The sequence below is a fragment of the Lytechinus pictus genome, chromosome 10, assembly GCF_037042905.1.
Source record: "Lytechinus pictus isolate F3 Inbred chromosome 10, Lp3.0, whole genome shotgun sequence".
NCBI classification, from domain to species: domain Eukaryota; kingdom Metazoa; phylum Echinodermata; class Echinoidea; order Temnopleuroida; family Toxopneustidae; genus Lytechinus; species Lytechinus pictus.
Window position 1 is genome coordinate 11,821,495 of NC_087254.1, and position 119,347 is coordinate 11,940,841.

Sequence of the window (119,347 nt, forward strand, 5' to 3'; positions counted from 1 at the left end):
TATTGCGAGCGCGAAGCGCCAGTTGAAAATTTAGGAAATTCAGACCCGAAGAGGGGCATTCTAGGAATTCACAAAGACCATACGTATTTCACTAACCAAATGATGATATCGCGAAGCGCGAGCTGAACATTTTTGATATTCAGATCAGAAAAGGGACATTTTAAGGAATTCATGAAGAGCAGACATATCTCACAAATCCACTAATGCGAAAAGGGGGCAATCACTTTAAGTAGTAATGAAAAAGAAGCATATGTCACTACATAAAATAATGATAACTCGAAGTGCGAGGAAATATATTTGGTACATATTGACTTGAAAACGGGATGTTTTAGTACAACAGGATTATATATCTCGTTAAACAGACAATACGAACACCAGGAACGATGATCACATAGACCCTGAGCAAATTATGTTTCATAAAGTTATGAACAAATATTTCTTATGTAATGTAACAAAATTTATATATAATATAATATAAGTAACATATTATAATGTACATTACAATAATTTCTTCTTTCCCAATTCCTTTCTCCCTCTTTTTCTCCTTTTCCCTGTTTTTTTTTGGGGGGGCAGCCGATGGGGTGGGGGGGGGGTACGTGCCCCCCGTAGTTACGGCACTGCACATACACTTTACAAGTCATGTGTTCCGTTTCATAAAACTTGTTATAATAACAAATTTGCAGTAACAGTTAAAGCTACTGAAATCATTTAATGTGATTGGCTGATAGTGAACTTGGTGTAGACATTGTGCATTTGTTAAAATAACAAGTGGAGCGCCTATGGCAGTCTCACCTGCATCGCGCGATTCAATATAGCAGGAGTGCTGACTTTGAAAACTATACTATAAAATGATTATTCACAAACCACACAATTCATATAATGATACAATACCACGTTCATTGACAATTAATGACATTTGACCTCAATCGTGTGACCTGAAACTCGCACAGGATGTCCAGTGATACTTGATTACTCTTATGTCCAAGTTTTTATAAATTAGACCAATACGCTTACACAGTTATGATTGTAATTCAACAAATACCAAATACCCCCAACATGGCCAAAGTTCATTGACCTTTGACCTTGGTCATGTGACCTGAAACTCGTACAGGACGTTCAGTGATACTTAATTACTCTTATGTCCAAGTTTTATGAATCAGATCCATATACTTTTGAAGTTATGAGGGTAATTCAACAAATACCCCCAACTTGGTCAAATTTCATTGACCCTAAATGATCTTTGACCTTGATCATGTGGCGTGAAACACAGGCAAGATGTTTAGTAACATTTGATTACCCTTATGGCTAAGTTTCGTGAACTAGGTCTATATACTTTCGAAGTTATGACGAAATTTCAAAAACTTAACCTTAGGTTAAGATTTTGATGTTGATTCCCCCAACATGGTCTAAGTTCATTGACCCTAAATGACCTTTGACCTTAATCATGCAACCTGAAAATCAGGCAGGATGTTCAGTAATACTTGATTAACCTTATGTCCAAGTTTCATGAACTAGGTCTATATACTTGCTAAGTTATGCTGTCATTTCAAAAACTTAACCTTCGGTTAAGATTTGATGTAGACGGAAAAGCGGCGCCTATAGTCTCACTCTGCTATGCAGGTGAGACAACAAGTCTTTATGAAGCAGGACCAATGTGTCGCCATTTCCTTTCTCTATTATACCTTTCTGACAGATAACTAAGTTTGAGGAATTACAGAAACCTGGGTTGAAGATCGAATCAATTAACATTTTCTGATATATACAATTGTCATTACCAATATTTGTAATGTAAGCCATGCATACGTTAATTGCTACAGATAACATAATGTTGAATAGTAGAGGACTAGTTAGTACTGGTTCAAATAAGATCATTTATGAAGAAGAAAAAAACATTGCTTTATACATTTCCATTGACAGCAATAAGCAAAAAGTTTGAGGGGTTCAGATATGGAGGATGAAGCAAAAGTTCTTTAAAAAAAAGATAAAAAAACGAGGGGCAGATTTGGCGGATGTGGCAAAATTTTTACATTTTTTAATACAAACCGCTTATCCTTGTTAAGGTTTTGACATATTGTTTAGAATATAGTATAATATTTTGCTAAAGGAAAGGGGGTTGTGAAACCTTTGGGGCCATGGATGGCCTCAAGCCCCCCCCCCCCCCCCCCCCAATCTGCAAGCCAGTGATTAATGGTAGTTTAATCGTTTTTCGCTCAAGGGAAGACAATATGCTTGAGCACATTCAGAGAAGGGCAACACGAATGATACTCAGACAGCGACGTCAAGAGATGCCATATGACCAACGTTTTCGATTATTAAAATGGCACACGTTAAAATCTCGGAGGATTTTCTTAATGGTGTCCTTTTTTGTTATATTGTTGTATGGCTTGATCGTTTGCGAAGTTGCAAGGGATAATATTGTAATACGTGTAAGGCGTTCTGAGGTAGATGTTAGATTTGTACACCTAAAGGCAAGAACAGAGAGACTCCATCAGACTGCAATTCACAGATATCCCATAGTATGGGAAGCCCTGTCCTCTGAATGCAGAGTTGAAATAGTCTCAGGAAACAGTAATCATGTTCTGTGTGTCCTCAAGAGGGATATTCTTAAGTTCCAGTTAGATTAAAATATAAATTAGAATATGTCTAAAGATCCACAACACATTATCAAGTAGCATTTTTATTTTCTAAACGGTGTCCAATATTCTGATTTTGTTATATCTTTTATCTCATGCGTTGTAAAGTTATTTATTTCAACTGTTCCCTAATTCTGGCTCAATTATTTTTAATCAAATATTTGTTCCTCCTGTTTTCTATGGTTATGTCAAACATAAGTTGGTTCCCTTTTTTTGTGTGCAACCTACCTGTCTTATTATACTATCATGTTTAATTCCATTTTGTATCTCTATTATGTAATGATCTTTGTTCACCCAATCGGGTGTGGGAGGGAAGGCCTGTGGGCCATGGCCATTAAGTTGACCTATTCCCAACCCAGGCTACCTGGTTGGGTGAGAAAGGGTCTAAAAACTATTTGTATTTTTGTACTATTTCTCAATCTTGCATTGTACATGCTGTCTTGTTTTTGATGAAGTGCCGAATAAAATAATAATAATAATAATACGTCTTATGCAATGAGCTTTGTTTGACATTTGAATGGCTTCATGAAACTATAAATACCATTGTCATCGAGTGTGAGAGAGAAAGAGAAATTGGGTGAGAGGGAGAGAGAGAATGAAATGTGACAGAGACCATCGATCAATCTTGTTCATTTCAATACCCCGGTATAGGCTAAATGTCATTTTCACTCATTTGCATATCGATTTGTTTTGCACTTTGCACCCTCCCTTCCTCATTGAACCTCATATGTTATTGCACTGGTTAGTAGGGCTTGACGGTCCCTTCCCAATGGGAGGTGTGTTGGGGGTGTGTCAGGGGGCACGCCGCTGACCTGGGGATAGAGAACAATGCGATATTGTAGAGAGTACACTCAAACACAAAGTTGTTGTGAAGCTAGGTACAAACACTTTTATAAAGCTCATTCGACAACGATTGTCCATTCTGACGTGTTAGAATGGTTTGTGTCAATCCCAACTTGTTTTTGCAGACACTGGGAGACACTGGCATGTCAAAACTTCCAAAAACGTCTTTCACAGTCAAAATTACATCCGTGCGAAACAAAATTAAGAAAACTTGAAATAAACGCGAACCTGTCGCTGATTTGTATTTTCCACTGAATTTAGATTGCCCCCCCCCCCCGTGTATTCTGCATTCGTTCAGCTATTCAACTTGTTGATCTGATCAAACTTTCGGTGTCGTATCCGTCGTCTAAATCGGAAATCGACCGTGATGGGTCACGGTCTAAATTTAATTCGAACGGGTGTACGAGGATGACGTCGACGGTGTACCACTGGGGAAGACGACCGGGTCAGTCGCGGGTCGGAGACACCCGTGGGACTCGAGCAATTTGGAAAAGATGATTTTTACCGATGACATTTATGTTCATGAATCAACTTCTGATGATTTGATTCATGCTCGCGAGTAAGACCATCGTGGGAGCTCGCAAGGGCGGATGCGTGATCTCTAACATAGATTTCTAAATTAATTGAAGTAATTCGAAAGGGGCATAATAATTTAGTTGGAGTATATCAGACGAATTGATGTTTTCATCTCTTTTATCAGACTAAAAGCTTCAATCTCTGTACTTGCTTGTTCCGCGCTGAACTACTACATCATTACTGTCTGGGGATGGTAGAGTAAAATGTCAGATTATTGTTTAATAAATTCCCAGAAAAGACGGTTATTTCTGTCTACTCTTTTATATACTATTTGTCAGCTTTTTCCACCATATGTATATTGGGAAGTTCAAAATGATGGGTGTATAACCTAAATACCAGCTCTCCGATATAATGTATTTGATTTTGATTTGATTTGATTTATTTATTTCCACATTCCAATAACAAAAGTACATACAACTATAATCATTTTTCTTAGCATAACATAACAATAAGCAAATTACGTAATGAATAACATATGCATATATACATTCTAACAATCTAATTTAAATATATTTATACCTGATACATTCTTTTTTTATTATTAAAACAAATAGCAGAAAAAATATATATATACATATATCGACATAATACATTTTGAAATGTGGGAGACCTTCATCTTAAGCGTAGAGCTGAAATTGATAAAGGCCTCAAAAGGAAAGGGGAAGGAAAACCAGACAAACAGTGCAATATAATATAATTATAATTATATAATTATAATGGGTGTGTGTAATAATTGTTTACCCTTGTAGGCATAAATTATGTTTCATCAGTTTCTTTCTTCCCTTGTCAAGTCTTCATGTCAAGTTCCAATCATTGAACGTGTCATGGTGTTGTTTAGTAGATTGGCATGTCCACTCTATATTTCCTCATTGCTCTGACACTCATTGGCATTATTAACTCGGCCATGATGATATGTGCCCCCACTGACATGGTAAAGTAGGTACACACAGTCATGCCCGATCAGCCACTGGGTCGAAGCATTTGTATATCATATTGGCGAGGATGATCGAGGGGGGGGGGGAAGGGGGTAAGGTGTGTATAAAGGGGTGTGGCAACAGGGTGGGGGCAGTGACCGCAGAACCGCGGCGAAGGGGGGTCTGCGCGGATTAAAGCCCCGCATCCACTTCCAATGGTACAACAAACACGTGAAAATGACCTTCAAATTGTGACTTTATCTGCATATTTAGTTCCACTTTCTACCCACCATCCACCATCCCCCTTCACTGAAAGGAAAGGGGCGCCTGTCTGGATTACTTTGCAAAGGGCCTCGATCGGGTCACCACCCCTCCCCCCCCCCCCAGCAGTTCCATTTTTGCACCCCTTTTATACGGTTTTGTTGTTGCTTGATGAGGAATAGTCACACCTCCTGGATCTACGCAACTGTTCTGCAGTCTCAACATACCCTTACAAAAAAAAACCTGTATACGTCTCCCTTCCTTCTCCCCTTTCCTTATGTACTAACCCCATGGGGAAAACGGTGAAAGTCATCTCCAAGTTTGTACGTCACAATCGGAGAGGGCAAAACAAATGTGGTTCAACAAACTTTTGAAAACTGTTTCTGTCACCCGGCTCAGTTGGATATGAACAAGGACTGACCTTCCTACATCAATATTCATGAACCATTTCTTTCGTATGCAACGAGGCAAAGCTAGAAACAAATATTGTATTTTGTGTGTGTTTTAACCTGGTATTTCATGATAACCGCTGTTATGATTTCATTACAATCCAATTAGAGAGTTATAAAGAGGACATTGATTTAAAAAAAATGGTTCTTCCTTATTTTGATGGGCCTGTATATATATTATTTTCATTTTCGTGTTTTTTATTTGAATAGTGAAAACCTTTCATTATCCCAAACAATATGGTGTATTACTGTGTTTTAGAATATTTAACAATTATTTATTTATTTGTATTTATTTATTTATTTAGTTAGTTATTCATTTATTTATTGTCTGAGTAATGAGATATATATATAATCCTGTTGTACTAAAACATCCCGCTTTCATGTCAATATACACCAAATAAATTTCCTCGCACTTCTCGCATGTTTTTTTCATGACTATATACTTGAAGTGATTGCCCCCTTTTAAGGTCTGAATATCAAACATTTCCTGTCCGTGCTTAGTTCGCATTAGTGGACTGGTTGAGATGTCTGCTCTTCATATAAAAAATTCAGCTCATGCTTCGCGCTCGCATCATTTGGTGAGTGAAATACGTATGGTCTCAGTGAATTCCTACAAACAAGTCTTTGAATGTCCCTCTTCAGGTCTCAATTTTAAAAATTTTCAGCTCGCGCTCGCAATATTATATGTATCATGTTCATGATTATAATGACTACAAAAAGTGTTTCATGGGTTAGGTGTAATTCTAACAAAATCAGCAAGCGCTTGCATGGCGCTCGCATTAGATGACTATGGTGAGATATGTATGCTTTTCATGAATTCCTTAAAAAAAGTCCTTAAAATGTCCCTGTTTGGGGTCAATAAATACATGAACATTGCATTGTTTGTTTTGTGAGAGAGCTACGTATCATGATTGACCAAAAGTTGCTTATGATATCCTTTTTTTTAGGTCTGATTATCAAAAATTTTAAGCTCGCGCTTCGAGCTCGCATTATTTGATAAGTGAGATACATATCCGTTTAATGGCACAGTCCTTAAAATTTCTTTATCAGGTCAGTATACCTGGCAATTCCGCGCTTCGCGCGCCCACTTAGTGACTCAACATTTTTGCTAGTGCCCCCCCATGCCATGCCATGCATGACCCACGGTACGCCACTGAATACATGCCATTGCAGCAGTTAAAGTCATTCCATGAGTGGTGATATGGGGGATGAATATCAATTTTCATCTCTCTTTTGTTCGAAAAAAAGAAATGTAAACTGGGGCCAGATAAGGCATATTACAGACCACACCCTAATAATCCATATGCTACATGCGTCTGGACTAACCACACCCCCACCAACATCCCTCCTCTCTTTTGTGGTACACCTGTGCACGTAGCGTGGAAACATGGAGCTATTTCTGTAATAGCTCCATGATGGAAACAAGCATGCTCCTCTAAGCACGTAGCCTCTATGTACACTCAAGACTTATTCAGACCCCCCCCCCCCACCCATTCCAGTTGGGAACCGAATCCAGGTGAGTGATATGTCAATACCTGGTGCACCGTGGAATGTCTGAGACCAGGGTCCCGAAACACAAACGGTAGTGATTGATCGTACGCTTGATTTTCACGATTGATTGTACATTGTAGTCAATGGAATCAATCGTAGAAAAATGTTCTACGATCATTGCTAAGTTTTGTGTTACGGGCCCCAGGATGACTCATACCATCGCACCTGTCAATGAACTGGTTTCAAATTCACGAGTGTTTTCTTGAAGGCCCTGTCACATAATGGAATAGACTGATGACGTGTTTAAGCCCATGTCTTCCAAATTTCCAATATCATAAAATTTTATGGACAGTCTTTAAGTGGAAGCTGTTGAAACAAATGCTTTTCTTAATAATATACATCATTTATGAGGCAACGATTATCTATTTGCCTATTCAATGGTACACTATATATTACCCCAGCTGTATAACTCCAGCTGCTAAAGGCGCTTGGTGCATTCAAGGAATTAATCCTATCGGGAACCTATTCACCTCACCTGGGTTGAGTGCTGCACATGTGGATCAATTTCTTGCTGGAGGAAAACGGTGCCAGGTAAAAATGGCAGAGGTAATAATGGCAGAGGTAAAAATGGCAGAGGTAATAATGGCAGAGGTAAAAATGGCAGAGGTAATAATGGTAGGGGTAATAATGGCAGAGGTAAAAATGGCAGAGGTAAAAATGGCAGAGGTAAAAATGGCAGAGGTAAAAATGGCAGAGGTAAAAATGGCAGAGGTAAAAATGGCAGAGGTAATAATGGCAGAGGTAAAAATGGCAGAGATAAAAATGGCAGAGGTAAAAATGGCAGAGGTAAAGATCATGACATGCTACATCAACAAGGAAATGACAGAGCCTTTCCGGTTAATATTAGTCTTAATTATTGAACTTGAATTGACTCCTCTCGACGAAATGAGTATTATGAACTAATTAGATATTATATGGATTTTTTGTCATCATTTTAGGTCTATACTTTATCGTTCATATGATTAAACTCAGACATTTTCATGCCAAAATGATTTCAATTAGGGATTGATGAAAGGATTTATCTTGGCCAGTTCGTATATAAAAAACAGCACCCCCGGGACAGCACCTCATCCCATACATATGTAAACACCAATGTGCGCTACTATTAACACACTTGATTAGACATTTCGGGATTTCTTTGAACCACTTGCACAACTTGGATAATTAATTAGCAGAAAAATATATTGGTGGTTTGTAGAAAGTTCATCAAAAATTAAGAAAGTGATTAGAAGTTTGAGTTTTTGATCTGTGACGTCATATACTAGCAGCTGCCCCGTATTTTATGCACCAAATTATATATTTTTCAATTTTTAATCAGTGGTTCATGATTGCCCAAAAAAATTTTTCAGGAGCGGATGTGAAATGATTTGTAGGTTGATATACTTAAGAAAATGGCATTTCATTTATATTTATTATTTCACCATATGTGGGAAAAACTGCTCGGAAATGGCGTCAACGTTAAAATGTAAAATTCTAATAGCTTTTTAAATCTTTGATGGACTCCTAAAACCCCCCTCAATATCATTTCAATTTTTCTGCTATTTCTACAATAAACTTTATGTCAGAGTGAATTTCCCTGTAATGAAGAAAGTATAATATAGGTTTTCCCGTCCAATTTCATCAGAGTTGCATTTAAATTAATGAAAGGACGTTTAAATTCGAAAGATTTAATGTCCACCCTCTGCACACATGGTTCATTTTCATTCATTCAGCCTCCAATTTCGTTCCATATCATTCCTCTGAATTTTGTAGAAATTTATTGTGAAGAGAAATTCGTTCAAATTAATGACCCAAAGTTGTCATTTAATTTCGCTACGACGGACTGATCGTTTAATTTCGCCTTAAACACCATTTTCATTTTCATTTATCGGCACACATATTTGTAATTTAAATGTCCAAATTCAGATAGCATGTTCTGTGTTCATTTTTTATCACGTTATAAAATATCAATTCAAACTTTATCTTATCTTTCTATTTTTTCTGATTTTTTAGTTCGATTAATTTTATTCCATTATGTTTGATAAAGACGTAATTAATGAAACACTTATAGGATATGGTTGTAAACGGTTATTCTTTTAGTGATCGGTGAGTGGGTGGATGACCTCTGCCTATGGCAGGTGTTTTCTCTTCATCATCTTCTTGTTCTTTTTTTTACATAATTGTAATTTATATTGTGTTGGGGAAGGGAAAAAAGACATAGTATTGACCACAGTCTATAGCTATGAACGTATAACAAAAACGAGTTGTTTTGATGATGGTTTGTCAGATGGATAATAAATTTCAGTAAAATGGTAAACATCCAATTTCAAAGTAAAACCCATTTCCATAATAATTCAATAGAAGTTTAAGAAAACACACCAACGAAAAACACTGTCCATATCCTATACGTAATTGCATTTATGATTTTGAATTCCTAAACGTTCGCGAGGAGGGTATCGGTGCGAATTTGAAAACACTTCTTTAGCTATTTTAATTTGATCATTCTTTATACATGTATCGTATGCCAATGATATTAAATTGAATTAAGTATTTGGCCATTTAAATGTTGATCTTATAGGTCATTCAAATTAGTTGCAAATTGAATTATTACATCATTAAATCGGTTGAAATTTTGACGAAATTGGACGGGAAAACCTATACTTGGGATCAAAATTCAAATTTGATTATTAGAAGAGCGATTTGACATGAGAAGGCCGTGCATGTAAGTCCAGGAAAAAGTAAAAAATACCAACTCAAGTGTTATCAATTTGTTGCAGAAGATATACAGTATCATTTAAAAACGTTATCCTTTCCATTAGTCAAACATAATTCAAATTTTATTCTCAGAACCTTTCTTATTTAATCTACTCTATGCATGGAGGGGATTTGGGATTTTTGGCATGGGAGTTTAAGACTGACCATTTATACCTCTGTAATTTTTACCTGTGCCATTTTCACCTATGCCATTATTACCGCTGTCATTTATACCTCTGCCATTCTTACCTTTGCCATTTTTACCTCTGCCATTTTTATCTCTGCCATTTTTACCGTTGCCATTTTTACCTCTGCCATTTTTACATCTGCCATTTTTACCTCTGCCATTTTTACCTCTGCCATTTTTGCCTCTGCCATTTTTACCTCTGCCATTTTTACCTCTGCCATTTTTACCTCTGCCATTTTAACCTTTGCCATTTTTACCTCTGCCATTTTTACACCGAGCCAGGAAAACACGCCGTGGCCGAGATTCGAACCCACGTCCCTCTCATTGAAAGACGAGAGTCGTAACCACGAGACCACGATGCCCCCACATTGACGACATAAGTTTTCCAAAGACCCCCCAGACACAGCAACGAGTAGTGGAGAAAAAAAATGCATGGGGGCTTGGGGCGATTTTGCCCCCAAATGCTCAAAAGCACCAGAGAAAATCCCCACTCACTGCAACATTATAACGTGTCCAGTGTTGCCGATTTGGGCAGTAGGTTGTGAAAAATAGCCCCCGAAAATGAGAAATAATTTTTTGTCTGGTAAGTAGACTGGAATTCCATTGTTTGTTTATTTACTATACTCTATAATAGAAAGGGTGTAAAGTTCTAAATCACCTCTTGAAAGTGTGAATAGAAAACATTTTCAAAAAGGGTGGAAAGCATTGACACTCCTCGGCTATTATACCACTGTCCACAAAGTCCAGTGTTTTTCGAAAAATTTGACAAGCAAAAAAACAAAAGGAGGGGGGGTTACCAAGAATTGGTCAATTCGTCCACGGCAAGTTTGACAACTAAAAAAAAAGTTTTCACCAAGACATATTCCCATTAAAGATATATGCTGTGACTTTCAAAAGGGGGGGGGGGCACACTTGTGGAAGAACAGCATATTTACATTAAAAATTTTGATCATGGCTCTCACAATGAGGAGCACGGGCCAGGTGTGCCCCCCCCCCCTGGATCCGCCACTGGTATACATCATCACTAGGTTTCCACGAAATAAACAACCATTGCAGGCCTATACATGTGCAAAATCCTCCAATAAATTGAAAGTACTTGTCGCGATGTCAGGCAATCTGTAATATTGTCAAGAACACCCTTTATTGAAAATAATTCATACATGATGTATCGTCCGTACAGCATTGTGTTGGCTAAAAAAAAGTTTTGATTTGGGCAGGAGACTCTCATTCACATCTTTTGCGGAAAACATACACCATCTCTCTAATATGAATATCTAACCCACCGAAGACATACTCTCTCATAATCCGCCACGAGTTTACTTGGCCAGTTGAAATGCTGTGTCTGGTCATTCTCTGTCACCGAAACAACCTCATTGCCCAACATATCAATAAAAACTCAATTGCGATTTTATTCTTCAGTTAGTTTGCCTTTATTCTAGACCGACTATTGTCACAAGAAAAAAAATATTTCTTAATGCAACGCTCTTCTTTTTGTTTTTCGATCATTACCATAATGGATCTAACCGCCAAAATGATAATTCACCCTTTTCATAAATTAATTCAATGTATTTTTATACAATACTACACTCCATGTCTATGTACTATAACTCCATCTCAGAGTGCAAATACACAAAGTGTAGTTTGTCTTTAAGTGATATTACTATATACAATATATACATCTATTTGTCATAATACCTTTCACTGTTGATTCTTGTCTCCATTTTCTCAGTATATATATATTCTTCTGAATTTCTAAACATTGCACATAAAACACAAAGAAATGAAACAGACCACTGCATGGACTTGTGATACAATGGAATGCTCATAACTACATACATGTATAGTACTAAATCATAAGTACTACACTTACCATTCAACTACTGCTCAATAAATAGCTACTTACTTTACATCTTCATTTCCCAGTAGGACATTTATCACAAGGTTGCTCCGAAAGTTGGTATTCATTTCCTTACAAGCATTTGCTATTGATTCAATTTTGTGAAACTGCCCATACCCAAGTATATATGAAGTAGAAAGAGCTGGCAGGAAATTATGATTTCAATTCAGTACATAATGTTCACATCTACACATAATTCAGAATTTTGATCAGACTGAGATATACCGATATTAGTAGATGACAGTTATGGGGCCAATAGCAGACAGAGCTATATTGAAACCTCATATTGAAAATTGAACGGAAATGCTAATGCAAGCTTCTGATTGGTCGATTAACTTGCATTTGATTTTTGGTTAAGTTACATGAATTAGATGCTAATATCATCCTTCATCTATCTAGAAGCAACATCAGCATCATTTCATGACCAATGAAGAGAAATATATATGTATAATATGTGAATGTTTTCAATCGGAAATGTATTTCATACCATGTATATTTACCATTGTAAAACATGTACAATTCAGTCATTTTTTCCTGCGAAACATGTATATCAATGAATAAAACCATGAAATCAAACTTAATTTGAAGTTTAAATAATGAAAATAATATTCCAACTCTTAGAGCAACAGTGTAATACTATGTAAACAAACATAACACAATAACCACAATCTATTCCAGACAAATATAAAGGAATGAGAAAGAAAGCACACTAACTCTGAAAAATGTACAGAGAGAAAGAAAGACAAGTACCAGTCATTTTCTAGTAAGTGCACTAGTGTTTACATCAACACAGCAAAAAGTGAGGTGTTAACCAGAGTAAACACACGACCACATCAGTCATTTTACTCTGGCGTTAAATCTACCATGTTACTTCAACACCCTTCAGTGTTCTTACAACACCTTTCATTGGTGCTTTTACACTCTGGTGTTATGTTCAATCTCTATTGGGTGTAAATTTAACACCTCAGGGTGTGGTGCTCTAAACACCCACCAACTGGTTTCAGATTCAACACCCCTGTTTTTACCACGTCTAAAGATACCATAGAACACAAAACACACAAAGGAAAAAAATAGAGACCCCATTTTCATTCCCAAGGGGTTCATTAAAATTCTTCAAACAAGTTAAGTTTGATTAAGTACTGGTTTTTTTTTGTAGTAAAGTTCAGCTCAAAACCATACTAAGTTAGAGATAAATTAGTAAACAAATTCCTACAAACAAGATCAAACAATAAACAGGAAAGGAGGAGGAAGGGTAAACAAGATAAGGAAGTCAAAAAGTGTTGATCAACACAATGAATTGCATACCAGCTTGAGGAGTACAATCATGTGCACAGAGGTAATTGTTTGTGCTTTCTTGAAGTAAAAGATAAACAGTTGCTTAAAGTCAATCACATGATGTAAAATCTATTGGAAAAAAAAGTAGGATGGACAACCTTTTGTCAGAGATATCAATTCCTTCTAACCCCCCCCCCCCCCATAAAAAACCATGATGATAATGCCTATGACATGTGAATTTACAGCAATATTTGGATAAAAAAAACAAATGATTTATTTGATCTGGGCAGCTAAGATTAAAATGTTTCTCATCTGAAAATAAAAAGCCATGAAAGATTTAGGGGTTACTGACCCATTGCTACTGTGAAATATCTCGGATCAAAATTTGCAAAAGAATATCAAAATCAATGACAGACTAGCTGAAAATGTATAAGGCAATTCAAACTACCCCTTTTCCCTTATCTTGATCCCCACAAAAAATAAATAAATAAAAATAAATATATAATAAAATTTCCACCTATGGAATTGATTTTTTTTTCTTTACACAAATACCATCTTCAATTCAAATATAATAAATAAAGTATGGGTATTCCCTTTACCCTTTGTAATAACTAATCTGAGTATAAAATGTGTGCCCATTTGGTGTATTTTTCTACAACATTGATGAAAATTGTAAGTAGTCTTACAGCAATATGTCAAATAACTCACAACTGATACCATGAGGCCATCGTTGCTCTTATTCCCAGAAAACAGAGTATGTCCAATGTGATTGCATTTGGTACAACACATGGCATATATATTCGCTTTCTTTTTTGCTTGCCCAGCATTGCAGCAACCATTGTATTGTGACCCAAATTCTAATGATAGTTATACTGCCCTCATAGTTCCCAACTAAAGAGGTGATATTTAACGAGCATGTCACGGATGCTGGCTTTTAGAGATGGCAATGTCTGTAAGGAGACAGAAATCGGGTGAAAAAAAACATGAATTGTAAAGAATTGTTGTTATATCAACAGGCAACTTATTACGCCAAATCAAAATTGCAATAGTTTCATTCAAATAATATTGTATGATAGAGGAACAGAATGTACTTTTGAAAGATATCACTGAAACAAGTTAAAAGTCTCATTCATTTGACTAAATTCAACATTTTTTTATCATTCTATGACAAAATGTACTACTTTTTGAAAGATATCATTGAAACATGTAAATTATAATTCACTAGACTATTTCATAGCTTTACTCAAATATATATTGGGGTATATGGATTTGAAGCAGTCATTTATAAAGAATATTGCACTCTATATGAAAGAAACATTTGTCTGCAATAACTGATAATTATAGAATGACCTTCGAATTTGAGCTAAGGATTTATAATTCAAATCACAAGTACTGAATTCATGGAATGATCTATGGATATAAGTAAAATTTAATCTTTTTCTCTCAACACACAGAAAAATCTGAAGAATTACCTCAAAATTTTCAGCTGCTAACTGCTGCCTTCTTCAGCGATGAATGAAGTAGCCCGATTGGACCTAGTGACGTAGCGATCGATAATCAGGTCGTAGACAGTACTCGGAAGCTTGTATCGCCCTCTGTCCCTACTGAACGCCCGAATGTAAAATGTCTACGACCCGATTATCGATCGCTACGTCACTAGGTCCAATTGGGTCACTTTGGTCATCGCTGAAGTCAAGGTAACTCTTCAGATTTTTCTTTGTGTTGAGATCAAAAGATTAAATTTTACTTATTTTCAACCAACACAAGATGAACTTTCATGATGATCTATGGATATATTTCTATAAGAATCAAAATCAAGAACAAAACAGTACTAATTTAAATACTAGTATGTGTCCCCACAAACACACATATTATTATAAGACACTACATACTGTATTCTTTTGTTACTGGCCTTAAACAATCCCATTTATCATTGCTTTCCAAGCATTTTTCTCCAGCACAAGTATATACACCATAAATAGAAAACATAAATAAGGTAAGATAGTACATTTCACATGGTTAGTTTGTGAGTAACACTAACAGACATGGCATATTTTGCCCTGAAGTGAATGCATATCATTTAATAGTACACATGAAAGATTAAAGGATTGATTAGTATTGAGAAAATTGAATGAATAAATGAATGAATGAATGAATGAATGAACGAATGAATAAATAAATGAATAAAATTCATTATGAAAGAAAGGTTGATTCACAGACTGAATACATCAATAAATATTCCTTTGACCAAAAAGTTGGATGAAATGTGCAAAAATAGGAATACAAGAAAAGCATACCACACACACACAGTAAGGGAAATATGAAATGGAATACGAGATCATAACTTAATGAATACAAGAACTTGAAATTGAATAGAAAACAGATAAATGGAGTGAATACATGTCAAATGATTTGGTCAAACATATACATTGGAATAGAATTTTGTTTGCAATTTGTAATTATCACCAAATAGGCCTTATATTTGTCAGTTCATGATCACATTGTTTAAATAACTTAAAATAACTTTTTATGACACTGTACCTTGGCTTTGTACATTAAAGAAAACAATGTTGATTGCATTTACATAAAAAAAATCTGCTGAAAATAGTGCTATACATTAAAACTCACTTGATATATCATATCGTTATGAATTTTACATTCTCTGTTGTTCAATTAATATGATATACAACCTAATTCAATGTCTGGATAGAAATGGAATGGTTTTGTTGGAAAATTTATATAACAAATTCTGGTATATTTTAGACATCGCAAGGTGCATGAAAGATCATTAAACATTTACATGTCTGCATGAGATCATATATTGCAAATAATTCATTGAAATGTATATACCCATTCTGTTAAAGCAAAATAAATAACCATTAATCTGTATGTGATTGAATTGTGCATATAAGTAATTAAATATCCTTTTTATATACATAATACATTAGTCAATCACATCAACAAATCGCCCAATGAGCATGCTATTCTCCATTTATGCAAATTTGCCTTAACATATCAATCGCTGGATTGTTATGGAAATTGCAAAATGAGATACAGGCTAATTTTATTTAGCAAACAATACGTTCATAAATGTACTATTTTCGAACTCAATAACACATGAGGCAATTCAAACATATTTCAGAGACACAACTTCAATAAAATAATATGATACAAATAAGAAATAAATTAATCACAAAATGAATTATTCTAAAATGGCAACTTGAAGACTTGGCAAATAAATGAACACCTTTTCCATTGTCATTTCAGCATTGCACATATTCTATACCTTCTAGTTTCTACCCTCCCTGAACAAATTCTTTGGCAGTTACACATCTGTCTTTTGGTTTTTATTTTTTTTATTTTATCTCAATGCAGCTAAAATGAAAATAGAAGAAAAGGAACATATTCTCATACTTTTAACACAGCAACAACAAAGATTCATAGGCCCGTATTCTGAAGTTGGGTTTAACTTTATAGACCATGGTCTAACTTTGTGCTAAAATTATGGGCAGCCAAACGTTTCAAAATTTTGTTTACAGTGAATGCATTTCATGTTTACTGTGCTCTTTACTAATTCTTTAATGGTGAAGACAACTGTCATACTTATCCTTCCCAGGCAGTTAAAGGAGAATGAAACCCTTGAAACCAGCTGAATCCATATTAAAGAGAAAAATCAAAGAAACATATTGTTGAAAGTTTGAGGAAGATTGAATGAATAATAAGAAAGTTATGAGCATTTGAATATTGAGATCACTAATGCCATGTAGATCCTCCAATTGGCAATGCGACCAAGATCTGTGATGTCACACACGTACAACTCCCTCATTACTTTAGTACTTATTTCACTTATATTCACACTTTTATAGAGTCTATCACAAGGTGAGGTGTTCTCTTTATGAGAGGACAAGTACAGAGGTTTCACAACATTATATCATTGATGAATCGTTTGTCATATGATTAGAATGAGCAAAAAGAGATGTTTTGGGGTATATTTTCAGTGTCCAAAAGGGGAGAGTTGTTCATCTGTGACATCATAGATCTTGGTCGCATTGCCAATGGGAGGATCTCCATAGCATTAGTGATCTCGACATTCAAATGCTCATAACTCTTCTATTGCTAGTCGTATTTTACTCAAACTTTTGATGATCTTATTCTTTGATTTTTCTGCTTTCACAAAAGCTAACTTGCTCCAAGAGTTTCATTCTCCTTTAATAACGTTTTGGGAGTCAAATGAGCTGATACATTAAACCTCTACTGTTAAGAGATTTATGTAACAACTGGCTTTCCATAGTTAAACCACAACTTAAAACCAGAGTTTGAATTAAACCCGACTTCAGAATACGGGCCATAGAATACAAATCAAAACAATTTCTCTCTTCATTTCATTGCTAGCATGTGAATGAAATATCTTGAATCAACAACCAAAAAATGTTTATGTACATATTGACAAATTAAAATTAAGTAGTGTTACGAAAAATAAATTAAGACTTTTGATTGATCTACATAATTCATGACATTGTTTTGAGTGTTTAAATGGAAACCTGGTGGGTGTTTCATAAAGCTGTTTGTAAGATACGAATGACTTTACGCAAGACTGGTGATCCTTTTTTTTTTTATATGTGATATCCCTATGTAATTGATTTATGTCCTAAGAACATGTTCCAGTCTTGCGTAAAGTTGTGCGTAACTTTACAAACAGCTTTATGAAACACCGCCCTGCTAAAAAAACACATAAGCCAGTGTGATTCCTTGGTTCCATGACATAAGCTCGGGCGACAATTGCTCCGCTGTAAATTCCACACACAAATCGAATGACCAACTTCAACCCTGGGTTTAACACTATACCCTACCCAAAACCTAACACTAACATAAAACCCTATTGCAACCCAAGCCCTAACCCTACATCTCCGACCAAATTAAGCCCGGAGCAATTGTCGCAGGAGCAAATGTCGTGTCACCCATTCCTTCATGGCTTTTCACTTTCGAGGAAGAAGCATTCCAGATGCAACAAAAGCTAAACAGAACATCTAATCATGAAACCACAGAAACAAAGATTGATTGTAATCACAAACTAAATACTGCTATTAACCACCCTATGCTTAATCACTTGTTGAAAACTTACAAATGATGTTTGCGAGTGATTTATGTACACAGTGGCAAATATTTACGATTCATTAAATGGTCAGTGCTTCCATAACCCATGGCACACTGCCAAAACCAATTGGTAATAAGTTTCAGCTGTAGGAGCAGTATGTGATACTCTTTTGAATGGACTCATGCCACAGTCACAATGGCAAGATTGACTCCAAACTGATCAATGATATGCCATTGAAACCAATGTAAAGGCTGGAGTCCGGTTCGTCGGTGTGACTGACCCCATCAGCCTAAACTTCCCTGGTTATTATACATGGGGATGGCAGTGAGTGGCAGGAAATATTGTGGTTTCTTAATGGCATATATCTATAACCCCTAGCTATGGCAGGGTAATTTTGAGGTTTCATAAAATGGCAGATTAATTTTCTTGGCAAGCAGCCAAAGATTTTTTATACTATACCTCTTCAACTTCTGACTAGCTATCCGCACACATACATTGTATTTTTATAGTAAAATAAGAGGATGTTTTCAATTGGATTGTGGACCTTGGACAGTGACGATTATTGAAGTTGAAATTTGGGATAGACACCATGAGGTTAAGATAATCCTCACTGGATAGGAGAGAAAGCGATTGACTCATTTGTGTCACAAAGTCAACTCCAAAAGGGTAACAGTGTAGCCCCTTCTCTCCCATCTACTAATATGCTCAGAGCAATACCTGCTCATTTTAAATCTTAAAAATAAAAATAATCAACTGAACTATCTAATTCTCTTTCATATTTTAATCAAACCTTCACCAATATTTTTCTTTATTTTCATTTCTTATTTTTATCTCCATCTTTATTCTTAATTTTTATTTTTTGCTTTCAGTTAGGTCAACGTATTGTCAAGTGAACTTCCCCTTTACATCAAGTAAAAGAAGGATGGTCTAAAGTGGTGCTCAAAAGTTAGTGAACCCCACCAGAAAATGAACATGAAGTGTTAAAGTTCTCCCATGTTTTTTATACTTAATTGTGAATTCAGGTAACAAAATATTACATTCAATAAAGTTTGTTTCTAATGGCTCGCCGAACATTTAAGAGTTATTGTCTACATTCAACACTCGGCATGAAGGAGTGTTATTTGTGTGGTGGGGTTCACTAATTTTTTAGCACAACTGTATCATACGTCTTGATATATAAAAAAAAGGGGGAAGCTCGATAAATGTACATGGACCTAGCGATTCCCCAATCAAAGGCATTGATTCAAACTTCAACCCCGGGAGCTTTTCATGAAACGCTGATTTCCACTGCTTGTTATAAGCTACTGAAATCCTTACATTTGATTGGCTGAGAGCAAATTTGTCGGTAGAAATCACCGACTACTTGCTTCAAGAGATGCTCTCCATATGGGTACCCTTCTTCCTCTAAATCAGATATCTACCTGCAACTTTAATTCATTCAATGGGAGTTTACAAGGAACCATACCCTCCTATTTCAGCCAATTGGTTTCATAGAGTCCTCTATCCTCAAGTGGGATTGAAATTTCACACAGAGTAGCCACTGAGACTGGGAGGGGCCAACAGCATGCAGGCTCCTCCCCCTTTCTAACCACAACATTCTGATTGGCCAATAGTTCCCCTATCTATCTGATTATCTCTGCAATCTTGCATGTTGAAGGGAAACACTGAATACCCATTTGTGTAGTGTAGTGAAAACATCAAGCTCATATATGCACTGTCTGTGTTTTGGGGAAAACCCTATTCATTCATTCAAGTTGGTGTATATATATATGCTTAATAAAAGAATATTTAAAAACCACACACAGGACCTTCAAACCAAATGAATCTCCGCCTTTTTTGTTCTTAATGGGGGCCGGCTGGCGTAAATTCATTCTACCACAAATAGGGTGGACATTAGAGGGCACCATTTCTAAGCTTTGCTATGAAGTTCTCCTTTCCTAAAGGTGAATATTTATATGTCAAAGACGTTATCAAACTGTGATACAATAATATTTGGGGTTCAAGGTACAGCATGCTTACATTATATGAACTATTTCTTGAAAAGTCCATCAATTGAATAGAATACTAAAGCCTGTCAACAGAACTTGAGGATTTCACCAAGCTTCTATTTGCATAACAAATTTGCTTTCATGCAATGGCAATGTTCCACTTATTTTGTACATCCCAATGTATATTAGAGTGAAAATAAAACATACCAACATTCCAAGGCCTTCACATCATTTTTAATAATAGAATTTTCCTTTCTTTTGGCGTGTGTTCTTGAAATTTGATTGATTGAACAATCTCTCGCAAATATTCATGTTTGCATGTCTTACTAAAGGACATGATTATCTATGTGTTTACATAATATTATACATGCCATCAAAGATTTAATATCAGGTCGACAAACTTTCTAGAGGAAGAAGGGCAGGGTCCAATATCCCACACGGAAATATAGAAATGGGACCGAAGAAATGATCCCACTGAATCAGCTGTTCAACAAAGCACAGATGTTCTTTTGTAGGCGGGGTTCAACCAAATTTTGTCTTCCCCGACTGAATCCAAATTCCTGCATGTTGACATTCTAAAAATATAACATTGTTTTCATGCCTGAGTGTTCACCCTCTGATTCGAAAAACACATGGCTTTAGAAAGAATCTTTATGACATGAGCACAGGCATTGTTATCCTCGGGAAGAGCACACAATTGAAAAATGAATCTAAAAACATGTTTTGCACATCTGTGAATGTGACATTATTCTTTATATCAGAACACCTTACAAGGAGACGACAATAAGCCTCTTCACTCAGTAATAAAATATATAACAAATGCAAATAAATTAGTCCTGTCATAAATGTACATGTCTTTGTGCAATATCCCATGGACCTTGAGTTATTGGACAGTGATGGAATATTAATCATAAATAAAATCAAATCACCATAGAGGAAAAGATTAGATTAAACAAAGTTGTGACATATGAAAATACCATGAAAAAAGTCCCATGACTTCTTATATGCATTGGCAAATCAATACACTTCATACATGACCAGGTAACTAAAAAATATTAATACACCTTGCGACCAAAAGATGAGTGTAAAAGAACCAAGTAGATTTCACCATGAGAGGGGAAAGAGCTGTTGCCAGGGGGATGTGATGGTGCCCTGGAAGTGCAATGATGAACCCATCCAAGGTCAGAGGTCATGGTGGGTCATGAAGAGGTCAAATGTTAGAGGTCCCAACTGAAGAGGTGGTGCTTGATAAGCATATCTTGTACGCTGTCTTTTAACGATTTTTGACTCTGAGAGATGACATGGTGGGAAGACGTGGAGGAAAAAGAAGGAAAATGAGAGAGAGGTTTGTTAAGAGCCAGAAGGTCATGATGAACACCAATAAAAATTACAAAAACAAGTAAAATGGTTTGTCCGGAACGCCAAATGTGAGCGTAACTAGCACCAAAGGGCATGTGTGAGTACATGATGAAACTGCTTCATAACCAATTTAGAAAGGATCTGTTGGGAGCTTCCGTTTGAAGGTTCAATTGCATTTTCTCTTTTTCTCAAAGATTTGACTATTTAAAGTTATTGGAAGGATTCTTACTTATGAAGAATTTCATTTCAAACTGCAAAACAACAAAAGTGCAGTCAAAGTGCAAACAAAAGCCCTTTTGCATGAATTCCACCCAATGTGGTGAATTGAAACAAAAATGGATTAGATTTTTCCAACACAACCATATAGCCCTTTTTTACATTTTGAGAAGAAATATTCTACCATAAAATGCAAGGGTTCCCCTAATAGTAGAAGTACTTGCTGAAAAAGATTTATATGGTTTGGACAATACCGGTAGAAAGTTAATGAACCCAGAAACCAAATAAAGTACCACAAAAGCAAGCAGAAATAAAAAGTTTCGGGTGAAATGTGCAATATTCAAACATACTATATCGAAAATCCAATTTTCCCTTTTATTATGCATTTAGTAAATATGTAGTTTATGTTTGCTCATCATTTTTGTAAGAATATGAAATAGTAAAGCTGACTCACGTTTCTCCTGTATTGCGTATTAAATTCATATAGATACAAGGACTGTCATAGGACAACATGATTTAGAGTTGAAAACATGATTATTGTTTCATTGTGCATGTAATCGGTATGAAGTTCATCTTTAGTACAAGTTGAAAACATGATTTCTTTTTCCTTTAGAAATTAATCTGCATGAAGTCATAGAGGGTTCAAATTTATCAGTATGTCCTCGTAAAAATGAAAAAAACACAATGCATTCACCTTTTGTCCTAATAGAGGGTAATATGCACATCTGTTTTCTCTAGACCCTAAATGACATGGTGACTCTCAAGCATAACCCCCATTAAAAGATAGCATAAATCATAACATGTCAATTATTCAGTCATGTAGCATTTAATCTAATGAAATCGCATTTGTGCAAATAAGAGGTTAGCATATCCTTGCAAATAATAAAAGGATTTTATTTTTGGAAAAATCATGTGGTTAGACATTTTTACAAACATACAATGTATACGCAGCATTATGTATATCTAGTTTGACTATATATATAAATATATGGTTTAAGATTTCCAGAGATGATACATCAATAAATGTCGAAAAAATGGAAGATGGAAAAGAAAAAAAAAGGCTGTAGAATTTTCAATTGATTGGCTTTATATATATTACTACCATATATGTGTAGCCATGAAAATAAACAGAATTATATATTCAATATTTCAATAAAGTATATTATACATGGTTGCTAGTAGAATGTGACTGAGGATTAATATGAAGCACAGTGACAAAAATTCCCATGAATAAATTAATAAAAAAAATGAAAATCCAATAACCACTCAACATTGACGTGCAGCTGAGCGCTGTTTTACTTCTTCATCAATTTTTATTCTAGTTCTATAAAGCAAAGCATAAACTCTTCTTATCAGTTTTACTATCTATCTGTCTCTTCCATCTCTCAACTTTCTCACAATATATATATTTGCAAAAAAAATATACAGTCATCTCTAGAATAATTGTCAGATTGCATTTGTATTTTTATTTATTTACATTTGCTTTTTTTTTATTTATATTATTTTGGGGTTTTGGGGTGAAAAGGATATTGGCTGCCTGAAAAATGATGAATGCTGTTCTGTGCTCTGTAACACAAGGCTTAGCAATCAATCACAAAACAAATTATCATGCTTGACTGCATAGATCACAATGTACAACTGATCATTAAAAATCAATCGCAAGATCAGACACCAGGCTTTATGTTACCATACCCTGAGCCTCCTGTAAATTCATTTATTACGCTTTTGATAGCAATAGCTTCAATCCCTAATTCCATTTATCATTTCTAAAACATGCCAAAATTATTGACAATATATTTTTCAATATCATTTGAAGATTTGGTGATAAATAATTCTGATATTAAAAAAAAAACATCTCAAAACTAGAGCAGCCACATAAATTTATAGAAAAATCCACAGATTTTCATTTTAAATAACTACCGTACCACACTGCAGGTAAGGGCCATGGAATATAAATGTGGTGAATGAAAAAATTAGCCTTAATGAGAGAACAAAAAAAATAATCAATTGAAATAAAAAATAGGTTATTTTTCCCAACCAAATAAAAGTAATGTGAAGTTAAATATTAGATGATGTAATATAGCAAAATAATCCATTTCAAACGGGTATCAATAATAACATGCAACTTGTATCAAAACTAAGCATGCATTTTCCTGATGCTTTAAGCATGCAAAGCAGGTTTATATCCAGTTGGTCAACAAGCATTTGGTCTACTACTCAAATAGCCTAAGGGTGTATTCAATGTCGGTTTCCAAATTTAAACAGCAACATGGATCATGATTGAAGACGTGATTACACAACATAGATATATTCCCGGTCGTAAAAGTAAACATCTTTTCAAATTACAATTCAAAGGAAAATTTAAACATCGAAAAAGATGCGTTTGTAAACGCAATCAGCTAAAATTTACGACATTGAGCATTGCGAATGCGACATTGTACTAAATTGCATTTTGAAACATCTTTGAATTTGCTCTCGCAGTGGAAGCCTACACAAACAGGTGTCAGAACTGACCTTTCTTGTGATGGGTCAAATTAAGCACGAAAGCTGCGCTAACGATAGCTAAAAATTTAAAGACAATCAACATATACAGTAAACAGCTTTATATTTTCGACACTGAACGGTGCACCTCTGATCGTGATCGTGTTTGTGTTCAGTGTTTTGGAATGGAGTTTTCAATCATGATTCATGTTGCTGTTTAAATTTGAAAATGGACATTGAACACACCCTTACACCAATGGGGCTACATCCATTTGGTCTACCATCATCAATTGGGTCTAATTGCCATTTGGTCTACACTACACTTGGTCTAATTCTCATTTAATCTAATGCCCAGTTGGTTTAATTTCCACTTTATCTATTAATAATGTGTTATTTTGTCAAATGAGTTTGGTTCCTAAAAAGGGGGCCGTTTCACAAAGCTGTTGGTAAGTTACAAGTAACTTACGACTGGTGACCATTTCTTGAGTTAAATGTGACACACCAGATATTGACTGGTGTTGATTTAGTTCAGAAGAAAGATTCATCAGTCATCCGTTAAGTCACTTGTAACTAAGCAACTTTATGAAACACTCTCAAATCCATCTAATTATAGATAAATAAGTGGTGTTTAATAGGCCAAATGGATTAGACAGAATGGGTATAGCCTAAATGGGGATTAGATGAAAAAGTAAATAAACTATAAATGGCAATTAGACAAGAATGTTACTAGATGAACTTGTTGTAGACAGAATGGGATTAGGCCCAGCGGGAGAAGACCAAAAGGGTAGTAGACAAAAAGATCGTAGACCTATCGGCAAATTGCTGCAAAGCAAGCTTTTTGATATTTGACTATATTTCATACCAATGCTTTGATATTTACCTGTGGAGGATTCACTGCTCGTCCCCAAGTCTGTTGAGCAATTAATGAGATAATCTTTTTTTATTATATGGCATATTAAACCAATTCTGTGTTTATAGTTTATTCATCCACTATCAACTAGACTGACATAGGTGAAGTACCTCACTCTCTCTCATTCATTTTAGAACTCAAGTCATGTTCTGTTCCTTTGTGTATCAGTTACGTTCTTTACTTTCGGCTCTGTCACATCCTTCCGTGCAAGCCTTGCGTGTGACTTGCGGGTAACTATTTTTGCTACCCGCAGGTGGCCCACATTGAGAGTATCTCACATGCAGTTGCCCGCAGAAGCACACGCAAGTCTGATTGGCACGCAAAAAAGTTTTGAACATGCTCAAAACTCACCTGCAAGGCGTTCACGAAACGATGTGACAGACCTTTTCTCTCTCACTCTCTCGGCCTTTCTGGCCCGTATTCTCATAGGCTTTAATTGTACCCTGGCACAGCATTATGGATTAAACAGATTTTTTGTCTTATCCATCTTCATTCAAGCATGAATTTAGCACCCTTTACCAACAGCGCACATCAATCGGACTTTCCTTGGTGTACACAATCAAATAAGTGTTATCATGTACACAAATCTGCATATTCCATGGTTTGTACCATGGTACAATATTAATAATATTCTGCTTTTAAATAATGCTTAATACATCGAAACAATGTCTCTAAGCGCTTGACAGTTTTTTTTTTATACCTCTTCTTGAGAATATGGGCCTCTGTCTGTCTCTCTCATCCTCCCAATCCTTCATCACCGTCACTTAGAACCCTTCCCTTTCACTGAACTCATCTTTTCCTTTCTTCCATCTCTTTCCTTCTACCACTTCCAGAAGTTTCCTTCCTTTACCCAATTTCTCTACATCTCTCCTATCTTATTCATTTACGCCATCTCTCTTTTTCTTTCTCTCTCTCTCTCCTTTTCCGTTCCTTTCTTCTCTCCATCAAACACACTTCGATCCTCATCACTCAACCACACATCATCATTATCCTGCATGGCCTCCGTAACCATAGCAACCCATCATCCACTCACGTCTTTCTTGATGGGGAGCTCCCAATCCTGCGACAGGTTGAAGGCAAAGTTGGAGAGGACCCGGAGCTCGCACTTGATCTGGACCCAGCCGGGGCTGCGGAGGAAGGACCACGGGTGGTACCACTTCTCCACGATCTTGTCGCAGGAGCACAGGGTCTCGAGCCACAGGTGGAGCACTTGTTCACTGGAAGAGCAAAATAGGACAGGGAATCAAGCACAAGCCCTAACGTCAGAAGATGATTATGACGTGCGGGCAAATCCATACACATGTCATAATAATACCAACATGCTTATATAGCACATATCACTGCCAAATGCGTCCTAATGCGCTTAATTGGATATTATTACCCTGGCTTTAGCCCAGCAGCCTTTTACAGCGCGTTGGCATTTCAAGGAATAAATTCCTGCCAGGTACCCTAACCTGGGTTGAGTGCAGCACAATGTGGATAAATTTCTTGCCAAAGGAAATTAGGCCATGGCTGGGATTTGAACCCACGACCCTCTGTTTCAAAGTCTGAAGACTATTCCACTGGGTCACAACGCTCCACAGATGTGTCGTACGGGACATTTTGACAACAATTTCCAGTCTCTTAGCTGATTGCTTGAGCAATAAAAATTTCTTTTTTTAGTTAGTGATAAAGTTATAGTGGGTAGTCATGTGAAAAACTGATTACCAACAAAAAATGTTTGATTATAGGTGAATTAAAGGTGAAAACGTTGTGTGTCATACATGACTCAGAAATGTCCCGTACAACACGCAACATTTCCACCTCCAATTCACCTATGGACAACATATTTTTGTTGTTTGTCATTTTTTTTACCTGACTACCCAGTAATACTTTATTATTAATACAAAACAAATTGGAAGTTTCTCGTTTGTTTGGACAGTAGGTTGAAAAATGTTGCGAAAAAAGACTTATTTTTTTTAGCATGGAATCGCTCATGTACAAGGAACTATTCTTTGTTATTTCAAGGTTGTACAGCATATGGACACGTTACATTTGAAAGCAGCCACCTGCCTATAATGTCTACAAACAATGATTCCTGCTGAGGCAGATTATGTGGATAAGACCTTTCTGAAGCAGTCACCTGCTAATGGAAACCACTAAAACAAGTTTATTCCCGAGGAAGTAGATTTTGCCAATAAGAACCTGTCTATAGCAACCAACTACTAAAACAAATTCCAACTGAGGCAGGTCAGTTACCTGTCTATAACCACCACTAAAACTGATTTATGCAGAGGCAGATGATATAAAATGGTGTTCATTATACAGCTTTAACTGTAATTCATAAGTTGAGGTCTCTTCACAAATACAAAATACTGGAGTGATGGAAATTATTGATTGGAAGATACCTTGATTGACACATCAATATAATATACATGTTAAAAGATAAATTCAATATGAATCCCAAATCCAATGTCTCCTTACTTGAGGCCTAGACACGTCAACGATCTGAACTTGACGTCCATCTGAGCATGGGCTACGTCGTGGGTCAGATTGACCGCTTGGACTGACCGATACAGAAGCTCTTCTGGTGTTAGCACTTTACCGTCCTCGTCCAGTCTAAGAGAGAACAGAAATTATACAAACTTGCATCAAAGTCAAAGATGGAGGTGGACATAATGCATAGGTGAATGGCATTGAGTATGTGAATATCAGAAGGACCCAAGTCCATCTCTTGGTCAAATGAACATATCGCATTGTTTCTAATGTCGGGTTTAAGTTAGACCATGGACTAAGTCATGACTAACATTATGAGAAGCTTTACTTTACTCACCTATAAGTCTTACAAAGCACCAGTCTCGAGTACACCGATTCAAAATCTCTCTCAACTTCCTTAGCACTTGCCTACAGATAAAAAAAATGAAGTATTGACATGAATCCATACTCAAACTTTTGATTTTCTCTATTGTAAAAAAAAAATCATGTTTATCATATCACATAAATGGCAATGTAATGGTTGAGAACGCTGATTTAGTCTGTATAGTAACTCAGGCAAAAAGTTAATTTTTCACTTTCGGGGCCTACTTTTCACAACCTACTGCCTAAATCTGTGACATTGGGTGATTTCAAGTTCAGTGTTAACCTTTTGGTGTTGGTGTTAGGTCAATGTTTACACGACTATAACACCAAACATGAAATGAAGATGGTCCCGAAAAGTCACTCACTAGTTGTTGAGATGTGCAATATTGTGATCTAGATCGGTTTTACAAACTCTGAATAAAATTTGGAGCTAGGGGAAGCAATCCAAATTACAACACCAACACCAAGGCCAACACTGGACTTGAAATCACCCATTGGATAAGCTTTAAAATGGCCATGAATGGGGGTTTTCCAGGGATCTTTTTTTTTCTTCCGGGGCTCTTTTGAGCCTTTCGGGGTCTACACCGCCCCCAAGCCCCTACATAATTTTCCCCCGATATGGTTATCTGTGTACATGTATGATCTATAATGAATCAAATTTTATTTGAAAATGTGAAAAATAAGATGAAGAGGAATAAGAAAGACCATCCCGTTCATTAGACTAAATGAGAAATTGAATAGTGGGAATTAGACCAAGCATAGCAGTAGACAAAATAGGTTTAGTCCCGGGGGGGGCACTCGACCAAAAAAGTGGTAGGGGTGTGCCGCGGGCGAGGCAAAAAACGGGGGCCTTGGAGCGGGCTTATTGTAAAAAGGAGGGTCCTCGGAACGGGCTTCGGAACTACAAATGTTTGTGAAAACGGGGGTCCTCGGAACGGATCTCCGTATCTCTGTGAGTGCGTATGCATCCCTATGGAACGGGCAATCATGCATGACGCAGCTAGCGCGGCCTCCGCCGGGTGCGCTCTCGTTTAGGCGATGGTCGAAAAGCGCTATATGGTCGCTTTTCACCAAATTGCAGCTCCTTGTAGCAAATCAATGCGACCGGAACGGCCTAACGAAAAATATGCGAAGCTTCGGAACGGATTTCTTTCTTCTTTTTTCTCGATAAGAAGGAAATGCTATGACTTGGAGCGGCTTTCTTTGTTCTTTTTCTCAAAAAGACAAAAATGCTATGCCTTGGAACGGAAATTTGAGTGTAAAAATGGGGGTCCCCTCCGCGGCACATACCCACTATGCATTATATACTGAGTGCCCCCCCCCCCCCCGGGTTTAGTCTATGTGGTACACTGTTTAGACTATCTGAGAAGTAGATCAGCTGCTTGTAGACTAATAAGACATAAACATTCTGTTCATCTAGTCTTCTTTTCATGAACACAAACAGTGATAAGCCTTATGGCCTTCTCTGCTAAGCTTATGTACACAAGAAATACCTTGTTTATACCCCTCAACAAAACTCTATTGATCCTCTGAGGAGGAACTGATCACCGTGTGCAAAAACAATCAATAGTATGTGTAGATGCAACATTAAAATGGCATCTTCAAAAGTAAGTGTCTTAGACAAGGCTGAGACTAACGGCGATCGCGCCGAAATTTGGCAAGCACATTCCTTACCACATAATAAACTACAAGGCAGTATGAAAAAAAATCTGAAGATAATAAGTTTTTATTATGAATAAAATATGCAAATTTATTCATGAAAAACATTATTTGCAAATTCAACACCCAATTTCACTTCAAACTTTTTTTTTTTCCAGATGTCATCTTTGTAATCTAATTTAAAGGTTTCCACAAAGAAATATTGCAAAAACCAATATTTTTCCTTATGTATTTCTTTGTTTTTAGAATTTCTAATGTATTTCATTGTTTTTTCATCTTTTGTTTTTCATTGTTTTTTTCAATGGAAATTATTACAGACCATTTAACAACTAAAATAAACCCTATATTAATTAAGCAAACCAATCAGAATGGAAAATAATCACCCTTTTATGAATTTCATCTCTCATAGACTTTGTACACAAAGTATAAAATTGAGCCATTTTCGGCACGACATTGTCTCGTAAAAAGTCACGTGGCGTCGTGATGCTATGCCCGTATGCAGCGAATTTGGTCTAAAAAGTTGCACGAGACTTTTAAAAAAAAAGTCACAAAATTTTGCGGTGCTATATTTTTGCGTTTCGGAAATATCGTGCGAAGGGTTGAGGGGGGCCATCATGTCCTCCAGTCCTTTTCGGGTTAAGACGTAATATTAGATCGCAGCCCCCTGCCCCATCCCCAAGGTTTTGTAACTGTATCACCTTCACCTGACTTTCACCCATTCCCTCCCACATCATCATTATGTGATCACTTTATCAAAGTTTTTATTTTTTAATAAATGATTTTTTTAAAGAAGGTGCGCATTTCTCAAACATGTTCATGCCTATATTCTGAATTATTCAAAGTCCATCATTGCTTTAGAGAATTCTTGTTTCTTGTTTTTCTTTTATTGTGGTTTAAATGAATTTCATAGGCAAAACTATTTGGATCATAACCAAACTGAAACTTATTGATTTCAATCAATGATAGAAAAAGTATGGATTTTCAAAATTAATTTTTCATCAAATATGTGAGCACAAAATATTGTATAACTTCGAAACCGCATACTCGGACATCACAAATTTGGTGTGAGACGATAGAGAAAAAAATATCAAATATTACAAAGGCATTTTAGTATGTTGTGAGCATATTGCACAAGACATCAAGAGGGTTAAGTGCAAAAAATATGCAAATAATACCCCCCCCCCCCAAAAAAAAAAAAAGATAGTGAAATGAAACAAATGATTTTGGTGGGTATTTTTTTACTCAAATGTTAATTCAAATAAGAATTAAAAGCTATATCTGGGCAAAATAAATGATTTACAGAATTAAGAACTAAAAACAATAAAAGAAAATACACTAAACAAACCCCAAATCACAATAAATGAAATACTTTCATAGCACAGAACTTATGTAAATGCAGAGTTAGAAATCCCCAGGGCTTAAACAAATATGACCCAATCTTCGTAACCTTCCCTGGACAAAGGACCCCTTATCTAACACTTCTCCCTGTTTAATTGCTTTCATATTCCACACAAGGGTATGAGTCACATGTATTCTGCATGCCTTTTGTGTACCATATTGATATTTGAGGGGAGAGCCGGGGTCCCCATTATCATGGTACCATAGTGTGTGGTGTTTCTTCGGTAATACAAAACATTCACGCAAGGCCACAGCAACAACAACAACCAGTGTCCTCTCACACAAGACTTAGTGATTGATCATAGTGCTGACTTTGACGATTGATTGCATTGAAAGTAATTGGCAATCGATTGTGGAAATCAATTTTACAATCAATAGCTTCGTTTTGTGCAACTGGGCCCAGGTTCGATAATTGGGGAGCTCACTTATATTGATGTGTATTCATTGCAATCTATTCATAGATATAATTGGCAGTAGAGTATAGAGAGGCTTTTCTTTTTATATTTCTACTTTGTTGTTGATGCTTTATTTTGTTTTGTGGTTGACGATAAAGTCGATAGAGGTATTTCATTTATATTTTGATTTTGTTACTTGTTGCATTTTGTTGTTGCTGCTTTATTTTGTTTTGAAATTGACTATTAAAGTTGATAGAGGTATTTCTTTTTTATTCTTATTTTGTTACTTGTTGCTGCTTTATTTTGTTTTGAAATTGAAAATAAAGTTGATAGAGGCATTTCTTTTTATATTCTTATTTTGTTACTTGTTGCTGCTGCTTTATTTTGTTTTGTTATTGACAATAAAGTTGATAGAGGTATTTCTTTTTATATTCTTATTTTGTTACTTGTTGCATTTTGTTGTTGCTGCTTTATTTGTTTTGTAATTGACGATAAAGTCGATAGAGGCATTTCTTTTTATATCTTTATTTTGTTACTTGTTGCATTTTGTTGTTGCTGCTGGTTTATTTTGTTTCCTAATTGACATAAATTCTACAGACAGAGGCCTTTTTCCCCTTTATTTACTTGTGTCAAATTTTCTTGTTGCTACTGCATTATTCTGTTTTGTAATTGAGAGTAGAGTATGCAGAGGTTTTCTTTTTATATTTTCACTTTATTACTTGTTTGTTACATTTTGTTGTTGCTGCTTTATTTTGTTTTGCAATTGACAATTAAGTCGAAAGAGGCCTTTCTTATCAATTTTTTTTTCTTTACTTCTTTGTCAATTTTTTTTAGTCCTACTGCATTATTCTGTTTTGTAATTGACAGTAGAATATGCAGAGGTTTTTTATATATTTTTACTTTATTACTTGCTTGTTACATTTTGTTTTTGCTGCTTTATTTTGTTTTGTTATTGGCAATAAAGTCAACAGAGGATTTACTTCTAATAATTTTTATTTTTTCTTGATGTTACTGCTTTATCCTGTTTTGCAATTGACAGTAGAGTATGCAAAGGCTTTTCTTCTAATGTTATTACTTTACTACTTGTTTGTTCTGTTGCTTTATTTTGTTATTGACAATAGAGTTGACAGAGGCTTTTCCTAACATATTTTTTTTCTTTACTTGTTTGTCACATTTTCTTGTTGCTACTGCTGTATTTCGCCACATTTGGTGAGTGCACATTTATAGACACTTCTTCCATGCCCTTTAGATATCCCCATCATATTTTGCTGAACTATTACAGAGCTACCAAGTCTCACGCATTGTGCGCGAGACTCACACATCCAGGGTCCGTCTCACGATCTCACGCATGGCACCCATTTTTCTCACGCATCGGGACCCGACAGAAAAAAAAGAGAAAAAGTAGCATTATTCGCTAGATTATACGCACTGGCCGACCGCCTTCGCACGCCGTCGCGTCTACCCCGGCACGTGAGACGAATCGAGAGTGCAGTCAGCGCACAGCTAGTACGTGATACTAGCTGTCGCGTGCGTGCATCGCATGGCTTTGTAGTATGGATCGATATCATGATGAAGCCAATATCTCGAACGCGCGCGCACCTTTTCGAAACGTACAAGTGTAAGTACTGGCCGCGCGCGCGCAGAGTCATGAAAATATCACGCATAACATTTTTTTAAACTTGGCATCTCTGCTATTAACTTTGCATCAATCCAATCGTACTATGATATCAAGCACAGTGCGGGTGTTTGCTGTTCCTCCCGTTGTTACTAAAACTTCTACTGAGTGCACATTTGTACATGCTTCTTCCATTCTATGGAATGCCTTTCCTAACCATATGCGAAATATACATGACTTAAATAAGTTCAAGACTTCTCTGAAAAGGTATGTGTCATGTAATGAACTCAGTGCCCACCTTTCGACTTCTCTCTAATTTCATTTTTTTGTTTATACTTGCTTCTATTGTTTCATGCAAGTGCATAGGGGCATGCTTCGCTAGGTTGTATGCGCTATCAAAGAACTGGTCATTATTATTATTGTTTTGTACTTGACAGTGGAGAATGCAGGGGTTTTTCTTTTTATATTTTTACTTTCTTACTTGTTCATTGCATTTTGTTGCTACTGCTTTGGTGTTTTTTTAATAGTTTTTCTACTTCAAGGGGGGGGGGGAAGGGGGGTCTTCATAGACAATAGGGTTCTAGCTACATATCTGTTTCTTCAAATTCTCTGTCCACTTACTCACACTCGTTATTCATATCTTTCTCAAATAGAGGCAAAAGGTCATATCTACATTTAAAGAGGGTGTGACAATTAAAAAAAGTACAAGTGCGAATACATCAGAACAATGTTTAATCTTAATTAAATGACAAATTTTTTTGTGCAAACAGTAGCATAACAGGTTGATACTGTACATCTATTGTGGTTATAATGGCAGCACTTGATAAAGCTGGTTTGATATTCTTGCTGTCTCCTCTTTCTTTGAATATTTAAATTTGTTATGTATTTCTTACTTAAAATTGACGGAAATAATTGAATGAATGAAATTAAAACAAAATAATTATAATTCAATCATATCACAGCAATTCACTCCCTTTTTTTCCAGATTTTTTAAAATGAAACCATAAAGTAAAAAAGAAATAAAATAGGAATAAAAACAAGAACCATCATCAATTATCCTTCTACAAAAATAAACAATATTTAGGCCATGAATGAAAAGGTCCTTTCGATTTTTATAGAAAAGAAAATTACTCTTGCCTGTGATAAACACAAATAAATGGATGTGAGATTTGATGATACAAAAAAAATAAAGATACTATTAAATCAGGGAAAAACAGTAGTTTTAGAACAATAATTCTCAACAAAGTATGCACGAGATCCCTGTACCTTATTTTGTTATTCAATATGTCACAAGGAGGGGGGAGGGGTCCAATCCCTACCAATATACTGCACTGATAACACTTACCTCTTCCATAAAATGCCATGGATGGTATGTAGCTCCTAAGATAGAAGGCTGCTTCAAACCGTGTTCAAATACAGCTTTAAGTGCAGGACATAACCTAGAAACACACAATTTGACAACAAGGAATAATAATAATAATAATTACAACACTTATAAGATGCTTAACACAGATGTTTTAAACTTCAGATACAGATGCTCAATTTTCTCATGATTAATCAATTGATAGGATTGTAAAGTGCAATCAATAAATGAGTAAATTACCCAATCTCAAATACAAAAGAAACACAAACAAAAACACAAAACAAAGATGTACATCTCCATATGGACCAACCCACAGAGTGGAAATATCTAAATATTTAAAGAGTTATTGACCCAAACTGGAAATAAGAGTTTTCTAAGTAAAAAATATCATAAAAATAAGGAATCATTACATAGGTAGGACGAATAATCTTCTATATGAAGAATGAGAACAAATTAATTTATCAATTATTTTCAATCTACGTATTTACTAAAATCTATAGAGAATATGAAAATAGTGTTGATTCAATATGATCCATTGCCATCTAGTGCAAGTCTTGAAAAAATAATTACTTCACACGCCCCTCTTCGAACCAAAGATTTCAATATTAGCAGCAACTACAAATTCATTAGGTCTGTAATATTTCAAAATACAGACTTGCGCTGTTTCTTCTTTCTTCTGTTTTCTAATAAAATTCAACACTTGTTAATTTTATTTTTGTCTCACCCGCATAGCAAAGCGAGATTTTAGGCACCGCTTTTTTTTACGGTGGCGGCAGTTTTTACTTCCATGCATCCTCACTTTCTGACCTGTAACTGAGTGGATTTTTTAGAATCAAGGGCACAGCGTTTCAGAAAAATGCGTATCCAGTTTCAAACTCCAATATCCAGGGGTGCTACTTTTCAAAATGCTGCGCGGCACCAGGGCACAGTGGGCCAGAATGAGTTGAAAGTGCGCCAAAATTATATTCCATGTTAGATTTTTACTTCAACATGTTGATTAAGGATAATTTTGGGCGTAGAATCGACTGAACATAATTGATTGGCTACTTAAAACCTATCATAAAAAGACAAATTACGCTAAACAATGTGCATAAACTTTGTGTTATGTGCCTATTGACCAGAGTGAATGTTGGTTTATGCTCCTCACATGCCTAAAAAGTGTGTATGAGATGCCGAAAATAATTTTATGACATCAAAATGATCATTAGTTAGATTTTTCTTTAAATACTTTAAAATCTGAGAAATGTTAACCTTGCATTATCAAGCTGTGTTGACTTGTGTAAAACGCAGAGTATATAACACCACGAATGTATATGAGGAGGGTTTTTTGGCTGAAATTATTCTACATGTAAATTTTATCTCTGGAAGACTTGTAGGTAGCCCTTATTTGCGTTAGCAACCTTTATTTTGTTTACATAATGCCCGAAATTCATGTCATTTTCATGGAATGGAAGGGGAATCGTCCTCGCCGTGCAAAAGTAAACGGCAATGTACACCCCATACGGTGCGCTGCGATGACTGCGCGGTATAATAATGACCGTTTTGGGGGGTGATGTGTCAAGTAAAATTGGCTCTATCATAAAAACGGGCAAAAACGGGCAGACAAATTTGGTATCGACTTAAAGCTTAGACATTGTGAAAAATGATGCTGATAAAATTTAGACGGAAATCCACGGATATCTAAACGTTTCTAATGTAAATGCAAAAATCATGGATTTTCGAGGAATAATTATCCTATAAATCTCCTGAAAGATGTCATTTATCTACTTTGAACCCTTTCACACTAAAAAGGAATATGTCAGGATTATGTGGGAGCCATTTCAGATTCCTACATGAAAAACCTCCTGTGAAATGGCCTGGTTTTCAATTTAGGTTGTCATACGCGGTATTTCGCAAAATGTCTCATTTTACGATTTGACGTAGGAAATTAACCTTTATGCAAATTCCAGAATGAAATATTTTGCTGAAGTATTCTTCATGGTGTTGTCTTTCAGCTGGGCATGACAAAAATTAAGAATCTGAAATTGCCCAAAATGACTTTTGGCGCACTTTTGTTTCGCCCCGGCCCACTGTGCAGGGGCCCGTAACACAAAGCTTAGCAAAGATTATAGAACATGTTTTTAGGATTGATTCCATTGACTACAAATGTACAACTAATCGTGAAAATCCAAGTGTACAATTAATCGCTAACCTTTGTGTTATGGGACCCTGGTCTTGCTGTAACTTCAATACAGAACAAGGCATAAGCGATGTTGTGTCTTGCCCACTTGTGAAAATGACCAGAAATATCGCGATTTGCAAGGGCATGCAACAGAATTGTATCAAAAGTTCATTGTGAAATAACTGGGATGGAATAACATTTGTCATAAGAGTCTTGCATGTAAACTCTAATGTTGACCTCAAAATGACCTTTGACCTTATCATGTGACCTCCGACCACAATAACATGCAGGTCTCCTAAGTACAGCTACAACCCAAATTGATTTGAAAGTGACTTACGGTTGCGGAGTTATGTGTCATAAGAGTCTTGCATGTAAACTTTAATGTTGACCTGAAAATTATCTTTGACCTTACTATGTGGTATTTGACCTTACAGATGACATTTGGATCCCTAACTCTCGCCTTCACCTTTGGTGGGCGAGACAAAAACAATTGTTTTTTATTTGTCATTTTGAAGATGCGATCCTAAATTTGCGAGAAATAAGTTCACAAACTCAGAATAAAATAAGATTTTTTCATTTTAGCGCCTTTTTCGGCGAATCAATGTTAATTTCATTCCACTGAATTTAACTTACGATCCTCTGACTAGGTCTGTGATGGTTTCTGTGACCGCATCGTCCCCCGCGCTGGTGTACTGTTTACTCCTCTCATCCAAGATCTCTACAAACTTGGCTGGAAACCAACCCCGAAGGCCATTCAGCTCACCTACCCAGCAGTGCTCATCTTTCTGAGATATGATCTACATGTACGAGGAAGAAAACATAATTCATATCAGCGATGAAGGATAATAAAAGAAATCTTGATACAACATGGCAGTGATTTTCAATCTTATGACCACGCCAAAGATGGAAAGAATCTGGCAACTGAAGTTTGATCGAAACAGAAGATATGTGAGATTACGCAGTATTTTCACGGTCAAGATCATATTTCAATCCAACTGTGTGGAAATGGTACCAAATTTCTCCTGAAAGCAAACAATAACATGATAGAATTAACAATAGTAATATTGCTATGAAATCAATACTCACTGTGATGATATCATTTTTTCTAAAGCCCAATTCATCATCATCATGCCTCTCAAAGTCCAGCAGTGCTTTGGCCCTTCTTTTCCTCGTTCTTGTGATGTTCACAAACTGTTCATGGTCTTTCTGGTGACTTTCCAGAGAGTAGTCTGGTATCAGACCCTATTCAAAATGACAGAGAGGAATAGAGGTTATAGTCTATTGACAAAAATTGAATTCAATTAATTGAATTACTCGTTGGTCTATTGCAAAGCAGTTTGCGAGAATTTCATTGCTTGATCAAGAATAAATTATCTCTTCAAATGTAACACATTTTTCAAGTTTTTAAACCTCACTTGTTGCCATGAATTTTTAAATTAATTTCCTTTGGATATCAAAGAAATCAGTTGTGATATAATTATCATGCCCCCCCCCCCTTCAGACCTTATCAACACTCGTGATGACAGATCGCATATGTAAATAGTCCTTTATTGCATGTGGTAATTGATTGTTGTAGAGCATGGATAACAATTGACAATAACATCTGGTACATTTACAATTGACATAAACTGAACTTTGTGAAATCCTGATAAATCCCGGTGAATGTTGTTTTCTTAACAACAGACAGCGAGTTAGAACGATATTTTCTTATTGAGTAAAAAATTGTCAATCCAATTGCAAAGCATAATCCTTTCCTAAGTACGAGAACCGCATACGTCTTTTTGTATGAAAGGACTTCACTCACGATTTTAGCATTCTTTGGATCGATAGCTTGCATGATTTCTTTTCTATAGCAAAGTTTTTTTAGTGTCTGTACGTTTTTCTTATGACAGACAATAGATTTTGAACAATATTTTCTTATTGAGCAAAATTGCCAATCCGCAGAAGAATCCGTTCCTGTGCATGAGAACGGACTTCACTCACTATTTTTGCATTCTTTGGGTCGATAGCTTGAAAGTGTCTTCCGATCTGTTGAATGGCTTCCCTCAAATCTGACACAAGCTCCGTCTGACGAATGTTCTTAGCCTTCAAATCATTGGAATCATCCTGATTAGCTGTAATTAGAAAGAAAAAAAATATTGAATGATAACATTCTTTCATAAAGGGTCATAAAAAAACACATTTATATTTGGCAACTTGTCCAAGTCACTTGTTCCTCTACTTCCAGTTTTCTTGTTACACCCAAAATATCCCAAACCTGCAGGGGGATATCATTTGTCCACTAGTCCTGTTAGTATTAAAAAGCCTTCATGATGACATTCAATCATGTTACACTTCTGAAAATTTAAAAACAATAACAATTTCCTTTAACAATTCTTGATAAGCACCTTGAGCACTCTACAGTCAAATTTATTATCATTATTATTATCATTATCATTGTTATTATTAACAATATCATTATTACCATTATTATTATTATTATTATCATTATCATTATTAGTTTTATCATTAACAGACTTGAGATGATATTTCTTTTTAATAGTGGGGCCATATCAACTGAGCTATATAAGTGGCATAATTCGCTCAATCACTTTTTAGGGGATGTAGATAATAATAATAATAATAATTATATATTGGATGGACTTACTTCATGGAAGACCAGAAATATTTTACTTATTACGGCCAATATTCCACTCATCTTGCAATATTGTCCAAAACTCGTGGAATTTCTCCAGCATCCCATTCTGAGCCATCCAATATATCATACTTATTGACTACTACTTACGAAACAGAGCTCCCATCAGTGATTTTCTCCTCTGCAGTTGACGCTTGTTCACTTGCTGTACGAAAAAAAAAAAAAAAAAAAAACATAATTAACATTTGATGATATATTTCCTTTATGGAAGAACTGCGAAAATACTGAATAACAAACCCAAGAATCTAACGATAATCATTATAAAAGAGCAATATGAAAGAGTACCATGTTAGAATAAAATTGCAGGAATAGATCACGCTCTTGGTATAAGCTACAATTGAGTTTGAGTACAAACCTTCAAACATGACGTACAGCAAGTATTCATAATTGCTTCTATTACAATAACTCATTTATTGAAAATCAATGCAAACAATGCAAAGGCGTGAATAATATTCATGCAGATACATGTACATGATTACAGCGTTAATGTATTTGAGCCGTTTGGCAGGAAAAACATATCCAAAGCTGTATACTTCTGGGTGCCGTTTCACAAAGACTTGTTACAACAACGTCTATTGCAAATTTAGTACCAGCCAATCAAATTGAAGGATTTCAGTAGCTTTAGACTGTTATTGCAGATTTGTTATTTGAACAAGTTTTATGAAACAGGGCCCATGTACCAGCATAAAAGAAACCACAATGTCAAGGGTCATTTCTAAGCTCAAGGTACATTAATCATAGACCTGTCAACGGGAAGGGGGTATTACTTTAAAGGACAAGTCCACCCCAACAAAAAGTTGATTTGAATAAAAAGAGAAAAATCCAACAAGCATAACACTGAAAATTTCATCAAAATCGGATGTAAAATAAGAAAGTTATGACATTTTAAAGTTTTGCTTAATTTCACAAAACAGTTATATGCACATCCTGGCTAGTATGCAAATGAGGAGACTATGACGTCATCCACTCACTATTTCTTTTGTATTTTATTATATGAAATATTCTAATTTTCTCCTCATTGTCAAGTGATACAACGATTAATTCCTCCCTGAACATGTGGAATTAACATTGTTTAATACTATATGGTTCAGTCAAGTTGGTCCTTATTACAAATCTATAAAAAAAAAATGAAAATTTTGTATAATTCAAACAATAAAAAAACAAAAGAAATAGTGAGTGATGGACATCATCGACTGACTCACCTAGTTGTGCGTATCACTGTTTTGTGAAAAATAAGCGAAACTTTAAAATGTCATAACTTTCTTATTTTACATCCGATTTTGATGAAATTTTCAGCACTATGCTAGTTTGATTTTTCTCTATTTATTTAAGTCAGCATTTTCCTGGGGTGGACTTGACCTTACAAAAACAAATGAGCAAGCAATAAGCAAAGTTTCACAGATATTTTGGTGCTTATTTCAAGGCCTGCAGATAGATGTATATATCAGTCAATGTGTATCAGTAGTGAAGGAATGTTTGTAAGCTAAGTTCATTTTCTGGTATAGAAATCTAATTTCAGTAGGAAATTATTAGGAAGAAGTCCCTAAGTGTTTTTCAAACACCAGATTGCTTATTTAGAACAACAAAGTTAACTTTGTCAACATGGGGACGAATTAGGTGATCTGTCTGTGATTCTCGTGATCAAGATCGCGATCACGACCACCATGTCAATGCAGATCAATATGATCATCAAGATGAGAACCTAACTTTCATCATGGAAAGAACATATTGAATAATATTGAAAGACAGGAAATGATAAGTTTCTTTGAAAAGGTCTTATCCCATATTACATGTAGGTGGTTTAGTAAAAACTTTAAAATGCCATAACTTTCTTATTTCATATCCAGTGTTTATAAAAATTTCACTATTAAGCTCATGTGACTTTTTTTCTGGTCATCTAAATCAACTTTTTTGCTGGGGTGGGCTTGATTTATAACTTCAGCTAATCATCACACACTCAAAACTGGCAATATTATTACAATAAAATCACTGATTAAAATGCAAATTGGCAATTTTGGGGTAAATTTTTTAATGTATAATTGATTTTGACTCGTGTTACACCCGTATCATATATATATTTTTTTAGTCAGTGTCAGGATAGAAATTTAATTACAGATTTTAAACATGTGTTTAAAATAGTTATTTGGTCCAAGCATGTTGATATGTTTTGAATACTTTGAAAGCAAGCATTGGAAACGCTTGATACCCCCCCCCCCCTTTAGAGTACAAGTGTACCAGGTTTATGTCATATTTTATACAGGTGTTCGAAATATTTCTTATTAGTAGTATTTTCATACAGGTGGCGTAAATAACCTAAAGTGATCTAGCATTGATGAGTTTAGATGTATAGATACACAGGAAGTGTCTTTTATTAATAAGAATGTGTTGTTTTATGCACTCATCTGTTATCGAAATTCTTTGGATTACTTTTTAGAAATCTTACAGTTAGTCCTAGTAACGGTAGGGTATATTAGGAGGTTAATTTCGGTAATTCAGGGAGAACCACTTAAGCTAGAATAGACTACAGATGTTCGTGTAGGCAGTCTAAGTTATAACTGAGGGACTACATCGGTGACGAGATAACGACCCCAGCTGCCGCCGGTTCTCCACCGACATGATTGGTCAAAATTCATGTCATCATTGGGGGCTCGATCTCGTCCAATAATTCGTTGAAGCCACATCTCTGGTCTGAGGGCTACTCATCAGGGGGTAACTGTCTGCGGAGGCCGAGGCCAAGTGGAAGAGACATCGCAAGCTGCGGAGGCCAGGAACTGGACCGACCACCAGGGCCGAGTGGGGCATGTCAAGCCAGAACAGATGACTGGGGCTCTATTCAACTATTGTTTAAGTTAAGTTATATTTTGTTATAACCATGTATATTTCCATGTAAATCATTGTAAAAGATATCAAAGGAAACCACATAATGATTTAAGAGCTTTGATTAAATCTTTTACTAACTGTATTTATCAGTTTTACGTATTCTTTATTTGGCGTCAAGCAGCAGTAGATAAATAATTAAAAAAAGTCACTTCCCACGTGACAATTTGGAGGTCCCACCGAGACACTGCTGCTTGAAATAATTCAAAATTATTTAGGAAAGAAATAAATCTGTGGTCATCTTTCCGAATGGATACTTTAATGATGGTCTATTGGTAATAGCTCTTAAAGTATTTCTCCCCAAGGTGTGCATTGAAGCCTTGGTACTAATCATACTTGCTATGCTTGAATTTACATTTGGATAGTACAGTGAATTATTGTGGGAAATTTTCGCTAGGAAAATATATTTCATACCTTTTTCGGCCGGGTAAACAGCATTTAGGGAAAGCAGACCCTGTTTTAATTCTATGGTATATAGTGGGCTGTTGGTCGTTAGGATAAAGGATATGTCGGGAAGAACCGTTTGTTCTTAATTCACATAATTACTGTCTATTCTTACGGGTAACTCGTTGGCATGGTAGCAAGCATTGAATGTTCAAGTTTACGTGCTTGAATAGATTCCAGTGTTGAATTTGACTAGGCTTTGAATCCTCTTGTGTGAAGTGGATTGGTGTGGTTCCGCATGGTTAAATTGTATGCTCATTGTGAGATACATTCTAGTGTGCTTGTTGGAAGGCACTAGGGGTTTGGCATTTGTTGCCAGGTGTTAAAGCTTTTGCTTTGTTTATGCGGATGGTTAAAGCCTGTTAGGATATTTGAATTTGTTGGAATCTATTGTTAATAGTCGCTATGGCTAGCATTGAACAAATGAAAGAAGGTAGGGAAATGGGCCTTAGTGGTGGCGAGTTGAGTAGGTTTGTGTCTGAGCGTTGCCAGGCGATAGAACGAGAGAAAGAAATCGAAAAGGAGCGCGAAGCTCGAGAAAAGGAGCGTGAGCATGAACTGAAGTTAGCGCATATGCGTAAGGAAGAGGTGAATAATGTACCTCAGTTAGGTGGGATAAAGCTTGAAGTAGGTCGTTTTGACGATGCCCACGATAAGTTCGATGCTTACATAACCAAATTTGAGATGTTAATGAAAAGCCAAAAAGTTTCTGATGACTTATGGGTAATATATCTAATCTCTAATCTAACAGGGAAAGCTTTAGATGTAGTGAATAGGATGAATGTAGATGATCGCCAGAAATATACCGCGGTAAAAGATGAGCTGATGCAATACTATCATCTCACTGAGGAAGGGTATAGGCGAAATTTCAGATCAAGTAGGCCGTTAAACTCTGAACGTCCCAAACAGTTTGCTACTAGAATGAAGGCTCATTTTGATAAGTGGGTAGAGGCGGCTAAGATAGATAGTAGTAGAGGGGCTCTTGAGGATCTGATGTTGCGAGAGCAATTTTTGACTGATTGTCCAAAAGAGGTTGCTAGGTTCATTAGGGAACGAAAATGCATGAATTTTGATGAAGCCGTTAATTGTGCGGAAGTTTATGTTAGTGCGCATGGGCCTCATGTGTTCTCTAGTGGGCAGAAACCCGAAAAGTTCCGATCAGAGCCGAAGTTTGGTAGAAAGAGCCCTCCGTCAAGCCCATTAAGAAAAACTACAGGCATTCAGAAATCTGGTGAAGTTCAGACTAGATTCAGGAAGATTGAAGGTAATAAGCCTTATCAAACGAGAGGGTGCTACATGTGTGGGAATCCTAATCACATAAAGAGGGAGTGTCCCATGTTGTCCAGGCCTGCGGCGGCTCAAGGTATGCTGTTTGTAGGGGGAGGAGGCCCTAAGTTAGACATTGGTGAGGGGTGTCCTCAGGTAAATGAAATAGAGTCTGAAGTTGTAGACATGACGGCATGTTGTATGTCTGTTGAGTCCGTGGTCGATGATTTCGATAATAGGGACGAAGCTATTGAAAAAATTGGAATAGCTGATGATATCGATTCAATGGGCGATGATTTGTTTGTCGTATCTGGGAGATTGATGCCTGGGAATGTTCCCGTGTCAGTGTTGCGTGATACAGGTTGCACTGCCTGTGTAGTGAAAGAGGCATTGGTTAGGAAAGATCAGTTTATAGGTCAATATCGAGCAGTCAGGTTAATAGATACTACAATCAGGCGTTTTCCATTGGCTAAGATAGTTGTAGATTCGCCGTATTTCGAAGGAGAGATTGTGGCTGTGTGTCTGCCCGATTGTTTGTATGATCTAGTTATTGGTAATGTAAAAGGGGCTCGTAAAGCGAGTGACCCCAATTTACATTGGGTCCCGAAGAATGATGTTGAGGTCGTTGATGTGGTAGAACAAAAGGAAGGAATAGATAGGGAGTGTTCAAGTGACTTGAAGTCTGACGCTGAAGGCGTGATTTCGGAGGAAGTTGATGTTGAATTGCAGGCGGTTCAGACTCGTTCACAAAAATTGAGAGACTCTAAGCCCATTAAAGGCTTGACTTTGGTTGACCCTTTAGTTAACATAGAATCCAATGAGTTTTTGACAGAACAAAAAGATGACGTAACGTTAGGCCCTCTATGGCAGAGAATTGATATGCTTAACAATTCACAGTACAAGTATTTGTGTGAACGTGAGCTTCTGTTCCGACAGAAAAAGGATGGAAATGATCGAGGTATAGGTCCTAAATTCCTTGTAGTTCCCCAGTCTCGAAGAGAAGAGATAATGCAATATGCGCATGAGTCATTACTAAATGGACATTTAGGTATCAATGATACCCTGTCTAAGACCAAGGCGCAGTTCTTCTGGCCTGGGATGTCAGAAGATGTCGCAAATTTCTGTAGGTCATGTGTAATATCTCGGAAAACTGATGTGGTGGAGACTCATGTTTGTAAGAGAGTCGATATTCCCTCGGTCATGTCGAACTTAGGTACTCGAGTCGTTTCGGATCTGATGTTTGAAGCATCTAATTTGTTGCCAGTCAAGCGACTGACCAGTTCTCGGTACTTTCCTGCGAAATTATGTAACTGGTTGCTCAAGCGTTGCAACGTTGTGAAGTCTGTTTTGAAACGATTGTGCACCAAAGAAACGTCAGAGTCGGATAAATATCCACCTTGAAATAAACAAGCGAATTGTAAGACAGTTTTTGTGCCTACAATGTTTTAAGTTTCGCTTGGTCTCAAAATAGAAAACAAAGCTGTTAATTTAATGAAGAGATTACTGTAAATATTGATTTTTACCCAAAATCATTTATTTCATTTATGATGGTATATAAAAAAAAAATAATAATCACTTCAATATGTTTAGTATACACATGACAGATACTTCATGAAGGTTTTCTCATTTCTTTCAGGAACCCTGGAACCAGCACACAGCGTTTACATTTCAACAGGCTCTTCGCTGTTTGTAACTTTTAGGTTAAGGAAACTGTGTTTGGTAGGGCTTAGTTATACATAGTATAGGTTAGTTTAGGGCCGATAGGTTTTAGTTAAGTTGATTTAAGATTGTAATTGTAGTTTTAAGAAAAAGGAATCTTGCTTATTTTGTAAAATTTAAATAATGAGCCATTTTTTTAATTGCTCTAAAAGGAAAAACTCAGTCATTTTAATGACACTATTCAAATGTTTTGACAATATGTAAGTCACTTAAAAAAAAAAATCCATTTTGAAGAACAGCATATTATTGTCAATTTTAAAATGATGTTGGATATATGATTAAAATCTGAATTGACAGTTTTCGACATTATACACTGCTTCCTAGCAAGTTCAGAAGTGTTTTAAACATACTTTGTATTTTAACACGGTTAGGATTAAATGAAAAAAAAATATATATACTTTTGATTCAGTAGTCAGGATTTGAAAGAAAAGAATCATGTTATATCTTATTATACTGAAATATGTATTTTGTCTCTTAAATTATGGGACATCTTGTATGTTTTCATACAATGTCGTTATGTCATTTGAAATTTTTAATCTCTTAACAAGAAATAATTATTTCTGAATATTATTGGATTAGGGAAGCCATGTTTAATGGTTAATGTAAAACACCTTATCAAAGCATTGTTTGAAAGTTATATTATTGTATTGATGTATTCGTGATGTCGAATTTTAAACCATAATATAAAAATGGTAAGAGTCACTTTAATTTGTAAAAAAAAATTTGTAAAAAATACAATTTTAAGACAGTTTAATGATTTTTGGTTTAAAAGCATGCAGTTTTGAAGCACTGTACTTAAAAAAAATCAAGAAGTTTTCTGAATTTGATAATTCTTTTTATTTGATCCTAAACAAAACAAATAAGATTTTCAGAAATTGTTGAAATTAGTTCAAAGCAGTTATGCAAAACATAGTAAAGATTACATTTTTTAAAACACTAATATAGATGGCTTACTTGGAATAAGCTCTTGACATGTATATTTGGATGTTTATATATCTTTATATGTATCACTGAATATAGATAATGAATTATTCGTAATAATATGGATAGTTAACTTTTTCATTATGATAGAGATTTGAGTAAAACCTTGTTAAAGGAGACTCTGTTATAAATTTCTTTAATGGATATAATTCAGGTTCCCTTAATTTCATCTTAAGGTGGGGGATATTGTCAGGATAGAAATTTAATTACAGATTTTAAACATGTGTTTAAAATAGTTATTTGGTCCAAGCATGTTGATATGTTTTGAATACTTTGAAAGCAAGCATTGGAAACGCTTGATACCCCCCCCCCCCCCCTTTAGAGTACAAGTGTACCAGGTTTATGTTATATTTTATACAGGTGTTCGAAATATTTCTTATTAGTAGTATTTTCATACAGGTGGCGTAAATAACCTAAAGTGATCTAGCATTGATGAGTGTAGATGTATAGATACACAGGAAGTGTCTTTTATTAATAAGAATGTGTTGTTTTATGCACTCATCTGTTATCGAAATTCTTTGGATTACTTTTTAGAAATCTTACAGTTTAATAGTCCTAGTAACGGTAGGGTATATTAGGAGGTTAATTTCGGTAATTCAGGGAGAACCACTTAAGCTAGAATAGACTACAGATGTTCGTGTAGGCAGTCTAAGTTATAACTGAGGGACTACGTCGGTGACGAGATAACGACCCCAGCTGCCGCCGGTTCTCCACCGACATGATTGGTCAAAATTCATGTCATCATTGGGGGGTCGATCTCGTCCAATAATTCGTTGAAGCCACATCTCTGGTCTGAGGGCTACTCATCAGGGGGTAACTGTCTGCGGAGGCCGAGGCCAAGTGGAAGAGACATCGCAAGCTGCGGAGGCCAGGAACTGGACCGACCACCAGGGCCGAGTGGGGCATGTCAAGCCAGAACAGATGACTGGGGCTCTATTCAACTATTGTTTAAGTTAAGTTATATTTTGTTATAACCATGTATATTTCCATGTAAATCATTGTAAAAGATATCAAAGGAAACCACATAATGATTTAAGAGCTTTGATTAAATCTTTTACTAACTGTATTTATCAGTTTTACGTATTCTTTATTTGGCGTCAAGCAGCAGTAGATAAATAATTTAAAAAAGTCACTTCCCACGTGACAGTCAGTTAAATTTGTTGAATGTTTATGATTTCTCTGATTATGAAATTGCAATTTTTATGTATTTATGTCACAAAAGCTATATTCCAAACAATATCTCAGAAATATTTTGTTACAATGCCGATGTTCATTCTTATCATACGCGAGGATCTTCAGACTTCCACATACCCAAAATACGCACCTCTTTAGCAAAGAATTGTATTTTTTACAAAGGACCCGTCATCTGGAACAAGTTACCATTTTCTGTTAAATCTAGTCCATCATTAAATGTTTTTAAAAGGAGATATAAAACCCAACTTCTCAGTAAATATTCAAATAATGTATGATCAGGTTTCTTTTCTTCCCCCTTCTTTTTTTTAGTAATTATTGTTGATATATATATATATATATATATTGTCATTGTGTTATAATTTGTATTCCCCCTTTTATGGTCAATGTTTATATCTGGTATTCAGTATTTATTACATCATGTATTTTGCAATATCATATATATATTCAGTTTCCAGATTTTTGTAAAGGTGGCAGCGCTAATAAGGCTTTCCCTTTCTAGTTGTCTCCTCATTCATTTACAAATTATGTACACTCTTTTTTCATTCAACTGTTTCCCAGATTTTATCATTGTATTATTTGCAATTTTCCCATGTAATTTATGTTAACTTTGTATGTGCCTTGTTTTTATGATGAATGGAATAAATGCTATCAAATCAAATCAAATATTAAAATAAATAGAGAATTTGTTGCCAATTTGTGGAGTATAGTAAAATCACACTAGTGAAAATTGTGTACCTCTATATACATTAATAGTTAATGTTTGTACCTGTTTTGGAAGGTTTCCTGCCGATTCAGGGTTGACAATAGCACCTTGTTCAGCCATTAGATAGGCTAGATGTTTCCGTCTGTGTGTGTCCACGATGATGTCAGTCAGGGAGGCAGAGTGACGCATGCCAATCTGAAATAAAGACCAAAATTTAATATTATTCAATAATTTAACATTTGTTCCTTTTTTTATTCCAGAGGAAGAAAAAGAACCTTTATTACAGATATATAAATATAAATTCAACTCTTTTACACAGAATATGTCTTCACATCATACAATCTATAGTGTATTCTTGATGGAGGTGGTGGTGAGGAGAGGAGGAGGAGGATGATGAGGATGATGATGATGATGATGATGAAGATGATAATGATCTTGTACAGCGCATTTCAAATTATTATATAATGTCTCTATGCACTTCCAAAGGACTTGGATAGTATTACCCTGGCTGTAGCCTGGCGACCTGTACAGCGCACAAGCTTGATAAGAAATAAATTCCTGCCCGGAACCCGTTTTTTCACCTGGGTTAAGTACAGGACAATGTGGATCAATCTCTCGGTGAAGGAAATTATGCAATGGCTGGGATTCGAACCCAAGACCGTTTATTTCAAAGTTGAAAGACTACTGATTCATCACCTGGGCTACAAAGCTCCATAATACAATGTTCCACAATTGACTAAAATAATAATAATATAATAATAAAGCAGTTCTTGTATAGCGCATATCACATTATGTCATAATGTCCCTATGCGCTTCCAAAGGACTAAAAGTAACAGTTACATGTATGCCCACCTCCAATTTCAGTTTTAGATAATCATACATGTATATAAGATATAAATGTAAATATAGGTGCTTCAATGTTAAATACTCAGGACTTCCAGAACACTTTTTTTCGAGCTTATCCACTTAAATCAAGTAAAAGGAGAATATGTTACAAATTGTTAGTTGTACATTAAAATAGGTATTCATGTAGTAGTATCATGTTGTATTTACATTGTGATGTCTCATTTTGTTTAAATGCTTGTTTCATTCAAATCCCATCCAGCAAACTGAAATGCAATGATTATTTTTATTCATCTTGATTTAGCGATCAAATCATTATTGGTTGGAAATTCATCATATACAACTTGTAACCACAAACTTTTTAAGATTATTGAGCATACAATGATCATGCACATTTGGAAATGAATTTATTGTTGGGTTATTGCATGCTAATGAACTTGGGGAAAATATAGCATAAGCATGTATCATTATCATAAAACAACAAGCATGCTATAAACCAATACTGACCGCACAGAAACGTTGTTAGTGCTAGCAATGCGCTATAAACAGAGGCCCTGTTACAACCGGTAATGTGGCAGCGATGCCTAATGTAACAATAATGCATTACTTACACATTGGAATTAATGTTTTGACTTCACAATCCGAAAGATGTGACTGGGCATACTGTTAGCGCTCTGTTAAGCTAACAACGTTTCTGTGCGGCCGGCAATGAGCTTTAATAGAATAAAATACTTTGTATAAATAGTTCCTGCAACGTTTTCTTTCCTCATCATCTACATGTATTTACATTTTAATGCACCAAAATATACACTTTGTTAAAAATCTAGTAAGGTCGATTGTACTTGTAACCAACATTTAATAATTTCATTTAAGACATGCATTAATCTATATGCCATGACATGGAGTACAAACAAATCCTTTCTACTGCTAAGTTGTTAACTACACATGATACACACTGACATAAATCCCTGCGTCACGCCTATTGTTCAGGGGAGGGGGTGATCTAATGTTCCACCCCCCCCCCCCCACTTGAATAGCATGACATCACGGATTTACGCCTGTGATGGCTATTAATGACTCCTTTGCTTCTATTGCATGTTAACGATCAAAATGCAACTAAAAATGGGCCACTACTACATATGCTGTGAAATAAAACAGATGAATACATTGATTAGCACTCTGGTTTATAAATATCTGATAAATTTTTCATTATAACATTTCACCTTATTGAACCCCCCCCCCCTCCGAAAAAACAACCTTATTCTATATCCTCTCTTTTGAGTATGAAATGATACATTGATTGTTCTAATATCATATATTATTTACAGCTTTATTGAGACAATGTCATGGACCCCCATTTCATAAAACTTGTGATAATAAAAAATTTGCAATTACTTGTAACAGCTTAAAGCTACTGAAATCATTCAATTCAATTGGCTGATATTGAACTAGTTATAGAAATTATGCACTTGGCATTATTTATTTATTTATAATTTACAAGAAATTATTGCACGATTAGAGTACAAAATCAGAAAAACCAAGAAATGAAAAAATAAAAGAAATGAAAATTGCAGAACAAAGACTAAAGACACCTCTCATTCAAGGGCGATGCTCCAAATTCCGTATTGGATTTAAACCCTAAAGAAATACATTTCCCTTTCTTTGATGTGCACAACCTCTTTGAAAATAGCAAGTCATTATGACATATGACCGATGTTGGTACCATACATGTCGGCTGACTGTTGAAAATCTACCCAAAAAAGGCCAAGATGCAAATGGAATGGTAAATTTGTAGAAAAATGGTAAATTTGTAGATCATGCATTTTCCTCTATTCACCCAACACAAATAAAACAAAATGTAATATTCTGTAGTTTTATGAAAGGATGAAAGGAGGAGAAGGGGGGCGAGGGGGGGGGGGTAAAGAGATCTTTAATCTCATGCCACATTCAGTAGTTATATGTACATGCAATGTTTCATCTCACACTTAATCCCTTTCCTCTAATGGAGCCTGGTTCATAAAGAGTTACAACTACAGTATCATAACTGTGGCATTATTATAACTTCCATGGAAATCTTGGGCGTGATTGGCTGCTGAGCCATGTTACCATGGCAGTAGCCATAATGGCAATGTTAGAATTTATGAAACCAGCCCCTGGATAAATTCTTTATCCCGCATGATGCTATGATTGGCCCTTACTACAGCATTTAATTGCTTTGATAGGCCACCCGACAATTTTGTAATTATATAATGTGTAATAGTTTTACTAATTTTATGATTGAAATAATTTAAAATTAAATTGAAATGAAAGCCATGTAACTGCTTTAAACACAACAGGGTCTCATTAAATTCTGGAAACCTACTCTTCCCTTTTACATCATAACAAACAATTTCAAAGATATTTTTTAGAAATGCAACAATTCAATTAAAAACAAAAACAAAACTAAACATCAAACATCTTGATACTCCTAATAACTTCAAGCACTAGTAGTACCTTGTATGTTGACAGTATCCCTATCCATAAAAAAATAAATATAAACATAGGTCCCAATGTTGCATGTTTTCACTCCATTCTTTGTCTGTTTGTTTGTATTTTCTTTTGGGGGGCTATTCAATTATAATATTATGCCTTTCAAAAATGACAAGTTACAAGATGGGGAAAATAGATAATACATTTCACCTATAGGCTTAAAAAAGTAAATCATCATCTGAAGAAAAATTATAGAAATGTTTACAAAGTGCCTTCTATTAAAAAAAAAACAAAAAAACATTTAACTACAAAGAAAACTGGGGATGGGACTTATTCACGACAGTATGTGGTAAAAAAAAAATGTTTAAATGTCAACAAAACATGACAATTCTGTTTCTCGTGAAAAAAATACATTAATGGACAGGGATATCTTCTTAAAATTTATTCAATATAATAATCTTTAAAAATAGGTATAGATATTTCACTTTTAATGGGTTATCATTGTAATCTGGCATGGAAAATTCATATATATCATTCTATAGGCCTATAAAGATGAATAGGGTCTTTGGATGTACAGACATGCTTCATGAAGTTCTATTCTACATGAGAGGTGAAATGGGGTTTTTTTTTTAAAGAGAGAAATGAAGAAAAGATTCTTGGTACTCTAAGGTGATAGAGTAAAATACACACCTCATACTTCTGCAAAAGATTTGATTATTGTCCAAGCAGAAGAAAGACACAAAGATCACATGTAAATAAACAAAAGGAGAATTTCAAAATAGAAAAAAGAAAGTGCTTTAGTATTTGAAACAATGAAAGAGAAAAGTGAGAGGCAAATATACATGTAGATGTAAAATAAATAAGTTACCCAGAAAGACGGCCACATATATGACTAGGCCGTTACAAACTTATGATTAAAAAATGTCATAAAGTGTAGATTAGGAAAGATACATGTATATGAGCAAAGTTTTATAAAAAGTTGTCAATCGATAAAAGAAACCCAGACGATTCATTAAAAGAGTATACTACTATTTATGTATAAATACGTAATAAAACATGTAGCATGTACATGGGTGGAAATCCCAGGGGGGGACGTGTCCCCCTACTCAAAATGGTAGGGGGAAACAATATCAAATGTCCCCCCTACTATTTTTGGTCTTTTATGATTAAAAAGAAATATATCATTCAAAATCGAAATAAAACATGTTTTTTGGACGAGATGACCTTACTTTTGGGGTGATAACTTTTTTTTTTTTTTTGCTTGTCAAATTTTCCAGGCCCTTGTCCCCCCTACCTTTTGGGAGAGATTTACGCCCATGAGCATGTAATACATTACTTCTAACCAATATTGATGAAATAGCAAACAAATCCAAAAGTTGTGCAGATTTTGTACAACTCACTCCAAGATCCTAATAAAAAGGATGAGCATTGGTTGGATGCGCGCAATCACGTGTAATTCGGTTTTGAGCCATCTCAATTATTTTTTCTGTAGCATGTTCAAAATTTTACAGTCCTATTTGACATTTTCCCCTCTCTCTCTCTCTCTCTTCATTTCTCGCTCTATCTTTTATCATCTCTCCCTTTCTCTCTCTCTCTCTCTCTCTCTGTGCTACATTTGTGTGTGTTGTTGACCTAGTTACGCAAATGTAGAAGGCGTATAGACTGTGCGCACTCTGTGTAGATCCAAGGAGATATCACTCCTTAGTAGATCATCTACATGTATGTTACAACAAAGGCAACGCAACTGCTTTTACTTGTGGTACACTTTCTTCACAGGAATGTAAAGTTTGAGGATTATTGAGGATTATTGTTCATGTATTAAAGTACTGAAATTATTGATACACGTTCATAAATCAAACACATAACCGGCATAAAAAAAAAGACTTAATAAACAAATATATACATGTACTGGTAGATAGATAAAATACATTACACTTCTGCTTACATACAATCCATAATATAATATTTGACATTAAAACATGAATTCTAGACATCCCAATTATTGGACTAAATATAAAATATTCTGAAACTACCTGTAATATACAGTATCCCACACAAACCTCAACTTCAACCTTAACTATATAAGGACACAATTTACAAAATGTACATAAAAAGTCATATTAAAAAAATTATCCAAATGCACACAAGCAATCCAGGAGTGATTTAACTACATATAATATATCTGTAAAGTGCTTTTTAGAGAAGTTCTAATGTATTAAGCGCTATATAAAAGCGGATTATTATTATGATTATAATAAAGCAGAGTAATTTTGTGACAATCAGTACCTTGGGAAGAATTTTTAGAATATTTTGCTTTTGATGCTACGGTATATTGCTTCTTGCCATACATGTATGTATTTACAATGAAATATTAATACGCAGCAATAAAGCCCCTTTTTGAGTTTTGGTAAAGTCCATATTAATTGGATGTCACTATTTCAGTCCATCATGTACAGCATTCACAGGGACATATTATGACAAGGTGCCTAATTGAATTGAACATATTCACATTTTTTTTTCTTTTTATGTGTAAAACCACATCTTAAGAATGGACTGCGCTACTTTCTATTATCCAATGACCTAATTTGTATGATAAAGCCAAAAAGATCTCTGTTAAAGAAAAATGAGGGCAGTACCAAAAGCGGGCAACAGATATAAAAAATTAAAAAAATTAAAAAATTAAAACCTTTTTTTTTATATCAATGTTTGAAAAAATAACATTTTTGTAAGATTTGAGTGTTAGATAATACTTGAGTATAATTTACATTGAGTCTTTGCCAACAACTTTAGATTCTGAAAAAATATTTTTTTAAAGAATCCAGACCCTTCATGGCATCAATAAATATTATCATTCCTATATTGAAATGCAGAAAGGAATTTTAAAACATAAGAAATTTATGTTCATCCCCCCCAAGAAAAATCTTTATTTTTTCTTGGGCTTCTAATTCTTCTATTTTTTACATACGCGTACAAACCCAAATTGGCTACATTGTACAGATTAATGCACCCTCTGGAAATTTCATGGCCTCTTTTTCCCTTTTTTAGGGCTATGGGGGCATTTCAAATGCATGAGCCCCCATGTAATTTTTCCCTGCACCCTCACCCCCCCCCAAAAAAAAAATATTAACTATATCTTCACATGCCATATACCATACATTACTGAAAGAGAGCTGAGTATCTTCACTTTAAGTCTGACATTAAGCTAATAATAATAAATAGTTACTTTGTATTACATACTAATTTTTCTATAGATAAAAAAAAAGAAAAAGTATACCGTATCTGACCCAGATGCTCTGAAAATCTCTAAACTAGATTTGGTGACATTGACTCCATGACTCACCGTACAACTAAAACATTCGGGTCCGATACACACCTCATCTTCGATATTTATCTGTATCCTTACTGCTGACTATGAAGGGGGAATGTTGAAGTATACAATAGATAATAATCATAATAACGATAACAATCACAAGGCGCTGGATACAAATAGTGTGAAAGATATGTGAAACTGTTGCAGCTTGAGTTGAATCTGAAAATGTGTAAAATTTGATACAAAGGGGTCAATTGGGGTGCTGAATTAAAAAAAAAACACAGCCCCCAAGTGATCTGACTGCTGGGTCGGCCGCCATTTTGAAATCCAAGATGGCCACCATGAAAAATCATTAAAATGTTTCTAAGCGTTCAATATTATTATTCTAGCTTTACCATGATAACAATTAGACGCTTTAACATTTCAAGGAATAATTTCCTGTGTGGTACACCAACATATAACGTGTGTGAGTGTGTAAGTCAGGGTTGGGCTCAATTAATTTCTTCAATTACAATTACTATTACCGTATGTAATTGAAGAAATGTTCAATTACAATATTCAATTAAATTACATTTTTTTCAATTACAATTACCAATTACCTTTGCCAATTACAATTACAATTACTTTCTAGAAAAGTCATAACTGAAACTAATTTTCATTTTGTACATATTACCACCTATTTCAACATAATTTTAAGTGACAGAGAAACTGAAAAGATGAAGGTTTAGGTTAAAGAGAACGGATTCTGCCTATTACTCTCTTTGAGGCTGAAGAAGGTGACATGGAAAAGGTTATGAAATTATATCATAAATTAATCAAGTTTATTGTAAAGTAATTGAATGTAATGAAAAGTAATTGACAGAAATTGAAGTCAATTACATTTTTTCCATTACAATTACTTTCCCGTTCATAACTTCAAATACAATTACTCAAGAAAATGTAATTAATTACATAGTTGATCAATAATTCAATGCAAACCGTTGAAAACCTTGTGACATTCATGTTTCAACCCAATCAGGGAAATTTATGTCCGACAATTTTGGTAAATCAATTTGTTTCAGAGCTCTCAAATGTTAAAGAAGGAAAACAGGAAATCTTTATAATTTGCATTTCATATCACTTACCAGAAAGATTTTTTTTTGGAGGGGGGTACACATAGGCCTTACACACATTAAGTCAAATTTTCATATTTTTTCTTTTCACCATTCTTGCCCATTTTTATATTCAGCAAACTGTTTTATCATTTTATCAACTCCCTGAATCTATCACAATCTCTATCGTCAATTTCGAGCATTATTTCCCCGATAGATCCTGAAAGGGTTCAACGCTGCATATAGTAATGTCAACATATAGCTTCGCCTGCTGATAAAATCTTAACTCCAATCAAATATACAATGTAAAACATTACTTTTGTAAAACAATTATTGTAGTACCTTGTTGAATTGGAGGGCAGCTAACAGTTTATTGGTAGTGTCAATGTTGGAGTTCACCATGATTAATTATTCCAAATTATAAGAATCCACTGCTTGAAAAACACATATCCTTTTACAATAACATGGACTATACCATGTCATCCAAACAATGCAAGGTTAAAATGAATCTCGTTTTAGGTGTACAGATCTAATAGCAGAATTAGTAAAACGGTCATGTGTTCCCCAGCTGTTTCGTTCCCATTACAGATTGAGAAAGGGGAGGATCTTCGCCCCGCAAGCAGGATTGAAAGAGGAACGGAATGGCCAATGACACGTGTCTCCATTTATTTGCATATATACAGAATGTAATCCATGAAACCTTAATCTATATATCTGGTATATGCACGAGAGAGGTCTGGGTATTAAATCTTTTGCAACATGTGCACACAAAAGCAATTGACCACAATCTTGAAGTGTTGGGCTTCTTTAAAATCCAGTTGTTATCTCACTTTTTAATATTAGAATTCTGATTATTAATTTACCACTTTATCAAACAAAAATTACACAATTGGCAAACCTAAAAAAGCACAAGTTGTACATTTTTTTCCTCTCTCTCCCTCTCTTTGTTTCTTTTTTTCATTTTTTGTTTCATAAGCAACATATTTCTATCATTCACCAGCCTCAGAAATAATAAGTATTGTAAGTTAAACTGGTAAATCTGTTGATGCCTTCATACTTCATCCCAGTCAGCTTTGGAATCGATAAAACCCACTCTAAAAGATATACTTGTACAGAATATATTAACTAGTAGCCATGAGATTTGGTAACCAGTCTACTGTTTGAAGATTGGTATGGTTTGAGAGTACTATAGGCAGAGTGAGTTGGAGCAAATGATTGATATTAAAATATGTGGTGACATTTAAAGGACAATGCCACATAGCGGCCATACTAATATTATCACAATCCCAATATTGACATTGTACAGTGTAAATAATTCCTATAGGATAATGACTTTTTAGTGTGGAGTCCACTTGTGGAAGCTATACTTCCAATATATGACTGCTTTTTTTTATAAGATCGTGCAATATTTGACATACATCAGCTTGTACAATTTTTATTTATAGAGTTGCTAATCTCAGCTCCAATTGGCAATAGATTCCCATAGACAAATGAAATCCAAGACTAAGGCCCCATTCTCATTATCGTCCTAAAACTGGTTTACTAGAAACTATTTTAGTGGAAACTACTTTATCCATCCATCCCTTCATCCTTCCATCCATCCATCCCTTCATCCATCCATTCCTCCATCCCTCCATCCATCCATCCATCCATCCATCCATCCCTCCATCCCTCCATCCCTCCATCCCTCCATCCCTCCATCCCTCCATCCCTCCATCCCTCCATCCCTCCATCCCTCCATCCCTCCATCCCTCCATCCCTCCATCCCTCCATCCCTCCATCCCTCCATCCCTCCATCCCTCCATCCCTCCATCCCTCCATCCCTCCATCCCTCCATCCCTCCATCCCTCCATCCCTCCATCCCTCCATCCCTCCATCCCTCCATCCCTCCATCCCTCCATCCATCCATCCATCCATCCATCCATCCATCCATCCATCCATCCATCCATCCATCCATCCATCCATCCATCCATCCATCCATCCATCCATCCAGGACAGCAAATAACTACATGTACATATATGCCTGTACATCCAAGTTTGTTCTGTGATAGCAAATGGTTCATCACCTCGTAATCCCATTGGAATTTTCTGACACCATAACACTTTGATTTCTAAATAAATACAGCAACTTGACATCTGGCACCCAATTTCACATTCAATAACCTACCTAGTCTAGAATCAAGAAAATCATATTTATGCTTTTCTATATGAAATGTGTGCAAAATAGGAAATATATTGATAATATAAGATTTGCTGCAAGTTTTCTGTTTCCAGATCTTCATCAAAATAAGATCTTCATCAATTAACATTATCATCGGTCCTCAAGAACATCATGCCCAAATATGGAACATTCAGAAAAAAAACTGACATTTTGACCAAGATATAGACCAAGAAATAGGTAGGTATTTTGGTTCAGCTTATGTCTTAAAAGTGCCATAGCTGGATTATTAGTATAATTGTAACTGCATAAATGAGAACAGCCTATACATTCGCATTCAGTCAAGTGTAAAACCTGAGCTATAATTGATATCAAATTTAGCATTGTATAAATATAGACAGCTGGTGATTATTTTGCCACTTGTTTGGTGTTATATTGCTTTCAAAAGAAACTGAGCAGGAAGTATATGCGTGCACGTCATCAGAATATAACCGTAGCAACGAGAAACTGTATACTGTAAAGGTGTAAATATATCTAACGGTATACATGTTTTTTTATATGTGTAAATCACGCAATATCAACTGAAACATTACCTACATCTACAATATGTACATACCAACATGTATATACAATAAATTGTTTTAACATTTAGTTTGTAAATAAAATGGAATAAAATCGATAAAATAAAATAGGATAAATAAAAAAAATCCATGATTAATACATGTCAGATTGCATAACATAGAAAAAGCGAAATCAGAAGGAAAAAAAATGAATATTACCTAAGCTTTAGGAGTACTCTGAATAGTGACTTTTCTTTTTTTTCAATGCTGTTCATTGCAATTTTATAGCAACATTAATGCCAATAAAGTTGCAATGACTATTATACAAAGATCAATTTTCAAGATAAGTACATGGAATCTCTATAATAAATAGAGTATACAATACTAATAAAATGACATGGAAAAAAAGAGTCTAAATAACAAGGAGAATTTTATAATGATAATAGCACAAGTCTTATATAATTGTCTGATATATATTACAGGGGGTGTTTCACAAAAATTTAAGTATGACTCATGGGACTTGCGATCAATTCCAAGTCCATTTTCATTCCCGAAATCAAGCACATGCCGTGCAATTAAATGCAAATTTGCGATTGATTGCTAATTTGCTCCTGAACAAGGAGTGTAATCTGATTTGCTAAAGTTAAAAGTGATCAATCAACTGTAAAAATTGCAACAGAATATTTGTGATTGATTGCAAATATTTTCTTGCAACACCCCGTTAGAGTCACACTTAGATGTCCAGTTGCGTGAAGTATAAAAGGCACAACCACATTGGTCAAATCATGCGAAGAGGACCCGCACTACTGTGTATTGATCAATTAGATTGCGCGTTGCATATCATGTGCGCGTCAACATTTAAGTGCGGTTGTAAGTCATACTTAAATCTTTGTGAAACACCCCCCTGATCACTTGTACGATTTCAAGATACATCTTTTCTCATGACCCAATTGATATGAAGCCATGATCCATGAACAAATTGTACATGAAATGAAACAGATTTATAAGAAAATAAGCATAGAAAACTATAACATAATAATATGTATGTTATTTCATTTCATTTATTTCATTTTCCATTTCAAACAATCATTTACACTAAGTTTTGTTACATACATCTTGATATATAATCAATAAAACAAGGAAACTTTACATATATAATAATCAAGATAACCATACTATCAGGTCAGAAATGGAGGAAGCTGCTAAAAAGCGAAGCTTGTAGAAGGCAGCCTCCTATCACATATTTGTATAATCAATGTAAATAAAACACAAATACAAATGTTATAAGACATCATGGAACTAACACCCCAAAAAATTACAAGAACAATCACACACTACATTTGCTTATTTACAAAGTAATGTATAATAAGTTGTTGAATGAGAGTGGGTCTTACCTGTACAAGCTTATCCATATCATCTACTACTCCCGGCAGGTCTGACAAGGCATTGAAGATCTGAGCTGAATTGTCCAACGATAATAGCTCTTCCTCCTTGAAAACAATAAAAAGAACTAGATTTTAATTCGTCATGCGGACGAATTAGGTGGTCTGTCGTATAGATAGATAAACAGGAAAAAAATATTTAAACAGATATTAGATTGAAAAATAGATAGACAAACAGATTTACATAATCAAACAGATACATACAAGAAAGATATATAATTATAGTAGATGGATGGAGTGATGGATGGAGAGATCAATTATAGGTGGTTATATTAATAAAACATAGACATATAGATAGATAGAGACACAGACATATAGATAGATAGAGAGACAGACTTATAGATCGATAGATTGATTGATAGATATATAGATAGATAGAGAGAGAGAGAGATGATTGGTGGTTATATTAATAAAACATAGATAAACATATAGATAGAAAGAGAGACAGACAGATAGATAGATAGACAGATAGATCTAGACAGACATATAGATAGAGAGACAGACATATCATGAAGCTATTACGAGCTATCTCGTAAGAGACAGACATATAGATTGATAGAGAGACAGAGATAGATAGAGAGACAGACATATAGATGAATAGATAGATAGCTAGATAGAGAGACAGACAGACAGATATATAGATAGATAGATAGATAGATAGAGACAGGCAGATATATAGATGGCTAGATAGATAGACATATCTAAACAGATAGATACATATATATAATAATTAAATATAATTATATATCATAATGTATGTACATTTTCTCATGTTAATTTTATGTTTATAACAAGATATATTGTGATTGTTTTTTTAATATGCAGGACCCCAAGGGAGAGCAATTTTTTGTTGATTGGGTATCCTGTTGAAATATTGTTAATAAATAAATAAATAAATAATAAATATAGCGTATTAGACACACAGAGAGAGAGATAGATAGATAAACAGACAGAATAGATATACAATGTAGGTAGATAGACAGACAGACATATGGATAGATAGAGAGAGAGGGACGTATTCAAACAGAAAAATATATATTAGACAGAGAGATGTGATGTAGGTAGATAGACAGACAGATAAATAGATATGATATAAAAAGTAATTATAATCTGTTTTATTTTGCAATATTTTAGCTATTATTTGTTAGAATTCTTATAATTGATCGGGGGCAAGATAGCTAAAAAAAAAAAAAATCATGTTCACCCGCGGACTCGAACCCCTGCCTGCATGATGGAATGAGAAGTAAGTCTGACGCCTAACCGATTGAGCTAGAATATTTCCCATAGACTTAACACGTAAGCAAAACACCAGAATCTCAAATCCAATCTTGCAAGTGAATTACGGGCATGATCCCGACATCTGATCGGAAAATGAAGGAAACGCAACCGAAAGCTTAGAATCTCAGCTACAACATACTAAAAGCTCAGGGATAACTAGCAACAAAAATTGGAGATATGGCTTACGAAATAGAAGAATGTAGAATCTAGTTTTGAGAAAAAGTCATGTCCCATAGAGATTACACGCAAAATGAGTAAAAATGACATGCCATTATTATTTGCAATTTTTGAGGATGATTTGTCTATCAAAATGAAAAATAAAGGCAATAACTCAGAAAGAGTAAGAACTAAGCTACAACATATCAAAAATTGGGTGAAAATTGACCAATATTCACGGAGTTAGAGCAAGATTTGCATAATTATAATGACGTCATAATAGGCAAAATGGATTTTTTGAATTCCGACGCCATTTTGATGACGTCATAATATAATTGAGGGTCAAATGAGACATGAAATTATATCTCTAGTTCATACTCTATCAAAATATGAAAAAAAAATTGGGGGTCCCCATGCGTTCTGAAGAGCTACAGCGGATTTTCTATAGGCATGTTTTTGCCCATATATGGCCTATAGTGAGAGCTCGCGCGCACACGTGCTGCAAACTTTAACGGGTGTTAATTTCCTTATTAATGGTCGTAGAAGGTTGATCAAGGTATCAAATTGCTCAAAATTATATGATCAATGCAATGAAATAAAAAAAAACGGTGTTTCTGAGTTGCATTGAGGCGTTACGCGCGGAAACGCGCGCGCATACGTTTGCGCGCGCAATTTTTTGAAATGCTTAAAATGACCTAAAACGTACTCTGATTTGGTCAAAAAGTGATTTTTAGCATTTTAAAATTTTGACGCGCGCGTACGCGCGCGTCGTGACCTTCAGGTGACCTTTGATGACATGACCTGATGACCCTTGATCTGAAGTTTATGTCATGTGAATTTGATTTATTTTTGATAATTGATAATGGAGATATGATTGATAATGTGATTTTACAAAATGGCGTCTAGATGACGTCATGATGACGTCATGACATTAAGATTCTTATAATTTCTGAAGGTTTCCATGGCGAAGAAGAATAGTGTAGTAGGTTTCACGGTACACCATGTATTCTTTCTTGGGCATATGTTGGTCCTGAAAAGGACCACCCAATCTCGACGTTTCGACAAGTGTGTTCTTGTCGTCCTCAGGAGAATGAGCAAAGTTTGTAAAAGCAGGCCTTATATACTCTGTCGAAGTGCCGTATGCACGGTATCTCGCAGGGTACATGTCTCTGATTGGCTAGATAGGTCACATGACATCCACATATGCGGACGTGGGTGACAACACACAAATTGGGCGCGCAAAACCAGCGACGACCGGAAATTGCTGTCAGTTATCATTCCCGCTAGGATTAGCATTAATGACAAAAGTCACCACTTCCGCCCATACACTGCAGTGCTCACACGTGTGTGGAACGTCCGGGTAGGCTAATTAGGCAAATTAGCCCCTTTGTCTAGAACGGTAAGCCAGATATTGCTGAGTTGGAGGCCGCTGTCTTGAGGAACAGTGTTATGTTCCTCAATCTCCAACGCTTCTCTGACTCTCCGTTGATACCAGTAGGGGACACGGGTGACTAGTCTACTCTCATCCCAAAGAATCCGGTGATCATGCGTATGGGCATGATCGATGATTGCAGACCTCTCCCTCTCGTCTCTCCTACCATGGGCCTTGTGTTCCTTAATCCGAGTGTTGAAGGAACGACCCGTCTCTCCGATGTAAACTTTACCGCATTCACAGGGAATTCGGTAAACTCCAGGGAGGTCCTTGGAGTTGCGCTTGTCCTTATGTGTAGTGAGGGCAGATTGAAGCTTATTTGAGGAACTATGACGAACCTCAATGTCGGCTTCTCTCAAAATCCTCTGAATTTTGTGAGAGGCTGCTCCCAGATATGGAAGAACGACTCTCGCCTTGGGTTGTCCTGCACGAGGGTTCCGCGAGGGGGGAAGCTCAGTGCAGATCTTGTGTGAGGGGTAGTTGTTACATTTCAAAACACGTTTGATATGCTCAAGCTCACCTCTCAGGTGGATCTGGTCACTAACCTCATGCGCTCGTTTGACTAACGTCTTGTTGATGGATCTCAGCACTGATGGGTGGTGGAATGAACGATAGTTCAAGTACCGATCAGTGTGAGTAGGTTTCCGATAAACCTGATGGGATAGGGATCCCTGTGCCGTCCTCGTAATCTTTGTATCAAGAAAGGGGATAGACCCCTCATTCTCCATTTCCATGGTGAACTTGATACACTCGTGTTGAGAGTTGAGGTGCTGTAAGAAATTGCTAGTTTCCTCAGCACCGTGTTGCCAAACCACAAAAGTGTCGTCCACATATCTAAGCCACACTTTGGGTTTGTGGGTTGCTGACTGGAGAGCCGTCTCCTCGAAATGTTCCATGAACATGTTGGCTACCACTGGGGACAGGGGAGACCCCATGGCAGCCCCTTCCGTTTGCCTGTAGAATGTGTCTCTCCATCTGAAAGAGGTGGAATTGAGGCACATCTCAAGCAGGTCATGGATCTCTAGAGGAGACAACTGTGTCCTGTCAGGGAGAGTTCTGTCAAATTTCAATCTCTCAAGGATGATGGCGCAAGCATCCTTAACTGGTACACTTGTGAACAATGACTCAACATCAAAGCTGATGAGGAGGTCATTGTTAGAGACGTTCATCTGACAGATCTGCTCAACGAAATGTTTAGAGTTTCTCACGTGATGCACGCCCTGACCAACAAGAGGCTGTAAGATGTAAGTCAGATGCTGAGCCAGTGCGTACGTGGGAGATCCTCTAGTAGACACAATAGGTCTGAGTGGAGTGTCTGGTTTATGAATCTTCGGTTGCCCAAAGATTATGGGACATAGACCAGACGAGCTCCGGAGTTGTCGGTAAATGGGTCTAGACAAGACATCCTTTCTCTGGAGAGAGAGGAGCTTATCATTAACCCTACGTTCGATGGCCGGCGTGGGGTCTCTAGGAAGTTTCCTATAGGTCCCCGAATCCAGTAATCTTTGAACCTTGGTCTCATAATCCAATCTGTCCATCACAACAGTAGCATTACCCTTGTCTGCCTTGAGAATATGAATGGAGTTATCCTCTCGGAGACTAGCAAGGCCTGACTTCTCGGCTTTGGTGAGGTTGGGCCGAGGTGGGTTAACCGAAGTCAGTACTTGTGAGATTTGGATACGCACTGTGTCTGATTGAGACCGAGTAAGATGTCTGAGGCTGGGTTCAATCTTCTGGATGAATTCTTTTCGGTTTACTTGCTTAGGAGCCATAGCAAAATTAAGTCCCAATGAGAGGACCTGATGTTCATTCTCAGACAACTGACGTTGACTGAGGTTGACAACAGTTTTGCTAGGATGCAAGTTGTGTCTGGGCTGGCGGTTGTGTCTCGGCTGGCGGTTGTGTCTCGGCTGGTGTTTGTTGAAACGGGAAGGACGGATCAGTTTCTCAAACTTCCTCACTTGTTTGGACTTAGTTGTCTCAAAAACGAAGTGGCTGGAAGATTTGATGAAACGATCGATTTTACCCCAATCCTTGCTCGAGAGCTTTGACTTTAGGTATTCTTCCGATGTTTCAACAAAAGGTTGAAGTTGTCTGAGCTGGTTATGGACGTGTCTGATCCTCTCTCTGATGAGACTCTCAGAAGCATGTCTAAGAACCTGCTCCGCTCGTCTGGAACGGACAGGTGCATGGAGCACCAATCCGCGGGGGATAACCCCTGAATCCCTGCACCTTTTGAGAAAGGTGAGATGGTTGACAAATCTGGCTTCCTTGATCCTGTTCCGCTGTAGTCTTCTGGTGTGCTGGAACGTCTGCTCCCCGTAGAGACGAATGATATAATTTCTGAAGGTTTCCATGGCGAAGAAGAATAGTGTAGTAGGTTTCACGGTACACCATGTATTCTTTCTTGGGCATATGTTGGTCCTGAAAAGGACCACCCAATCTCGACGTTTCGACAAGTGTGTTCTTGTCGTCCTCAGGAGAATGAGCAAAGTTTGTAAAAGCAGGCCTTATATACTCTGTCGAAGTGCCGTATGCACGGTATCTCGCAGGGTACATGTCTCTGATTGGCTAGATAGGTCACATGACATCCACATATGCGGACGTGGGTGACAACACACAAATTGGGCGCGCAAAACCAGCGACGACCGGAAATTGCTGTCAGTTATCATTCCCGCTAGGATTAGCATTAATGACAAAAGTCACCACTTCCGCCCATACACTGCAGTGCTCACACGTGTGTGGAACGTCCGGGTAGGCTAATTAGGCAAATTAGCCCCTTTGTCTAGAACGGTAAGCCAGATATTGCTGAGTTGGAGGCCGCTGTCTTGAGGAACAGTGTTATGTTCCTCAATCTCCAACGCTTCTCTGACTCTCCGTTGATACCAGTAGGGGACACGGGTGACTAGTCTACTCTCATCCCAAAGAATCCGGTGATCATGCGTATGGGCATGATCGATGATTGCAGACCTCTCCCTCTCGTCTCTCCTACCATGGGCCTTGTGTTCCTTAATCCGAGTGTTGAAGGAACGACCCGTCTCTCCGATGTAAACTTTACCGCATTCACAGGGAATTCGGTAAACTCCAGGGAGGTCCTTGGAGTTGCGCTTGTCCTTATGTGTAGTGAGGGCAGATTGAAGCTTATTTGAGGAACTATGACGAACCTCAATGTCGGCTTCTCTCAAAATCCTCTGAATTTTGTGAGAGGCTGCTCCCAGATATGGAAGAACGACTCTCGCCTTGGGTTGTCCTGCACGAGGGTTCCGCGAGGGGGGAAGCTCAGTGCAGATCTTGTGTGAGGGGTAGTTGTTACATTTCAAAACACGTTTGATATGCTCAAGCTCACCTCTCAGGTGGATCTGGTCACTAACCTCATGCGCTCGTTTGACTAACGTCTTGTTGATGGATCTCAGCACTGATGGGTGGTGGAATGAACGATAGTTCAAGTACCGATCAGTGTGAGTAGGTTTCCGATAAACCTGATGGGATAGGGATCCCTGTGCCGTCCTCGTAATCTTTGTATCAAGAAAGGGGATAGACCCCTCATTCTCCATTTCCATGGTGAACTTGATACACTCGTGTTGAGAGTTGAGGTGCTGTAAGAAATTGCTAGTTTCCTCAGCACCGTGTTGCCAAACCACAAAAGTGTCGTCCACATATCTAAGCCACACTTTGGGTTTGTGGGTTGCTGACTGGAGAGCCGTCTCCTCGAAATGTTCCATGAACATGTTGGCTACCACTGGGGACAGGGGAGACCCCATGGCAGCCCCTTCCGTTTGCCTGTAGAATGTGTCTCTCCATCTGAAAGAGGTGGAATTGAGGCACATCTCAAGCAGGTCATGGATCTCTAGAGGAGACAACTGTGTCCTGTCAGGGAGAGTTCTGTCAAATTTCAATCTCTCAAGGATGATGGCGCAAGCATCCTTAACTGGTACACTTGTGAACAATGACTCAACATCAAAGCTGATGAGGAGGTCATTGTTAGAGACGTTCATCTGACAGATCTGCTCAACGAAATGTTTAGAGTTTCTCACGTGATGCACGCCCTGACCAACAAGAGGCTGTAAGATGTAAGTCAGATGCTGAGCCAGTGCGTACGTGGGAGATCCTCTAGTAGACACAATAGGTCTGAGTGGAGTGTCTGGTTTATGAATCTTCGGTTGCCCAAAGATTATGGGACATAGACCAGACGAGCTCCGGAGTTGTCGGTAAATGGGTCTAGACAAGACATCCTTTCTCTGGAGAGAGAGGAGCTTATCATTAACCCTACGTTCGATGGCCGGCGTGGGGTCTCTAGGAAGTTTCCTATAGGTCCCCGAATCCAGTAATCTTTGAACCTTGGTCTCATAATCCAATCTGTCCATCACAACAGTAGCATTACCCTTGTCTGCCTTGAGAATATGAATGGAGTTATCCTCTCGGAGACTAGCAAGGCCTGACTTCTCGGCTTTGGTGAGGTTGGGCCGAGGTGGGTTAACCGAAGTCAGTACTTGTGAGATTTGGATACGCACTGTGTCTGATTGAGACCGAGTAAGATGTCTGAGGCTGGGTTCAATCTTCTGGATGAATTCTTTTCGGTTTACTTGCTTAGGAGCCATAGCAAAATTAAGTCCCAATGAGAGGACCTGATGTTCATTCTCAGACAACTGACGTTGACTGAGGTTGACAACAGTTTTGCTAGGATGCAAGTTGTGTCTGGGCTGGCGGTTGTGTCTCGGCTGGCGGTTGTGTCTCGGCTGGTGTTTGTTGAAACGGGAAGGACGGATCAGTTTCTCAAACTTCCTCACTTGTTTGGACTTAGTTGTCTCAAAAACGAAGTGGCTGGAAGATTTGATGAAACGATCGATTTTACCCCAATCCTTGCTCGAGAGCTTTGACTTTAGGTATTCTTCCGATGTTTCAACAAAAGGTTGAAGTTGTCTGAGCTGGTTATGGACGTGTCTGATCCTCTCTCTGATGAGACTCTCAGAAGCATGTCTAAGAACCTGCTCCGCTCGTCTGGAACGGACAGGTGCATGGAGCACCAATCCGCGGGGGATAACCCCTGAATCCCTGCACCTTTTGAGAAAGGTGAGATGGTTGACAAATCTGGCTTCCTTGATCCTGTTCCGCTGTAGTCTTCTGGTGTGCTGGAACGTCTGCTCCCCGTAGAGACGAATGATATAATTTCTGAAGGTTTCCATGGCGAAGAAGAATAGTGTAGTAGGTTTCACGGTACACCATGTATTCTTTCTTGGGCATATGTTGGTCCTGAAAAGGACCACCCAATCTCGACGTTTCGACAAGTGTGTTCTTGTCGTCCTCAGGAGAATGAGCAAAGTTTGTAAAAGCAGGCCTTATATACTCTGTCGAAGTGCCGTATGCACGGTATCTCGCAGGGTACATGTCTCTGATTGGCTAGATAGGTCACATGACATCCACATATGCGGACGTGGGTGACAACACACAAATTGGGCGCGCAAAACCAGCGACGACCGGAAATTGCTGTCAGTTATCATTCCCGCTAGGATTAGCATTAATGACAAAAGTCACCACTTCCGCCCATACACTGCAGTGCTCACACGTGTGTGGAACGTCCGGGTAGGCTAATTAGGCAAATTAGCCCCTTTGTCTAGAACGGTAAGCCAGATATTGCTGAGTTGGAGGCCGCTGTCTTGAGGAACAGTGTTATGTTCCTCAATCTCCAACGCTTCTCTGACTCTCCGTTGATACCAGTAGGGGACACGGGTGACTAGTCTACTCTCATCCCAAAGAATCCGGTGATCATGCGTATGGGCATGATCGATGATTGCAGACCTCTCCCTCTCGTCTCTCCTACCATGGGCCTTGTGTTCCTTAATCCGAGTGTTGAAGGAACGACCCGTCTCTCCGATGTAAACTTTACCGCATTCACAGGGAATTCGGTAAACTCCAGGGAGGTCCTTGGAGTTGCGCTTGTCCTTATGTGTAGTGAGGGCAGATTGAAGCTTATTTGAGGAACTATGACGAACCTCAATGTCGGCTTCTCTCAAAATCCTCTGAATTTTGTGAGAGGCTGCTCCCAGATATGGAAGAACGACTCTCGCCTTGGGTTGTCCTGCACGAGGGTTCCGCGAGGGGGGAAGCTCAGTGCAGATCTTGTGTGAGGGGTAGTTGTTACATTTCAAAACACGTTTGATATGCTCAAGCTCACCTCTCAGGTGGATCTGGTCACTAACCTCATGCGCTCGTTTGACTAACGTCTTGTTGATGGATCTCAGCACTGATGGGTGGTGGAATGAACGATAGTTCAAGTACCGATCAGTGTGAGTAGGTTTCCGATAAACCTGATGGGATAGGGATCCCTGTGCCGTCCTCGTAATCTTTGTATCAAGAAAGGGGATAGACCCCTCATTCTCCATTTCCATGGTGAACTTGATACACTCGTGTTGAGAGTTGAGGTGCTGTAAGAAATTGCTAGTTTCCTCAGCACCGTGTTGCCAAACCACAAAAGTGTCGTCCACATATCTAAGCCACACTTTGGGTTTGTGGGTTGCTGACTGGAGAGCCGTCTCCTCGAAATGTTCCATGAACATGTTGGCTACCACTGGGGACAGGGGAGACCCCATGGCAGCCCCTTCCGTTTGCCTGTAGAATGTGTCTCTCCATCTGAAAGAGGTGGAATTGAGGCACATCTCAAGCAGGTCATGGATCTCTAGAGGAGACAACTGTGTCCTGTCAGGGAGAGTTCTGTCAAATTTCAATCTCTCAAGGATGATGGCGCAAGCATCCTTAACTGGTACACTTGTGAACAATGACTCAACATCAAAGCTGATGAGGAGGTCATTGTTAGAGACGTTCATCTGACAGATCTGCTCAACGAAATGTTTAGAGTTTCTCACGTGATGCACGCCCTGACCAACAAGAGGCTGTAAGATGTAAGTCAGATGCTGAGCCAGTGCGTACGTGGGAGATCCTCTAGTAGACACAATAGGTCTGAGTGGAGTGTCTGGTTTATGAATCTTCGGTTGCCCAAAGATTATGGGACATAGACCAGACGAGCTCCGGAGTTGTCGGTAAATGGGTCTAGACAAGACATCCTTTCTCTGGAGAGAGAGGAGCTTATCATTAACCCTACGTTCGATGGCCGGCGTGGGGTCTCTAGGAAGTTTCCTATAGGTCCCCGAATCCAGTAATCTTTGAACCTTGGTCTCATAATCCAATCTGTCCATCACAACAGTAGCATTACCCTTGTCTGCCTTGAGAATATGAATGGAGTTATCCTCTCGGAGACTAGCAAGGCCTGACTTCTCGGCTTTGGTGAGGTTGGGCCGAGGTGGGTTAACCGAAGTCAGTACTTGTGAGATTTGGATACGCACTGTGTCTGATTGAGACCGAGTAAGATGTCTGAGGCTGGGTTCAATCTTCTGGATGAATTCTTTTCGGTTTACTTGCTTAGGAGCCATAGCAAAATTAAGTCCCAATGAGAGGACCTGATGTTCATTCTCAGACAACTGACGTTGACTGAGGTTGACAACAGTTTTGCTAGGATGCAAGTTGTGTCTGGGCTGGCGGTTGTGTCTCGGCTGGCGGTTGTGTCTCGGCTGGTGTTTGTTGAAACGGGAAGGACGGATCAGTTTCTCAAACTTCCTCACTTGTTTGGACTTAGTTGTCTCAAAAACGAAGTGGCTGGAAGATTTGATGAAACGATCGATTTTACCCCAATCCTTGCTCGAGAGCTTTGACTTTAGGTATTCTTCCGATGTTTCAACAAAAGGTTGAAGTTGTCTGAGCTGGTTATGGACGTGTCTGATCCTCTCTCTGATGAGACTCTCAGAAGCATGTCTAAGAACCTGCTCCGCTCGTCTGGAACGGACAGGTGCATGGAGCACCAATCCGCGGGGGATAACCCCTGAATCCCTGCACCTTTTGAGAAAGGTGAGATGGTTGACAAATCTGGCTTCCTTGATCCTGTTCCGCTGTAGTCTTCTGGTGTGCTGGAACGTCTGCTCCCCGTAGAGACGAATGATATAATTTCTGAAGGTTTCCATGGCGAAGAAGAATAGTGTAGTAGGTTTCACGGTACACCATGTATTCTTTCTTGGGCATATGTTGGTCCTGAAAAGGACCACCCAATCTCGACGTTTCGACAAGTGTGTTCTTGTCGTCCTCAGGAGAATGAGCAAAGTTTGTAAAAGCAGGCCTTATATACTCTGTCGAAGTGCCGTATGCACGGTATCTCGCAGGGTACATGTCTCTGATTGGCTAGATAGGTCACATGACATCCACATATGCGGACGTGGGTGACAACACACAAATTGGGCGCGCAAAACCAGCGACGACCGGAAATTGCTGTCAGTTATCATTCCCGCTAGGATTAGCATTAATGACAAAAGTCACCACTTCCGCCCATACACTGCAGTGCTCACACGTGTGTGGAACGTCCGGGTAGGCTAATTAGGCAAATTAGCCCCTTTGTCTAGAACGGTAAGCCAGATATTGCTGAGTTGGAGGCCGCTGTCTTGAGGAACAGTGTTATGTTCCTCAATCTCCAACGCTTCTCTGACTCTCCGTTGATACCAGTAGGGGACACGGGTGACTAGTCTACTCTCATCCCAAAGAATCCGGTGATCATGCGTATGGGCATGATCGATGATTGCAGACCTCTCCCTCTCGTCTCTCCTACCATGGGCCTTGTGTTCCTTAATCCGAGTGTTGAAGGAACGACCCGTCTCTCCGATGTAAACTTTACCGCATTCACAGGGAATTCGGTAAACTCCAGGGAGGTCCTTGGAGTTGCGCTTGTCCTTATGTGTAGTGAGGGCAGATTGAAGCTTATTTGAGGAACTATGACGAACCTCAATGTCGGCTTCTCTCAAAATCCTCTGAATTTTGTGAGAGGCTGCTCCCAGATATGGAAGAACGACTCTCGCCTTGGGTTGTCCTGCACGAGGGTTCCGCGAGGGGGGAAGCTCAGTGCAGATCTTGTGTGAGGGGTAGTTGTTACATTTCAAAACACGTTTGATATGCTCAAGCTCACCTCTCAGGTGGATCTGGTCACTAACCTCATGCGCTCGTTTGACTAACGTCTTGTTGATGGATCTCAGCACTGATGGGTGGTGGAATGAACGATAGTTCAAGTACCGATCAGTGTGAGTAGGTTTCCGATAAACCTGATGGGATAGGGATCCCTGTGCCGTCCTCGTAATCTTTGTATCAAGAAAGGGGATAGACCCCTCATTCTCCATTTCCATGGTGAACTTGATACACTCGTGTTGAGAGTTGAGGTGCTGTAAGAAATTGCTAGTTTCCTCAGCACCGTGTTGCCAAACCACAAAAGTGTCGTCCACATATCTAAGCCACACTTTGGGTTTGTGGGTTGCTGACTGGAGAGCCGTCTCCTCGAAATGTTCCATGAACATGTTGGCTACCACTGGGGACAGGGGAGACCCCATGGCAGCCCCTTCCGTTTGCCTGTAGAATGTGTCTCTCCATCTGAAAGAGGTGGAATTGAGGCACATCTCAAGCAGGTCATGGATCTCTAGAGGAGACAACTGTGTCCTGTCAGGGAGAGTTCTGTCAAATTTCAATCTCTCAAGGATGATGGCGCAAGCATCCTTAACTGGTACACTTGTGAACAATGACTCAACATCAAAGCTGATGAGGAGGTCATTGTTAGAGACGTTCATCTGACAGATCTGCTCAACGAAATGTTTAGAGTTTCTCACGTGATGCACGCCCTGACCAACAAGAGGCTGTAAGATGTAAGTCAGATGCTGAGCCAGTGCGTACGTGGGAGATCCTCTAGTAGACACAATAGGTCTGAGTGGAGTGTCTGGTTTATGAATCTTCGGTTGCCCAAAGATTATGGGACATAGACCAGACGAGCTCCGGAGTTGTCGGTAAATGGGTCTAGACAAGACATCCTTTCTCTGGAGAGAGAGGAGCTTATCATTAACCCTACGTTCGATGGCCGGCGTGGGGTCTCTAGGAAGTTTCCTATAGGTCCCCGAATCCAGTAATCTTTGAACCTTGGTCTCATAATCCAATCTGTCCATCACAACAGTAGCATTACCCTTGTCTGCCTTGAGAATATGAATGGAGTTATCCTCTCGGAGACTAGCAAGGCCTGACTTCTCGGCTTTGGTGAGGTTGGGCCGAGGTGGGTTAACCGAAGTCAGTACTTGTGAGATTTGGATACGCACTGTGTCTGATTGAGACCGAGTAAGATGTCTGAGGCTGGGTTCAATCTTCTGGATGAATTCTTTTCGGTTTACTTGCTTAGGAGCCATAGCAAAATTAAGTCCCAATGAGAGGACCTGATGTTCATTCTCAGACAACTGACGTTGACTGAGGTTGACAACAGTTTTGCTAGGATGCAAGTTGTGTCTGGGCTGGCTGTCGAAACGTCGAGATTGGGTGGTCCTTTTCAGGACCAACATATGCCCAAGAAAGAATACATGGTGTACCGTGAAACCTACTACACTATTCTTCTTCGCCATGGAAACCTTCAGAAATTATATCATTCGTCTCTACGGGGAGCAGACGTTCCAGCACACCAGAAGACTACAGCGGAACAGGATCAAGGAAGCCAGATTTGTCAACCATCTCACCTTTCTCAAAAGGTGCAGGGATTCAGGGGTTATCCCCCGCGGATTGGTGCTCCATGCACCTGTCCGTTCCAGACGAGCGGAGCAGGTTCTTAGACATGCTTCTGAGAGTCTCATCAGAGAGAGGATCAGACACGTCCATAACCAGCTCAGACAACTTCAACCTTTTGTTGAAACATCGGAAGAATACCTAAAGTCAAAGCTCTCGAGCAAGGATTGGGGTAAAATCGATCGTTTCATCAAATCTTCCAGCCACTTCGTTTTTGAGACAACTAAGTCCAAACAAGTGAGGAAGTTTGAGAAACTGATCCGTCCTTCCCGTTTCAACAAACACCAGCCGAGACACAACCGCCAGCCGAGACACAACCGCCAGCCCAGACACAACTTGCATCCTAGCAAAACTGTTGTCAACCTCAGTCAACGTCAGTTGTCTGAGAATGAACATCAGGTCCTCTCATTGGGACTTAATTTTGCTATGGCTCCTAAGCAAGTAAACCGAAAAAGAATTCATCCAGAAGATTGAACCCAGCCTCAGACATCTTACTCGGTCTCAATCAGACACAGTGCGTATCCAAATCTCACAAGTACTGACTTCGGTTAACCCACCTCGGCCCAACCTCACCAAAGCCGAGAAGTCAGGCCTTGCTAGTCTCCGAGAGGATAACTCCATTCATATTCTCAAGGCAGACAAGGGTAATGCTACTGTTGTGATGGACAGATTGGATTATGAGACCAAGGTTCAAAGATTACTGGATTCGGGGACCTATAGGAAACTTCCTAGAGACCCCACGCCGGCCATCGAACGTAGGGTTAATGATAAGCTCCTCTCTCTCCAGAGAAAGGATGTCTTGTCTAGACCCATTTACCGACAACTCCGGAGCTCGTCTGGTCTATGTCCCATAATCTTTGGGCAACCGAAGATTCATAAACCAGACACTCCACTCAGACCTATTGTGTCTACTAGAGGATCTCCCACGTACGCACTGGCTCAGCATCTGACTTACATCTTACAGCCTCTTGTTGGTCAGGGCGTGCATCACATGAGAAACTCTAAACATTTCGTTGAGCAGATCTGTCAGATGAACGTCTCTAACAATGACCTCCTCATCAGCTTTGATGTTGAGTCATTGTTCACAAGTGTACCAGTTAAGGATGCTTGCGCCATCATCCTTGAGAGATTGAAATTTGACAGAACTCTCCCTGACAGGACACAGTTGTCTCCTCTAGAGATCCATGACCTGCTTGAGATGTGCCTCAATTCCACCTCTTTCAGATGGAGAGACACATTCTACAGGCAAACGGAAGGGGCTGCCATGGGGTCTCCCCTGTCCCCAGTGGTAGCCAACATGTTCATGGAACATTTCGAGGAGACGGCTCTCCAGTCAGCAACCCACAAACCCAAAGTGTGGCTTAGATATGTGGACGACACTTTTGTGGTTTGGCAACACGGTGCTGAGGAAACTAGCAATTTCTTACAGCACCTCAACTCTCAACACGAGTGTATCAAGTTCACCATGGAAATGGAGAATGAGGGGTCTATCCCCTTTCTTGATACAAAGATTACGAGGACGGCACAGGGATCCCTATCCCATCAGGTTTATCGGAAACCTACTCACACTGATCGGTACTTGAACTATCGTTCATTCCACCACCCATCAGTGCTGAGATCCATCAACAAGACGTTAGTCAAACGAGCGCATGAGGTTAGTGACCAGATCCACCTGAGAGGTGAGCTTGAGCATATCAAACGTGTTTTGAAATGTAACAACTACCCCTCACACAAGATCTGCACTGAGCTTCCCCCCTCGCGGAACCCTCGTGCAGGACAACCCAAGGCGAGAGTCGTTCTTCCATATCTGGGAGCAGCCTCTCACAAAATTCAGAGGATTTTGAGAGAAGCCGACATTGAGGTTCGTCATAGTTCCTCAAATAAGCTTCAATCTGCCCTCACTACACATAAGGACAAGCGCAACTCCAAGGACCTCCCTGGAGTTTACCGAATTCCCTGTGAATGCGGTAAAGTTTACATCGGAGAGACGGGTCGTTCCTTCAACACTCGGATTAAGGAACACAAGGCCCATGGTAGGAGAGACGAGAGGGAGAGGTCTGCAATCATCGATCATGCCCATACGCATGATCACCGGATTCTTTGGGATGAGAGTAGACTAGTCACCCGTGTCCCCTACTGGTATCAACGGAGAGTCAGAGAAGCGTTGGAGATTGAGGAACATAACACTGTTCCTCAAGACAGCGGCCTCCAACTCAGCAATATCTGGCTTACCGTTCTAGACAAAGGGGCTAATTTGCCTAATTAGCCTACCCGGACGTTCCACACACGTGTGAGCACTGCAGTGTATGGGCGGAAGTGGTGACTTTTGTCATTAATGCTAATCCTAGCGGGAATGATAACTGACAGCAATTTCCGGTCGTCGCTGGTTTTGCGCGCCCAATTTGTGTGTTGTCACCCACGTCCGCATATGTGGATGTCATGTGACCTATCTAGCCAATCAGAGACATGTACCCTGCGAGATACCGTGCATACGGCACTTCGACAGAGTATATAAGGCCTGCTTTTACAAACTTTGCTCATTCTCCTGAGGACGACAAGAACACACTTGTCGAAACGTCGAGATTGGGTGGTCCTTTTCAGGACCAACATATGCCCAAGAAAGAATACATGGTGTACCGTGAAACCTACTACACTATTCTTCTTCGCCATGGAAACCTTCAGAAATTATATCATTCGTCTCTACGGGGAGCAGACGTTCCAGCACACCAGAAGACTACAGCGGAACAGGATCAAGGAAGCCAGATTTGTCAACCATCTCACCTTTCTCAAAAGGTGCAGGGATTCAGGGGTTATCCCCCGCGGATTGGTGCTCCATGCACCTGTCCGTTCCAGACGAGCGGAGCAGGTTCTTAGACATGCTTCTGAGAGTCTCATCAGAGAGAGGATCAGACACGTCCATAACCAGCTCAGACAACTTCAACCTTTTGTTGAAACATCGGAAGAATACCTAAAGTCAAAGCTCTCGAGCAAGGATTGGGGTAAAATCGATCGTTTCATCAAATCTTCCAGCCACTTCGTTTTTGAGACAACTAAGTCCAAACAAGTGAGGAAGTTTGAGAAACTGATCCGTCCTTCCCGTTTCAACAAACACCAGCCGAGACACAACCGCCAGCCCAGACACAACTTGCATCCTAGCAAAACTGTTGTCAACCTCAGTCAACGTCAGTTGTCTGAGAATGAACATCAGGTCCTCTCATTGGGACTTAATTTTGCTATGGCTCCTAAGCAAGTAAACCGAAAAGAATTCATCCAGAAGATTGAACCCAGCCTCAGACATCTTACTCGGTCTCAATCAGACACAGTGCGTATCCAAATCTCACAAGTACTGACTTCGGTTAACCCACCTCGGCCCAACCTCACCAAAGCCGAGAAGTCAGGCCTTGCTAGTCTCCGAGAGGATAACTCCATTCATATTCTCAAGGCAGACAAGGGTAATGCTACTGTTGTGATGGACAGATTGGATTATGAGACCAAGGTTCAAAGATTACTGGATTCGGGGACCTATAGGAAACTTCCTAGAGACCCCACGCCGGCCATCGAACGTAGGGTTAATGATAAGCTCCTCTCTCTCCAGAGAAAGGATGTCTTGTCTAGACCCATTTACCGACAACTCCGGAGCTCGTCTGGTCTATGTCCCATAATCTTTGGGCAACCGAAGATTCATAAACCAGACACTCCACTCAGACCTATTGTGTCTACTAGAGGATCTCCCACGTACGCACTGGCTCAGCATCTGACTTACATCTTACAGCCTCTTGTTGGTCAGGGCGTGCATCACGTGAGAAACTCTAAACATTTCGTTGAGCAGATCTGTCAGATGAACGTCTCTAACAATGACCTCCTCATCAGCTTTGATGTTGAGTCATTGTTCACAAGTGTACCAGTTAAGGATGCTTGCGCCATCATCCTTGAGAGATTGAAATTTGACAGAACTCTCCCTGACAGGACACAGTTGTCTCCTCTAGAGATCCATGACCTGCTTGAGATGTGCCTCAATTCCACCTCTTTCAGATGGAGAGACACATTCTACAGGCAAACGGAAGGGGCTGCCATGGGGTCTCCCCTGTCCCCAGTGGTAGCCAACATGTTCATGGAACATTTCGAGGAGACGGCTCTCCAGTCAGCAACCCACAAACCCAAAGTGTGGCTTAGATATGTGGACGACACTTTTGTGGTTTGGCAACACGGTGCTGAGGAAACTAGCAATTTCTTACAGCACCTCAACTCTCAACACGAGTGTATCAAGTTCACCATGGAAATGGAGAATGAGGGGTCTATCCCCTTTCTTGATACAAAGATTACGAGGACGGCACAGGGATCCCTATCCCATCAGGTTTATCGGAAACCTACTCACACTGATCGGTACTTGAACTATCGTTCATTCCACCACCCATCAGTGCTGAGATCCATCAACAAGACGTTAGTCAAACGAGCGCATGAGGTTAGTGACCAGATCCACCTGAGAGGTGAGCTTGAGCATATCAAACGTGTTTTGAAATGTAACAACTACCCCTCACACAAGATCTGCACTGAGCTTCCCCCCTCGCGGAACCCTCGTGCAGGACAACCCAAGGCGAGAGTCGTTCTTCCATATCTGGGAGCAGCCTCTCACAAAATTCAGAGGATTTTGAGAGAAGCCGACATTGAGGTTCGTCATAGTTCCTCAAATAAGCTTCAATCTGCCCTCACTACACATAAGGACAAGCGCAACTCCAAGGACCTCCCTGGAGTTTACCGAATTCCCTGTGAATGCGGTAAAGTTTACATCGGAGAGACGGGTCGTTCCTTCAACACTCGGATTAAGGAACACAAGGCCCATGGTAGGAGAGACGAGAGGGAGAGGTCTGCAATCATCGATCATGCCCATACGCATGATCACCGGATTCTTTGGGATGAGAGTAGACTAGTCACCCGTGTCCCCTACTGGTATCAACGGAGAGTCAGAGAAGCGTTGGAGATTGAGGAACATAACACTGTTCCTCAAGACAGCGGCCTCCAACTCAGCAATATCTGGCTTACCGTTCTAGACAAAGGGGCTAATTTGCCTAATTAGCCTACCCGGACGTTCCACACACGTGTGAGCACTGCAGTGTATGGGCGGAAGTGGTGACTTTTGTCATTAATGCTAATCCTAGCGGGAATGATAACTGACAGCAATTTCCGGTCGTCGCTGGTTTTGCGCGCCCAATTTGTGTGTTGTCACCCACGTCCGCATATGTGGATGTCATGTGACCTATCTAGCCAATCAGAGACATGTACCCTGCGAGATACCGTGCATACGGCACTTCGACAGAGTATATAAGGCCTGCTTTTACAAACTTTGCTCATTCTCCTGAGGACGACAAGAACACACTTGTCGAAACGTCGAGATTGGGTGGTCCTTTTCAGGACCAACATATGCCCAAGAAAGAATACATGGTGTACCGTGAAACCTACTACACTATTCTTCTTCGCCATGGAAACCTTCAGAAATTATATCATTCGTCTCTACGGGGAGCAGACGTTCCAGCACACCAGAAGACTACAGCGGAACAGGATCAAGGAAGCCAGATTTGTCAACCATCTCACCTTTCTCAAAAGGTGCAGGGATTCAGGGGTTATCCCCCGCGGATTGGTGCTCCATGCACCTGTCCGTTCCAGACGAGCGGAGCAGGTTCTTAGACATGCTTCTGAGAGTCTCATCAGAGAGAGGATCAGACACGTCCATAACCAGCTCAGACAACTTCAACCTTTTGTTGAAACATCGGAAGAATACCTAAAGTCAAAGCTCTCGAGCAAGGATTGGGGTAAAATCGATCGTTTCATCAAATCTTCCAGCCACTTCGTTTTTGAGACAACTAAGTCCAAACAAGTGAGGAAGTTTGAGAAACTGATCCGTCCTTCCCGTTTCAACAAACACCAGCCGAGACACAACCGCCAGCCGAGACACAACCGCCAGCCCAGACACAACTTGCATCCTAGCAAAACTGTTGTCAACCTCAGTCAACGTCAGTTGTCTGAGAATGAACATCAGGTCCTCTCATTGGGACTTAATTTTGCTATGGCTCCTAAGCAAGTAAACCGAAAAGAATTCATCCAGAAGATTGAACCCAGCCTCAGACATCTTACTCGGTCTCAATCAGACACAGTGCGTATCCAAATCTCACAAGTACTGACTTCGGTTAACCCACCTCGGCCCAACCTCACCAAAGCCGAGAAGTCAGGCCTTGCTAGTCTCCGAGAGGATAACTCCATTCATATTCTCAAGGCAGACAAGGGTAATGCTACTGTTGTGATGGACAGATTGGATTATGAGACCAAGGTTCAAAGATTACTGGATTCGGGGACCTATAGGAAACTTCCTAGAGACCCCACGCCGGCCATCGAACGTAGGGTTAATGATAAGCTCCTCTCTCTCCAGAGAAAGGATGTCTTGTCTAGACCCATTTACCGACAACTCCGGAGCTCGTCTGGTCTATGTCCCATAATCTTTGGGCAACCGAAGATTCATAAACCAGACACTCCACTCAGACCTATTGTGTCTACTAGAGGATCTCCCACGTACGCACTGGCTCAGCATCTGACTTACATCTTACAGCCTCTTGTTGGTCAGGGCGTGCATCACGTGAGAAACTCTAAACATTTCGTTGAGCAGATCTGTCAGATGAACGTCTCTAACAATGACCTCCTCATCAGCTTTGATGTTGAGTCATTGTTCACAAGTGTACCAGTTAAGGATGCTTGCGCCATCATCCTTGAGAGATTGAAATTTGACAGAACTCTCCCTGACAGGACACAGTTGTCTCCTCTAGAGATCCATGACCTGCTTGAGATGTGCCTCAATTCCACCTCTTTCAGATGGAGAGACACATTCTACAGGCAAACGGAAGGGGCTGCCATGGGGTCTCCCCTGTCCCCAGTGGTAGCCAACATGTTCATGGAACATTTCGAGGAGACGGCTCTCCAGTCAGCAACCCACAAACCCAAAGTGTGGCTTAGATATGTGGACGACACTTTTGTGGTTTGGCAACACGGTGCTGAGGAAACTAGCAATTTCTTACAGCACCTCAACTCTCAACACGAGTGTATCAAGTTCACCATGGAAATGGAGAATGAGGGGTCTATCCCCTTTCTTGATACAAAGATTACGAGGACGGCACAGGGATCCCTATCCCATCAGGTTTATCGGAAACCTACTCACACTGATCGGTACTTGAACTATCGTTCATTCCACCACCCATCAGTGCTGAGATCCATCAACAAGACGTTAGTCAAACGAGCGCATGAGGTTAGTGACCAGATCCACCTGAGAGGTGAGCTTGAGCATATCAAACGTGTTTTGAAATGTAACAACTACCCCTCACACAAGATCTGCACTGAGCTTCCCCCCTCGCGGAACCCTCGTGCAGGACAACCCAAGGCGAGAGTCGTTCTTCCATATCTGGGAGCAGCCTCTCACAAAATTCAGAGGATTTTGAGAGAAGCCGACATTGAGGTTCGTCATAGTTCCTCAAATAAGCTTCAATCTGCCCTCACTACACATAAGGACAAGCGCAACTCCAAGGACCTCCCTGGAGTTTACCGAATTCCCTGTGAATGCGGTAAAGTTTACATCGGAGAGACGGGTCGTTCCTTCAACACTCGGATTAAGGAACACAAGGCCCATGGTAGGAGAGACGAGAGGGAGAGGTCTGCAATCATCGATCATGCCCATACGCATGATCACCGGATTCTTTGGGATGAGAGTAGACTAGTCACCCGTGTCCCCTACTGGTATCAACGGAGAGTCAGAGAAGCGTTGGAGATTGAGGAACATAACACTGTTCCTCAAGACAGCGGCCTCCAACTCAGCAATATCTGGCTTACCGTTCTAGACAAAGGGGCTAATTTGCCTAATTAGCCTACCCGGACGTTCCACACACGTGTGAGCACTGCAGTGTATGGGCGGAAGTGGTGACTTTTGTCATTAATGCTAATCCTAGCGGGAATGATAACTGACAGCAATTTCCGGTCGTCGCTGGTTTTGCGCGCCCAATTTGTGTGTTGTCACCCACGTCCGCATATGTGGATGTCATGTGACCTATCTAGCCAATCAGAGACATGTACCCTGCGAGATACCGTGCATACGGCACTTCGACAGAGTATATAAGGCCTGCTTTTACAAACTTTGCTCATTCTCCTGAGGACGACAAGAACACACTTGTCGAAACGTCGAGATTGGGTGGTCCTTTTCAGGACCAACATATGCCCAAGAAAGAATACATGGTGTACCGTGAAACCTACTACACTATTAAGATTCTTGCAGAATTGAGGTCTTATTGATGTTGATATGTGGTGATATTTTGATGATTATTGAATATGAACTTTCTGAGATTTGCTGTCCACAAGAAATGGAGGAAATAAAAATAAGAAATAAAAATAAACTAGATTTTAATTCGTCATGCGGACGAATTAGGTGGTCTGTCCTTATTCTCGCCATCATGATCACTATTACCATGTTCAAGCAGATCAATATGATCTTCATGATGACAACAGAATGTTCATTAAGGATGGAATACTTGTGAAAGACGGGAGATGATAAAGCACAGTGAAAAGTGTCTCTTTGATATATGAAAATACATGTGATATGAAAATAGTAATTATAATCTGTTTAATCTTGCTAAATTTTAACTTTCATACCTTTTAATTATCATAAAGGATCATGTACGAGGTGGTAAAAAGAAAAAAAAAAGAAAAAAAAAATCATCTTGTTCACCCCCAGGACTCGAACCTGCGCCCCCGAGAACTCAAGTCAAGTGCGTTATCCATTGAGCCACGATATTCCCCATAGAGATTACACGTTCCCATAGAGATTACACGGAAGCAAATTTGAGAATTAAAAATGCAATTTTGCAAGCGAAAAACGGGCATGATCCTGGCATCTGATCGAAAAAAAAGGGTGACACTTTCAAAAGCTTAGAATCTCAGCTACATCATACCAAAAGCTCAGGGATAACTAACAAGAAACAATGGAGATATAGCTCACGAAATAGAGGAATGTAGAATCTAGTTTTGAGAAAAAGGCATGTCCCATAGAGATTACACGTAAAATGAGGAAAAATGACATGCCTCTTTTCATCGCAATTTTACACCATGATGCGTTTTTCAAAATGAAAATTCATGTTTACTGACGAGAAAGAGTACATTCTAAACTACAACATATCGAAATCTGGGCGAAAAATGATCAATATTCACGGAGTTATGATCAAATTTGCATAAATTTGATGACGTCATTTTTGAAAATATGAAATTTTCAGTTTAGGCGCAATTTTGATGACGTCATGATCAAATTGAGGGACAATGGTGACATGAAATCAAATCTACAAGTCATACTCTATCGATATATGAAAAAAATATTGGGGTCAACGGACTATTTAAAGAGGTATAGTGAATTTTCAATTGCCCCTTTTTTTTGGCCATATATGGCCTGTAGTGAGAGCTCGCGCGCACACGTGCTGCAAAGTTTAACAGGTGATAATTTCGTTATTACTTGTCGTAGAAGGTTGATTAATGTATCAAATTGTTCAGAATTATATTATCGATGCATTGATATAAAAAAATTGGCGATTCTATGTTGGAAGATGCAATTACGCGCGAAAACGCGCGCGCATGTGCGTGCGCGCGTTTTTTTGCAAAATGCTTAAAATGGCCTGAAACGTATGGAAAATTAATTTGGAACGAATTTGAGCATTTTAAAATTTTAATGCGCGCGTACGTGCGCGTCGAGGTGCACGCGCGGAATTTGATGAAATTTTTAGTTGACCGTTGACCTGAAGTTGATGTATACCAAATATAGTTGATTTTTGATGACTCGTTATCGAGATATGATAATGACCTGATTTTTACAAAATGGCGCCTGGATAAAGTCACGATGACCTAATGACCTTGAAAAAAGGAGGGCACACTTCCAAAAGCTTAGAATCTCAGCTACATCATACCAAAAGCTCAGGGATAACTAACAAGAAAAAATGGAGATATAGCTCACGAAATAGAGGAATGTAGAATCTAGTTTTGAGAAAAAGTCATGTCCCATAGAGATTACATGCAAAATGAGGAAAAATGACATGTCTTTATTATTTGCAATTTTTGAGGATGATCCGTTTATTATGATGAAAATTAAAGGCAATAACTCAGAAAGAGTAAGACCTAAGCTACAACATATTAAAAATTGGGTGAAAATTGACGAATATTCACGGAGTTAGAGCCAGATTTGCATAATTATAATGACGTCATAATACGCAAAATGGATATTTTGACTTCCGACGCCATTTTGATGACGTCATAATATAATTAAGGGTCAAATGAGACATGAAATTATAACTCTAGTTCATACTCTATCAAAATATGAAAAAAAAATTCGGGGTCCCCATGCGTTCTGAAAAGCTACAGCGGATTTTCTATAGGCATGTTTTTGCCCATATATGGCCTATAGTAAGAGCTCGCGCGCACACGTGCTGCAAACTTTAACGGGTGTTAATTTCGTTATTGATGGTCGTAGAAGGTTGATCAAGGTATCAAATTGCTCAAAATTATATTCTCAATGCAATGATATAAAAAAACGGCGTTTCTGCGTTGCGTTGAAGGCGTTACGCGCGGAAACGCGCGCGCATACCTGTGCGTGCGCAAATTTTTGAAGTGCTTAAAATGACCTGAAACGTACTTTGGTTTGGTCAAAAAGTGATTTTGAGCATTTAAAAAATTTGACGACCGCGTACGCGCGCGTCGTGACCTTCAGGTGACCTTTGATGACATGACCTGTTGACCCTTGACCTGAAGTTGATGTGATTTAAATTTGATTGATTTTTGATAATTGATAATGGAGATATGATTGATAATGTGATTTTACAAAATGGCGTCTAGATGACGTCATGATGACGTCATGACATTAAGATTCTTGCAGAATTGAGGTCTTATTGATGTTGATATGTGGTGATATTTTGATGATTATTGAATATGAACTTTCTGAGATTTGCTGTCCACAAGAAATGGAGGAAATAAAAATAAGAAATAAAAATAAATAAATAATAAAGAAAGAAAATTCGGACAAACATAAAAGGTGATCTGTCAATTTTTGACAGACCACCTAATTATCGAGAGTTGCATTTAATATTGTGTATGGTAGAGGACATCCTTTCTATATGGATATACTTCGCTGTGCACTGCAATGGTTCCATGACATTCGCTCCGCCGACAAATGTTCCGCTGTAAATTCCACACACTAATCGAATGACTAACTTCATGGATTTAACATTATACTTTATCAATCCAAAACCTAACATAAAACCCTAGACTAAATACAGCCGAGAGTGATTGTCACAGAAGGAAATGTCATATCACTATTGCAACATAGCAAATAAAACCAGGGCCCCCGTCTTACAAAGAGTTACGATTGATCCAATCAATGGCAACTATGGACGGCCAGCAATGTCAACATCTATTATGCAGGTTTGTTCAAAATATCTTCTAACTATGATGTATATTCATGCATTCATTGTTTTCTTGAAAATTCACTGTGCTTCTCTTTGTTTACAAAGGACATTGTGCCAATTTCGTATAGAAAAAATGAAGACATTGATGGATTTCCATAGAGTTACGATTGATTGGATCAACGTAACTCTTTGTAAGACGGGGCCCAGGAAACACAATGATGAACAAGATCAGAAATATAATTCAGTCAATGCAAAGTGAGAAGCAGGGAAGGCTACTAACTATACTAAATGCATTACAACAGGGCCCCATCTTACGAAGAGTTACGATTGATCCGATCAACCACAACCATGGAAAGCCAGCAACGTCAACATCTAAAATGCATGTTTGTTCAAACTATTTTCTGGATGTGAAGTAAAATCATACATTCATTTGTTTTCTTGAAAATTTGGTGTGCTTCTCTTTGTTTGCAAAGGACATCATGCAAATTTCCTGGGGAAAAAATTATGTCATTGTTGGATTTCCATATAATTAAAGATGATCAGATCAATCGTAAGACGGGGCCCAGATGCAGAGATGCCAACCTAAAGGGATGGTTGTCAGGAATATTTACCATATTTGTCAGGAACAAATGGGAGTTTCTCAGGAACATCCCGCGAAGTAGCATCGTTTATACGCTTAACCACCCAATCGCCATTGACATTGTGCATGCATGAACCGCGGCTTGCACTCCGCACTTCGCTGTGTATTCAGCAGCAGCGCGCGGAGGCGCTTGCAATAGAAATCTCAGTAGAGAAACTCCCGTTGGTTTACCGTTGGCCACACACACGCTACATGCACGATACATGTATACACAATACACGCATATACATGCACAATACACAATACATGCATATATACCTATGCACAGCAAAGCAATACACAATACACATGTATTGTAGTTGTTTTTTCCGTAACCTTTTTATTGTTGCCGTAACACCGTAATTGGAGGAATAAAATCGGAACAAATACGGCGAATCCGTAACGGTTGGCATCTCTGCCAGATGTGTCTTATTCATGGAAAACTCTTCTTGGAAAGGCCAAGTTTGCAATTTTGGTTCAGTACAAAGTGACAGATTTGACATTTCTCATTGGGGAAGGGAGACTATTCCAGAATTTGGGGGCAGCACTGACAAAGACTGGTGGGTGATTCATACAGTTGTTCGTAAAGTTATGCACGACTTAACGCACAACTGGAACACATTCTTAGCACTTATTCAGCTACATACGGATTATAAGAAGAGTCGCATTTTCAGGAGTGTGCTAGAATGTTCCCCAGGGAATGGAGAAAGTGCACACATTCCTTTTTTTCTTCCTTACCTTCATTTTGAACATGGCAAGTGTGATTTGGAAGAGAACGATGGACCCGTCAAAGAAGAACATATCCCAGATTCTTAGTAGCACCTTCATATGCACCACACTGGCAAACGCAGTCAGAAACCAATGTAATGTAATCAAGGATAACTCTGCAAAAAAAAACACCAATAATAATAATAGTAATAGTAATATCAATATCAACAAGAGTAAGAATAGGAATAAGAATAAGAATGATGATAATAATATAGGGTATTTGCATAGAACCCACTTCCACCTTGTTAGGCGCTCAAGGCGCTATTTTACCCTGATTAAGCTAGTCTCTGAAGGTACATTTCAGATCAACGTTCAGCATGTTAAAGGCCATTATAGCTGACCTAATGGAAAAATGTATAGATTTTTTTAAATAATAATAATATAGGGTATTTATATTGCGCACATATCCACCTTATTAGGTGCTCAAGGCGCTCCTATATTACCCGGCTAAGCTAGGCGTTCATAGCGCACACAGCTTTTTAAGGAATTACTTCCTACCGGTACCCATTTACCTCACCTGGGTTGAGTGCAGCACACTGTGGATCAGTTTCTTGCTGAAGGAAATTACGCCATGGCTGGGATTCGAACCCACGACCCTCTGTTTACATTTTCTGATAAAGTATTTAAATAATTTAAATGGAACTCCATCAATGTCATCATTTTTTTCTACAGGAAATTTGCACTATGTCCTTTGTAAACAAAGAAAAGCACACTGAATTTTCAAGAAAACAATACCTGGAGAAATACACATACACATACACTTTAGATGTTGACGTTCTGGCTTTCCATAGTTGCAATTGATCTAATCAATCGTAGCTCTTTGTAAGACGGGGCCCAGAAAGATGGGTCGGATAAAATGTAAAACACTGTACATTTATCAGTGTTTCTCTTTTAAAGTACTTGCAAACCTCATTTAACCCTAAATAGACTGGGCAATTTTGACACCTAAGAAGACTGGGAGGGGGCTGATTCAGCCCCCCCCCCCCTTATGATCTCGGCCGTAGATCACGATCGCTACAAAAATTGGCATGCTCGTTACCCATGGCATAATCTCCAAAACTATAAGATCAAATTCTGAGAAAAATCTCACTGCTAATTAATTATGCTAACTTATGCACAAAATCAAAAGTTTGCTCTAATTAACTAAATAATGCCCCTAAAATGCTAATTTTTGGTACACAGACTCTTTATAGGGATCTGATCAATGGTACTTAAAACAAATGTCAATATCACATTTATTTTCTTATGTATTTTATTGTTTTCTAAATTCCTTATGTATTTCTATGTTTTTCGAATTTTTGTTTTTTTATTGTTTTTTCAATGGAAATTGTCGGGGACTTTATTTCGACCATTAACAAGATGGAATTAATTGATTTTAATCTGTCAAAGGAAATATAATGATACATTTATGAATTTTGGCTAAAAACACTATTTGCATTGGATTTGTACACAAATTCACGTTTTTGAGCAATTTGGGTCTGCATGCACTTACGAAATTTCGGAACCGCGTACACGGGGGTCTCAACAGTTGCGCGAGACATGAAAGTAATAAGTCAGCAAGCGACGCGATCAAAAAAATTTGCATCAAAGGGTTAAACGCTACACTACCTGGGATCTCGCTTGTTGTTCTTCTGAGTAATCCTTCTTCCCTGCAAGTGAAATTCATTATTCAATTAAATCTTTGCTAAATTTTTCAATTCTCAATTGCGGTGCAAGCTATTATGGAAAAATAGTAGTCAAACCACAAGAATAAGTAGGCCTCTCATTCATGGACATTGGTAGCCCATGCATAGACCTTATGCATATGACATCATGATCTCATAGCGCCCTCGCTTAGAGGATATAGGAATACACGTAAACAGTTGTCAGAGATGTGCCAGCTGCAGATCACCAACACATGCAAGGCAATGGCTTCGGCCTCCAAGATGGCAATGCGGCAATGTCAATGCATAAGATCTATCATGAAACACATGCGGTGGAATTCTTTTAATTATGAATTTCCACTTTTCTGATTCCTACTCACCTATATCGTGGCTCTTAAGTAGTTGATCAAGCTCGGGGAGATAGCTCACCATTAGCTGTCTTAGCACTCTCTGGTCAGCCTAAAAATGTAAAACAGTAAACATCATTGAAGACTTTCCCTTCAGGAAAAATATGGACTGGTTGGTTATGAGATTTCTTTTCCATTCATAGTAATGTAATGTGGTTTTTAGACTTTGACAATCATAAGCACTGACACCCTGACACACTCAGCTCATCACAAAACCCATCATTTCATCTTTCTATTCTTAGAAGACCTTGATTAGGCCTAACCCTCATAAGCCCAAAATCATAACATTACATGGTTGGGTATGCTGTTCAGTCAATTTTTTTTTGCCTCCCCTGCTGTGCTACGCTATGAAAATCATGCATGGGATGATTTATTTATGCAGTCTTCCTTCTTCATCTTCTTCTTCCCTTCCTCTGTTTTCCTTTCCTTTCACCTAACTAACTTCCATCATAGTCTCGTACAAATATTATACTATGTATACTATTTCTTCTACATCTGTTGTTTTTTTAATTTAATGATGAATATATTCTGCATATACTAAGATAGGGGGGATGTAATAGCAGCATAATGACCTTTTATCATCATCCACATTCATTATGATTTTTTAGGGGAATTACAGTAATTGCAGAATGTTATTAGTAATTTATTTTTTTTGTTTACAGTTTTCCATACTGTTATGATTTACTGTATTTTTCATCTTTGTGTATACTTATTGTTAAAGCCATTGGAAACCAAATTTCATTGTATGTATACATTGACCAGTAAAATAATCTTGAATCTTGAAAACAGATATTCATGTACTTTGATGAGCCCAAACCTGATATTTTCTCACCAAAACATTGCATTTGTATGTTTTTTGGGTCTGCTTAGATTTTTTTTAATCGCATTTTACAGTCTGAATCACTGTGTACTGCAGGTCTCTCCTCCCGATATAACAGACTGGGGGGAGTGCAGGTGGACCACTACAACTGGATTTCCCTCTACTCTTAAACGAATAAAGCATAAGATGGCAACTCTCCTCTCCTCTCTATTTAACATCCTATCTGAGGGATGGAGTATTTTCCACTGATGTAACATAGCCTGAATCTATGAAACGGGAGGGGCACATTAAAACATTACGAAAGCTTCCGTCATCTGTCCGGGGTGAACGTGAACCCACGATCTTTGGTCTAACAGGTGACGCTTTACTGATCGAGTCAACTCACTTCCAGTCATGAAAAATGCGGCTTTACTACTTGCCTGAACTCCAAGTAACGTGTGTGAGAAGTATGACGGAGGGACAAGATCTTCTACAACTGAACACATGATCCAGAACGCATCTTCTTCATCCATAAACAGAAGCAACGATGCTACAATCTGCAGGACATGAGACGGATTAATCAAAAATATTATATCTTTCACATTAAGAGAATCATGACACAAAGTCAATATTGTTCTCTTATCATTTCAGGGCAATGCCACAGGAGAAATATAATGAAATTATTTCATATTCATCAAAAGAAAATAAACTTGATAGTCCTGAATACCCAAGTCTAAGAAGATTATACAAACATGAATCTTGCCTTGATAGTCATTTGTATAATATTCTATAAAATATTTTCCAGTCATGGCAACGATTTCATTTTCAGTAATTTCATTAATACCACAATACTATGAAACAGAATCATATTGAAAAAGTTTAATTGAACTTTAGCATTTCCTTTCTTTCCAATGCAGATTTCCCTGAAAAACTTGCACAAGTTTTCTCTTTTTCCACCAAACCCTCTTCATGAAATATATCAACTTCCATTCGGAACACACTCTACAAAATACTTAAAATGAAAATATTTACTGACTTAAATGGCAAAATATTGTAAATGGATGGAACACTGATGACCATTTGACAGGTGGCCTTTAAAGCATCACATTAAGAATCCAAATGTACACTGTTATCGTTAACATAGGCTACCATACATTGAACCTTTCGCAAATATTCAAACGTGATTGATACCCCTATATAAACCAAAACAGCAACATTTCTTCTTTTTTTGTTCAAATACTTACCACGCCTGTCCCTTGGCAGTAGCCTATATCAGGATAGAGCCACGAGATGCCCCTCAAAACCCTTCGTAACCTGGGGACACCGGTGCTCTTCTGGTTTGAGAAGCATGCATTGCTGGGCATTGTACGCAGTAGGTCCTGTTCAGAGAATTGTTACAAAAAAATTGATACATGAGATATTGTAGAAATAATGGCTGACATTTACATGATATTGATGTTAATGAAGGATCATAAACTGCTAAGATAAAATTCAATGACAAATATAGGTGACAATAATTTGAAAACGTTTTTTTTCTTCTCCTTCTGCAGATGTGGTCATTCTATGCATTGTGTATGGCAATAATAATTTGTAAAGGATTACAAAGGGAGTAGAACATCCCTAAATAGATAAATTACTGTAAGTATTATGATGCTTTGGATTATGTATATTCTTTTCGATGGATGCTCATGTTACATATTACATTTGTATTACTTTATATTACTTTGTATTATGTTTTTAATGGAAATAGAATAAAGAATTGAATCGAATTGAATATGTACGTACATGTAGGAACCATGGGAAATGATGATAATTGCTTCAGTACACAACATGGTACATACAACAGCTCTACATGAGTGTCTGTGTTGACAAAATATATTCTCACCTTTTCTATTTGTTTAGCTGCCATGGACTGGTCACTCGAACTTGCTTTAATGATTTCCTATGAAAACATATAAACAAATCATGTAAGAAACTGGAAGATAGAAATGACTTGCATGAAGGCGATATGGCTTATTTCGACCAAACAACTTTCCAGTGCAGATTTTATATTAAAAAAAACGTCTCTTGCAAAATTGAGTTTACATAAAGAACTGACCTGACCCTGGTTGTGTTATATGTATATTGGCTAATTTGCCAAAATACACAAATAAATATAAAAGGTAATACAAAATCATCTTCTAAATGTATTATTTTTTTAATGTCTTGACAGAAAAAAGGTAAATTCAAGTAAATTCTGCTTCTTAAATGAAAGAAATCTTCAAATACAAAAACCTGTCAATAAATTCCTTGACCAGGACCACGCTATACTAACCCTATATAATGTATGATATGACTGGAAATGAAACAAAACACAGTAACATCCATATCACGGCCCCATGTCATAAAGACCTGCAACTACAAGTAACTTTGTCATTACTGAAAATACCCCGTTTACAGGGCTTATCAGGTAATCGTAATGAAGGTTCTATGGTATTTGCCACAATGAGATAGGTACAATAATTGAAGTCTTTAGTGAAACAGGTCCCTGGCCTTGTTTGAACAAACCACTTGTTATAATAATTGCTTTATTTATTAAATCAGCAAGGTTGCTTTTAATGAAAATGACAAACTAGTCACAATCAAAATTAATCTGAATTAAAAAAGTACTTAATGCCTAATCATTGAATAGTATAGACATACATGAATATAGAGTGTGTGCTTTAAAAGCAAATTGCTTTCGAAGATGTACTTGAAATGTGGTAAAGTACTGTCTATTCCTACTACTAGTATATATATAAGTATTCAAGTACCACTCATTTCTGTTGCACAGATAATCAATTCTCACATCATACATCATCAGATTAACTTTACAGGAAATTTTCTCCTCCCCCACATTTGTTGCAAATAATTCATACATGTAGCCTTGGAAGCATTTAGTTATAAACAACCCTGTGAGTGGGTCGGTTTATTAGTTATAAAGTATCGTATAAATATGTAATATATCATTATCGTTGACAGAAGTTTTATCCGTTTAGTATTCCAATGAACTGTATTATGTATTATATCCACTGATTCATATATTTTCTGGGTGACCCAACCCTACAAGCATACTGCTTCCATGGGCATCCAATTGTCCTCATATGTATGTATAAAACAAACTATTTTGCATTTATTTTTAAAGTATGATACGTCATTTGCATAATGTCTCATTTTTATACTTTGTAATGTATGTATATTATTGATTTTGCATGTATTTTTATGGAAAATCAATTAATTCAATTTAATTAGCCTTACCTTGTATGTCATTTCGCTGCTACTCTTCTTCTCCTGCGCACCACACAGTCTCATCCACAACTGATGCCTCATGCTGTGTGGGATGCCTTCACGGACCAGCGAACGTAACTTCTCTGTTTGGGGTAATCTGCTTTCCATCTACATGGCAATGTACAGATAGAAGTTTTATGATATTTTAACGTGAAATCTGAATTTCTTAAGGCCAGTGTCAAATATCTGAGGAGTAAATATAACCTTGTAGGCCTAACTGCAAGTAGAAAAGTATATTGTATGCTATGAATAAGCCGAGGAATGGAAATTTTTATTTTTAAGCCTAAACTTCACTTGCTTTCAATATTTTTATGATTTTATGCATGTTTCTTTTCTTGGAATCTAGCAACAAGGTATTCCTTTCACCAATTAGTAAACAAATAAACTAAAATACTTGGAAACCAGTCGCCTCTTGCAGGCTTAGTGGTTTGCAACAACAACCTTCGTATAAAAAGTATGCATAAATTTAAAATTGTTTTATTAATCTACATGCGTTTAGCCACTCTCAAGCTACAAAAAGAATTATTCAACATATCAAAATTGCAAAAAAAAGGAATAGAAGTAAATCACATACCGATTCCCATGTGAGATCGCCAACTTCTGTATTATGAGCGAATTCAAAGTAAGCTGTCCATTTTAATCTCTGCTGGGGGTCTTCTATAAAGGGTTCACTCAGGAGTTTGCTGGAGTTGGGTTCAGCTGCATCTGTACGAAGAATTGGAACGTCATGTCAATTTACAAGTAATCCTTCAATTTGATTGGCTTTGTGACTTATTAACATGGCAATTACCACTGGATGGCAAAGATGACAGCAAAACTGCCATTATAGTAATTGTATGCAATGAAGTTAAAGATATTCTATATATACACTACTCAAAAAAAGTTAAGGACCACTTTTTAAAACGTACATAAAGATTTTATACAAGGTGTTTTATTTCTGGAAATACCTCAGTACAACTGTCCTAAATGTCCTTAAACACGCTGTAATCAATTTCACGCATGGGTGGTTTCAGTTGTTGCACAATGTCTCTCGCATCACTGCACATCCTGAAAAGTGGGCCCCGAGGGGTATCAGCTACCGACATGAAGTGGTAAAAACGAATGTCTGAGTGTCTTTCAGGCAGTTCAGTAACGAGTGTGACCACCTCCTGCAGCAATAACGGCTTCACAGCGCTGTCTCATGGAGCTGATGAGGCGATTGATGTCTCTGACGTCCAGTGCATCCCATGCAGCCTCCAGAGCCACACCCAGCTGCTGCAGTCCAAGTGGATGGGCTTCGAGCTGCTCGAGACTCCTCCCCATCATGTCCAAGACGTGCTCTATCGGGTTTAAGTCCGGGGACCTCGCTGGCCACTCCATACGCTCAATCCCCTGGCCCTCAAGGAACTCGGTCACCACCCTAGCTCGGTGGGCACGGGCATTGTCATCCATGAAAATGATGTTTTGTCCCACATTTTCTGCAAATGGCACCACTATAGGTTCAAGGACCTCATCGCTGTACCTCACTCCTGTCATTGCTCCCCCTGGGACCACGTAGAGACGAGTACGGTTGGCGTAGGTGATGCCTCCCCACACCATGACGCTGCCTCCCCCATAACGGTCATGTTCTGCAATACAGGGGTCTGCAAATCTCTCTCCTGGTCGCCTCCAGACTCTCGAACGTCCATCATTGTGGTCAAGGGAAAATCTGCTCTCATCTGTGAACAGAACTCTACGCCATTGCTGTCTGGTCCATCTGACATGCTCCCGGGCCCAGTTGAGACGAATTCTTCTGTGAGCAGGGGTGAGTGGGACACACTGAGCTGGCCGTCTGGCATGCATATTGGCTCTGTGAAGTCGGTTACGGATTGTTTGAGTGGAAACAATCACTCCAGTTGCTGCAGCGAAGTCATTGTTGAGGCGGCGTGCACTGTGAAAGCGGTTGCGGAGGCTGAGATTCGTCAAGTAGCGATCATCTCTAGGGGTTGTCGAAACTGGTCGGCCACTGCGGGGTCTCTCGGAGTATAGCCCTGTCTCTCGGTGTCTTTGATTTGCTCTGCTAATGACACTGTGTGACACGCCCATCATTCTGGCTACTCTTCGCTGACTGAGGCCAGCTTCCAGCATCCCTAGGGCTCTGGCTACATCTGTTTCACTTAGGTGGTGTCTTGGCATTGCTGTTGTAGGCAAGTTGTTGATTGTACAGACTAAAGACGGAAAATGCTTTGGAAGACACTTGTCTTATATGGCCCACTGCAATGATGCCAGAGACATCATGAAAGAACTGCATGTGTGAAATTGATGTCATTGTGTTTGATGGCATTCTGGACAGCTGTATCTTGGCATTGCTATTGTCAGCAAGTTGTTGATTGTAGAGACTAAAGACAGAAAATGCTTTGGAAGCCACTTTTGTACGGGCACATTGCAATGATGCAAGAGACATGAAAGAACTGCATGTGTGAAATTGATTTCATTGTGTTTGATGGCATCCTGGACAGCTGTATCTTGGCATTGCTGTTGTCAGCAATTTGTTGATTGTAGAGACTAAAGACAGAAAATGCATTTGAATCCACATTTGTACCACTTCACAATGGGCCCACTTTTCAGGATATGCAATAATGCGAGAGACATCATGCAACAACTGAAACCACCCATGTGTGAAATTGTTACAGGGTGTTTGAGGAGATTCAAGACAGCCATAATCGGGTATTTCTAGAAATACAACACCCGGTTTGAAAATTGTATACACACATTAAAAAGTGGTCCTTAACTTTTTTTGAAAATGTGGGACAAAACATCATTTTCATGGATGACAATGCCCGTGCCCACCGAGCTAGGGTGGTGACCGAGTTCCTTGAGGGCCAGGGGATTGAGCGTATGGAGTGGCCAGCGAGGTCCCCGGACTTAAACCCGATAGAGCACGTCTGGGACATGATGGGGAGGAGTCTCGAGCAGCTCGAAGCCCATCCACTTGGACTGCAGCAGCTGGGTGTGGCTCTGGAGGCTGCATGGGATGCACTGGACGTCAGAGACATCAATCGCCTCATCAGCTCCATGAGACAGCGCTGTGAAGCCGTTATTGCTGCAGGAGGTGGTCACACTCGTTACTGAACTGCCTGAAAGACACTCAGACATTCGTTTTTACCACTTCATGTCGGTAGCTGATACCCCTCGGGGCCCACTTTTCAGGATGTGCAGTGATGCGAGAGACATTGTGCAACAACTGAAACCACCCATGCGTGAAATTGATTACAGCGTGTTTAAGGACATTTAGGACAGTTGTACTGAGGTATTTCCAGAAATAAAACACCTTGTATAAAATCTTTATGTACGTTTTAAAAAGTGGTCCTTAACTTTTTTTGAGTAGTGTATATTCTACGAGCATCTGTTTCAAATAGACATTCTATTTTCTCAAATGTATTCTTCATTTCATTCTATCTTCATTTAGTCTAATGCCATTTCGTCCATCAACATTTCGTCTAACAAATATTTGGTCAAATAACCATTAGGTCCAATCATCACTTTGTCTAGTCGCCATTTCGTCTATGACCATTTCGTGTCATAACCAGTTAGTCTAATATCCATTTTATTTTCATTCATTTCGGCTTTCCCCCAATTAACACTTAGTCCAATTAGACCGAATGATTAACAGACTAAATGGCTATTGGACCAACTGGCCATTAGATGAAATGGCAATTAGAACATGTGGATAGTAGAAGAACTGATGGTAGACCAAATGATAGTAGACGAGTTGGCAATTGGACGAATTGACAGTAAACCAACTGAAAGTAAACCAATGTCGGCACCTGTCTAACATGCTAAAAATGGAAAGTCAATGATTTAGCAGTAATAATGAGCAGGGAGAGAGCTTTATATAGCGAATGCATCCCCTGGAGAATCCTTCATGAAATATAGATGTGAAGCCGTCTGCACGCAACCCACAAAGGGTAGAAGATCAATCTACCATGGGGGTAACAACCACATAAAAGAAAAGGTCAGAAATACACCTACGCTATATATAGCACTTTAATGAATAACGAAGTCTGAAACTTTGTTTGAACAAGAAAGACAATGCAGCTTATCACACAATATGAAGCCCTATTAAACCAAAAATTCCTTTCAATTTATTTCTGTATTCTACAGTTGTGAGGATAAAAGATGAAAATCTCCTAAAACATCTTCAATATTTTTTCCCCAAATTATACACCATAAATGGAACAGTGTGCTTAGAAACATTCATAGTGTAAGCACCTTATATTAAAAGGTTATGTAATATTATTTAAAAAGTATAAAGCGCAGGAACAGATACTAGAGGATTAAATATAAATTATTATACAGCGCTTAATAAACATAATATTATTATTACTAAGATTTGATTCCTAGTAGAGCACAGAGCATGTACAGCAGCCAATGAGACATATTTCAAAAGATTTATTTGAAAGGAAGGGAATACATTTTATACTTGGATATTCATGAAAACACACTCCTTTCGTCCTTTGTGCATTCCACTGGCAAAAAGGGCAAAAATAAGTAAAATAAGCAATCTCATGAACCAGATTCTATTTCAAGAACCATACATTAAGGAATTTCCTTTTTTTTTCAAGTTGAAAAAAAAAATCAACTTTAGAGCACTCCTACTACTGTATGCAATCACATTCCTTAATAGGTACATGTACCCCCCCCCCCCCCGGTTCCCCCCCCCCCCAAAAAAATAGAACACTCTAGGGGAACGTTTCATCAACATGTTTTCAGGTCCGACAACTTTCCATGATTATAATTGGCTGAGAGGCACTGTTTCCATAGTAACTGTCAGATAAAACAGTACTTGTCGGATAAAACGTCTGACAAGTCCTTTCATGACACTCTCCCCTGATCAATAACCAACCAATGACATACCATGTCAATAATCAATGACATACCATCGGAGAAACTGACTGCAGGGCCCCATCTTACAAAGAGTTACGATTGATCCAATCAATTGTAACTCTGTGGAAATCCATCAATGTCATGATTTATTTTGCAGGAAATTTACTCAATGTCTTTTGCAAGCAAAGAAAAGCACACTAAACTTGCAAGAAAAGGATGAGTGCATGAATATACAGCATATCTAGAAAATATTTTGAACAAACTATGGCTTTCCATAGTTGCGACTGATCGGATCAATTGCAACTCTTTGTAAGACAGGGCCCAAGTCTATCACATTATTAACAATGACAGACAATCGGCAGGTTTGGGGATGGTTTGATCAGTGTGACTGGAGATATCAGTCAGTACTCTTCATTATGGGTGATATGAAAACGTAATTGGTGACAGATGCTAAAGCCAGTGTCATATTCACACTCTAATGAGTAGATGGGCCTTGCCAATGCCACATACATGGGAATTACTGTAAGCGTGCATGAAGATGATAATGATGCACGCTTCGACACTGTGGCCAAGGTGAAATCACAATTTACCAACCAAAAACAAGAGTAAAACTAGATAACGAGATGAATTCTTGACTGCTCACAGTTGAATTTTATGTCTCCACCAATGCCAGGCCAAGAATATACTACACACCTAACTTTTTTTTTAATGATTCAATGACCATGAGACCTTTGACCTTGTGACCTTAGACCTTGTAACCCCCAAATCTACTAAGATCATTGTCCAGATACAAGAGCCATATCTGAAATTGACCCATCAATAGTTCTATCATCGCATTAAAATGATATGTCATGTACATGTACATGTATACAACATTGTGATCTTTGACCTCATGACCCCAAGAACTAATCAGGTCGTCAGCACTCCTAAATCAGAGATGCCAACCTAAAGGGATGGTTGTCAGGAATATTTACCATATTTGTCAGGAACAAATGGGAATTTCTCAGGAACATCCCGCGAAGTAGCATCGTTTATACGCTCAACCACCCAATCGCCATCGACATTGTGCATGCATGAACCGCGGCTTGCACTCCACACTTCGCTGTGTATTCAGCAGCAGCGCGCGGAGGCGCTTGCAATAGAAATCTCAGTAGAGAAACTCCCGTTGGTTTACCGTTGGCCACACAGACGCTGCATGCACGATACATGTATACACAATACACGCATATATACACATGCACAGCAAAGCAATACACAATACACATGTATTGTAGTTGTTTTTTCCGTAACCTTTTTATTGTTGCCGTAACACCGTAATTGGAGGAAAAAAATCGGAACAAATACGGCGAATCCGTAACGGTTGGCATCTCTGTTAAATACATACATGAGCTGCGTTTGAAGTTGAATGGTTCAATGGTGAAGTAATTGTGAGAGATATATCCAGGTACATGACCTCACGACCCCAGAATATTTATAACCAGATCATCTTCATTTAAGTATAAATACTTGGACTATGTTTCGACTTGATCCTTTAACGATTCTTTAGTTATCACTAGAATTAAAACAGGATTGACATGACAAAAAACATGCCCTTTTAAAACTAATTACATCGTCAACACAGATTAAATGTAGATTAACTTTGACCTCCTTCTCATCTATTTCCTTAAACTAGTTATAGTGGAAACCAGTAATAACGTGTAATGGTTGATACGGTCTTGGGAGCAATCTGAAGTGGTCTTCCAAACTTGTTTGGAAATCCACCTCACGATGTGGTTTTCAGACCGCTTTGCCTGGTTAAACTGGTTTAAGTGTAAGTGAGGACACAGCCATTATTCTAGAAGCAATCTTCGCACGGCAGTATGAGAGTGTGCGCATGTTGGGCAGGGTTTCAGTGAAAACTGTGTGAAGAATGCCTACGTTGCAGTTTCAAATTTCACGCAAAACATGCGACTCCACCGAGAGCATTCCATAGCAACAAGACCAGTTTACGTGAAGCTTTCTGGAAAACCAGTTCAGGAGATTGTGATGAGGACACCAGTGAAACAACCTTCTAAACTGATTTCCTAAACTGCTCTAAAGAAAATCAGATACTAAGAAAGGGGTCTCAGACAGGTTTTGAATAAATCATCAACTCACCTTCTACTTCTACTCTGAAGCCAAACTCGTCGTATCTGAAATCCCCCACAGCACCAGCGTCTTCAGTCTAGCACAGGAAAAAAAAAGCAGAAAAGAAGCAATGAAAGGAAATATGATACATGTGAAAATGTACGTAGGATATCTACACACACAAGACTGAATGATTCTAAGAGGGTGATAGAATAAAACGGAGGATAAAATAAAATCATTCAATTAAATTCAATTTTCTTTATTTGTCCATAGCGACATGGAATGCAGCATGGCCAAACATAGAATAAAAATACAATATCATACATAATACATAATACAATATCATTAAACATGCTTTATTACTAAAAATATATACTTTTACAAAGGAACTGCTCAGTTTTGTACACTTAGAATTGATTGCATGAATACAGACATGGAAATTAAAGGTTTCAAGGAAGGCAATTTATGAATTGAAAGAATGAGAGAAATAAAAATGATCAGAAAAAGAAAAAACTGAGCTAACTGATTCGGACAGGGGAACAAACAAACAATTATGAGTAACCAAAGGAAGAATAGCACACACACAAGTAGAGAAATGAGGAAAGTCAAAAATGAACAAAAGAAAAGAAAGATACATGTATGAAGAAATAGAAGAACATGCAAAGATAAAAGAAGATGTCATACATACAGATTAAAAAAAAAGATAAACACAAGGATAGGGGAAAGGGAGAGAAACAGACAAAAATAAAAATAGCATTAAAGAAAACACACAAAAAAGGAAAAAGGACAAAGTGTCTTTAATGTAGGTGGTTTAAGTGCTTTGACATTTAAAAATCTTCCTATAGCATTTTGGAACACATGGGTAATTCACATTTCAATGTACACTGTACATGGTTATTATACATCACACAGGAAGAATATTTCATTATAAAATTGGATATTATTTTTTCTATTCAAATTTCATCACATACATTTTGAGAATATCTACACTTCATTCTCAAAATGTATTGCTTGAATGCCTACAAATTTAAAGGTCAAGTCCACCCCAAATAAATGTTGATTTGAATAAATATAGAAAAATCAAACTAGCATAACGCTGAAAATTTCATCAACATCGGATGTAAAATAAAAAAGTTTTGACATTTTAGACTTTCTCTTATTTTTCACAAAACAGTGATATGCACAATTCAATGACATGCAAATGAGAGTCAATGATCTCCTTCACTCACTACTTCTTTAAGGACCAACTTGACTGAACCATGTAAACAGTGTTAATTCCGTATGTTCAGGGAGGAATTAATGAGAAAATTAAAATATTTCATATAATAACATAAAAGAAATAGTGAGTGGATGACATCATCAGTGTCCTCATTTGCATATAAACCGGTACTGTTTTATGAAATTAACCAAAACTTTAAAATGTCATATGTTTTTTACATCCGATTTTGATCAAATTTTCAGTGCTATGCATGTTAACAGTTTTCTCTTTTTATTCAAATCAACTTTTGTTGGGGTGGACTTGTCCTTTAATCAACCAGACATGAATTCTCAATCAAATATTAACAGTCATGATCTACACCAGAAAATAAAGATCCACACACACCTGTGCTAATTTGGCAAGAATATCCTGTGGCCACATGCTGGGTATGAGTGCCGAGAAAGGGCCCCCGGGGGCAGGGGTGTAGCCCCCTGAACCCCTCCTGTGTTTGCTTAGCTTGCTACTCATCTCATCCTCGTCTTCTGATAGGGTCTCAGCTGTACGGTTAACAGGAGCAGAGAAAGAAGGAGAAGATGAGAGGGGAAAGGAAAGGAATGACAAGGGAGAGATGGGGAAAATATAATTAATAACTTCATTATCCATTTATGGATATTCCTCTTGTTTTATGTGTAAACATCATAAATTATATAAATGTACAAAAAAACCTGCATGGCTCATGACCTGCTGGCACAGCCCCACAAAAGCCCCGATGGCAAGTTGCCGACCACAACTATTTTCTGCAAGGTAAAATGTTGAATGACTCCATGTATCAGTGAATCTGCATAATAATAATCACAATCAAAACAAATATTTACTAAAAATACACATCTTTGACAGTTGAACTATGCATGAAAGTCATTAATGGGCGTACTTAACAGTACACCCAAAATCAATGTATGTGATCCAGGACCATAGCGCTTGCGCAGACAAAGTGCGCACTGGGTCAAGCTTCGTGAGAGCGCTGTGCATAGTTGATAGTCCACACCTAAAATGGACTGGTGACAACCTTGGTGAGTAGTAAAAGGAGGATTTAGGAGGTCAAAGGAATGAAGGTTGGTAAAGTGGAGCAAGATCAAAAAGCTTGCTAAATACCCAAGACATAAACTCTGTAAACATTTTTTTCAAAATTCAAATGAACATGTATTCATATTGACTTGCAGCAGTAGCAAATGCATGAATGATGCGTAATACAAAATCATAAAACACAGAAAAAAACCAACCTGCAGCATCATTAAACATACCTCTACGAAACCACAAGCCCTTCTCACATCTGTTACAATAATTCCCAATCGATGAAGAATCATCTTCCAATTTTCTCTTTGCGAATAATCCTTCATATAAATGCAAACCCTTCGACATAATGGCCAACTACGAGTGTCAAACACTGTGGTTCCAACGGCATGGGCTCCAATCTTTCATGTACCGTTATGTTGAATATTTTTGCAGATATATGAATAAGCTGTTTATCAAATTGCTGCAGGCTTTAATACGCAGCATGAATTTGGAATAAAAGATTTCTGAGCAATAATGGGTGTCATCACAGCTAATTCATTTCAATATATTTCACACCCCACTACTCAGACAGCAAAAAAAGCCTTCTTTACAACCATGGAGCTACTTGCAATCTCCAATCACACTGTGTTGTGTCTTGATGCTATGTACATGTTGTGCATACTATACATTGTACAACACTCGGATCTCTATGAAACCTGGCTGAATTTGGAAGAAAGAGTATGAATTTTCACCATTCTGGCCCCTTGTTCGATATTTTTTTTTTTTCCAAGTTTGATTGGAAACTTTTCTATTATAGCTAAGGGAAATATTTTTTACCTACTTTTGAGCAAAATCATCCCTATTTCCAGTTACATGGTTTTGGAGGTCTGCCCTATTATCTTTTTTTTTTCCTTTGAATTCACCAACGGTTCAGCGTGCTAAAAAAAAAATTAGTACTGGGAAAAAATAAATATACCCCACAAAAATGTATTAAAGTAGGAAAAAATGAATAAAATTCAATTTTAGTTTTGGGCCAAGGCATATAATGAACTGCAGTAGAAGCTGTGTAATAAAATGAAGCATTTATTCAGTAGATTGAGAGAAATTAAAATAAAACTGCCCAAATGTTGCCAACCTTTAATATTTCAGCACCCAGGAAAAATGAGGACAAATACCATGTCATAACCCTGTCATAGATGAAGCCTTGCCACTGCTTGTATCAATCAAAATTAATGAACCTCAAATAATTCAGTCATTTGGCATATAACCTCTGATTAGTGCACCATGTTTGGAAAATAACATTACAAATTACATTTTATAGTTCAGGTAAACAATGATATTGCAGTAATTGTTTATTACATGTACAGTATTATAAAGCAGGATTCTTTTATGAACGTTAGCCTGCAAGCTTTGATATCTATTTTTTTTATGATCAGTTTTGAATGAGGGGGAGGGTTGATCGCGAAAAAAAAAATCACACTCAGATGGTCATTTTATGCTTTTCTATTTGTACAAGTCTGTGATCACCCAAGGGTTCATTACATGCCGCCGCGCACAGAAAAATCAAGCCATAGAAGTCGTGTGTTGTGGACCCAAGAAGTTAGATCCCAGCACACGCGACCCACTAGTTAGAAATCCACTGCCAAACGCGGTCCGTGGTGCGAGGTTAGTATACTAATACTAACCTCGCAATACGTGTGAGTGGTCTGTGATAATGTGAAGAAAAAGAAGCATGGAAACTTCAAACTATAAAAGCAGCGCGTGACACTGGCACTGGTAAACGGTCCTAGACCAGTAAAACTTGCTGTCGGGCCAGTAACTTTTCAGAAATAGCCAGATTTACTGGTCTGACATGACCAGTAAAAAATATATCAACTATTAATATAAATACTTTCTCCTCTTTAGTAAATAACAAAAATGGCTTTGGCATCTTGAAAAATAGCTTTCCAAAAATGAGAAATAGTTCTATTGAATTATGTTTTGTGTGTGTATGTGTGTACTGTTTGTTAGTAAGTCCGGGGGGGGGGGGAATAAAAGACAGCAAAATAAACAAGTCTTTACTTATGTTTTTCTTTATTTTGGGGGACCAGTAAATTTTAGGTTTGGACCAGTAAGAAATGGAAAGACTGGGTATCTACTGGTCCGACATGAACAGGTTGGACCAGTAGAAAAAATGGGTTAGTGTGGAGCCCTGAAAGTTTCCCCCAAAATACCTCTTTTCCAGCATCCTCCCCCTCTTCCATCAGACGAGCAACCCTTTTTCTTCTCAACAGCCACACCCGGCGTCATCATCAGAAGGAGATTTGTAGTTTGGTAGCACACTGATCAGCTACATGCAAGTCCCATGCATGCGAACATAAATGGACATTACAAATACATTGCAATGTCCATGTACATATGAGACCAAATAATGGACAAGAAGCTTTCCCAAAGACCCGATTGCTATTAATTCATTCAAATTTTAAGCATACTTTTACAGCCAGGTGGCCATGGACACCCAACCTGACAAGAGTCTTGCCATACATAACAAGTAAATGTATGCCTACTGCACACAGTCTGCATTCCACTTCCAGTCAGTGTGCAAAGTTCTTTCATTTCAAGGTCAGTTCTATTCAAACCAGGATTGTGGATGTTCTATTCAATCTAGGTTTCTTTCACTCCCTGGAATCTTGTCACTAGCAATGTTCACATGGCCTTGTAATTCAAAACTTACAATTCTTTTCAAGATCAGCCAACAGTAATTGGTGATTTTCCCTCACAATGTTCAAAATAGCCCTTGAAGTTGTTATCTTGGTTTTTTTTTTAATTGCAGGAAACAACAATGCTTGTTCTTCTGAAACTATATAGATGAATTCGACTTAAGAGGTCTGTAACTTATGACCTTAATAACGGGGGGGGGGGGGCTTCCAAAGAACAACAAAAGCACCTTCAATGGATTGTACAATGAGCCAGGTGCGTTGCTATGTCAGTGCCCACATTATCTTTTGTTAGGTAAACTTGCAGCCCCCACCCATCCCCCCCCCCCCCCCCCGTTTGAAAATTACCATTGAAAAAAAAACCCAAACCAAATTGGTCTATAAAACAATACCCGAAAGACAATCTTTTGGCTAAACCTTGCAAACTTAAAGTTAAGCTATTAAACTTTAAGCTATTAAAGCTGTATTGTGCATTGATTTGGACAGGAGTATACTGGGAGTAAGGGTCTAAGACACCGTTCTCACTACCTTCCTAAAACTAGTTTACTGGAAACTAGTTTAACGTGTAATGAGAACGGTCGAAGCAATCTTCCAAACCGGTTAATAAAACTACCTCCCGATGTAGTTTTCGAGATCGCTTTGCCTCGTTAAACTGGTTTTAGCTTGAGGACACAACCGTTATTCGGGAAGCGATCTTCGGGAAGTGATCTTCGCACATTTTGAGCGCGCTACTCCACACGACAGGTGTAGAATGCCTACGCTGCGGTTTTGAATTTTGCGCGAAACGTGTCACCCGACAGACAGCGATCGCGTTAATATGTGAAATTATTTTGAAAACCACTTTCGTGTGAACAAATGGGAGCGCTAGCAAAGCGATCTTCCAAACTGGTTTCCTGAACCGGTTTCCAGTAAACGAGTTTTAGAAAGCGTAATGAGAACGGTGTCTAATACCGTCTTCACACTGGCCACAAACACCGCTACAGTACCGGGACTGTAGCGGTGTTACCTTCAGTGTGCATTCTCGGACCCACAATAAACTACCCCAGGATAACCTCGCCTCGCTATAACTCCACAACAAACGTAATAGCAGCAGGACAGCCCTGTGACCGTCATGGTGTTCCTTCAGTGCGAAGGCACATCGCGACAAGCCTACAACACCGGGTAAACCAACTGTGATATGTTTACTATACACGAAGGACGTGGGTTCAATTCCCCACCCTCAAGTAGTTCCGGTGCATCAAAGTCGGGTCACTCACGGGGTAACAAGCCTAAACGTGTTTTGTTACGGAGGTCATAAAAATTACCTGCTGCAGTGTGAATGGATACATGAAATTTATCCCGGGACTGTGCCGGATTAACTTTTCTACTGTGAATACATTTATAGCGGGGGCCCGTTTATAGCGGTGTCATCATCCCGCGACAGCACCAGGATAAATTTTAAAACTCGCTACTCCAACCTGCATCAGTTTGGCTGAGCTCAGGCCTTTTTTTGGGGGGGGGGTCCATCTGTATAAAAGTAATTATGCAGTTGCAGTTGTATTTTTCCAATTAAAATCTATTACAGTAGGTCCTTAATAATACTTTCTAATATACAAGTAAAGTAGGAAATAATTGCAGTATCCTGTACCAGTAAGTACTACAATCAGAATTGCATTTAATATAAAGGTCACACCGTATATTGCACTTCTGTTCTGGTATTTCATACTGTACCAGCACATTTTCTTGCAAATTCTAAATATGGTTTCATTTTTGCTGTGTAAATTTGTCTACCATACAGAATTCTAATGAAGCATTTTTTCTCAGGTTAAAAAACTGATAGCATCTTCTTCAAGGGTACAATTTACAAGCAGATGTACTGTAGGCCTACACTTCTAGGTATCAAAGAAAAGAAGTCTACAATTTAAACCAGTTTGAGGGGCACAGTATGCCAAGAATTACCATTACACCAATGAATAATCACCCGGTATGATGGAAGGGGAGGGAGGACGGGGTGAAACTTTTGAATTGAATCTGTCTATGAACTTTTTTCTCATTAAAATATATGTTTTTCTGTTGGTAAATATTCAAATCAATCAAAATGAAATCAGAAACATTTTTTATATGTTTCTGATATTTCATTTGTGACACATGAACTTCTGATATAGCTTTAATATCAAAGCAAAGTTGAAAATATCATTTGAAGCAAAGTTGTAGGTAATAACAAATAATTTGACCCTACATTCTCATTACTCTTTCCCTCACCCCAAGATCTGTACATGTACATGTATGCAATCATTGCAGTGTCATTTAGTTGCAGAAACACATTTTTTTTTCCTCAATGGGGGCTCAAAAAGACAACATTCATGACCTGACTATTGATGTAAATGAATTACAATAAACAATGGACTTTTTAATCCCGTAGAGTAGAACATGCATAAATTTAGTGTGCTGCAATAAAAAACGATTTCTCAATATATTTTACCCATAGCAGCAATGTTGTATGTATTATTGTAGGCTCATCCTCTCCATTCTAAAAAAGGGGATATGTTGCAATAAGGTGACTCTCGGGAAGAAAAAATAATACAAATCGAATTACCTTCAAATTGATAGGCATGACAATAAGCGTAAGTCATCACATACTGAACCACCTCCATTGGTACTACTCCACTCCTCACTATATTAGCAAGTAAAGTATACAGAGCAAGTCAAATGTCTGAAAACAGCACCCCAGAATCACAGGAAATGCTCTTTACCGCAATATGTACATGTACAGATGTACTGATCAACCATTTAAGTTATTATGTTAACCAACAGGAAAAAAAAAGGAGAAAAGGAACCTTTTGCAGATCATTTTCTAACGCATTCTCTGAAATCAATTCACCCATAATTTTCATTGTGTTTTAACTTCATGCGGTCTTTCAAAGGGTTCTAACACTGGATGTGTATCTTGCCAATCCCATATACTCCCACACAATACCACCTCCTATAACAATCAATGCACAGCCAGTGTAAATATTGAAAGTAATATAAAATAAAAAAGAAAAAGAAAAATAATATGATTATCAAACAGGGAAATATGAAAGAAATAATTGTGTTGCATGTTTTAAGTTTGCTTCAGTGGCTGCAGCTCAGCCTTTAAAGGACTTTTTGTATTGCTTATAATAACAATAACGAAACACCTTTTTAAAAAATATCATGCAGAATGCATACTTTTTTTAAGACCACGTCTATGATTAACCTCAAATTATGATGATTACATCCTAATATTCACATTATCAAATTATCAAATATTGAAACAAATTCATTTCTATAAAATTTAGCATTTTAAAGAAATTACCTTGTGAATTTGATGATAAAAAAAATACATGCACGTGACTTACAAATTATTACCCAGTAATAAAAAGTAGAAGCTTATTTTCTAAAATAACTAATCAAATATATTTTATGATAAAAAAGTTAATGACAATGTATTTACATGTACATGTACAGAACCACCAATGACCAGATCTTTAATCATACTATTTTCAAAGTGATATGTCTTCACGCACCCTTTCACCAGAGAATTCAATTATTTCACAAAGCACATGTTCAATGTACCAATATACAAGTCTTCAAGCACAGACTCATAATTGACATTTCAACCAATAACAGGTCTATAGTAAAGACTAAATGACAAAAGCTCTGTCTGTGTCAAATACATTAAGAGCCAGCCACAGGACATATATATTGAATCTAGTCTCACTTCTTCAGACTCTGCATTATGCACTATGAAACCAAGGGTCTGTGTCTGCAGACTAGTACCAACTACCAATCAGCAATCGCCTATTGAAATCTGGTTCCACTCAATCTCTCCTTTACACAGGAGAAGTAGAGCAGGGTCATTGTTTATTCCATATTTTCTGTGTTTGCAATAATTTCAAAGCTAAAATATGTAAGACCCCCCCCAAAAAAAAAAAAATCATTTTTATATTACTGTAGGGAAGAGTGCCAAAAAAAAAATGTTGATTGGTTTTAAATATACAAACTCAGATTTTTATCTTTTTTTTTTTTTTTTGGGGGGGGGGCTGCAGTATTCCCATACATATATACCTAGATATGTTCTTCTCCTCTGCTCCTCCTGCCCCAACCCCTCTCTACTGCCCCCTTCCTCTTTCTCTGACAAAGTAGAGGACATAGGGGGGCAATTCTTGCCTGTGCCCCCTCCCCTTTGAGATGCACTAAAAATACTTTTAGTGGAATATGTCAATTTCAAAGGACCTTTGTCAAATTATTCATAGAACAAAATGACACATCGATTTGGTAGTGAAGGCCTCTTCCATTTTTTTTTTTTTCCTTGTCAAATTTTTTCTGCAACAAATACTGTAACCTTGATTTGGTAGTGACTAGTTAAAACCTTTTTTTTTTGGGGGGGGGTTGTCAAAATTTTCTTGTACAAAATGCCCCCCTTTGGAAAATCCTGCATCCGCTCCTGCTCCGAAAATTACTTTTTTATTCCTTTGCGTACATGTTTATCTAAACATAATATCTGCATAAACCATTTGCTATATTGTATCCTGATATTATGCCGGGGGCCGTGGAAGTGGGGAGCTGGAGGGGCTTCAGCCCCACCCCCACTTTTTTCCAAAACCGTGTACAAAAACGTAAAAATGACCATATGATTGTGATTTTTTGCATGATTAGCCCCCCCCCCCCCCTTTGAAAAATGTTCCGCGGCCCCTGTATGCATTGTGTACAAATGCAAAACAACACTGAAATAAATTACAATAACAATTGTTGAAATCCCTTCTTGTCAATTGCAAAAATATTTTCATGTACAAAGAGCAAGGATACCATTTTAGATTATAAAAACAAGTCACTGTATAACATTCAGATCTACAGTTCATGAATAAAACAGTCTCACAATTGTGTGCTTTTGAGCTGTTCAAATTTAAAGGTGGATAAACAACGCTGATAAGTGATAACGATTTGTCTCCCTCTTGAACAAATGTAATTATTAGATTTGATAGTGTTTCTGAGTAACAGAACAAACATGCATCCTGGTGGATTTTCCACTGAATGTGATGACATGTATTTCACAGTGTATTCAAACAGTTGAATATATTGCAGGGAATAATTTTTTCTTTATAAATTGGAATAACATCTTTGGTCATTTATAAGAGAAAAGCTCTCAACTATTAAAGTAATGTACAGTGTCCTATGTAAAAATATGCTACAAAAGACTTTATGCATAGTCAGTAATTCAAATATGTGGAGCAAATTGCAATGCTATACCAAGAAAATTATTCCCTGTATTGTGCATGGTAGTATGACCTTTTAATATACCGAACTTGCAGAAATTATTTTTTTTTAATGATACTGAAATGTTTGGAATGATAGAATCATTCTCACTCGCATCCAAAAAGAGGTAATGATGATCATTTAATGTATATTCTCTGAATGATTAATAATCAATATTCTGTAACATTGACAATGATTATAAATGTAATAAAATTAAAACCAACTCAACAGTTCAAAATATTGATTTGATTCACTAACCCAGGATATGTGGTACACTATCAACTATTAAAATCCTTGACTTGGAAAAGTGTGCATCATTCCTCTCATTTTGTACATGTAAGGTATCATTATGCATAGCAGACTTCAATGTACGTCAGCAGTGCGTCACGAGTGCTCTCTCCCTCTCTCTCTCACTCCTCTCACTTAATAGCTTTCCGAAGGGGACGTTCATACAAAATGCTTCTCCCACTGCTCAATAGTGCATTGCCAAGTGTATCATAATTGATGCAGCCTCTCACATCTCCCCAAAACCTCTCTCCATCTGTTTAGGATATATTACTCCTACATGTATGTCTGTATATTGCTAGTAGTATGGTTTCCATGGAAACGTGGTGATGTCATGTATCATAGAAAGGGGAAAGGAACATATGAAAACAATGGATGGTTTGGGGGAAGTCTCTAGCATATATGTAATGTACAGTGTATATCTATCCTGGGTATGATTCTCTATATTTTTGTATCAAAATAAATATAGAGCACAACTGTCACAACATAAATGCTTTTTGTGTGACCCATGAAATTTGACTCTTTGAAATTATGTAATTTCAGTAATCTGATTCTGAAGTATATACATGTAATATTGTGTATGCAATGTCCAGTAAAACTAAAAATGTGTTAATTGTCCATGTCGTATTCCCTCATTGTCAGTTGTTATCATCATACATAATCATATTTGAAACCAAAAACATTCACACACATTTCACACATTGATACATTTATAGTAACATTACACATGTACATGTACATCTCAATTTCAGGGGCTACAATTCAATGCCTACATGTAAGTACAGCCTTAAATTTGCAACATTAGCTCCATAAGCTTTAACATTGCAGTATACGGGGATTTTCCAAGGCTCTGTGAGCATTTTGGGGACGAAATCACCTCGAGTTTCCCTACAACATGTTACAGGCAAGTACAAATACTTATTTTGCTCATTTCATGAAGGTACAGTATGCATGAATACATTTTTCTAAGAAAATGCAAGTCTAACTGGTTATTAGGTCTGCTCAGTGGGTGCAAAATGGATAAGTGGGCTACATGTAGATTAAAAATAGACAATGGTCTGCAGGATTGAATAGCTTGATCTTTTTCTCCACATATACATTGTACATGTAGGCCTATAATTGACTGATTCTGACTGAGGCTCCCGCCCTCCGTAAATTCTTTCAACACGCAAACTCACATTGTTGTACTGTAACATTATTTGAACATATTATTATAGTCCAAACAGAAACCACCGCTTGTTAAAAATGAAAGGATGATTTCATGAGAAAAGAAAATCAATATACATGTAAGGAGAGGGAAGGGGATTCCTTCACACTTTTTTTTAATTTCATTCTCGACATCGTGTGATGGGACTATTTAAACAATCCTTTCGTATGCAATCAAAATCAAAAGTGTAGGGGAAAGACTTCTTTATGTCCCCTCCACTAATGTTAAAAAATACTATTCCAAAACCCCCTTCTTTCGTTCTCTTTTTCTTTTCTTTTTTTCTTCTTACTTCCGGTTGGAACTTGGATTCGAACCTCTCGCTGCAGAATGAAGCATCTCCAGTCTGTCGCCTTACTCACTGAGCTAGCAGGAATTGTTGAAAGCCATGAGTTTCATAACGGTTATCAACCGATCTTACGACTAGTCTACTCTCCAAGAGTATTGGGTATTTATTTTTCTGACTAAATAAACCGATGCCATTGGGAATTACACACACTCAAGATTTTGACGGAATAAAGCCATATTTTGGTACGTATGTATCCAACTTTTCCTTCCTAAATCTCTTAGATATATGTTAGATACATGTAATTCTTGACAAACCTCCATATATTTTTGTTCAATTTTAGTGGAGGGGACATATGGAAGTCTTGCCAGTGTAGGCCCTACATTCTTGATGGAACTGGCTTTAACACCACAGTGAAAGCAATATGCAGGACTGAGGGCAATAACCCCCCCCCCCCCCAAATGAAAAACTCTTTAGACAACAAATGGTGTCCCAACCTCCATGAAGGCCCGTATAATATAATCACTATACAATAATTTTTACAATTTTAATATCGGGACAAGATTATGCTAACTGTAATAAAGCTGTATTAAAATAAACATCTATGGAGAACATGTCTTATAAAATAAAATGCTTTCCTATTCTTGTTGTTTACAGGTAAAGCCTCAAGATGAATAGGATTCCTGAAGAGCTCTGCACACAATGCATGGGGACACAAAAGGCAGTGTCTGGAAACTATTGAAACCCTAGCTTACCCCTAAAAAGTTCAATAGAACCTCATGCCTGGAGCTATAGGATCAATCGAGTCAATGGATTTTTAAGAAAAGCCATTCAATCATTTAAATGGTGTTCTCAAATTTAGGCTCATTCTGAAATATTTTCACAAAGTTATTGAGCTCACTGACTTGAAAAGAGAAGGTCATAATATTCCTCTGCTCATCTAGATACAGAAAGCTTGCCACATACTGTTCAGTATGAAATTTCTCTTTTTTCACAAAATAGTTAAACATTTGTCAGGCCTCTTGTTTTTTTTGGGGTTTTTTTTTTACTGTGTGCCTAGTCCTTGACAACCAAAATATGCAAAATTGCAAATAGTTATAATACAATAGCTAACAAGTGGAATTGTCATGCCTGGTCCAGGATTCTATCAAAATCTGGCTTATGAAATCAATATTTTGAGCTGTATAATGACCAACTATACGACTCATGGACATTTTTAGGATTATTGGGGCAATTTTTATCAAAAATTAAAGCTAAGTTTGGGTAAATGTAAACATTACCTACATGTATTTCCGAAATTCAGAAATATTGTCAGATTAAAAATAAATCACAAGCTGTGTGAAATATGTGAACTAACATCAAAAATAGATAAATTTCTGATAATAATAACTAAGTAACTGTAATATGTCTATAATTTCTATGTTTGCGCTTCTCCTACACTTATCTCACTAATTTCACCACCAGGTTGATTTTCTGTGACCCTCCACACACACTAGTCCTTTACCTTTTACTATCATTTTTCTAAGAAGACAAACACTTCATTTTCATTAACACTTTATCAATGTTTGTTTTTTCCCTTGTATGTTTAGTCTTTGTATGTTCTGTTTTGTATTCCTTTTCTTTCTTTCTTTATTGGGCTGGAACTACTAATATCCAACAGACCTTTAATGCCAGTCCACACTCGAAGCCTGTTTAACATGTACATTATTTTACTGTATTGTCATTTTCGTAACTTTGTATTTTTCTTTCTTGCCATTATGTAATTTCTCATTTACCTTATGTTATTTTTGTCAAGTGAAATAAAAATGAATTGAATTGAATAGGTAAAAATTACTTTAAAATGTCAAAATGAAAAAGTTGAGTCCCTGAATATATTATTGTTCTGCAGTTTGGAACAAACCCTTTCCTAAATGTTGAGCAAGACATAAATTTCAAGACAATGCAAAGTCAAATGAACTCATTCCACTTCTTGTCTTGTCTTGGGTAAAGTCGGCATATGCAGACATGCTGTACTCCGCCAACTTTATTGATGAGTGTGAGATCACCAAGTAAGCAGGTCACTTACTAGGTTTTTGAGTGATTTTGGATTTTATAAAATAATTTATTTTACAATAGTGCTGTTATAAAGAAAATTCTGTCAATATATCGCTAAAAATATCTTGCCGATATCGAGAACCACCGACAAAAGAACATTTTATTAATACGTGACAGTTCCGTTTATTACATAGAAAATCAATATGCATTGCAGTGATTAGCGATGTCACAATACTCACGCTGGTCAAAATTTATATCTACCACTGTACCAACAACGCTTTAAAATCCATGTACATCGAATCTACGAGTACATAACTGTTATAAAAAACATATTTAGCAATAGCATGAATACATCCTTACGTTTCACGTTTTGAGCATTATTTTAGGGTTGGATGAAATTTCATTGATAAATTGGGGGCTTTTGGGACATCGTTCTGAGCAGTCAATGACTTTCGCCTATCCGCCATTTTGGATTTTGTGCTGTTACATCTTCGAACGTACATTGTAGAGAGCAGCAACACACGGCCGTGTTGCTTCTACATGTACGTTATTGGGTACTTGTACTAGGTACAAATACAAATATTCGAATGAAAAAATGTCAAACATTGATAAGAACAATGCTCAACAGTGCATTAATTATCAGGGTATTCCAATGATCACAGATACATGTACATACATGTACTACCATACCCCTCATTTTCCATTCAGCTAGTGTGATCAATCACTCATGTTAGTAACTGTAAAACTACCAAACATGGGGCCTTTTTTATAAAACTTGTTATACAGTTATACTATTATAATCGTATAACTTATAGGAACAAACTTGCAATAACAGTTTTATATTATGGGAGCCCCATGTCTGCGCACCTAAAAATTAACTTAAGATTAATTCTGAATTTCATTCTATTTCACAGAAAATGTTTATGAGTGTGCCAAAATCTCATAAAAATTTGTGAGAAATATATGATTTTCTTAGAAAAAACTCGGCCAGTCACTTTTAGATTGAACAAAAAGATGGTGCCCCATGTCTGTGCACCTATTGTCCTATTCACTTTACACATGATTCTGGGATTTTGATGGGAAAGGCTGCATTTTAAAGGCTTTCACATCACATGAAATTCAATATTTTTCCACCATTTTGAGTCTTTTTTTAAAATGTCTATGTAGTGCAGGTGTAGAATTGTAGTCTAGTTTGACTAGAATCGCACAGATACATGTGAGCACCGACAAGGGGGACTGCGCAGATGCAGACTTGGGGACCTTACCATACATGTACTACCTGTCTATAGACTTAGTAACTGAAATCATTCAATTTTGATTGGCTGATAGTGATAGTTAATGTATAAAAATTAAGTTTTATGAAAATTCCAAAGGTCCAGGAGAGTAACCTTGCATTACATTTAAGGTAGTTTAAAGCAAATTTACAACATGAGTCATGAATAAATTCCTGTCATGTCATGCCAGTCCAAAAACTTTGGTCCGACCAAAGACACTTTGAACTTTGGTCCAAACCTACCTCAAGTGATGTTCGTGTAGGCTCCACTCCACTTCACTACCGCTACACTACAGGGAATAATTTTACTTTACAAATTTGAGTAGCATTTTTGGTCTGAAGAGAAAAGCTCTCAATTAAGTAATGTACAGTCCTATGTAAAAATATGCTATGCAAAAGAATTAATGCATAGCACTCTTTCAAAAATGTGGAGCAAATTACGATGCGATACCAGGAAAATTATTCCCTGCACTATGCTACACCTACCCGAACATCAAGGCACAAAACTCGCTCTGATACTCGGAGTGACAAAGGTGGAACTTTATAGGGGGAAAATATAAAACTCATGCAACAAAATGACCTTACAATTCATTTATAACAAGTAAACAACTCATCTTACATTTCACAAGGTTTCACTTCTTTTCCATGCTTCTATCAGTTTCAAAATTGGTGATTTAGAGCCAGTAGGACCTATCGGTTTCCTCACGCGTATTAATCCACTGCCGATTGCAAAACATCGCAAAAGCAAATTGCGCGGAAATTGCAGCTCAATTCGTGAATATTCAAGATAGGACTATAGATCAGGATGGTTTTGCATTTGCATGAGATCTCGATCCAGTCCTATCATGAATATTCATGTCATGAATTGAGCTGCGAATTCCACGCTTGCGCAATTTGCGTTTGCGATGTTTTGGAATCGGCAATGAATTAATACGTGTGTGGAAACCGTAGACCAAAAGCTTCAGTCTCTGTATTTTGGTTGTTACGCTGAACTGCGTTGGCTCACTCACTGCTCACCAATGGGGATAGTAAAATGTCAGAAATTGTTAAAGGAGAATGAAACCCTTGAAACCAGCTGAATCCATATCAAAGAGAAAAATCAAAGAAACATATTGTTGAAAGTTTGAGGAAGATTGAATGAATAATAAGAAAGTTATGAGCATTTGAATATTGAGATCACTAATGCCATGTAGATCCTCCCATTGGCAATGCGACCAAGATCTGTGATGTCACACACGTACAACTCCCTCATTGCTTTAGTACTTATTTCACTTATATTCTCACTTTTATAGAATCTATCACAAGGTGAGGTGTTCTCTTTATGAGAGGACAAGTACAGAGGTTTCACAACATTATATCATTGATGAATCGTTTGTCATATGATTAGAATGAGCAAAAAGAGATGTTTTGGGGTATATTTTCACTTTCAGTGTCCAAAAGGGGAGAGTTGTTCATCTGTGATATCATAGATCTTGGTTGCGTTGCCAATGGGAGGATCTCCATAGCATTAGTGATCTCGACATTCAAATGCTCATAACTCTTCTAAGTTCTATTGCTAGTCCTATTTTACTAAAACTTTTGTTGATCTTATTCTTTGATTTTTCTGCTTTCACAAAACTCAAAAGCTAACTTGCTCCAACTCCAAGAGTTTCATTCTCCTTTAAATTAATCCCTAGAAATGACGGTTATTCCTGTCTATGGAAACCGATACTGGCTGAATACAGACTAAAATCACTGTCCCTACACTAAAATTTGCCTTAAATCTGGTCAGTCAACATATACTGTAGCAGCATCACCACACATCTGCACCACACACTATGCACTGCACTGCAGCACTTCACACGGGAAATAATAAGATGGCAAATATAGCGATCTTCAACGCTTATATATAAGCGTCGAAATTTGTAGCCATCTCCTTGTATTAGTCTATAATATACGACGTGTCAAATTGTAGCGAACTAGTTCGCCATTTCCAGATCTCCTCTATATATATATATACGAGGGGGAATTGTAGCGAACTAGTTCGCTATTTTCCAGATCTCCTCTATATACAAACGACGGGAAATTGTAGCGAACTAGTTCGCTATTTTTCGGATCTCCTCGATATATACACGAGGGGAATTGTAGCGAACTAGTTCGCTATTTTCCAGATCTCCTCTATATACAAACGACGGGAAATTGTAGCGAACTAGTTCGCTATTTTTCGGATCTCCTCGATATATACACGAGGGGAATTGTAGCGAACTAGTTCGCTATTTTCCAGATCTCCTCTATATACAAACGACGGGAAATTGTAGCGAACTAGTTCGCTATTTTTCGGATCTCCTCGATATATACACGAGGGGAATTGTAGCGAACTAGTTCGCTATTTTCCAGATCTCCTCTATATACAAACGACGGGAAATTGTAGCGAACTAGTTCGCTATTTTTCGGATCTCCTCGATATATACACAAGGGGAATTGTAGCGAACTAGTTCGCTATTTTCCAGATCTCCTCTATATACATACTACGGGATTTGTAGCGAACTAGTTCGCTATTTTTCGGATCTCCTCGATATGTACACGAGGGGGAATTGTAGCGAACTAGTTCGCTATTTTTTTATTTTTCCAGATCTCCTCTATATACATACGACGGGATTTGTAGCGAACTATATACGAGGGGGCATTGTAGCGAACTAGTTCGCTATTTTTTTGATCTCCTCTATATATACACCAGGGGGGAATTGTAGCAAACTAGTTCGCTATTTTTCGGATCTCCTCTACATGTATACGACAGGAAATTGTTGCAAACTAGTTCGCCATTTCTCATCTCCTCTCTAAAATATAAACATGGCAAACTGTAGCGAACTAGTTGGCAATTTTTCTGATCTCTTCATATACACGAGGGGGAAATTGTAGCGAACTAGTTGTCATTTTTTCCAAAGCTTACATTATTGTGAAGGCTTCAAAGTGAAAATCTGCAGGTTTTGGCTGTATATATTGATGCCATATTGTCAAATTGTAGCAGACTAGTTCGCTATTTTCCAGATCTCCTCTATATATATATACGAGGGGGAATTGTAGCGAACCAGTTCGCTATTTTCCAGATCTCCTCTATATCCATACGACGGGATTTGTAGCTAACTAGTTCGCTACTTTTCGGATCTCCTCTATAAAATTATATACACGAGGGGGAATTGTAGCGAACTAGTTCGCTACAATTCCGTCTCTTGTATATATAAAGATTAGAAAAATAGCGAACTAGTTCACTAATTCCTCCTCGTGTATAAAATTTTATAGAGGAGATCCGAAAAATAGCAAACTAGTTCGCTACAATTTTCCGTCGTATATATAAAGAGGAGATCCAAAAAATAGCGAACTAGTTCGCTACAAAAGAAGAGATCCGAAAAATAGCGAACTAGTTCGCTATGATTTCCCGTCGTATATATAGGGAGAGGAAATCCGAAAAATAGCGAACAAATCCCGTAGTATGTATCTAGAGGAGATCTGGAAAATAGCGAACTAGTTCGCTACAATTCCCCCTCGTGTATATATCGAGGAGATCCGAAAAATAGCGAACTAGTTCGCTACAATTTTCTGTCGTATATAGAGGAGATCCGAAAAATAGCGAACTAGTTCGCTACAAAAGAAGAGATCCGAAAAATAGCGAACTAGTTCGCTACAATTTCCCGTCGTATATATATATAGAGGAGATCTGGAAAATAGCGAACTAGTTCGCTACAATTTCCCGTCGTATATATATATAGAGGAAATCCGAAAAATAGCGAACTAGTTCGCTACAAATCCCGTAGTATGTATCTAGAGGAGATCTGGAAAATAGCGAACTAGTTCGCTACAATTCCCCCTCGTGTATATATATCGAGGAGATCCGAAAAATAGCGAACTAGTTCGCTACAATTTCCCGTCGTTTGTATATAGAGGAGATCTAGAAAATAGCGAACTAGTTCGCTACAATTCCCCCTCGTATATATATATATAGAGGAGATCTGGAAAATAGCGAACTAGTTCGCTACAATTCCCCCTCGTATATATATATATAGAGGAGATCTGGAAATAGCGAACTAGTTCG

The 119,347-nt window shown here is 37.9% G+C and overlaps 9 protein-coding genes across 9 annotated transcripts; 3 read left to right on the forward strand and 6 right to left on the reverse strand.

Annotated features, from left to right (window-relative positions):
- Window positions 1-17,938: 17,938 nt before the first annotated feature.
- LOC129269112 (small G protein signaling modulator 3-like) lies at window positions 17,939-61,540 on the reverse strand. The gene is made up of 14 exons (XM_064106007.1): window positions 61,535-61,540; window positions 60,502-60,597; window positions 55,329-55,397; window positions 48,740-48,871; window positions 39,583-39,637; window positions 38,781-38,911; window positions 37,884-38,039; window positions 37,431-37,594; window positions 34,619-34,712; window positions 28,181-28,251; window positions 27,832-27,966; window positions 26,402-26,585; window positions 25,339-25,368; window positions 17,939-21,691 (listed from the first exon to the last, which is right to left on the reverse strand). Exons 1-14 carry the CDS (start codon window positions 61,538-61,540, stop codon window positions 21,620-21,622), a joined length of 1,395 nt encoding a protein of 464 aa, XP_063962077.1. The 3' UTR covers window positions 17,939-21,619.
- Window positions 61,541-63,348: 1,808 nt separating this feature from the next.
- LOC129255454 (uncharacterized) lies at window positions 63,349-65,772 on the reverse strand. Its single transcript, XM_064106008.1, has one exon. It carries the CDS (start codon window positions 65,770-65,772, stop codon window positions 63,349-63,351), a length of 2,424 nt encoding a protein of 807 aa, XP_063962078.1.
- A 402-nt stretch (window positions 65,773-66,174) lies between these two features.
- LOC135155776 (uncharacterized) lies at window positions 66,175-68,598 on the reverse strand. The gene has a single exon (XM_064106009.1). It carries the CDS (start codon window positions 68,596-68,598, stop codon window positions 66,175-66,177), a length of 2,424 nt encoding a protein of 807 aa, XP_063962079.1.
- Window positions 68,599-69,000: 402 nt separating this feature from the next.
- On the reverse strand, window positions 69,001-71,424 carry LOC135155777 (uncharacterized). The gene has a single exon (XM_064106010.1). The coding sequence runs from the start codon at window positions 71,422-71,424 to the stop codon at window positions 69,001-69,003; it is 2,424 nt and encodes an 807-aa protein (XP_063962080.1).
- A 402-nt stretch (window positions 71,425-71,826) lies between these two features.
- Window positions 71,827-73,815, reverse strand: LOC135155778 (uncharacterized). The gene has a single exon (XM_064106011.1). It carries the CDS (start codon window positions 73,813-73,815, stop codon window positions 71,827-71,829), a length of 1,989 nt encoding a protein of 662 aa, XP_063962081.1.
- An 878-nt stretch (window positions 73,816-74,693) lies between these two features.
- Window positions 74,694-76,298, forward strand: LOC135155779 (uncharacterized). The gene has a single exon (XM_064106012.1). The coding sequence runs from the start codon at window positions 74,694-74,696 to the stop codon at window positions 76,296-76,298; it is 1,605 nt and encodes a 534-aa protein (XP_063962082.1).
- A 402-nt stretch (window positions 76,299-76,700) lies between these two features.
- LOC135155780 (uncharacterized) lies at window positions 76,701-79,106 on the forward strand. The gene has a single exon (XM_064106013.1). The coding sequence runs from the start codon at window positions 76,701-76,703 to the stop codon at window positions 79,104-79,106; it is 2,406 nt and encodes an 801-aa protein (XP_063962083.1).
- Window positions 79,107-79,508: 402 nt separating this feature from the next.
- Window positions 79,509-81,932, forward strand: LOC135155781 (uncharacterized). The gene has a single exon (XM_064106014.1). It carries the CDS (start codon window positions 79,509-79,511, stop codon window positions 81,930-81,932), a length of 2,424 nt encoding a protein of 807 aa, XP_063962084.1.
- A 1,047-nt stretch (window positions 81,933-82,979) lies between these two features.
- LOC129269113 (small G protein signaling modulator 3 homolog) lies at window positions 82,980-107,626 on the reverse strand. Its single transcript, XM_064106015.1, has 11 exons — window positions 107,516-107,626; window positions 101,597-101,748; window positions 100,024-100,090; window positions 93,617-93,747; window positions 93,013-93,150; window positions 91,622-91,678; window positions 90,981-91,115; window positions 90,177-90,293; window positions 88,911-88,989; window positions 86,858-87,003; window positions 82,980-83,027 (listed from the first exon to the last, which is right to left on the reverse strand). Exons 1-11 carry the CDS (start codon window positions 107,571-107,573, stop codon window positions 82,980-82,982), a joined length of 1,128 nt encoding a protein of 375 aa, XP_063962085.1. The 5' UTR covers window positions 107,574-107,626.
- Between the last annotated feature and the right edge of the window lie 11,721 nt (window positions 107,627-119,347).

Coding starts and splice junctions, on each gene's coding strand:
- LOC135155778 (XM_064106011.1), bottom strand. CDS start 73,815: ATGTTGGTCCTGAAAAGGACCACCCAATCTCGACGTTTCGACAGCCAG.
- LOC129269112 (XM_064106007.1), bottom strand. Junction 39,638..48,739: donor CAGGAAACCTTCCAAAACAG/GTACAAACATTA, acceptor TTTTTCGTACAG/CAAGTGAACAAGCGTCAACT. Junction 27,967..28,180: donor GTGCTTTGTAAGACTTATAG/GTGAGTAAAGTA, acceptor GTTCTCTCTTAG/ACTGGACGAGGACGGTAAAG.
- LOC135155777 (XM_064106010.1), bottom strand. CDS start 71,424: ATGGAAACCTTCAGAAATTATATCATTCGTCTCTACGGGGAGCAGACG.
- LOC129255454 (XM_064106008.1), bottom strand. CDS start 65,772: ATGGAAACCTTCAGAAATTATATCATTCGTCTCTACGGGGAGCAGACG.
- LOC135155781 (XM_064106014.1), top strand. CDS start 79,509: ATGGAAACCTTCAGAAATTATATCATTCGTCTCTACGGGGAGCAGACG.
- LOC129269113 (XM_064106015.1), bottom strand. CDS start 107,573: ATGGAGGTGGTTCAGTATGTGATGACTTACGCTTATTGTCATGCCTAT. Junction 91,679..93,012: donor GCAGCGAAATGACATACAAG/GTAAGGCTAATT, acceptor ATGTTTTCATAG/GAAATCATTAAAGCAAGTTC. Junction 87,004..88,910: donor ACTTAAGAGCCACGATATAG/GTGAGTAGGAAT, acceptor TTTTTTTTGCAG/AGTTATCCTTGATTACATTA.
- LOC135155779 (XM_064106012.1), top strand. CDS start 74,694: ATGGACAGATTGGATTATGAGACCAAGGTTCAAAGATTACTGGATTCG.
- LOC135155780 (XM_064106013.1), top strand. CDS start 76,701: ATGGAAACCTTCAGAAATTATATCATTCGTCTCTACGGGGAGCAGACG.
- LOC135155776 (XM_064106009.1), bottom strand. CDS start 68,598: ATGGAAACCTTCAGAAATTATATCATTCGTCTCTACGGGGAGCAGACG.